A 144,179-nucleotide genomic window follows, 5' to 3' on the forward strand; every position below is an offset into this window, starting at 1 on the left:
TCCCCCCAAAATCCGTAAGTACCTCTATTTTAGGGAGTGGAGGAGGTTACCTTCTCTGCTTTGCCCGCAGCTGCACCTCTGGCTGTTGTGGAGCTGGATTGGCGGCGTGTAGCATATCAGGGGGGCACCATCGGCGATCGTTACCTGGCAAGGTCATCATCCGAGAACTCAGATGTCTGAACCTCCATGTCGGATCCTCAATCCTCCATCTCACGCATCTCAGTGTTGGAGCCCCTGGGTGGTGATGTCCCCAGGTCCCCTTGTGCCGGGCCAGCGGGGTGGACGACAGTTTCTTCGTTGGGGCGTTTCATGATGCTGAGCCCCTGCTCCGGAGATCATCTAGGTGCTTCTGCACATTCCAGTCTTGTGTCTTTAGCGAGTATGATACCGGTCAAGTCTGTTTCACCACAGTCCCTGGAACCCCCCGGGCATCGTCTACTAAGCTTTGGATGCACACTGCCTCCCCTGGTCAGAAACCTCTGCTCTGCGTCTGTCCGCTTCAGTACTGCCACTGAAGGTCTTGACTCCTTTCTGCTTTCCTGCTAATACTGGGAATGTTAGGCTAAGGTGGGTTCGGATCCTCCGGCCCATCATCAGTTGCACTGGTGCCACTCCGGTCATAGGTGTGGTCCGGTAACTGAACAAAAGGCACACCAGTCTCGTCTCCATGGATCCCATGACCTCTTTCCTCATACCCTTCTTGAAAGTCTGTACTATTCGTTCAGTCAGACCATTTGAGGGATGATGGTATAGGGCCGTCCGGATGTGCTTCACCCCAATTGTCTTTGTGAAGTGTGCAAACTCCTCGCTGGTAAATGTTGTCCATGACTAATACCTCTGGGATGCCATGGGTACTATGAGAGTTGTAACTTCTCAACAGTTAATTTTGAAGTGGTGGACAACATTCGATGGATGTGCAGCTATTTGGAATGGGCGTCCACTATCATCAAGAACATTGAACCTTGAAAAGGTCCGGCAAAACCTGCATGCAAGGGAACCCAAGGCTGGCCCGGTCATTCCCATGAGTGGAGTGGTACGGCTGGTGGGAGCTTCTGATTCTCCTGGTATGTGGTGCATTGCTGGGCCAGTGACTCGATCTCGCCATTCCGGCCTGGCCATCATTCGTAGCTCCTGGCTAACATTTTTGACGAGTCATCTTTGACATGCCCGGGTGCCCATTGTGTAGATCGTGGGGTACGGACTGTCTACCCTGGCTTGGGATCACAACATGAGCTCCCCACAGGATACCGTCCTTCACATTGAGCTCTTGTTGCTTGGTCTGAAAAGCCCACCGCTCCTTAGGCAGATTCTCTTGTTGGCCCCCGTGTAAGACAACATGGTGTAACTTTGCCTACACTGGGTCTTTCTGTGTCCAATTGCGTATTTGTGTGGTGATGACCGGAAAGATATCCATAAAATGTAAGATTGGTATGACCTAGCCAGTGGAGACGGGGCATGTCGGTTACAGGAGCTGGCTCAAACATGTACACATACGCTGCTAACAATAGGGTCATCGTTATATCCTGGCAGATGCTATTGTCGGAATCGCCTTGTCCTTTAAAGAACCCGAGTAATGGCTTGTGGCCAGTTATGATGGCAAACCGATGCCCATACACATACTGGTGAAATTTCTTCACCACAAAGATGATGGCCAGGCCTTCTTTCTCAATCCGGGTATAGTTGTGCTTCATAGCGCCAAAGTCCGCGATGCAAAGGCTATCAGTCTTTCTTGTCAATCGTCCATGCGGTAGAATAACACTGCCCCGATTCCGTATGGAGAGGCATCGCAAGTGACCAAAAGGGGCTTTGAGGGATCGTAATGGGTTAACAACCCTGATGACGAAAACCGTTTCTTCACGCTGGTGAAGGCTTCTTCATGCAGCGCTCTCCACGTCCATTCTTGATGTTTCTTCAGAAGCACATGCTGTGGTGCGAGGACGGTCACCAGGTGTCGGATAAATTTCCCATGAAACTTCATGTCTCCTAAGAAGGTCAGTGTCTTATCTAAGGCACTCCATGGTATTTTGGAGTTGGGTGGTGCTTTAACATGTAGCCATTAATTTGGATGTTAAGCTCTTTATTGGCTTGTGCATAAGCTGGATACTGTTTTTACAGGGCTTGGCTTGAGTTGTTATAGTTTGCTGTATTGTTCAAGTTTTAACAAGTCCTCCTTTAGGGTTTGGTCCAAGGTGTTGAAGTCGGGGGCTTCAGTTGTGAGGCACAGCATATATAAATTTCTGGGAGGTAGTGTTTGGAAGATAATTTGTGGACAAGTTGAACAGGGTTGGAGCCAATACTAAGACTTGGCAAGTCTTTTCTGTATACTTTTTGCCTGCCATTGATTGTTCAAATGTGTTCTGATGCTTTTAGTTGCCCGGGGAGGACTCGCGTGACAGTTTCAGAAGGAGGCCAGTGTGCTGAAGGAGGCCAGTGTGCCAAATGGTGTCTTAGGTAGCTGTTGGATCAAGGAACACAAAACCTGTCTTCAAGTTTTTCTGAAAGCCATTTTCACTGTAGGCGATAAGGACTAGTATGTGTTCCCCTGTGCTGCTGACCTTGTGGAAACCAGCTTGGTTGAGCTAAAGTCTTCTTCCACAATTGGTGATATGCGCTGAAGGATGAGATGTTCAAGGATTTTATCTGGGACTGACAGGAGAGATTGGAAACCAGCTAGTTGCAAGTATGGGGTCTTTCCTGGGTTTTGCTATGGCAATGATTTTGCTGTTGGCCACTTCTTTGGAAAGGTGTTGAAATTTATGACAATCATGTAATCTGATCAGCCAAGCTTGGGGCACCAGGTATTTCATGAATTCTGGCACGATATTGTCACATCCTGCTGTCATGCCACACTTCAAACCTTGTAGGACCTTTGTTAATTCTGCACCCTCAAAGGGGACGGGTCTGTTGTCTTCTCTGTGTTGCTGATCATGTTGTCTTGGCTCACCCTGAATGTTTCTTTTGGTCTTCTTGATAAGTGGTGCCTCAGCTATGGAAAGCAGGTGGCGGGAAACATAGTTGGGAGTAACTGGGGGACGGTTTTCAATGGGTAGTTTTGGGCTACTCCAAGGTAACATATTGGGCTCCAAACTATGCCAAATGGTGTTGTAGGCAGCTGTGAGGTCAAGGAACACAACAGCTGTCTTCAAGTTTTTCTGAAAGTCGTTTAACTCTGCTACGGTTTCCTCCCGCTTCCTGGGCAGCTTTGAGGGACTCGATCAGGTGATCTCCTATCACTGGGTCTCCTGATGCTTTATATGCCTTTCGGAGGGCAGCATTCCCTTTTTCCAAGCATGAGGGACGCATGGTAGCACAGTGCGTAGCACAGTTACATCACACCTCCAGGGTTGCAGGTTCGATTCCCGGCTTGGGTCACTGTCTGTGGCCCAATTTAGGACTGTGATTAAATACTCTTTTAATCAAAGTTTGCACTTACTCCCCTTGTCTGCGTGGGTTTCCTCCGGGTGCTCCGGTTTCCTCCCACAGTCTGAAGATGTGCAGGTTAGGTGGATTGGCTACGCTAAATTGCCCTTAGTATCCTTAAAAAAAAGTTAGGCGGGGTTACTGGGCTACGTGGATAGGGTGCAGGTGTGGATTTAGGTAGGGTGCTCTTTCCAAGGGCAGGTGCAGACTTGATGGGCCAAATGGCCTCCTTCTGCACTGTAAATTCTATGATTCTATGATGGGGTATAGTGGGTTGTTAGTCTCAAGGAATTGCTGTGCAAGCTGCTTTGTAAATGGCACCACAGAAACAGTTGTACGCTTCATCAACAATGATGTTTCATTGTGGGATTGTTGAGACGCTGCGTTCCAAAGTTTCACTGTATCTTGTCCAGTTGGCTTTCCGAAAGTTCCGTTGCATCTTCTTCGAGCTGTTAACTACTGGAACACGCAAGCGTATGTGAATGAGTAGAGGGTGGTGTCATCGAAGACCGGGCTCTAATGAACACTGACGTGAACACTGATCCATTGCTAAAGATGGTAGATGAGATGCCCATTAAACACACTAGTTTGTTTTGGATGCTATTGAGCTACTTCAGTATTGTTGGTGTTACACCCATCCAGGTAAGTGAAGAGTATTTAATCACAGTCCTAAATTGGGCCTTGTAGATGGTGGACAGGTTTGGGGGCGGGGGGGGGGGGGGGGGGGGGGGGGGGGGGGCTGGTTACAGGACGTGAGTTACCTGCCATAGAATTCCCAGCCTATGAGTTGCTCTTGGAGCCATTGTATTTATACGGCTAGTCCAGGTCAGTTTCTATTTTATGGTGAATACGCCCCAAATCAGTTTCTAATTTATGGTCACTGCACACCCCAATGGTTTAAAGTGCAGATTCACCAACGCTAATGCCATTGAATCTTAAATGGTTAGATTCTCTCTTGTTGGGACCTGGTGATTACCTGATACATGTATGGAGGGAATGTTAATTGCCATTTATCAGTCCAAGTCTGAATATTGTCCAGGCCTGTTTCAGTATCTGAGGGCCAGTATCTGTGAATGCAACTGAACATTGTGAAATCATCAGCGAACATCTCCACTTCTGATGCTGTGCTGGAGGGGAGGTTATTGATGAAGTATCTAAACAGCCTTAAGCACAATCCTTGATACGAAGCCAACTCTGCAAGAGTTCCTGAGACATTTGGTCACCAAAAACCACAACCATCTTGTTTTGTGCTAGGTGTGACACCACCCAGTGGTGAGTCTTCCCTGTTTCCTTTAAAAAAAAATTTGGAGTACCCAATTAATTTTTCCAATTAAGGGGCAATTTAGCATGGCCAATCCACCTACCCGGCACATCTTTGGATAGTGGGGGCGAAACCCACGCAAACACGGGGGAAATGTGCAAACTCCACACGGACAGTGAGCCAGAGCCGGGATCGAACCTGGCACCTCGGCGCCATGAGGCAGCTGTGCTAACCACTGCGCCACCGTGCTGCCCCCCTGATTCCTATTATTAAGCGAGGGAGATATTAGGAAATTGGATCCTGAAATGAGACCCTAATGTAGCAGGGAATTTAGGGGTTAAACTGATGGAGAGAAGACCCTGCTAGTACAGAGTCCGAAGTATGCATCCACACTTGGCCGAGTAATATTGTCCCAATCAGACTTAAACTCGTTAGTGGGAATACACAAGATGCCCCAGATTCATTGTTCTTCGGGACACCCGTCTGACCAGCTAGTAGCCATTACTGTCTGATGGTCTCTTTGTGCATCAATGGGAGGTTTGCTGCACATCGATAGCACGACTCTGTTCTTTTGTATTAACGCAAATGGGGAATCAAACAGCCAAGATAACGCCGATGGGCTCAAGCCTGCAAATCCCAGGAGAGAACATTTGTTTGAGGGGCTGGGCAGAGAGAGAGAGAGAGAGAGACAGACAGCGAGAGAAAAGAAAGAATGCTGATCTGGACAGTTACAGAGCAGAAGGCGTTGGAAATTGACTAAGAGAGGTCATGAAAATTGCTACCGAGGCAGGCTTTGGAAAAGGATTCTGAATTAGTGTCCCCAACAGAAGAAAAATTGCTTCATAAATGCAAGTATAGCCTGTATCTGCGTATGTAAGTGCTATGAGAGCCATGAGGGGCTGGTTTAGCTCACTGGGCTAAATCACTGGCTTTTAAAGCAGACCAAGCTGTTGCTCGTTCTGGTGAGTGTGCTTAACACTCAATTGGCTCTGTTTTATTCCTTAGCTCTAGAGTCGCCAGGTATTCTTATGATACCGCCACGAGGTTCAAGTTCAAGTTCAGATCAATGACTCAATACACCAGTTCAATCAAACACATTTATTATTTACACAGTAAATCGATACTCATGCGACTAATACTAGCGGACTAAACTATTCCTACCACTATAAGCCAATACTTATCTTCGATAAGGGAACCCACTAGATCAGGCAACAATGGCCTCTTGTTCTTTCCTGAGACTGCAGACTTCCCAGTTGGTATGGACTAAGGGGTCAGGAGTGTCTATTCTCGTAGCGAGCGTTGGTTGGACACTTACTTGTCGGTGTAGCTGTTGGCCAGGCCTCTCCTTCTCACGGTTAGGTTCTTAGAGAGCTGCTGCAAAGGTGTTCTGCTGGGAGGGCCGGCTAAGAGAGCGAACTAAACTTGGGACCTGACTTTTATAGGTCCCAGGGGCTTCGCGCCCTTTTGGGCGGACCCCGATCCTACTGTCAATCGATTACGGGCAGCACGGTAGCATGGTGGTTAGCATAAATGCTTCACAGCTCCAGGGTCCCAGGTTCGATTCCCGGCTGGGTCGCTGTCTGTGCGGAGTCTGCACGTCCTCCCCGTGTGTGCGTGGGTTTCCTCCGGGTGCTCCGGTTTCCTCCCACAGTTCAAAGATGTGCGGGTTAGGTGTATTGGCCATGCTAAATTGCCCGTAGTGTCCTAAAAAGTAAGGTTAAGGGGGGGTTGTTGGGTTACGGGTATAGGGTGGATACGTGGGTTTGAGTAGGGTGATCATGGCTCGGCACAACATCGAGGGCCGAAGGGCCTGTTCTGTGCTGTACTGTTCTATGTTCTATGATTGGGTCTCATACCAATCGATTGGTACGAATCCCCCAATACTGAGGCTGTCCCTCGATCGCGGGGCGGTTCTTCCTAACTGGTTTGTTTCCTTTTGTTTCAGACCCCGTTGGCGCTGGGAAGTCTGACCTGCCATAGAATGTCCCGATTGTAATCGTTGTATCCATTGTTCCCGGGGATCGCTTCATTAATATGCAAACTGCTGGTTTCGGTGCTGTCTGCTTTCTTTGCAGCCAGAATACACATGAACTTCTGCAAACTGCTTGTCTTTCTTAAAGTGTCCAATTTTCCCTGCGGGCTTTGTAAATCGCTATTTTGGGTCGGGAAGTGGCCAACTTCGGTGGCTACAAAGCAAGCCAGCAGTACGGTTCGATTCCCATACAAGCCTCCCTGGACAGGCACCGGAATGTGGCGACTAGGGGCTTTTCACAGTAACTTCATTGAAGCCTACTCGTGACAATAAGCGATTTTCATTTCATTTCATTCATGTTTTGTTACACTATTTAGTGTTTTCAGGTTAAGAAACTACATGTAATCTGTTAGTGTTAGCATTGAAGATTAAAAGTCGACTTCCGGTGGCGGCAATGCGGAGCTAAGCTGTACATTCGGCAGCTCCCGCTGAAAACGGACTATGGGGCTCTTTTCAGGGCCCCCAACGGAACTTTATCGGCAAATCCCGACATGGGAAGAGGACAGGGGTCGACCCCTACGGTCCTATGGTCCGGACCAGGAGTGGGGTAAGGAGAAAAACGGAGAAAGCACTCCTGGAAAAGCGGGGGAAGGAAGACAAAATGGCGGCCAGCGGAGATCCGGAGGACTGGAGGCAGTGGGCTCAGGAGCAGCAGGCGACACTGCTGCGCTGCTTCCAGGAACTTAAGGTGGAGCTGCTGGAGTCGTTGAAGGTAACCACCAGGGAGCTGATGGAGACCCAGACAGCCCAGGGGGCTGCGATCTGGGAGCTGCAGAAGCAGGCTTCCGAAAGGGAGGATGAGGCCGTGGCCGTCGCGGGGAAGGTGGAGATGCACGAGGCGCTCCATAAAAGATGGCAGGAGCGGTTCGAGGAGCTGGACAACCGGCCGAGGAGGAAGAATTTGCGGATCCTGGACCCCACGGGGGGGCTGGAGGGGTCGGACCTGGCGGCCTATGTGATTGTTATGATAAACTAGCTGATGGGGGCTGGGTCCTTCCAGGGGCCCCTGGAGTTAGAGGGGGCCCACAGAATTCTGGCTGGGAGGCCCAAGACGAACGAGCCGCCGCGGGCGGTGTTGGTGCGGTTTCATCGGTTCTGTGGACCGTGAATGTGTGCTCTGGTGGGCCAAGAAGGAGCGGAGCAGCAAGTGGGAGAACACAGAGGTGCGGATCTTCCAGGACTGGAGTGCGGAGGTGGCGAGGCGGAGGGCCGGGTTTAACCGGACAAAGGCGGTGCTCCACAGACGGAGTGTCAAGTTTGGAATGTTGCAGCCGGCGCGTCTGTGGGTCACCTATAAGGATCGGCACCATTATTTTCAGTCCCCGGAGGAGGTGTGGGCCTTTGTGCAGGCCGAGAAATTGGACTCAAACTGAGGGTCTAAGATGGGGGATGCTGTATAATACTGTACTTTTGTATTTGCTTGGTTTATTGTAAGATGTGGGTTGGCCGTAGGGTGGGTGGGGTGATGGCGATATGTCTTTTCTGTATGGGTTTTTCTGTAGGGGTCAGGCGGACGGGTTCGGGCAGGGGGGTAAACGGGGAGTTCGGGGAGCTGGTGGGGGGGGACTGACAATGGGAGTTGCCCTAGAGGAGGCGGGGTCGGGCAGGGCGAAAGCGTGGGCTTTTTGTTCGGGTTTCCCACGCTGGGAGATGGTGGGGGCGGAGTCGGGGCTGAGAAGCGCGGGTCGTTGCTGGCTATTTTCTTTTCCCGCGCAAGAGCGGGGTGGGGGAGGAGTCGGAGGTAGGGCGGGAGTCGCTGGGGTCAGCAGAAGTTAGCTGACTGACGGGAGTGCAATGGAGGGAGGGGCGCGGCTAGGAGGGGTCCTAGCCTTGGGGGGGGGGGGGGGGGGTACCGGGTTGCTGCTGAAACGGTCAGGAAGGAGCTGGAGGATGTAGGGGGTGCTGGAGGGGGGGAGTTGCCGCCGTGGGGAACTGGCTGAGCGGGGGGCGCTGGCCGGTGGTGGGCAAGGGATGGGTTATGGCTAATCGGCAGGGAAGGGGGGCAGGGAGCCCTCTGATCCGGCTGATAACCTGGAATGTGAGGGGGCTGAATGGGCCGGTCAAACGGGCCCAGGTGTTTGCGCACCTGAAGGCAGATGTGGCCATGCTCCAGGAGACACACCTGAGAGTGGTGGACCAGGTTCGGCTGAGGAAGGGATGGGTGGGCCAAGTATTTCACTCAGGGCTGGATGAGAAGAGTAGGGGGGTGGCAATCTTGGTGGGGAAGAAGGTGTCGTTTGAGGCGTTAAATGTGGTGGCTGACAGTGGCGGGAGATATGTGATGGTGAGTGGCAAGCTGCAGGGGGAGCGGGTGGTATTGGTGAATGTTTACATTGGTGAATGTTGGGACGATGCGGGGTTTATGCGGCGTATGTTGGGCCGCATTCCGGACCTGGAGGTGGGGGACCTGATCATGGGGGGAGACTTCAACACGGTGCTGGATCCCCCATTGGATCGATCCAAGTCCCGGATGGGTAGGAGGCCGGCGGCGGCTAAGGTGTTGAGGGGATTTATGGACCAGATTGGGGGGGGGGTGGATCCCTGGAGGTTTGCGAGGCCAAGGGCCAGGGAGTACTCGTTTTTCTCCCATGTACATAAGGCCTATTCGAGGATTGATTTCTTTGTCCTGAGCAGGGGGCTGGTTCCGAGGGTGGAGGATGTGGAATACTCCGCCATTGCCTCAGGCTGGGGGAAGGGAGGGACCAACGTCCGCTCTGGCGCTTGGAGGTGGGGCTGCTGGCAGACGAGGAGGTGGCCGAGAGGGTTCGGGGGTGTATCGAGAGGTACCTCGAGGCCAACGACAACGGGGAGGTCCGCGTGGGGACGGTCTGGGAGGCATTGAAGGCGGTGACTAGAGGGGAATTGATCTCCATCCGAACCCATAGGGAGAGGGGGAGCAGAGGGAGAGGGAGAGACTGATATGGGAGATGGTGAGGGTGGATAGGAGATATGCGTAGGCTCCAGAGGAGGGAATGCTGGGGGAGAGGCGTAGTCTTCAGGCCAGGTTCGACCTATTGACTACCAGAAAGGCGGAGGCTCAGTGGAGGAAAGCACAGGGGGCGGTGTATGAATATGGGGAAAAGGCAAGCAGGATGCTGGCACACCAGCTCCGAAAGCGGGACGCGGCCAGGGAGATTATGGGAGTGACGGATAAAGCTGGGAAGGGGGTGCGGAGGGGGGGTAGATGTTAATGGGGTCTTCAGGGACTTCTATGGGGAACTGTACCGGTCGGAACCCCCGGTGGAGGGGGGTGGAATGGGGCGCTTCTTGGACAAGCTGCGATTCCCGAGGGTGGAGGAGGAGCAGGTGCAAGGACTGGGGGCGCCGATCGAGCTTGAGGAGGTGGTTAAAGGGATAGGGAGCATGCAGTCGGGGAAGGCGCCGGGGCCGGATAGGTTTCCGGCGGAATTTTATAAAAGGTATGAGGACCTGTTGGGCCCCCTGTTGGTCCGGACCTTTAACGAGGCAAGGGAGTTGGGGGGGGGGGGCTTTGCCCCCAACTATGTCACGGGCGCTGATTTCCTTGATCCTGAAGCGGGACAAGGACCCTCTGCAGTGCGGGTCATATAGGCCGATTTCGCTGCTAAATGCTGACGCTAAGCTGCTGGCAAAGATCCTAGCCACAAGAATGGAGGAGTGCGTGCCCGGGGTCATTCACTAGGACCAGACGGGGTTTGTGAAGGGAAGGCAGTTGAATACGAACGTGCGAAAGCTCCTTAACGTCATTATGATGCCAGCAGTGGAAGGGGAGGCGGAGATAGTGGTGGCATTAGATGCGGAGAAGGCCTTCGATAGGGTTGAGTGGGAGTATCTGTGGGAGGTGTTGGAGAGGTTTGGGTTTGGGGAGGGGTTTATCCGTTGCGTGAGGCTGCTCTACGAGGCCCCGACGGCGAGTGTAGCCACAAATAGGAGGAGGTCGGAGTACTTTCGGCTGTACCAGGGGACGAGACATGGGTGCCTCCTGTCCCCCTTGCTCTTCGCGTTGGCGATTGAGCCCCTGGCCATGGCGTTGAGGGAGTCAGGGAACTGGAGGGGCCTGGTGTGGGGTGGGGAGGAGCATCGAGTGTCGCTTTATGCGGACGACCTGTTGCTGTATGTGGCGGACACGGTGGGGGAGGATGCCAGAGGTGATGAGGATTCTTAGTGAATTCGGGGTTTCTCTGGGTATAAGTTGAACCTGGGCAAGAGTGAGTTGTTTGTGGTGCATCCGGGGGATCAGGAGGAGGGGATTGGTAAGCTCCCACTGAAGCAGGCAGGGAAGAGCTTCAGGTACCTAGGTGTCCATGTGGCTGGGAGTTGGGGGGCCCTGCACAAGCTCAACCTCACAAGGTTGGTGGTGCAGATGGAGGAGGAGTTTAAGAGGTGGGATATGTTACTGCTGTCACTGGTGGGAAGGCCTTTTTTACGAGGGTCAACAGGAGTATCACGGGATTTGTGTGGGTATCACGGGATTCTCCGAGGGTGAGAAGAGTGGTCCTGGAACGGGGCAGGGATTGGGGGGGGGGGGGGGGGGGCTGGCGTTGCCCAACCTCTGTGGGCACTATTGGGCTGCCAACGCAGCGATGGTGCGTAAGTGGGTAATGGACGAGGAAGGGGCAGCATGGAAGAGGATGGAGGTGGCGTCATGTGTGGGCACGAGCCTGGAGGCGCTGGTAACGGCGCCGTTGCCGCTCCCTCCAACGAGGCATACCACGAGCCCGGTGGTGGCGGCTACCCTCAAAATTTGGGGGCAATGGAGACGGCATAGGGGAGAAGTGGGGGCCTCAATGGAGGCCCCGTTATGGGGGAACCATCGGTTTGTCCCAGGGAGCATTGATGGCGGATATCTGGGCTGGCATAGGGTAGAGATTGGGAGGTTGAGGGACCGGTTTGTGGAGGGGAGGTTCGCGAGCTTGGGGGAGTTAGAGGGGAAGTTTGGGCTCCCCGTAGGGAACATGTTTAGGTACATGCAGGTCAGGGCGTTTGCCAGGCGGCAGGTTAAGGGGTTCCCCTTGCTGCCCCCACGTTGGGTGCGGGACAGGGTGCTCTCGGGGGTGTGGGTTGGAGGAAGGAGGATTTCGGACATATACCGGGTGATGCAGGAGGTAGATGAGGCCTCGGTGGAGGAACTGAAGGGTAAATGGGAAGAGGAGCTGGGTGAGGAGATTGAGGAGGGGATGTGGGCGGATGCCCTAGGGAGGGTGAATTCCTCCTCTTCCTGTGCGAGGCTTAGCCTCATACAGTTCAAGGTGCTGCATAGGGCCCACATGACTGGGACGAGGATGAGTAGGTATTTCGGGGGCGAAGACAGGTGTGCTAGGTGCTCGGGGGGGTCCAGCGAACCATGCCCATATGTTTTGGGCGTGCCCAGCGCTGGGGGAGTTTTGGAAGGGGGTAGCAAGGACGGTGTCGAGGGTGGTGGGATCCAGGGTCAAGCCAGGCTGGGGACTCGCACTTTTTGGGGTGGCAGTGGAGCCGGGAGTGCAGGAGGCGAGAGGCCGGTGTTCTGGCCTTTGCGTCCCTAGTAGCCCGCAGAGGATCTTGCTCCAGTGGAAGGATGCGAGGCCCCCCAAGCGTGGAGGCCTGGATCAATGATATGGCGGGGTTCATCAAATTGGGGAAGGTGAAATTTTCCCTGAGGGGATCAGTACAAGGGTTCTGTAAGCGGTGGCAGCCTTTCCTGGACTTCCTGGTGGAACGGTAGGGAAATAGGCTGGCAGCAGTGGCAACCCGGGGGGGGGTTTGGTTCGGTGTGAGGGAGAACTGTGTACATGGGTTTGGGGGATGTGGCGGGTGTTATTTCTTTCCCTTTTGTTGTTTGGGTATTCTTTTGTTTTTTCTTTTGTTTGTAGTTGCGTTTGAAGATGTGTGGGTGGTGTTGTTGGGTTGTTACCGCAGTTGTTTTGTTAATATAGTTGTGATTTTTATATTTTGTAAAAATTTCAATAAAATTATTTTAAAAAAAAGATTAAAAGTCTAAATATTGTTTTCTTTTCTATTGTTTTAATAAAGTTTGTTTATAAAATAACCAAGCCCCATTTCCTATATAATCACTTCTGGAACATATCAATCTTTCTTTAAAAAGTTATGGTCCAGTTTCTTAATCACTAAGAACTGAACAGGTGTCCGTAACACTATCGATTTTGCTAGAGCTCCTTCACATCACACTTGGACAAATGCTATGCAGACCTCCCCTTTGGAATGCAGCACTTTTGTCCATGTTTTGATTAGGGCTGTACTGCACTTGGGAGCGGAGTGGTCCTGGCAGAATAAAAATTGAACATTCATGTACAGGTTATTAGTAAGTGCCACTTGACAGTACTGTTGATGACACCTTCCATCACTTTGCTATTTTGGTGGCAGATTGATGGACCAATTGGCTAGATTGGCTGCTGCATTTTGTGAATGCGCCATACATGTGCAATGTTTCACCTCGTCAGGTAGATGCCAGCATTGCAGATGTACTGAAATATTTGGGGTTGCAATTTGGTTAGTTTTGGAGCACAAGTCTTCATTACCATAGCTGGGATGTTGATCAGGTTCATTTTTGTTTGGTTTCTAGCATGCTTGGCTGTTTCTTTATATCATGTGGAGTGAATGGAATTGGCTGAAGAATGGCACCTGTGCTGACGTGTACCTTAGCAGGGGCCAAGATGTTTCATCCACTTGGGCCTTCCGGCTGAAGATTTCTCAAAGCTCTTAGAACATGCAGTGCAGAAGGAGGCCATTCAACCCATCGAGTCTGCACCGACCCACTTAAGCCCTCACTTCCACCCTATCCCCGTAACGCAACAACCCCTCCTAATCTTTTTTGGTCACAAAGGGCAATTTAGCATGGCCAATCCACCTCTACGTCTTTGGACTGTGGGAGGAAACTGGAGCACCCAGAGGAAACCTAGGCACACACGGGGAGAACGTGCAAAGTCCGCACAGTGACCCAGCAGGGAATCGAACCTGGAACCCTGGCGCTGTGAAGCCACAGTGCTATCCACTTGTGCTACCGTGCTACCCTATCTTCAGCCTTATCTTTTTCACTGATGTGCTGGGCAACAGCATCATTGAGAATGGGGTTGTCTGTGGACTGTTCTCCTCCCATGAATTGCTTAAATGCACACACCATTGAATGAAAATGAAAAGTCTTGATATGGTAGGACTGCAGAGCTTTAATGTAATCCATTGGAATATAGGACCTAGGAGCAGGAGTAAGCCATTAAGCCACTGAGAGATGCATCTGCAACAGTTAGACTGGTGAGGGCAATAGGCTTTTCCTTTGTATTGGTTCTCTCACTACTTCTATCGGTAAAGGTAAAGTCGCCATAGTCCCGGATGACCATAGTCTGCTTTCTCCTTTGAGAGGGATAGCTGACTGGTAGTGGTTTAACCGGAGGATCACCACACTTCAGGCGAGGGACAAAGTTGAGATGACAGGCCTTCATGAATAACCTCTATTGACCCCGACTGGCAGATATATCCTTCAGAACTTGGGCAGCTTAGTCAGTAGTGGTAATGCCAAACCACTTTTCAAGATGAGCACTGAAGTCCCTACCATGAAAACATGCTTGATATGCTCAGTACTTCTTCCAAGTGGTGTTCAAAATGAAGGAGTATCGATTCATCAGCTGAGTGAGGGAGATAGGTGGTAATCAGCAGGAATTTCCTTGGGAATATTTGATTTGAGGCCATGAGTCCTCATAAGGCCCAGTGTCGATGTTGAGGGCAGGCTCCCTCCCAACTATAATACCTGCACTGTTACGTCTGGTGGAGCAGTACAGAACCTGGGCTGGTGATGGAGAAGTCTAGGTTATTAACTAAAAAGTATGATTTTGAGAGTATGACTAGGTCAGGCTGTTGCTAGATTAGTCTGCAGGACATCTCTCCACTTTTGACACTAGCCTTCAAATGTTAAGCTGGTTTTACCTTTGCTGTATTCAACTTTTTTTGTCGGGCTCTGATAGACCTGAAGAACTTGGTGGGCCATTTTAGAGGGCAGTTAAGGGTCAATCATATTGCTGTAGGTTTGGTGTCATATACAAACTGTGTGAAGACAGCAGATTTCCTTCCCTGAAGGACTTTAGTGAGCCAAATGGGGTTTTACAACACACCATTACCGAACTAGCTTTTTATTAAAAACGTATTTTTCTATTGACTTGACCAACATAACCCCCAAAATCTTTCAACAGCATCAACCACACATTTTGAAACTAAATCATTATTTATCAAGATGTAAATGCACTCAATATAATTCAACACATTTATTACCACGCAAAATAGGCTCAGTTTAGTTGAATGAAAGCTGCAAACACATTGCAGTAACAACATACTTTCTTGACGTCATGGTAGTACTGTACTGTCACATGTTTATCAATAGGTATCCTATGATAAGCAGAGCATTGCGCATGCCTCTCAATTACAAAGCAAATTTAGATTATGAATTGGCCACACTATGTGAACTTTGATCTTTCACATTTATTTTCCCAACCTCTGCCTGCAGCTCGTCAATGAATTAGTGATTCGATCTTTCCTGATGTGATTAATATGATTATAAACTTTATAGTTATGTTAATTATTGCAGCAACACTTATTTTTAATTACACTTATTCCTTTGCGTTCCTACTATTGTAATTCTTCTTTTGGATTCGCATTTATGGTCCAAGCTACCTTGATATAATAACAGAGGGCAATATCCTAATGTTAATAAATTGCTGTTATTTGTAAATTTCTATAGCAATTGGGTCAGTGGTGCCTTTTGCTTTTAGGTTCAAAACAAGTAATGCGAGTAATCGCTGGACAGAAGTGAAGTATTGTAGATTTTAAAAACCTTTGGACAGGGACAAATCGTACATGAATTGCTAAATTTAGCTGACACTAGTTCTAGCAAGTAACAATATCAGTTTCATTGTTCTAGTAAAGACACCAGTACTCTGAAGATACTGGATACTTAGAACATTTAGTGCTGAAGTATTTTCATGCCATGCATTTGTGTTACTTTTTATTTTAACCTGTTTTATCTTAACATTTTTACTAAGTTACACTCCAAGTCATCTTTAACTATTGTGAGTAGTTTAACGCAAATCATATATTTTATTTCTTGAAAAAGCAAAAATATTATTTTTTTTTACTGAAGATTGTGTTGCAACCTGCTTTGTGATATTGATGAACAGGTTTTACATTTTACAAACTAGGAAGCATCATTAAAAATTCTCATATTGTTATAGATTATCTGAGGAACTACTGTGCCAATAACAAATTATACATTTTTGAATACTTTCCAAGTATTTTTTTATCTTAATCAAGTTGCAGTCTTAAGATCAAATAATTTTTCTTTTATATTAAATGCTTTAGATAAAATTTAAGTCTTCCATTTTAAGTTGTTAATTCGTTGGCTGGTATAAGTACAGGAGTTTACAATGCAAGTTTGAGGTATATATTATAGAAACATGCAACGTTCTTTGTGGAGCTGTATCTACATGCTGCTCTTAATTCCATTTTCATCTACTTGTATATGATAGTACGGTTTCCTCCAGTTTGAATTGTTACTTGTTTTCCCTGAAATAGGACAGAGATACACATTAATACCATACACTGTGTCAAAGTTATGCATTCAAAAAAATCACAAGGCAATAATAACCTATTTCCCACTTCTTGCATATCTTTTTATTAAAACTAAAAAATATATACAAGGCCGAACGATACAAACACTAATTGTGTTGGAGAAACATGGTACCCTCCCCTCAGTACCAATGTACGGGGAGAGGGGATAGGATAATCTGATTATTAAAACAGTTCACAACACATATCTACAAAAAACAAATGTCACAAGCACTAAACTTTGCGCTGGAGAGAGGGGGGAAAGGAGGGTGGTGGAGAAGGAGGGAGTCGGGGTGTTGGTGGAGGGGGGGGGGGGCAATAGGGCACTGCCTGAACTATCTACGGAGGCAGAAAATTAAAAGAACCTTCAATTATGATGTGCCAGATTCTGGGAGTCCCCCAGAGGGGGTGAGGGGCGTCAGGCACGAATGAGCCCTGCACCCTACTACAGAGAGCCTCATGTGCACCCTGCGCTCCCGACACTGGGCAACTGACAGCCTTTGGACAGTCGCCCTCTGGGCCCGAATCCTCCACTACACGGAGTGCGGCGGTCGACACGGGCCCACCAACCAACCCAGGGCCTGCCTTGATCTCGCCACTGGGATCATCGACAGGCGGGATCTCCTCAGGCTCCTCCCGGGGTCCCGGGCTAGTGGGAGGTGGTGGCGCAGATGCTTGCTCTGCCCCGCCACTTGCATCTTAAGCCTTTTCTGAACCAAAATAATGAGCTGTTAATTAATGAATCTCAGCTCTAAACTAGCCATTAACTGCTGAATGACAGCAGCCCAAGATGGCCAATTGGTTTTCCCTTGTTGTATGGTTAGCTTCACTTTCATCAAACCTCTGTTCTGATGAAGAGTCAGTGACCTGAAACATTAACTGGATTTCTCTCGACAGATGCTGCTTAACCCGTTGAGATTTCCATATTTTTGTTCAGTGCTCAGTGAAATGGCCAAGCTCAGTGAAATCTCTGGTGGCAAATATTTTTCAGCTATTCTCCAGAGTATGCCAGACTGGCGATTTACTAGGTGAAATTGCCTTCCAGCCCTCTCCTGACGATTAACAAGATCTTCAAAAGGAGCTTATTTGGAGGCAAGGGGGTTTTCCCGTTCTCCCCCGCCATATTCTGTAACAAATTGGATCTTGTGACGCCCTCCGGGAATGCAATTTTCAATGCATGTTTTGCCTCTCTTGCAATTGAAAATTCAGCCCAAGTTCGGTTTCACTCTTAGTTATTCAATCTTAGCCAAAGCATTAGCAGCAGTGGCTTATTTTCTTGCCCCTTAGTTTTCTTAGCTCCATCTTTCCTCCTCAACATGCTGCCCCTCGGCAACATCAGCTACAAACGCAAGATCAGCTTTCACATGTACACCTAGAAACTCTGAATCTTTGCTGCTCCCCCCCCCCCCCACCCCCCCCCCCCCCCCACCCCAAACCCCATTCCCTTCTTAAACCCTCTGGGTGGGATTTACTGGCTGTTCACTCTGTCGCCTCCCCCACTGAAAAACACATGGAGTGATCAGTAAATCCCACCCTCTGCCTCACCATCTCCTCCATTTAATCATACTCTTTGAACAAGCATTTGCAAATCTCTCTTAAATGTACTTCATTGCTCGGTTTGCATTCCTGTCCCAGCATAACACCTCGATGGCGCTAATCAGATGTTGTTGAAGTTACAGTCACAACACCGTAACCAAAGACATAACATGGCAAAACCATTATTTTACAGTCTGAAGGAGGATGATAGTTTAGAAGGTGGAAACAGATTTGCTTTTTTAAAATGTTAGTGCTTTGAACCTAAATTATGTTTTTGAAAAACAAGCTTGAAACATTTCTCAGTTACCAGCATGAGACAGAGTGAGACTTAATTAACATTTTATTGTCTTTACTTAACTTCTAATTTCAGTGCAATTATTAAACAATTTGAGGCATCGCAGGGTTTCTCTCACCTGTCAAGTGCAACATCCTCTATCAAGTAGGGATTCCCCAGCACTACCCATGTCCAAGACAACTGCATGTTCAGAAAGTGCCACCAAATGCAAAATGTCACACACCATTCCTTGGAACACCACAAGCAGCTAGTGTCACTGAGGTGCATTCACAAGGATGAGAACTATGTGGATAGCACATTTCAGGTGATGGTCACCCTGCAGTTTAAGAGGAGGGCTGGCTGGCCGCCAGAAAAACAAGGCAGGGAGTGCAGCAGTCCCCCGAGGACATCCCACTTTCTAACAGGTGGGCAGGTTCTCTGGAGACAGTGAGAATCATAACTAGAGAATCACAGAATCCCTACAGTGCAGAAGGAGGCCATTCAGCCCATTGAGTCTGCACTGATACTCTGAAAGAGCACCCTAACCTCAGCCCACTCCCCGCAGCATCCCTGTAACCTCATCTAACCTACTTTTAACACGGTCAATTTTAACATGGCCAATCCACCTAACTGCACATTTTTGGACTGTGGGAGGTAACCAGAGCACCCAGCGCAAAATCTACACAGTCACCAAAGGAATTGAACCCGGGTACCTCGCGCTGTGAGGCAGCAGTGCTAACCACTGTGCCAACCTGAGCACCATGGGCACAAGAAGGGAGGCGAAAAGACAGGAAAGCAATAGTGGAAGAGTATTCCAGAGTTAGGGGAACCCACAGGGTGGTCACAGATGTGATTCCAGGACGACCTGTTGCCTCCTGGTGCAAGGGTCAGATAAACAACACTGAGCAGTTACAGAGCACTCTGGAGGGTCAAGGTACACAGCAAAAGGTCATGGTCCACGTTGGAACCAATAATATAGGTAGAAAAAAGGACAATGTCCTGCGGGCTGGGCAGGAAATTAGGTCTGAGACTAGTGAGCCGGACCGCAAAAGTAGTAATCTCCTGATTATATCCAAATCGCGTCTTAGCGAATATAGAAATATAAGAGTACACCAGATGAACGTGCGGCTGGAGTGATAGTGCAGGAGGGAGAGCTTTAGATCTTTCAGCATTGGGACCGGTTCTGGGGAAGGTGGGGTTTATACAAGCCAGACAGTCTACATCTGAACAGCCACACTACAAGAGGTGCAAAATAGACCCCGAAACAGTGACAGGGAGATGGAAGAGCAGATTTCTAAGTGCAAAAACAATGGGGCAGTGATAGTTGGGGACTTCAACTACCTTAATATCAATTGGGATATGAACAGTGTGAAGGGCACAGAAGATCCAAAATTCTTGAACTACATTCAGGAGAACGTTTTTATCCAGCATGCAACGAGTGCTATGAGAGGAAGGGCAATTCTAGATCATGGGCACGATTCTCAGGCCTTGTTAAGCTCTCGCCCGAGCGAAACAAGGCCGATGAATAGCGGGAGAGGCGGAAAACGAGAACCGTGCCGGGTGACAAACCATTTGTGATGCAACTGGCCTGCTCCCGTACACGAGATAGGGATCCTGCCATACCACTTATGCCCTACTCCCATACAATTAACAGGAGCCACCCCACATCCAACGACTTCCTGTCATTCACTGGCCTCCCCAAAAGGCGCTGATAGTATTCCTTTTGAAAAATATGAACCTGGCAGAAGGGCTGCCTGCAGGGAGCCAAGGAGGTGAGTAGCCATCTTTGCTCACAGGTTGTGAGCCTGGGACACTAGGAATGCTGCCCCTGCGCTCTTGTCTTGTAAAAGTTATATCTTACTAACTTCATTTTTTCAGGAAGTAACAAGGAGAATTGATGAGGGTAGTGCAGTGGATGTGGTCTCATGGATTCTTTAAGGCATTTGACAAGGTCACATGGTCTCACATGGCAGCCTAGACAGAAAAGTAAAAGCACACGGGACACAGGGGAATGCGGTGAGTTGGATCCAAAATTGTTTCAGTGACAGGAAACAAAGGGGGTAATGATCGATGGATGCTTTTGTTCCACAGGGCTCAATATTCAGTCCCTTGCTGTTTGTGGCATATCTTATTGATTTGGACTTAAATGTCAGATACATGATTGAGAAATTTGCAGATGATATAAAACCTGGCCGGATAGTTGATTATGAAGACAATACTGTAGACTCCAGAACTATGTCAATGCTTTGGTTGAACGTGCGGAGAGGTGGCAAATGGAACGGAGAAGTGTGATGTGATGCATTTTGGGAGGGCAAACAAAGCAAGGGAATACTCAATAAATGGGAAGATATTGAGAGGAATTGAAGAAGTGAGACACCTTGGAGTGCACTTTTGTCCACAGGTCTCTGATGGTAGCAGCACATAAAAAAGGCTTATGGAATGCTTTCCTTCGTTGGACTAGGTATAGAATACAAAAACAGGGATGTCATTCTGCAACTGTTTAAAATGCTGGTCAGGCCACAGCTGGAGTTGTATGTACAGTTGTAGTCACTACATTACAGAAAGGACTTAAGTGCTCAGGAGAGAGTGCAGGAGATTTACAAGCTTGAAAGTTGTCAGAGCTTGAAAATTGCAACTGAAACAAAAGACTGGGGTTGTTTTCCTTACGACAGAGGATGCGGAGGGGTGACTTGATTGAGGTTTTCAAGATTATCAGGGGGATTCAATTGGGTAGACAGCAAAGACTCATTTCTCCTAGCGCGAGGTCGATTACCAGCCAGCAAGGGAATATTAGAAAAAGCTTTCTGGCCCAGAGGATGTTAGGTGTCTGAAATTCGTTGCCCAGATTGGTGGTTGAGGCGCCATAACTTGCAAGACTACGAGCCAGGTGCTGGAAGGTGGTATTAGAATGGGGAGTTGGGTTTTTTTCAGCTGCCGCAAACACGATGCCCTGAATGGCCTCTTTCTGCACTGTAACCTCTCTATGGTTCTATAACAGGAAGTGTTTGACAAGTAAATATTGAAATGCAATACAACTTTTTTTATACCTTATATCCTGGTTCTGGGTTAAATGCATGTTCTACATCAGACAAGACAGAAGTTGCTAACCCTTTGATGAGATTTGTTGTTTGTTGACTAACCATTGATCTTGGATTACCATAGATTATATGATTTCCTCTTGCAGCATTGCCAGGCTGAATCAGAACCATCGGTGCTGAAGGATGTTGCTGGTTTACAACATAGGTAGATCCAAGTTGCTGCTGGTTCACAACATAGGTTGTTGCATGATTTTGTGGGTTGACAACACAAATTGAACTGGGATGCTGCTGGTAGACAATCGAAGGCAAAGTTTGCAGAGCTGCAACACCAGTGCTCTGAGGCACATAAATCACTGGTGACTTCTGGTAGCCAGGATATTGTGGAGGAGCATATGACACTTGTGGTGCTGCTGGGTACGCTGGATATGGTGAATATGGCATAGCTGCTGGGTAGTTGTTTTGATATCCAGTAGAAGCATGTTTCTCAGCTCTCGGGTATACAGAGGGGTAAGGGGGGGAAGCCTACAAAATTAAATCACAGAACAATCTTCATCAATAGGAAATGATATGCTTTATCATATTAAATTAATTTTGTATTTTCCATGCATGAAAATAACTTCATTACCTAAACAATGTGAATGGTGCAGCAAGATTAACTAAAATACTCAAATGATGTTGAACAGAGCTAAAGGAACCAAATGCAGAAGCAGAGCCAAAAAAATCTAATATTGTCACCAAACGCAAATGTCACCAAGTTAAGTTTTCACGATGACCTGGTGTTGCAAAAGATTACTATTTTGCACTGGAAATCATAGATTTACATTTACACTTTGGCTGATATTCGCATCATGTTGACTGGAGACAAAGCATCATCAGCATGCAAATAATGCTAGCACGGGCCAGATCCGGTCCTTGCAAAGCCCTAAATTCTTGGGCAAAGTAAAGGGTGTCATCAATGCAACTAGGTCATACATGTGTATTCCATCACAGCATCTAACACCTGGTGACTGATGTAACGGTATTACAACTGGAATCAGATGTAACGGTATTACAATTGAATAAAGGTAAGTACAAAGACATGAGGGAGGAGCTGGCCAGAGTTGACTGGAACGAGAGCCTAGCAGGGAAGACAGTGGAACAACAATGGCAGGAATTTTTGGGGGTTATTCGGGAGGCACAACAGAAATTCATCCCAAGAAGGAGGAAACATGCTAAGGGGAGGACAAGGCATCCATGGCTGATGAGGGAAGTTAAGGACAGCATAAAAACAAAAGAAAAAGCCATACAAGGTAGCGAGGATTAGTGGGAAGCCACAGGATTGTGAAGAGTTTAAAAGCGAGCAGAGGACAACTAACAAAGCACTAAGGGGGGGAGGGGAGGGAGAAGATGAATTGAGTGTAACCTAGCTAGGAGTCTTTTTAATATACAATAGACGAGAGAGGGAAGAATAGACATTGGACACTGGAAAATGAGGCTGAAGATGTAGTAATAGGAAAGAAAGAAATGGCAGAGGAACTTAATAGTTACTTTGCATCCGTCTTCACGATGCAAGACATCAGTGGGATAGCAGAACTTCAGGAGAATCAGGGGCGAGTGGCCATCACTAAAGAGAAGGTTCTGGGGAAACTGAAAGGTCTGAAGGTGGATAAATAATCTGGACTAGATGGACTACACCCCAGGTTTCTAAAGGAGATATTGGAGGAGATGGTGAAGGCATTGGTGATGATCTTTCAGGAATCACTGGAGGCAGGGAGGCCCCCCCAACCTGTTAAATAAATTAAGAGTCTATGGTGTTAAGGGTAAGATACTGGCATGGATAAAGGATTGGTTGACTGGCAGAATGCGGAGAGTGGGGATAAAGGGATCTTTTTCAGGATGGCAGCTGGTGTCTAGTGGTGTGCCTCAGGCGTCAATGTTGGGACCACAACTTTTCACAGTATACATTAACGATCTGGAAGAAGGAACTGAAGGCACTGTTGCTAAATTTTCAGATGATACAATGACAGAATAATAATAATCACTTCTTGTCACGAGTAGGCTTCAATGAAGTTACTGTGAAACATCCCTAGTCGCCACATTCCTGCGCCTGTTCGGGCAGACCAGTAGGGGAATTGAATGCGCACTGCTGCCTTGTTCTGCATTACAGGCCAGCTGTTTAGCCCACTGTGCTAAACCAGCCCCGAACATGCAGAGAGACAGGTAGTATTGAGGAAGGAGGGGGGCTGCAGAAGTACTTTGACAGGCTAGGAGAGGGGGCCAAGAAATGGCAGATGGAATGCAATGTGGAAAAGTGTGAGGTTATGAACTGTTAAGGTTAACTCGCAGCATCAGTAGGCAGTTAGGAAGGCAAGTGCAGCATTAGCATTCATGCTGAGCGGGCTAGAGTACAACAGCTGAGATGCACTTCCGTGGCTTTACAAGGCTCTGGTCATACCCCATTTGGAGTGTTGCGAGTAGTTTTGGGCCCCGTATCTAAGGAAGGACGTGTCGGCGGTTGAGGACTCTGGTCTGTACTCGTTGGGAGTTTAGAAGGATGAGGGGGACCTTCAGTGAAAATTACAGGATACTAAGAGGCTTAGATAGAGTGGATGTGGAGAAGATATTTCCGCTAATAGGAAAAACTAGAACCCGAGAGCACAACGTCAGACTAATGGGACGATCCTTTAAAACAGAGATGAGGAAGAATTTCTTCAGCCAGAGGTAGTAAATCTGAGGAACTCTGTCGCAGAAGGCTATGGAGGCCAAATCGCTGAGTGTCTTTAAGACTGAGATAGATAGGTTCTTGATTAAGAAGGAGGTCAGGGGTTATGGGGAGAAGGCACAAGAATGGGGATGAAAAATATCAGCCATGATTGAATGGCGAAACAGATTTGATGGGTCCAATGGCCTAATTCTGCCAGGTGGTGAGAAGTTTCAACTGCAACAGATAAGCTGCTGATTGTCTTGGAAGAACCAGGCTAGGGCTTTTGGAAACAGTGAGAACTTTTAACCTGCCCATTTTGGACTGAGCCCAGTTCCACTCCTGCCTCGCAGCAGGCCTGTCTCCAAGCTACTTTGAATCTTGTGGGAGTCCAAGCCCTGTCTTGCTGCCAGACTTGAGATGGAGGTGGGATCACAAAAGCAGGATTAGTCTCATCTCCTGCCTCCAACATTCAAATCCAGCCCAAGGTGATAGAAGGTAAACCTTTGTAGCTGCGGCTGACTTAGATCATTCTTATTGGTTATCATCAGAAATAATGTGCAATCTGTGACGACACGGTGGTGCAATGGTAGCAACGCCGAGAACCTGGGTTCGATCCCGACCCTGGGTCACTGTCCGTATGGAATTTGCACATTCTCCCAGTGTCTGTACCCAAAGATGTGCAGGGTTCGGTGGATTGGCCATATCTTTTTATTAAAACAGTAAAAAATATATACAAGGCTAAACGGTACAAACACTAATTGTGTTGGAGAAACAGGGTACCCTCCCCTCAGTACCAATGTATGGGGGGGGGGATACTCTATTAAAGCAGTTCACAACACATTTCTACAAAAAACAAAAATGAAATGAAATGAAAATCGCTTATTATCACGAGTAGGCTTCAATGAAGTTACTGTGAAAAGCCCCTAGTCGCCACATTCCGGCGCCTATCCGGGGAGGCTGGTAGGGGAAGGCGCCGGAATGTGGCGGCTAGGGGCTTTTCACTCTGTACTCTGTACCAACAAAAGGGAAAGGAAGGGGGTGGTGGGGAGAGAGGGGTAAGGAAGGTGGTGGGGAGGGAGGAAGTCGGGGTGTTGGTGGAGGAGGGGGGCCCAATTGGACACTGCCTGAACTATCTACGGAGGCAGAAAAACAAAAGAACCTTCAATTAAGATGTGGCAGATTCCGGGAGTCCCCAAGAGGGGATGAGGGGCGACACAGAGTCAGGCACAAGTGAGCCCTGCAGTCCACTGCAGAGAGACTCATGTGCACCCTGCGCTCCCGACACTGGATGGCTGACAGCCTTCCGACAGTTGCCCTTCTAGCCCGAATCCTCCACCGCTCTAGTGCGGCGGGCGACACGGCCCCACCTACCAACCTAGGGCCTGCTTTGATCCCGCCACCGGGATCATCGAAAGACGGGATCCAGCTCCTCCCGGTGCCCCGGGCCTGTGGGAGGCGGTGGTGCAGATGCCTACTCCACCCCTGCCACCTGGCCACCGGAAGGCCCCGAAAATAACTCTAGAAACTGGTCCGGGAGGTGGCAGAGGTGCCTGAAGACAGCAGTTGGGACAGAGGTCTTCCAAACTATAACCCACTAAGAACCTAAGAAGCAGGGGGTTATCGTTGACCCCCTCCCCTGAGAAATTGAAAAAGTCCGGGATGCCCAAATTGTCCCCTTAATTGGGAAAAAAAGAATTGGGCACTTTAAATTGAAAAAGAAAATCCGCAATCTAAATTCCTTCGTGCCCCAAACTGGGTAGAAATCCAGAGCTACGTGAAAAGGGCCCAAGGGCAGAATATAATCAGGCAAATTACATCGAGAATTAATTAATTTTCATCATGCCAAGGCCCAGAGGCACATTGCCTGGCAGGAGGAATCGATGGGGACGGGAAACGTGGTCAAGTCTGTAATGGCCTATAGCTGCTTCTTCCAAATCCACAAAATACAAAAAAGTTCAAAGTTCTTTTGCTTCTTTTTGAGTGGCATCCAGTAGTATTTATGGATGACAAGTTACGCTACCAAAGACCCGGAAATGCCTGATGGAAATTCTGCATCAAAAAAACAATTCATCAATTTGGATCCAAAATAGTAAAATGGTTAACAAGGAAAGATCTGGCCTATTTATCAGTGATCTGTGTTGATACGCGAGTCTCTACTTCGCTAAATTAGGTATCAGTCCTGATTGCGAATGGCTGCAGTTATGTTAAACCTAGCTACCTCTTTACTCTACATGCGTAACTAGGTTTAGAAGGATGTCTGGGGCAAGTCGGAAATCTCATTCCACTGTCTTCATATGACTCTCCCTCCCTTAAAAAACAAATCTAGGGAATCCAGTGGCGGTCATGGAGTGAGTGGTCACACATTTGGTGGCTCCCGTTCAAGGTCCTTCCCCACCCGAATGGCATTGTACGAAAGTGAAAATTGCTGGAAAATCTCAGCAGGTTTGGCAGCATCTGTAGGGAGACAAAAGAGCTAACGTTTTGAGTCCAATGACTCTTTGTCAAAGCTAACAGAAAGTGGGAAATATTTATACTGTGGAGTAAGAATGAAAGATGAGTCATAGCCACAGAAACCGAGGGAAACGGGATGTTAATAGCCACAGAAACCAAGGGAAAAAGAGTGCTAATGGCAGTCCCCAGAGAGAACAAAAGGCGTGAAAGGCCAAAAGCAGAGATACTAACATCAGAGGGTAAACTGTGACAGATGTAGATGTGGGGGGAGGGGAAGGGGGAAGTAAAGGGGCGAAAGGGTAAGGAAAGGTGGATAAGATGGGGGGGGCTAAATATATATTAAGAAAGACAAGAAATAAATGGTAAAAAGACAGTTAAAAAGAAATGGTATGAAAACAAATGGGTTGAGGTGGGGTAGAGCTAATCATCTGAAGTTGTTGAATTCGATGTCGAGACTGGAAGGCTGTAGCGTGCCTAATCGGAAGATGAGATGTTGTTCCTCCAGTTTACATTGCGCTTTACTGGAACATTGTGCTACCGTGGGCAGCATGGTAGCACACGTGGATAGGTGGCTTCACAGTACCAGGGTCCCAGGTTTGATTCCCCGCTGGGTCACTGTCTGTGCAGAGTCTGCACGGTTTCCCACTGTCTGCGTGGGATTCGTCCGGGTGCTCTGGTTTCCTCCCATAGTCCAAAGATGTGCAGGTTAGGTGGATTGGCCATTATAAATTGCCCTTAGTGACCAAAAAGGTCAGGAGGGGTTATTGGGTTACAGGGATAGGGTGGAAGTGAGGGCTTAAGTGGGTCGGTGCAGACTCGATGGGCCGAATGGCCTCCTTCTGCACTGTATGTTCTATTGCAGCAGGCCAAGGACAGACATGTGGGCATGGGAGCAGGGTCTTTTGTTAAAATGGCAAACAACGGGAAGGTCAGGGTCCTGAATGCGCACAGACCTAAAGTGCTCAGCAAAGCTATCACCCAGTCTGCGTTTGGTCTCTCCGATATAGAGGAGACCACATTGGGAGCAGCATCGTGGGATGAGGCAGGGGTGCCCGGTCTCCCTGTTGCTTTTCATCTTGGCAACAGAGCCTTTGGCAATGGTGCTTAGGGGGTTGAGGGATTGGAAAGGGATTGTGCGGGGAGGGGGGCATCGAGCATAGGGTCTCGCTATACATGGATGATTTGTTGTTATATATCTCGGACCCAGTGGGCAGCATTGGAAGGATTAAGGAGATTTTGGGGGAACTTGGTCGTTTTTTGGGGTATACATTGAACATGGGGGAGAGCAAGTTTCTCCCAATCAATGCCAGACGGCAAGAGAGGAGATTAGGCGAGTTGCTGTTCAGGTTGGTGGGGGCGAGCTTTTGGTATTTAGGAATCCAGGTGCATGGAGCTGGGCCCAGCTACACAGATTGAACTTGGCACAATTGGTGGAGGGAATGACGGTGGATGTTAAGAGGTGGGATGTGTTGCCGCTATCGCTGGCTGGGAGGGTACAGACAGTGAAAATGATGATGCTGCCCAGGTTCTTGTTCGTGTTCCACAGCCTCCCTATCTTTGTCCCACAGCCTCCCTATCTTTGTCCCCAAGTCCTTTTTTTAAGAAAGGTTTATGGGATAATTTTGGGGTTTGTGTGGAAGGGAAACACCCCGCATGTGAGGTGGGTTTCTTGGAGCAAGGGGCTAGGGAGATGGGCTGGCGTTGCCAAATTTGATAAATTATTATTGGCCGGCGAATATTGCAATGTGAAGAAATGGGCTGTGGAGGAGAGGTCGGTCTGGCGGGTGGGTGGAGGTGGCATCATGTATGGGAACATGGTTTGAGGGCTCTGTTATTGGCACTACTTCAGTTCTCGTCAGCCAGGTACTCCGTGAGCCCAGTGATGGTGTCGGCGTTAAGGGTATGGAGTCAGTGCAGGCAACATTTTGGGCATGTCGTTGTGGACACTAATAGGCGACAACCATAGCGGGGTTGGATGTGAGGTTTCAGGATCGTGGCAGGTCGGGATAGAGTATTTTAGACGTTTGTTTATAGGGGGCAAATTCACGGGGCTGGAGGAATTGTTCGAGTTGCCCAAAGGGAATGGCTCCAGCTACCCGTAGGCGAGGGATTTTGTGAGGAGAGAGGTGCCGTCTTTCCCAGGGCTGCCGCCTCCGGTATTGCAAGATAAGCTTCTGTCGGAGGAAGAAATGGGGGAGGTTGTTGGATATATACACAAAGAATTGATGGAGAGGTGGGTGCTCCGGTGGAGGAGATCAAGCGTAAGTGGAGGAGGTGGGAGAGGAGGTACGGGCGGCCAGGATGTGGGCGAAGGCCTTGCGGAGGGTGAACGTGTCCTTGTCATGTGCGAGGTTAAGCCTTATCCAGTTTAAAGTGCTTAGGGTTCACATGACGGTGGCAAGGATGAGCAGGGGTGGAAGACAGATGTGGGAGGTGTGCAGGGGAGGGGGGGGCACAAATCACATCCACATGTTCAGGGCGTGTCCAAGACGAAGGGGGTTCTGGGATATTATGCTAGCGGTTCTGGGTGCGGGGTTGGTGCAGAGTTTGGAGGTGGCGGTATTTGGTGTGCCAGAAGACCCCGGAGTCTGGTGTTGGGTGGGGGGTGGGGTAACATGGGATGTTGGTATCAGGGGAGGTGGGGGATCTGTGGTTGTTTGTCTAGGTTGATGTGTTGTTCTGATATTGAGCGGCATGCTCCCCTACCCGGCATGACGGAGGGTCCCGGAGTAGGGGAGTGGCGCCAACCACTCAGGGGTTGCGCCTCCCCAAAGGTGGGGAATTCTCCCCACCTTTGGGGCCCAGCCCCGCGCCGGAGCGGTTGCCACCAGAAGACCGGCGCAAAAAACCGGCGCCCCCGGCAGCGGGGCTGGCCGAAAGGCTTTCGCCGGTCCGCGCATGCGCCGGCAGTGACGTCAGCGGCAGCTGGCCGCTGACGTCACTGTCGGCGCATGCGCAATGTGGGGTTCTCTTCCGCCTCCACCATGGCGGAGGCCGCGGAAGAAAATAGAGCAGCCAGGGCACTGGCCCGGACTCTGAGGGGGGGCCCCGATTGCGGGCCAGGCCGCCGTGGGGGCACCCCCCGGGGTTCGATCGCCCCCCCCGCAACCCCGGGGACCTGCTCGCGCCGCTGAGCCCGCCGTTCCAGAGGTGGTTTAAACCTCGGCGGCGGGAGAGGCCTCCCAGCGGCGGGACTTCGGCCCATCCGGACCGGAGAATTGCTGCAGGGGCCTCTCCGATCAGAGTGGCGAGATTCCTGCCCCTGCCCGGGTGGCGGGGAACCTCTGCCACGGCGGGGGAGGGATTTTAGGCTGGGGGTCGGAGAATTTCGGCCATTGTGTGTATATGTAAAAAGCCTTGAATAAGAATATTTTTTTTAAAAATTCTAGATTCTCACATACATGGAAGACAGAGAATACAAAGAATTCACCGCCAATTATGCATTTTAAATATTTGGTGGAAATGAGTGGGAAACCCTGAGAGGGCTGCTTCCAAAGTTAATTTACAGTATTAGGTTGTGAAAGCATACATCTTTGTTTTCATGGAATTAAACATTTAATATATTTTGGTTGCTATCTAGCATTGGCTTGGCAATGAAATGTTCAGGAGTCAGGATACCAATGGTTTTGCAAGAGCCCACGAACTAGTTTTCCTTTCTGTCTTCTTTACTGTATTACAATACAATTGAAACAGTGGAAATAGATGTTTGATGCAGTACCGCAGAGTATGTTGGTGGGTTCAAATCATATGGGGGTGGCTGAGGAGCACTTCTGTTAAGTCCAGCTGCACTTCCAACACCTGACAAGATAAATTAGGAACATGAAGCTAAATATTAATGCACAACATTCCATCAAAAAATACACACTCTATTGCTTCTAACAATATAGGTTGTGTAGGACCGAACATTAAAAAAACAGAGCGGACGTGGTTTCAGAGTTGAATTAGTGGAATTTTAGGCCACGTTTGCCTTGTCAGAAGTTAATGATTGACCTCCCTTGGCATTGCACATAGATGTGATCAAGTTCAGTAAGGGCAGTGAGGTGGAACATAATGGGCGGGATTCTCTGTCCTGAGCATCCATTTTCTAGTGTAGCATGCCCCGCCGGCAGCGAGATCCTCCGACCCGGCAGCTGGCCAATGGGGTATCCCATTGTGCACACCCCTATACTGTTGAGAAATCCGCGGGTGTGAGTGCACTGCCGGCGAAATGGAGGATCCTGCCGACGGAGGATCCAGCCCCATGTGTTGCATCCTGGTATAGAAATTATGTCTTCCAAGTAGTCAGTTGAACTTGACTATTGCTTCATCGTGTTCCAGACAAATATGCAGAAAAGATCATTCTTCAAAATGAAATGAAAATCGCTTATTGTTACAAGTAGGCTTCAATGAAGTTACTGTGAAAAGCCCCTAGTCGCCACATTCCGGCGCCTGTTCAGGCAGGGTGGTATGGGAATTGAACCGTGCTGCTGGCCTGCTTTAAAAGCCAGCGATTTAGCCCAGTGTGCTAAACCAGCCCCTGTATGATACAGTGGGTAATGTCTGACAGGAGGTACACAATATTCAATTTTGCTCATGCTTTTTAATTGCAACTGATAGGAACATCTGTTGTGATTACATTAGCCTTAGAAGCCTTCTAACTCAATTTTGTACTGTATTATAATCTTGTGCATTTCAAATGTAAACAATTTAAACATTTTGTGCTTCGTTAATGCCAGAAAGGAGCACCCCCAAATCAAACATTGCATGGTTAACTGCAGATTAATGCTCTTCAGTAACAAGCAATCCATCCTTTACCAACATAATTTGTTATACTTCCTGTACCAGGGCATCCTATACCATCAGAGTGAGATTCCTAATTCAATGCCAATCAATAGTAATGGGTGGAATTTTAAAAATGAAATAAACAATAATCTTTATTGTCACAAGTAGGCTTACATTAGTACGGCAATGAAGCTACTGTGAAAGGCCCCTAGTCGCCACATTCTGGCGCCTGTTCGGGAACCCAGATAGAAAATTCAGAATGTCCAAATTACCTAACAGCTCGTCTTTAGGGACTGTGGGAGGAAACCAGAGCACCCGGAGGAAACCCACACAGAAAGGGGGAGAACGTGCAGGCTCCACACAGACAGTGACCCAAGTCGGGAACCAAACCTGGGACCCTGGAGCTGTGAAGCAACTGTGCTAACCACTGTGCTATTGTTCTGCCCGACAAGACCTTCCAACCTATTGTGCTTAGAGTTTGAAGTTTAAATAAAGTTGCAGGTGAGGGTGATGGTTGTCCTTAGGTGAACGCTTTACTCGAGTGCAACAAGATCATAGATAATTGAGTTAATGGAAAGCCACATGGGGAGCCCTCTCTTTTAAAAAAATAAATTTTAGAGTACCCAATTCATTTTTTCCAATTAAGGGGCAATTTAGCGTGGCCAATTCACCTAGCCTGTACATCTTTTGGGTTCTGGGGGCGGGACCCACACATGTTAAGTAATGGGTTAAGAGACATTTCAATTAGTTGTCTCATTTATGTTACGTATCCAATAATTGACACTGATTATGTAAAGGGTTTCAGATGGCCTGTGTCAGGTGATGTGAAGATAGAGTTTTGTGCAGAGTCTGTTAAAGTAAATTAAAGGTATTTGTGAAAAGGAGCAGAACCTTTGACTCTTTATACAACAGCAGCTAAACGTCTAGCAAATGGTAGCAGAGGATGGTTGCTGTGCAAATGTGGTGTTGAAAGATACAACTTTTCCAGACCAAACCAAGGAGTGAGAAGCAAAAAAAAGATATATGGCTGAACCTAGGATAAAGATGTCCAGATATGACTACCCCCCCCCCCCCCCCCACCCTTATTTTCTGAAAGGGGATTGTACGATCAATGGAGAAGTGCAGTAGTTATGTGGACTACGGCCACGGGAAAGAGAAAACAAGGTATGGCATTGGCTCTTTCTCTACCCTATGACAGTAAAATCCTGAGCAAAGCGTTTTCTGAGTTGTAATTGGAAGAGTTAGACTCAGAAGAAGGTCTGCAGACTCTTTACGTTATAGGGATAAGATTTATAAAAAGGATGACTTGTTAAGTGCGTGTGAAGCATGGTCGGATTTTGATAGGTTCTGGAAAATAGAGGATTTTCCTATTGAAGACTACATAATGGAATTTGGCAGACTATATAAAAGGCTGCAGAAACACAACCTGGAATTTCCACAGACTGTGTTGGCCTTGAAATTACTTAACTGTGCTAGAGTGAGCAACATGGCTCCTGGTTTTGACAGGAGTTCAGTTTGCGGATAAGGATACCTTATTCGATCAAGAGCTTTAAAAAAGTTTCTGTGGAAACATTCGGTTCCGATGGCTCTGATGACCCAAATAGGTCAGCCTGCAATAAAGCAGAATATAGAAGATACACTACTAACAGGATGGCGAAATCGTACGGCTACAAACAGGTTCCAAGACTATAGAAGAAGATCGGGACCTAGAAATTATGAAGACAGAAACCCAGTTAGAACCTACAATAGGAAGATGAACCCTAGAAATGCACAGGGCATGATAAATCGATGTTTTCAATGTGACTCTCAATACCACTATGCTTTCAACTGTCCAACACGTTATAATAGTGTTTTAACGACACATGACATGGAAGAGTCAGAAGAGGAAAAAGACAGTGACCAGAAAGAAGACATTGTCCTATTAGCAAGCAGTTTTACGCTGGTAGTGAGGGTGTTGGTTGCAGAATTCTTCAACTGTGCTGTATTGGACAGTGGCTGCACATCTACTGTGTGTGGAATTGACTGGTTAAAATGTTATCTGGACTCCTTGAATGCTGAAAATTGTAGCAAGGTTAAGGAATTTGAAAGTTCCACAAGTTTCAGGTTTGGGGATGATAATACTCTGAAGTCGCTGAAAAGAGTGGTGATCCCTTGCAATATTGCCAGAGTGAATCATTTCATTAGCATGGATGTTATATCAAGTGAGATACCTTTGCTTCTGAGCAGACCGTCAATGAAGAAAGCACACATGAAACTGGATATGGAACAGGATAAGGCAACAGTTTTTGGAAAGACGGTGGACTTACAATTTACACAGTCCGGACAATTTACACAGTCCGGACACTATTGTATTCCATTACTGACAAATAATATTTCAAGTACAGTTGTTAAGAACGTGTTAATGGCAGTTGAAAATGGGACTTTAGCTGATAAAAAGCTTGTTGTATTAAAACTGCACAGGCAATTTGCACATCCGTCTCCTCGGAGGCTGAAAAATTTATTAAGGGATGAAGACTATACTAAACTAATAGAACAAGTTAGTAATCGCTGTGAAGTTTGTAGGAAGTACAGAAGGACACCAGCATAACCGATAGTAACCCTACCTTGGCCAGGGATTTTAACGACATTGTGGCCATGGACCTTAAGATCAGGGATAAAGCCAATAATATATTTATTTTGCATTCTGTAGATTTAGCAACCAGATTTAGTCAATCAACGATTGGACAAAGTAAAGAAAAGAGAGTAATTCTGTATCAAATCGTGGAAAAATGGATAGGGACAGGAATGGGCCCACCGGCAAAATTCTTTACGGACAATGGGGGAGAATTTGCTAATGATGAGTTTAGGGATATGTGTGAAAACGTGAATATCACAGTTATGAATATTGCTGTGGAAAGCCCATTTAGTAATGGTGTCTGTAAAAGAAACCATGCTGTAATCGATGACATGCTCTGGAAACTTTTGGCAGATAGACCGAATTGCAAGCCAAATTCAGCTTTAGCATGGGAGGTACATGGAAAGAATTTATTGCAGATGGTTGGGGGCTATAGTCCCTATCAATTAAGTGTTTGGTAGAAATCCTAAAATTCCGTTCATTTTGGATGACCAGTCTCCAGCTTAGGAAGGGACTACAATTAGCTCTGCCTTTGCTGAGCATTTAAATGCCTTACATAGCAGTAGAAAAGGTTTTCTGGAAGCAGAAGTCTCTGAAAGAATTCGCAGAGCTTTAAGGCATAATGTACATCTATCAAATACCGTTTTTCAGCAAGAAGACATAGTATACTATAAGAAAGACAATTTTAATGAATGGAAATGCCCAGGGAAGATCATAGGCACAGTTGACAAACAATTATTTTGCAACATGGCAATCAAACTGTCATGAAGGATAATGGGTACAGACTACAAATGTTCAAATTTAGACAGAGCAGTCAGACATGACGAGGAACCAGGGTCATCTGGTACGCACCAGATCTCGTCTGGTTAACTGATATAGACAGGGTTTCTGTAGAGGAACACAACACTTCTTTTTTTTAAATTTAGAGTACCCAATTTATTTTTTTCCAATTGAGGGGCAATTTAGCGTGGACAATCCACCTAGCTTGCACATTTTTGGGTTGTGGGGGCGAAACCCACGCAAACACGGGGAGAATGTGAAAACTCCACACAGTGAGCCAGAGCCGGGATCGAACCTGGGACCTCAGCGCCATGAGGCCGCAGTGCTAACCCACTGCGCCACCGTGCTGCCCTGAACACAACACTTCTGATGAATTAGAACAGGCCATATTTCCGAAAGGACAACAGCCAAAAGTTGGTACAAAAGTGACATACTTGCCTGAAGAGTCTAGTCAATGGAAGGATGCAACTGTTATTAGTAGAGCAGGGAAGGCCACTGGAAAGTATAAACATTGGTTGAATGTACAGCATTCAGGGGAAGGAGTCAAGACAATGGATTGGGAACACGAAGTTCAAAAATGGAGGGCACAGAAACGCAGTGCCAGTTCAGATAGTATATCGGATAGAGAACAGGTCCGCAGGAAAAGGTCGAGAACTATTGAAAGGACATCCCACAGCAGAGGGGAAAGATCAAGCAGTAGCAGTACAGAACAAGATGCCAGGTGGGAGAAGGGACGTAGTTTATCAAGATCTCGGAACATGAGTAAGACTACAAATACTAATAGGAGTAGAAGCCCACATGCACGTGAGATTTTGGTGGCTTCCAATAAATTAGATGAAAAAGTTATCAAAGATGCCAAACAGCAAGAACTGCATAGTTGGAGTGAACTTGGGGTATACACGGAAGTACCCGATAGGGGACAAAGAGCTCCATCCCACAGATGGATTTACATGGAAAAGGTTGTTCCAGATGGAATTTATAAGGCAAAGGCCAGGCTTGTGGCAAGGGGATTTGAAGAAAACTTAGAAGATCAGGATTTAAGGGCAGGTTCACCGACGGAAGGAAAGGTTATTTTAAAGATCTTCTTGGCTCTATTAGCCACAAAGGCATGGGAATGCAAATCTATAGATATAAAACGTGCCTTTTTGCAGGGGCATCAGCTCCAGAGAGACATTCTTCATCCGTCCTCCTAAAGAGGCAGTTAACACCGAAGGGGTACTCTGAAAGTTGAACAAATGTGTATATGGATTAAATGATGCATCTAGAGTCTGGTATTTTTCGGTAAGGTCAGTTTTGTTAAAATTAGGTTGTTGCCAGTTGAAAGCAGATCCGGCAATGTTTTACTGGCACTATAAAGGAAATCTTTCTGGCATCTTGATGATGCATGTCGATGATTTTCTGTTGGGTGGGACTTGTGATTTCGAAGCTATTGTAATCTCTGTTTTGAGGAAAGAATTTGGGGCTGGAAGTCAGACTTCCGGTGCATTTAAATATATTGGACTGGAAATCGGACAGACTAAGTTAGGGGCAACTTTACATCAGTAATCTTATTTTAAAAGCATCAGCCCAATAGCAAATAGTTGTGGTCGGTTTTCACAAAAAGACGCAATGGTTTCAAAGATGGAAAAAGAGCAACTGCAAAGTTTAATTGGGCAACTGAATTGGTTAGGTAGACAGACTAGACCAGACGTGAGGTTTGATGTCTTAGAGTGGAGTACAAAAATGAATGATTCCAAAGTGGAAGACATAATAAAAGCAAATAAACTAAAAATGCAGGTGTGTGTTTTGAGGTTCCCGGTTTTAGGTGACCGTAGGCCCTTGAAACTCATAGTTTATAGTGATGCGTCCTATGCAAATTTGTGTGATGGGGTTTCAAGCGCAGGAGGTTTTATAATTTTCCTTTTGGGGAACAATGGTAAATGTTGCCCTCTTGTGTGGGAAACAAAGAAAATAAGGAGAGTGGTCAAAAGCACTTTGGCTGCTGAGACGTTCAGCCTTGTAGAGGCAGTGGATATGGCCGCTTATAGATCTCAGACAGTGACAGAAATTTTGGGATTAGCGGATTTGGGTAATATACCTATTGAATGTCATTGACAATAAATCCCTGTGGGGAAATGTGCACTCTACAAAAAGTGTCAATGAGGAAAGGTTAAGGATAGACATCGCAAGTTTGAAGCAGATGTTGGACAGAGGGGAAAAAGCAAAAATTAAATGGGTCGACAGTAGCTATCAATTGTCAAATGTTTTACTAAAAGAGGGCTAGTTCACAGAATCGTTTGGATATTGTTAATGAAGGGCGTCTGTTTCTGTGACTGTTTTTTTTCTTCCAAAATGAAAAAAAAAGAAGGGGGGAAATTGTGTGTGTGTATCTTTGAGATTCTTGTAATTTTGTTTTCACCAAAGGAAGGGGAGACTGTTAAGTAATGGGTTAAGAGACATTCCAATTAGTTGTCTCATTCATGTTAAGTATTCAATAATTTACACTGATGTGTAAAGGGCCTTCAGATGACCTTTGTGGCATGTGATGTGATGATAGAGTTTTGTGCAGAGTCTGTTAAAGTAAAATAAAGGTGTTTGTGAAAAGGAGCAGAACTTTTGATTCTTTATACAACAGCAGCTAAAAGTCTAACAACGCAAACATGGGAAGAATGTGCAAACTCCACACGGACAGTGACCCAGAGCCGGGATCGAACCTGGGACCTCAACGCAGTGAGGCAGCAGGGCCAATCCACTGCGCCACTGTGCTGCCCTGGGGACCCCTCTCTAAACAACAAAGCATTTGCTCCATTAAACTGGGATTTTTCTTACTGTTCTTAAATCCCCGCTAATCCGGTCAATACCAGAACATGGAAAGAGATTAAAACTGATCTAGAAAAAGGTTTAGAACTTGTGGGAAAAAGATTAGGGCTGAAGTGTCGTCATATCTGACTTACAAACCTTTATTCCGTTCACTCTCCATAAATGCTGCCAGACCTGATTAACACTTCTGTATTTATTTAAGTTCTGGGCTGCTCCTGTCCTGAATCAAATAGCTTTCAGGGTTCAGAAATCATCCTGGTCCAAAATGGAGTCTGTGTGGCAAGGAGAATCCTAGAATTAGATCAACTTACTGAACTTGGAGAAAAGAAAACTAAGAAACAACCCATAGTGTGCTGCAAATGCAAGGAAATCTGCTCAATAAATTAAGTTTGGTACTCTCTGCATAAGTGTAACCAGATCTCTCACCGTTTATTGTGGTAATATGCCTATAAGCAACATCATAGATGGAGGTTGTATGACTTCCAACCAGCAGGTGGCGATGCAGACACCCCATGCTGCCTCAAGACTGTGGTCATGTACCAGGGACTCCCATATAAAGGGAGACACATTCAGCCATCACCAGAAGGTTGTAGGAGATGGTAGTAAGACATGCAGGTGAACAGTCGTGCTCAGTGTAGTTCCAGAGGAGTACAAAGATAACGTGTCTGTAACAGATTGCTATCTTCCCAGGCGTGATTCAATAAAGATCCTGGTTTGGACAAGTCAAGGTGTTTGGTGGATTCCTTTGCAAGGTATAGAAGACCAAACCAACATGGTGCCATGAGTGCTGAAGATTTAAAAATGATGGCAGTCACTAGGCATTCGGCTGACAGGTTGATCTGGTGAATTGCAACCCGAGGAGACTTAACATAGTAGAAGGATGGAGTTCGAGTTGTACGGTATAAGGGACCCCGCCACCTCCGGTTCACGGGTAACGTTCAAAAAAATTGGTGTTTCTTTAAACAGCAATTCCGATTCTATCTTTTAGCCCTAGGTCTGTAGGCACAGCCTAAAGACAGGTTTCCTGCATTGCTGGTAGCGGCGGTAGGTCCTCGGGCATTAGAACTATATAATACCGTTGCCTGCTTTGCCAAAAAGCAGAACAAAAGCTGTGATGCAGCATTAAGATACTTCGAATGGTATTGTTCTAAGAAAGATGGCAAAGCATGTGAACGTAATATAGTTAGTACGTGTACCCAGAAAGAACGCCTTCAATCAGACCGTCACATTGAAATGTGTCTTGCGAACAAGGTGCCTGCACAACAAAACAGTGCAGTTCACTCACTTAATTTTGCCACCAACTCAGAGGAAGATGCCAGCGCCATTAGTGCTGTGACACACGTCATTAAGAAATGTGGTCTCAGTGTGGGCAACCATCTTGAGCGCACAGACACGAGACAGCAAACAAAAGTGGTCTCGATGCGGGTGGTCATTTTGGGCGACAAACCCCTTCTGCCATCTTGTGCCTCAAGTGTGGCACTCGTGATGGTCCACGGAAATGTCCGGACTTTAAAAGAGTTTTTTTCAGGTGTGGCCGTGTTGGTCATTTGGTGAAACAGTGCTCTGTGCGTTCTTAAGTGTCCCACAGTAGATCACTCGACCAGTCGCGGTTGATAAATGCGGTTAATAAGATGACCCTTGATGGCTTGTTCTTCGTGGATTCAATATCAGCCACAGACACGGTGAGTCCGACACTGGGCAAGACGGACATTTTGGTGACCGACTGCAATGACAGTCATAGCCCTGCTGATACCATCAAAACAGGTGGACCATTCAAGTACGGTTAAATGAGACGATGGTGAAGTACAAACTTGACACAGGAGTGAAGGAAAAACTCCTTAGCTTGAGTGATCCACATGGTTTGCGGGTGATGCCGACTGTTGTAACCCGGATGCTACTTGATTAAAGTGGAAATGAGTTTGAGACAATGGGGGAATGAGTCCTAGAAGCGTAGGTGCACAATAAAAGACATATTGTGCCATTCTCCATTGTAAACACAAATCCTGAGTCCATCCTAGGAGCAGAAGCATGTGAATCCCTGAATTTAGTTGAGTGACTATGCATCCCAGAAGATGGCTGGCCAGCTGAATGCTACAGATCCTCACAAGATATTAGAGTGTGCACGTTTTCTGAGGATTCAGCGGAAATTCAGGGGGAAGACGATAAATCAGACGAGGAGATGGAACAGCCAGCGAGCATTCCGTAATTCTGCTTAACAGTTTTCAAGAAAGTGTATGAGCTCAGTGGCATGATGTGGGAGCATGACGAGCCCGTATTAAAGCATCTGCAAGATGTGAATGTTCAATGGACGAAATATTGGAAGCCATGGAGCTTCACTCTGAAGTTCGAGCGCAATGAATATTTCACAAATAAGGTGATCACGAAAGGGTATCAGTTGGATTTGCAGCCGCTCTCATCATCCTTTAATGAACCACAAATCATAGCATGCACAGGCTGCAAAATTGACTGGAAGGAGGGCAAAAATGCAACAACGAGAACAATCAAAACCAAACTGATCACAAAGGTCAAAGCACTCGCAGAACACTTATGAAGACTATGCCAAATGAATCGTTCTTTAATTTTTTCAGTCCTCCCAAAGTTCCACAGCGTAGAATGTTAAACCAAAGTTCGGCAGCCAAACTCAAGGCGGACTTTGAACTCGGCAGCCTACTGCGTGAACACACAATTCCGTATGAAATGTTATATTTTACAGGAGAGATCATTGGATCAGAGAAGACTTATCAGAAGATTCCACGAATCGCTTGAGCAGGTTAACAAATATAAAACAAATAACAATGATGAGTGGGAATAATAGGAGAAAATGCCACATTGCAGATATCACACTGAGCGATAAATTTAAAATCATTGAGAATATGTACGTTTCTCACCTGAAGCTGATAAACAACCATTAAACTCAACCACCTGAAGCTCTATTTAAAGTTAGACAGAATTTAAAGAAATAACCATGGCAATTAAATATGCAGTGCCTTACACACCTGACCTTATGGCACAGCACATCATGTGACTTACCAGTAGGTGTATACTCAGTGTCTTATTCATGTGCATACTTTGCTGGTGGATTCAAAGTAAAACACCAGGAAACGTACAAATCAAAGGTAAGGAGGAAGTTGAAATTCCACAGGGGTTTTCCATGGGTCCACTGCAAATTTGGCTGAAGAGCTGTAGCAACTCTGCATTAACTGTGTAAATACGGTGGGGGGTTGCTGCTGTAGGTACAACATTTCTAGTTTGGTGGGGAGGGTGAAAGCTGATCTGGCAAGGTGGGATGGTCTCCCTCTGTCACTGGCGGGTAAGGTACAAGCGGTTAAAATGAACGAGTTGCCGCGATTTTTGTTTATATTCCAATGCTTCTCGATTTTCCTGCCAAAGGAATTGTTTGGAGAGATTGAGGGATGATTACCGCGTTCATATGGGAGGGAAGGTGGCCAGAATTAGAAAGGTGCTGCTACAGAGAGGAAGGCAGGCAGGGGGTTTGGGTGTTCCGAACCTGATGTATTATTACTGGGCGGCGAATGTGGAGAAGGTGTGGAGCTGGGTCAGAGGGGTTGACTCCCAGTGGGTCAGAATGGAAGAGAGTTTGTGTAGGGGGTCGGGATTGAAGGCGCAAGCACCAGCACCAGTCCCGACCGCCCTGGGGAGATACTCAGGGAGTCTGGTAGTAATAGTTTTGTTGAGAATTTGGAGGCCGTTTCGCCAGCACTTGGGGTTGGGGGCAGGGTCAAGGGAAATGGGGGAAACCATAGATTTGAGCCATGGAAGTGGGATGGCAATTTTCAGAGATGGGAGGCAAGAGGAATTAAGATACTAAAAGATTTGTTTCTTGGGGGACGGTTTGCAGGATTGAAGGAGTTGGGAGGGAAGTATGGGCTGGGGCAGTGGGAAATATTTAAGATACATGCAGGTTCGAGATTTTGCCAGAAAGGAGATACAGAGCTTCCCGGTAGAGCCGGTGTCCACATTGCTGGAGGAGGTACTGACGACAGGGGGACTGGAGAAGGGGGCTATTTTGGAAGGGGAGAAGGCACCACTGGATGGGAAGAAGGCAAAGTGGGAAGAAGAGTTGAGAGAGGGTATGGAGAAAACCATGTCCATATGTTTTGGCCCTGTCCAAACCTGGAGGATTACCTGAAGGAGGTTTTTAGGGTAATCTTTAAAGTGGTGCACCCAGGTCCTCAGGAGGCCTTATTCGGGGTGTCGGACCAGCCGGGGTTGGAAACGGGTGCAGAGGCAAATGTTGTAGCCTTCATCTCTTTGATCGCCCAAAGGCAGATCCTGTTGGGATGGAGATCAACCTCAATCCTGTGCCCTGGCATGGTGGGGGGACCTGCTTGAATTCTTGACTCTTGAGAAGGTCAAATTTGAATTGAGGGGAAGGATGGAGGGGTTCTACAATCCATGGGCATTATTCATTATGCACTTTTGAGAATTGGATAACATCGTACATTAGGGGGGAGGGTTGGAGAGTTGGGGGGGGGGAGGGGGACTGTATGTGTTAATGGTGACTATGGGAGATTCCTGATTCCTTTTTGTTATTTGTTTATGTTAACATGTGGGCTAATGTTAGGGGGTTTGGCAGGAGGATGGGATTGTTGTTACTGATATGGGGATTGACATTGCATTCAAAACTGATTATTGTTTATTGTTGGTGGGTGCAAATTTAGGAGAAAATGTGAAAAAGGAGAATAAAAATGATGTAAATGATGTCAAAGTAGTTTTCCCCCTGCCCCCCAGGATTTCTTCTACTTTTCCATGTAAGTTACTGTAAACGGGTGGGAGAAACCATACAGAAATCCATCCCTTATGAAAAAGACCAACCATGACTAGCCACCAGGAAAAGGCAGATGTCACAGTATAAAGAGAATTGAATCTCAAAAGTATTTTGTGATAAAACATCATCCTTTCTCCCCCCTCCCCCCCCCCCCCCTCACATTTCTACCTCATTCCTACTCCACCCCTAGATTAGAGCTCCAAATTGTGACCTTGAAAATTGGTTGAGCTTCTCGTCAGTAATATCTGACAAGTGCCAGGGGAACTCTGCCCACTGTTTGCTGAAAATCTATCCCAAACTCCGTCATCACCTCTTATAACGTATCCGAGCCATAGCACTTATCCAACTTTACCACTGGTTGACACGAAGCATAAACACAGAGCCCTCTGGATGCAAAAGTAAATGCTGACTGCTTTCCTGCAATTGAAGATTCTTGTTGATCAAACACTAACTGCAGCCAAATCAATAATAGATTCGCAAATATCTTAGTTATAGCTATCAATAAAGCCAAGTGGGAGGAGTTTAAACTAATTTGGTAGGAGGAGGAGACACAGATTGTTAGCAGAAAAAGGGACACAGAAAAGCAACCAAGTCAGAGGGAATACAGCGGTAGTAAGTGTCAAGGGAGTAAGACAAGGCTGGATGGCGTCTACTTTAATGCCAGGATTATGAAAGGTAAAACGGATGAGTTAAGGGCGAGGATGGGCACATGCAATTGTGATATGGTAGCCATCTCAGAGATGTGGTTGAGGGAGTTGGCAACTCAACATCCCCGGATATAGAATCTTAAGGCGAGTCAGAGGCGGGAGTAAAAGAGTAAGAGGAATTGCATTATTAGTTAAGGAGTCAGTTACTGCAGCAAGGAGAAATGATGGACGGAATTCGATGGAAACATTTCTAAGTTAATTTGTGGCGGGTGTTTCAGCCGTTGGCTCTATCCAATGACACTTAGTCATTTTTTTGGGTCTGTGGAGTTTTTCACTGGTTGAGACCACACTTAGAATTTTTTTCAGCACCGGGGAGCTGAACTCAGAGATTGGGTTGCCACTTTGAAAGGGTGACCTAATCTCCAAGTGACTTGTGGGTCACTCCCCACCCATGGGAAATGTCACCCCCGCACTGCTAGCTGTTTATTATAGACCCCCAGATAGTCAACGGGTAATTGAGGAGCAAATATGTGCGCAATTCGCAGAGGTCTGTAAAAATAATAGGGTAATTATATGAGGTGATTTCAACTTTCTCAACATTAATAGTCACCATGTTAAGAGCTTAGATGGTGTGGAGTTCTTAAAATGTATACAGGAGAACTTTTTAGCTCACTATGTCGAGGGTCCAATAAGGGACGGTGCAGTGCTGGACCTAATTCTGGGGAATAAAGCTGAACAGTTGGTTAATGAGTTGGTGGGGAGCATTTTGGTGATAGCAACCACAACATGGTACAATTTAAGTTTGTTATGGACAAAGAAATAGACAAGTTGCAAAAAAAGATTTTGGATTGGGGGTAGAGTGGATTTTACTAAAATAAGGCAGGATCTGGTCAAGGTGGACTGGAAAGTGTTACTTGTGGGAAAATCTGCAGTGGGAAAATCTGCAGAAGAGCAGTGGGTGGGGGCATTCAAAAAAGAAATGTGGAGGATGCAAACCCAACATGTTCCCTCTCGGGTAATAGGAAGGAGCAACAAGCCCAAAGAACCATGGATTCCAGAGATATTGAGGATACAATGAGAGTGAGAAGGAAAAGAGAGGCTTTTAGCAAGTACAAGAGAAGTAAATCAACGGAGGCATTAGTGGAGTATAGAAAGTGCAGGGTGGAGCTGAAGAAAGCAATTCGGAGAGCAAAGAGGGTATATGAGAAAGCTCTGGCTGGTAAAAGTGGGAAGAGGATAACCAAGGGAAAAGTAGGGCCTATTAGGGACCATGGGGAAAATCTGTGAGTGGAGCCAGAGGACATTGGTAGGGTCTTGAACAAATACTTCACATCTGTCTTCACCCAGGAAAATGAGGAGGTGGACATAGAACTCAGGGAGGGGGACTGTGAGGTTCTTGAGCAAATTGTCTCAGGGAATGACAAGGTATTGGGGGTGTTAGACGACTTAAAAGTGGACAAATCTCCAGGTCCGGATAAATTGCGTTCCAGGATGTTGTGGGAAGCGAGGGAGGAGATTACAGGAGTTCTGACCCAAATTTTTAATTCCTCCTAGCCAAGGGGGTGGTGCCAGAGGACTGGAGAACAGCTAATGTGGTTCCACTATTTAAGAAAGGTTGTAGAGATAAGCCAGGGAACTACAGGTCTCGCGTCAGTGGTAGGAAATGTTCTGGAGAACATTCTGAAGGAAGGGAGCTACTGGAGAAGATTCTGAAGGAGAGAATCTATCTCCACCTGGAGAGGTAAGGGTTGAATAGGAATAGTCAGCCTGGCTTTGTCAGAGGGAGCTTATGCCTAACAAATTTGATTGTATTTGTTTGAGAACGTGACCAAGTGTGTAGTTGAGGTTGCTGCAGTTGATGTAGTTTACATGGATTTCAGCAAAGCCTTTGGCAAGGTCCCACATAGGAGACTTCTGAAGAAGGCAAATGCACATAGGATACAGGGTACCTTGATAAAGGTGAATTCAAAATTGGCTGAGCTGTAGGAGTTAGAGGGTGATGACAGAGTTATTTTAGTGGCTGGAAGCCAGTATCTCATGGCATACCATAGCGATTTGTGCTGGGTCCCCTATTGGATTGGATTGGATTGGATTTGTTTATTGTCATGGGAACCGAGGTACAGTGAAAAGTATTTTTCTGTGAGCAGCTCAACAGATCATTAAGTATATGAAAAGGGAAACACGGTGGCACAGTGGTTAGCATTGCTGCCTACGGCGCTGAGGACCCGGGTTCAAATCCCGGCCCTGGGTCACTGTCTGTATGGAGTTTGCACATTCTCCCCGTGTCTGTGTGGGTTTCACTCCCACAACCCAAAGATGCGCAGGGTAGGTAGATTGGCCACTCTAAATTGCTCCTTAATTGGAAAAAATAATTGGGAACTCTAAATTTATTTTTAATAAGTATATGAACAAAAAAGGAAATAAAAGAAAATACATAATAGGGCATCACAAAGTACACAATGTAACTACATAAGCACCTGCATCGGATGAAGCATACAGGGGTGTAGTGTTAATGAGGTCAGTCCGTAAGAGGGTATGTTGTTTGTCATTTATATAAAGACATATTAAATAGGGGGTAGGATCAGTAAGTTTGTGGATGATACAAAGATCAGCCAGGTGGTTAACAATGAGGTTGAGTGCCTTGGGTTAAAAGGACGATATAAAATGGGATGGTCATATAAAATTTTAAAATTAAATTTAGAGTACCCAATTCTTTTTTTAAAATTTAAGTGGCAATTTAGTGTGGCCAATCATCCTACCCTGCATACCTTTTTGGGTTGTGGGAGGCGAGACCCATGCAGACACAGGGAGAATGTGCAAACTGCACACGGACAGTGACCCGGGGCCGGGATCGAACCCAGGTCCTCGACGCCATGAGGCAGCAGTGGGTGGGATGTTGAAATGGGCAGAAAAGAAACAGATGAAATTTAACCATAAAAAGTGTGGTTGATACAAGGAAGGAGTAATTTTGACAAGGAAGTATGGCCGGAAGTTCTGAGGAACAAAGGGACCTTGGGAGTGTTTGTCCATATATCTCTGAAGGCAGAAGGGCAGGTTAATAGGGTGGAGAAAAATGCATATGGGATACTTGCTTTTATCAATCGAGACATAGATTACAAAAGCAGGGAGCTCACGTTGCAGTTGTATAGAACTTTGGTGAGGCCAAAGCTGGAGAACTGTGTGCAATTCTGGTCGCCACATTATAAAAAGGATGTGATTGCACTGGAGGGGTTGCAGAGGAGATCCACCGCCTGGGATGGAACATTTAAGTTATGAAACAAGATTAGATAGGCCTGGGTTGTTTTCAATGCAGCAGAGAAGATTGAGGAGGGACCTGATCAAGGTGTATAAGATTATGAGGGGCATGGACAGGGTGATAGGGAGCAACTGTTCCTCAGGGAGCAACACTTCCCCTTAGTTGAAGAGTTGGTTACAGGAGGACACAAGTTCAAGGTGAGTGGCAGGAGGTTTAGGGGGGACTTGAGAGAAAGTCTTTTTTACCCAAAGGGTGGTGATGGTCTGGAATGCACTGCTTGGAAGGGCGGTAGTGGCAGGTTGCGTCACATCCTTTAAAAAGGACCTGGCTGAGCATTTGGCACGTCAGAACAGTAAAGGCTGTGGGCCAAGTGCTGGCAAATGGATTAGGTGAGAAAGTCAGGTGTCTTTCATGCATCGATGCACTCAATGGGCCGAATGGCGTCTTCTGCACTGTATTATTCTGTGATTCGCCTCGAGGATGGATTTGATTCTTTGCCCTGCTGCAAAGTGGCTTGAATTCATTTCTGTAATCATGAGTAATCCTTAACTTTAAAGGCCTACTATGTTTACTCACGGAAAGGGCCGCACGGCAGCACAGTGGTTAGCACTGCTGTCTCACGACGCTGAAGATCCGGGTTCGATCCCGGCCCCGGGTCACTGTCCTTGTGGAGTTTGCACATTCTCCCAGTGTTTGCATGAGTCTCACACCCACAACACAAAAGATGTGCAGGGTAGGTGGATTGGACAAGCTACATTGCCCCTTAATTTGAAAAAAAAAATTGGGTACTCTCAATTTATTTTTAAAAATGTTTACTCACAGAAATATGAACTCAGTCCCTTTGAGGTTGTTTTGGAAGTGACATTTCTCTTTATTTTTACATTATGCGGACCATCGGTCTTTGACAATGGCAAGGCTGACATCAAAATTGAATGGGTAATTGCAGTTTCCTAGTGTAGCAGCAACATAGGGAGCAAGTATCTTAAACAAAGCTGGAAACATTTCAAAAAATGCTGACTTGAGCTGTGATGTTTCTAATAGTCATAAGAGGAGGGAAGGCTAGACTCCCTCCCTCCAACATTCTTTGGACAAACATACATAGAAATATAGAAAATAGGACTCGGAGTAGGCCAATCGGACCTTCGAGCCTGCTCCACCATTCAATATCATGGCTGATCATACAAATCAGTAACCTGCTCCCACTTTCACCCCTATATCACAGAATAACTACAGTGCAGAAGGAGGCCATTCGGCCCATTGAGTCTGCACCAATCCTTTGAAAGAGCACCCTCTCTAGGCCAATGCACTCACCCTATCCCCACAACCCCCACCTAACCTTTTGGACACTAAGGGGCCAATTTAACATTGCCAATCCACCTAACCTGCACATCTTTGGACTGTCGGAGGAAACCGAAGCGGACACGGGAGAATGTACAAACTCCACAGACAGTGACCCAAGACTGGAATTGAATCTGGGTCCCTGGCACTGTGAGGTAGCAGTGCTAACCACCGTGCCACCTTTGGTCCATTTCACCCCTCGAGCTATATCTAATTTTTTATTGAAAACATATAATGTTTTTACCACAACTTATTTCTCTAGTAGAGAATTCCACAGGTTCACCACTCTATGGGTGAAGAAATTTCTGATCATCTCTGTTCTTATGGTTTACCCCATATCCTGAGAATGTGACCCCTTGTTCTGGACTCCCCTGCCATTGGGAACATCCTTCCTCCATCTATCCTGTCTAGTCCTGATGGAACTTTATACATTTCTATAATCTCACCAAGACCCTGTATAACAGCAGCAAGACATCCCAGCTCCTATGCGCGGATCCTCTCACAATGAAGACCATCATACAATTTGCCTCTTTTACCGCCTGCTGCATCTGCATGTTTACTTTCAATGACTGGTGTACAAGGACACCCACGTCTCATTACACATTCCCCTTTCCCAATCTATAGCCATTCAGATAATAATCTGCCTTCCAACCAAAGTCGATAACCATACAATTATCCACATTATACTGCATCTGCCATGCATTTGCCCACTAACTCAGCTTGTCCAAATGACACTGAAGCATCGCTGCATCTGCCTCACAGCTCACATCCGCTCCCTCATAGCTTTGTGTTCTCTGCAAATTTGGAGATATTACACTTAGTTCCCTCATCTAAATCATTAATATACATTATGAATGGATGGAGTTGTAGCACTGATCCCTGAAGTACACCACTAGTCACTGCCTGCCAGTTGGAAAAAGACTTATTTATTCCTATTCTTCGTTTCCTGTCTGCAAGCCAGTGATCCTACCCTACACTACCCTAATTTCATGCACTTTAATTTTGCATGCTAATCTCTTACGTAGGACTGGTCAAAAGCCTTCTGAAAGTCCAAATAAACCACTTTCACTTGCCGCACCTCATCAATTCTACTAGTTACACCCTAGAAGAATTCCCGTAAATTTATCAAACATGGGGCGGTATTCTCCCCTACCCAGTGGGGCGGGGGGTCCCGGCATAGCGGAGTGGCGCCAACCACTCCGGCGTCGGGTCTCCCCAAATGTGCGGAATTCTCCGCACCTTTCGGGGCTAGGCCCGCGCCGGGGTAGCTCCCGCTCCGCCAACTGGCGCCAACGGCCTTTGGCACCACGCCGACTGGCGTCGGGGCTGGCCAAAAGGCCCTCGCCGGTCGGCATGGGTCCGCACATGCGCCGGAGCGGCTGCTGATGTCACCACTGGCGCATGCGCGGTGGAGGGGGTCTCTTCCGCCTCCGCCATGGTGGAGGCCGTGGCGGCGGCGGAAGAAAAAGAGTGCCCCCACGGCACAGGCCCGCCTGCCGATCGGTGGGCCCCGATCGCGGGCCAGGCCACCGTGGGGGCACCCCCCGGGATCCGATCGCCCCGTGCCCCCCCCAGGACCCCGGGGCCTGCTCACGCCGCCTGCTTCCGCCGGCACCAGAGGTGGTTTAAACCACGTTGGCGGGAGAGGCCTGACAGCGGCGGGACTTCGGTCCATCGCGGGCCGGAGAATCGCCGCGGAGGGTCGGAGTATTCTGCCCACGATTTCCCTTTTGTAAATCCATGCTGATGCTGACCAATCCTGCCACTGATTTCCAAGTGCTCTGCTATCAAATCTTTTACAAAGGACGTCAGAATTTTCCCCGCTACCAAGATCAGGATGACTGGTCTATAATTCTTTGTTTTCTCTCTACCTCCCTTTTTAAATAATGGGGTTACATTAGAAAAAATGAAAATCGCTTATTGTCACGAGTAGGCTTCAATGAAGTTACTGTGAAAAGCCCCTAGTCGCCACATTCCGGCGCCTGTCCGGTGAGGCTGGTACGGGAAGCTACCCTCCAATCTGTAGGAACTGTTCCAAGAATCTTGGAAGATGACGATCAATGCATCCACTATTTATGGCCACTTCCTGAAGTACTTTGGGATGTAGATTATCAGGCCGCTGAGATTTATTGGCCTTCAATCCCAATCAATTTCCCCAACACCATTTCTCTACTAATACTGGTTTCAGTTCCTCCCTCTCACTAAACCAGATATCCAACATTTCTGATACTTTATTTACATCCTCCTTTGATAAGACCACAATATGTATTGAGCTGGTCAGCCATTTCTTTGTTCCCCATTATAAATTCCCCTGTTTCTGACTTTTAAGGGACCTACAGTTGTCTTCACCAATCCTTTCTCTTCATATACCTATAGAAGCTTTTAAAGTCAATTTTTATGGTCCCCACAAGCGTACTCTCAAACTCTATTTTCCCCTTCTTAATCAATTCCTTTGTCCTTTGCTGAATTCTAAATTGTTCCCAATCCTAAATTGTTCCCAATATTCCAATGACTAGATCTGCTGTTTTTTCTGGTCAATTTGTATGCCTCTTCCTTAGATCTAATACTATCTCTAATTTCCCGACTGCCTCTCCACTGGCGCGGTTTTCAATCGCCCGACTGTCTCTCTACTGGCGTGGTTTTCAATCGCCCGACTGCCCCTCCACTGGCATGGTTTTCAATCTCCCGACTGCCTCTCCACGGTTTTCAATATTCCGTCTATCTCTCCACTGGCACAGTTTTCAATCTCCCGACTGCCTCTCTACTGGCGCGGTTTTCAATCTCCCGACTGCCCCTCCACTGGCATGGTTTTCAATCTCCCGACTGCCTCTCCACGGTTTTCAATATTCCGTCTATCTCTCCACTGGCACAGTTTTCAATCTCCCGACTGCCTCTCTACTGGCGCGGCTTTCAATCTCCCGACTGCCTCTCCACTGGTGCTGTTTTACAGACACCACTATCCCATGCATATTAATTGACCTCCAGCTACTTTAGCACAGTATTGTCCTGGATTTGCAGACCCAGATCACAGAAAGCCACAATAGTACCTTGTAGACTTTTTGTACTGGTATGGCGATACAAGTTAAACATTCAGCACAGACAAAATGTACATTCTATCACAGCACAGAGTAACTAAATAAATGAAATCCTCGAATGTTTGGTATTTTTTACTTATATAGTGCCTTTCACAATATCAGAATGCCCCAATTCATTTATAGCCAAAAAGCATTTAAATGTAGTCATTTTTGTATTGGAGGGAAACATGGCAGCCAATTTAAACATGCCACGTTCCCACAAACGGCAATGAGATAATGACTAGATCTGTTTTTCTTGAGTGAAGTCTGCTGAGATAAAATTGCCTGGGACACTGGGAGATCTTCAAATACTGCCACGGGATCTTTAAATTCCAACAAAGATAGATTAATATGTCATCCTAGTTGTAAGTTAACATATTTGAGTTGCATGCAATCAGATAAAACAGGTCACATGACAGATATGAAAGGTTATTCTGATGGCAATTGCAGCTTGCTATGTAATGCTGACATCCATATGAATCATTAAATAGCTTGAAGCACAATATTGCTGTTGCAGTAAGAATATGTACCACTGAATGGCATTCAAACGTAGGGCTGGAACTTATGATTCTCCAAGCAGCTCTTCTTAGTTGTACCCCAAGGGAAGATGTTGCAGAAAGTTAGACAAATCTTCACAGGTAAAATTCAAGGGAAGTCATGTGGGCTGTTCTGCCAAACCACTCTGGGAAATCAGCCGCACATATATCACTACCGGGTAATTTAGAGATCAAGTACAGCTTTAAAGTTTATAATAAACCCAATAGGGCGGTCTGGTTCAGGCTTGTATGAGAATCAGATAAAACAGACAGAAACATAGAAAGTAGGAGTAGGGATAGGCCATTTGGCCCTTCTAACCTGTTCCAACATTCATTATGATCATGTCTGATCATCCAACTCAATAGTCTGCCCCCCCCCCCCCCAATAATCTTTGATCTCTTTCGCCCCTAGAGTTATAACTAACTCCTTCTTGAAAACATACAATGTTTTGGCCTCAACTACTTTCTGTGGTAGAGAATTTCACAGGCTTATCACCCTCTGGGTGAAGAACCTTCTCCTCATCTCAGTCCTAAATGGTCTACCACGTATCCTCAGACTGTGGCCCTTGATTCGGGATTCCCTCACCATTGGGAACATACTTCCTGCATCTACCCTGTCTCATCCTGTTAGAATTTAATACGTTTCTATGAGATCCCCCTCATTCTTCTGAACCCCAGCGAATACAATCCTAACCAACTCAATCTCTTCTTGTATGTCAGGTCCGCCATCCCTGGAATCAGTCTGGTAAACCTTCGCTGCACTCCCTCTATAGTAAGAACATCAATTCTCGGATAAGGAGATGAAAACTGCATACAGTATTCCAGGTCTTACCAAGGCCCTGTGTAATTGCAGCAAGACATCCCTGCAAATGTAATTGAATCTTCTTGCTATGAAGGCGAACTTACCATTTACCTTCTTTGCTGCTTGCTGCACGTGCATGCTTACCTTCAGCAATTGGTGTACAAGGACACCCAGGTCTTGCTGCACATTCCCCTCTTTTAATTTATATCCATTCAGATAATAATCTGAATAATACCAAAGTGGATAACCTCATATTCATCCACATTATACTGCATCTGCCATGCATTTGCCCACTCACTCATTCAGATTGCCCAAATCACACTGAAGCATCTCTGCATCCTCCTCACAGCTCATCTGGGCTGGTTTAGCTCACCAGGCTAAATCGCTGGCTTTTAAAGCAGACCAAGCAGGCCAGCAGCACGGTTCGATTCCCGTACCAGCCTCCCCGGACAGGCGCCGGAATGTGGCGACTAGGGGCTTTTCACAGTAACTTCATTGAAGCCTACTCGTGACAATAAGCGATTTTCATTTTTTTTCATCCTTCCACCCAGTTTTGTGACATCTGCAAATCTGGAGATATTATATTTGGTTCCAGTGGTGTTCTTTGTTTTGCGTATTTAGGATGGTTGACGTAGTGTTCCACAAAGACCACATTATAGCTTTTACTTAAACAAAGCTAGGATTTTATTTACACTACTAAACTGTGTTTCAACACTTAGACCATTTACAATGCAGAATTGATCAATAACATCTAACTCATCTACTGCCAGTCTCAGTATTGGTATAAAGTATAATCTAACCTTTCACATAACTGCTCTTATGACCTTCACTAGCTGTCTCCTGCATACACTCCTCCCTTAAGGTATAGCATCACTGCTTTATATAGTAGTATCTGCAGCTTCCTCTATTGGCTACTCATGGTATTACATTGTAATGCTGATAGTTATGATAATACCATAGTTCCCTCATCTAAATCAATTTGTAAAGTTTTACCAAGTAAAGTATTTGTTTATTCCCCCTCCAGACTAGGATGCAGAAACTGCTTCAGATCCAAGCTAATTTAAAATGACTAGCGCTTTCGCAGGCTGGGGAATCTTTCAGATAGACTCATTTCCTGGAACAGGTTGAACCACAATCTGTTTTGTATCAGTCACTGTTGCTCAAGTTCAGCAGATGCTCCAACTATTGCAACACAACCTTTGTGATTTTATTCAGTTTTTAAATTCTTAAAATTTAGCTGAACATATGCAACATTTATTGATTGTACCACTGCATTCCAGGCACTTGAAAGCAAATTAATTTGATTTGGGCAACGTCATTTTTAATACTGTGAATTGCAAATGTATGGGTGAACTTACACTAGAGTTTTTCCCTCAGCTGAAATGATCATTTTCTTTTTTTTTTATATAAACATATTTTATTCCAAACACAAAAAAAAATTTCACAACCATCCAGAAAACACAGCCAAAGTACAAACTGTTTGTCATTTTTAAACCTAACTTGATCCTCCCCCAAAAACACAAAAATCCCCCCTTCCACCCCCACACTCCCCCATGTCCTTGCTTGTCTCCCCCTCCCCCCACTCACCAGCAACAAACAAATCTTTGAACACATATGAACAGCCTCCAATTCATGTGAAATCTCCTCTGACCCACTAAGAGCAAGAGCAACCAATGGCAGGAATTCCGCCATATCCGCCAGACATGCCGCCGTCTTATGTGGCAACGCCAACCTCCACCCAAGCAGAATTTGCCACAGAGAGGTGAAAGCCACAACATCAGCCCCCTCCCATCCAGCAACTCCGATATCCTAAATATCGCCACTAATGAGCACGGTATAACCCCCACGATCTCTGAAAGTGTCTCAAAAGATCGATATCCAAAATTCTACTAGTTTCGGGTTGGCCCAAAATATATATTCTTGATTCGCCAGCCCACTTAGGAAACCTCTTGCACCTATTTCCCACCTCAGCGAAGAATCTATTCACCCGAGCTCATGTCATATGAGCCCTGTGGACCGCCTTAAACTATCAGGCTCATCCTGGCACAGGCGGAAGTCGAATTCACCTGATACAATATTTCACTCCAGGCCACTCCTCCCAGTTCCACTCCCAGCTCCTCCTCCCACTTCTACCTTATTTCTTCTAATGACGCTTTCTCCATTTCTAGTAACCACCCTTGAATATTTGCAATTCCCCCCCCCCCCCCCTCATCATATGATAACAACCTATCTAGTAAGGCATGCCTCAGCAGAGGAGGAAACGAAGAGAGCTCTTTTCACATAAATTCATGCTACTGCATGTACCGGAATTCATTTCCCCTCAGGAGTTGGTATAGCCACCAAAACTCCAACCCCCTTGAACCTCCCTTCCACGAACAAATCCCTAATATGCTCAACTCCCTCCTACACCAACTCATATGAGAAATTATCATTTTCTGATCGTAATGTATATTTTAGTTTTGTCACTGCTTCATTCAAACATGTTTGAGGTGCAGGGAAAAAAACAGGCACTGCTGGTTGCTGCAAGCCAGATGCACTCTTTAAAAGGAAAGGAAAAATACCAAAATGACTGCTATTTTATTGCTCTACACCAGTTGTTTAACATTAATGTAGAACGACCACAAGTCATAATCAATTGCTACATACATGGATGTCCAGTGTAGTGTAAAGTTGGGTACCAGGCCAGGGAACAGCATTTTTTATCATTTACATATCACAGAACCACCATAATGGAAGTGGCGTTTTGAGACAGGCCTGTTCTCTTGTTGCCAGGTCTGTTGATTTATAGTGCAGGGCACACTGAACAATAATGGATCGCAGCGCTTGCTTCAAAGCTGAAAATGTGACTTTAAACCAAATGCAACTTTAAACCAAGCACAACTTTTTTTCAAATAATATTTTATTAAGGTATTTGAAATTTATTTATCACAGTAACATAAACACTGACATCAACATGGTAAAATAAACATTTCCCCCTCCAGCCCAATCTTCACACACATCAACCATACAACAACAATCCGCTCTTTCCCCCCTTTGGAATACTGCATCTGCTGACATTTTAATTTTCCCCAAGAAAGTTGACGAACGGCTGCCACCTCTGGGAGAATCCTAACATTGACATTAAGGCAAACTTTATTTTCTAGAAACTGAGAAACCCAGCCATGTCACTAACCCAGGTCTCTACACCCGGGAGGCTTTGAGTCCCTCCACATTAACAAGATCCGTCTCCAGGCTACCAGAGAGGCAAAGGCCAAGACGTCGGCCTCTTTCAAATGCACAACTTTTTAATATAAACAGTATTAGTTGAGGGATAAATGTTGGACAGGGCACTACAGAAAACTTATGTCTCATCCGTAAGACAGCATCTGCAATAATACAGCACTCCCTCAGTATTACTCTGTAAGTGCACCCTATGTCTGTGACCAGAAGTCTATGAACAAGACTATTAAGTCACCTACGAATATTGGAACCAGATGCTGAAATTGAAACCTACATTAGAATAAAATACTGACATCTCTGTCCAATTTCCCCTTGTTCATGTGCTCTGCAATTTCAGACCTGATGCTCATGGTACATCATGATCAACATGCTCAGGGTGCACAAAACCATTCAAATAAGCTAATCCTGTATTATATCTCTTAATAAATTCCATCCTGTAAAGACATATTTATTGTCTGAAGAATGTCAATACTGTTGCTGTAGGCAGTAATTGTGCCAAATTATTGACTTTTCTGTCCAGTCCTCACTGCACAAACACCCGGGTTCTGCCTGTTAACACCGAAAGCAGAAGTTTGATTATCTGTAGAGCGGTTTGTGCCCAACTGTTGCGAATCAGGGCAGGGGATTCATTTTGCATATGGAAGACTTTCAGGCACAATGCTGACAATTTTCATGTGGTACCTGGTCAATGTTGCAATTTAAGGGCCTGAACCACTTTTAGTACCGATTTAGTACCGGGGAGGGCAGGGGGAAAAGAGGGGTGAAGTAAAACAGATTCTGACAACCTAAGGCTCTTGTCTACATTTTTACCTCTTGGGGGCCATGTTGACCAAATCTGGATGTTGACAGCCCTCCAGTCAATTTTTAACCTGAGTGCCAACCTTGTTTTTGCACCTCCCTCAAGAGTTGCACATCAAACACTGAAGAAACGGGCTGCCCTTCAGGTGGATTGGAGTATTTATGTTCTGGAAAATTCACATGTTTACATGTAAAATAGTGTGATTTAATATGTTTTCAGGTGATCATGGACTCAAATCTTATGTCCACTATCAATCAATGGGGGGGGGGAGGGGGGGGGGGGGGGGGGGGGGGGCTGCTGCTTATCTTAGTTGGCTAAATGCCAAAGTGAGGTTTAGAAGAACACCAACTGCGGAGATTAAATTCTTATTCCAACTGAGGTAGACATGGGACCTGCTCACCCTGTGCCAGAGAGTGGAAGGCAATGGCAAACCACCACTGACAAAACTGTCAAGAGAAACCGCTCAGGGGACAGCACAGTGGCAAGCACTGCTGCCTCACGGTGCTGAGGACCTGGGTTCGAATCCTGACTCCGGGTGACTGTCCGTGTGGAGTTTGCACATTCTCCCAGTGTCTGCGTGGGTTTCACCCCCACAACCCAAAGATGCGCAGGGTAGGTAGATTGGACACTCTAAATTGCCCGTTAATTGGAAAAAAATAATTGGGTACTCTAAATTTATAAAAAAAAGAGAAACAGCTCAGGATGAAATACCAGCAGACAATGAGCCAGGGAGCTGCTTTCATCGAATGAATTATTTAACTATAATATCATTACAAACTGCTAAAATACATAAGCAATCAGAAATTGTTTCACACTGCAGCGCCATTTAGTGATTTTTTCATGTAAAATCAAGAGGAATATGAACAGGATTAATTTTTCATTATAATCTTTCACCTTTCACTGAACAATTCAACAGCCACAAATCATGTTTTTCTGCCAATGGGTTCCTCAGTTAATTTCAGTAAATTGGTGCAGGGTAACAAACAACATTTATGAATTAATTAAACCTAGTTCACAAAAGAAAATAACATCATTTTTATAAATTAAAAAATGTTTGCAGCTGGAGAGTATTAACATTTTGTTTTGAAAATATTTTTATTAGGCTAACATTTTATACAAAATATACAAGTAATCAAACCACAAACTATAACAAACAAAAAGTAAAACCTCCCCAGTCATAACCCCACATTCCCAATAGAATTCCCCCTCCCTAATAACAGCGACCAGATCCTTGAAATGCAATATAAATGGACGCCTTCTGTCATACGTCCATCAACTGCTCCTCTCATCATGAACATAGCCATCTCGAGATGTGAAAGCTCCATCAAGTCACCCAGCCGTGCTGTGGCACTGGACGGTGCTGCTGGTCTCCAGGTCAGCAGGATCTATTGCCGAGCCAGCAATGAGGCAAAAGGCAAAGCACCACCAAACCCTGTCCTCAGTTCCGGCTGGTCTGACACCCCAAATATTGCCACTAACAGACAGGGTTCCAAATCCACATTTAAAATTGCAGATATAGTGTTTAAAAAAAGGCCTCACAAAACCCACCAACTTTGGGCAGGACCAGAACATATGCATATGTTTCGCAGCCCCCCCTTGAACACCACTCACACCTATCCTCAACCCCTTCAAAAAAACAACTCATTCTAGACTTGATAAGACGTGCTCAGAACACTACCTTGAGCTGAATCATACTTAATGGAGGATGATATAGCATTCACCCTACGGAGAGATTCACTCCACACCTCCATCTCCAAAATGGGACCCAGCTCCTCCTCCCACCTAACCTTCACCTCCTCCACCGATACCTGCCCTTCCCCCATGATCTGTCAGTATATCCTGGACATCCATGGTAGCACAGTGGTTAGCACTATTGCTTCACAGCTCCAGGGTCCCAGGTTCAATTCCCAGCTTGGGTCACTATCTGTGCGGAGTCTGCACGTTCTCCCCGTGTCTGCGTGGGTTTCCTTCAGGTGCTCCGGTTTTTTTCCACAGTCCAAAGATGTGCAGGTTAGATGGATTGGCCATGCTAAATTGCCCTTAGGTGACCAAAAGGTGGGGTGGGATTATTGGGTAAGGGGAATAGGGTGGAGGCGTGGGCTTGGATAGGGTGCCCTTTCCAAGGGCCGCTGCAGACTCGATGGGCCGAATATCCTCCTTCTACGCTGTAAATCCTATGATTCTATGCTGCCCTCCTCTGACCTCGCTCAAGAAATAATTAACTCCAGCAAAGTGGATGGCTGTGCCACCGAGAATATCAGCAAAAGCTCGCTGGACCCAATCACGCACCTGAACAGATCCATCCCACAAGGCCTACCTTCCCCCTTAGCACCTCCCAGTCTACAAACTGATCCTCCAAAAATAAGTCCTTTACCCGCTCCTGCCCCTTACCTTTCCATTCCCCAATCGTGGTATCAATTTTCCCGGCTGAAACAAATGGTTACCAAGGGGACCACCTTGACATCCCCCCCCCCCCCCCCCCCCCCCCCCCGGCACACATAGCTTGAAATGCTGGCAAAGCTGCCGCCATATCTTTAGCATAGAGATGACCACTAGGTTCAATGACCAAAGAAAAGTAAAGCACAGTAACAGGCCCTTCGGCCCTCAAAGCCTGGGACATGATGCCCGAACTAGGAAAAAAACCTGCTGGCAGATGAAAGCCACACTTTCCTTACTCTTACCCTGCTACTGAAGTTCCCATTTCTATTACTTTCAGGAACAACAAAAAAAATTGCACTTCGCCAATGAATATAGAAACTTTCAGACCACGTTGTGTGTCTCTTCCTTTCTTGTACTGTCTTCCAATTGTATACTTTTCCTCTTACTCTGCAGTTGTTACTTTCCTACATTTTGCATTTTTCTGTTCCTGTGTTTCTCACTTGACACTTGCTCTGTTTTGCTATATTTGTTGCTATTACCTCAGGGATCTCTCCCAGTTGTATTATTTCCCTCCAACTGCTGTTGCTTTATCTAGTGATCCTTCCAAAATGGTTGACAAGGTCACACATGGGGTAAATTTTCTAAGTCAAAGCAATTTGTGAGGAAAGCTTGGAGTCTTAGACCATAAGCTTAATAAATTAAAATAAAGAACATTGGTTCAATCAGGAAGACATCTGGGTCTGAGTGTTCAGGCACACTTGCTCAAGTGAGCCCAAATTATGTTGCGGCTTAGCACGAGTAAGAAAATAAATTAAAGCTTCAGAAGAATTAGGAATCATCATAAGTATTTTGTTTTTTTGGTTAACCCAGATGAAATTTCATTTGGCTCAATTTTGTCACAGTCTGCAGGCTGGATACTTCCGCCCCACCCAACACAAGGTTGCCATGGGCAAGATGTGGACAATGGAAATGTCCATTGACCTCGGGGGGGGGGGGATTCACGGTCGGCAGGTGGGCACGGTTGGAGAATTTTTAGCTCACCAGGCTAAATCGCTGGCTTTTAAAGCAGGCCAGCAGCACGGTTCGATTCCCGTACCAGCCTCCCCGGACAGGTGCCGGAATGTGGCGACTAGGGGCTTTTCACAGTAACTTCATTGAAGCCTACTCGTGACAATAAGTGATTTTCATTTCATTCATTCATAAATGCTTGTAGAGGCTGAACATTTGAACATCTGAAGTGGGTGCGAAGTGACATTCAGGCCAAACAAGGCAAACCCACCAAATGATGATGGAACCTTGCCAATGTTAATGTGACAAAGTGGTTATATATTTTAAGTACAGTTTGGAAGTGTATTTCAGTTATTTTATAATAATCTTTATTAGTGTCACAAGTAGGCTTGTGACAAGCACTCCAATGAAGTTACTGTGAAAATCCCTTAGTCACTACACTCCGGTGCCTGTTCGGGTATACCGAGGGAGAGTTCAGAATGTTCAATTCACGTTTCACAGGCACATCTTTTCGGGATTTGTGGAAGGAGACAAGAGCAGCCGGAGGAAACGCATGCAGACATGGGGAGAACGTGCAGACTCTGCACAGACAGTGACCCAAGCCGGAATTGAACCCGGGTCCCTGCCGTCGTGAAGCAACAGTGCTAACCAGTGCTAACATGCCACCCTACTCTTGCACGATATATATTTTTGTTAAATTAAGTTATGTGCAGGAATCCAAATGCCCCAAATCATCACCACCCATCGTCCAGGAGGCTGTAACTTATTATGGCAACCCTACTGTGCCTCAATCATCTTCTTCTAGAATCCACATTTCCACTGGGGTTCACTAGAGCAGATTTACAATCCCTTTTCATTTTCCCCAGTTGGTCATTTTCTCATTGCGGAAATCGGGGGGGGGGGGGGGGGGGGGGGGGGGGGGGGGGTGGTAAGGGGCAATTTAGCGTGGCCAATCCACCTACCCTGCACATCTTTGGGTTGTGGGGCGAAACTCACGCAAACACGGGGAGAATGTGCAAACTCCACACGGACAGTGACCCAGAGCCAGGATCGAACAGGGGCCTCGGCGCCGTGAGACGGCAGTGCTACCACTGCGCCACCGTGCTGCTCTCTGCGGTGAAGTACTTGAATAGTTACTTATTTTACATATTTTCGTTAGAGTCGCATATGGATCTTTTGGCAGCGCCAGGGCGGGAGACACCAGCCAGCACTCCAATGTGAAGAGGCTCTCTGATAAAGACAAACCTTTCTCTGTGTATGTTGGACTCTTGGAGTTGCGTCGCTTCCATGCGCTTTAATCAATCGGTTTAATCATTTGGGACACTTGCCTTTATCAATCGAGACATCGACTACAAAAGCAGGGAGGTCATGTTGGAGTTGTTAGAACTATGGTGAGGCCACAGCTGGAGTACTGTGCGCAATTCTTGTTGCCACATTATAGGAAGGATGTGATTGCACTGGAGGGGGTGCAGAGGAGATTCACCAGGATGGTGCCTGGGATGAACATTTAAGTTATGAAGAGAGGTTGGATAGGCTTGGGTTATTTTCGCTGGAGCAGAAAAGATTGAGGGGCGACCTGATTGAGGTGTACAAGATTATGAGGGGGCATGGACAGAATGGATAGAGAGCAGCTGTTCCCCTTACTTGAAGGGTCAGTTGGGCAGGGACAAAGTTCAAGGTGAGGGGCAGGAGGGGTGGGGGGGTGTGAGGAAAAAGCTCTTTACCCAGAGGGTGGTGACCGTTTGGATTGCATTGCCTGGGAGGGTGGTAGAGGCGGGTTGCCTCACATTCTTTAAAATGTACCTGGATGAGCACTTGACACATCATAACATTCAAGGCTTTGGGCCAAGTGCTGTCAAATTTATTAGGTAGGCAGGTCAACTATTTTTCATGTGTTGGTGCAGACTCAATGGGCCGATGGGCCTCCTCGGCACTGTATTTTCTGTAATTCTGTGAAGTTTAGGGAGAATCTGGGTTATTCTGTTGCTTTTATTCGCTGTACCTGCCAGTCAGTCCCGCAGGGTGTCGGAGGCTGGGGTCCCAGGCCAGGCGGCTGTTTTCCTGCCCTCCGCCACCCTTCAATTTGTGCAGCTACACTAATGAAGAGAACCTGCAAAGGGTGGTGGCAGGAAGGTACGTAAAGGTAACATTATCCCTCAAGAGCCTCTTGTACGAGCGGCTACAAACTGACAAATCAACACAGACATTGAAGTATTGCACTCACTGAAACATTTCCGCAACGATGTGGAGATGCCGGTGTTGGACTGGGGTGAGCACAGTAAGAAGTGTGACAACACCAGGTTAAAGTCTAACAGGTTAAAGTCCAACAGGAACCTGAGGAAGGAGCAGTGCTCCAAAAGCTGGTGTTTGAAACAAACCTGTTGGACTTTAACCTGGTGTTGTGAGACTTCTTACTGATTTCCACAACCAGTCATGGCACATCGGTTGAAAACCACTGCTCTAATAAGACCATAACCATAACCATAGTAAATATAAGTAAATGTCACATTTTTTGAGCAACCGATTCAGCTGAGAAAAAAAATTGGTGTGCTGTGGAATTGTTTGTCTCGTTGAAGTGTTATTGAAAAGGTTTGAACCACTGATCTACAATATCGACAACATCATATTTATCTAGTGTTTTTCATACAATAAAACGTCCCAAGGCACTTCACAGGAGAACATTGAACACCAAAGGAGATATGCGGGCAGATGAACAGAAACTTGTGAAAGAGGTGAGCTTCAAGGATGTCTTGAAGGAGGAATGAGAGGTGGCGAGACAGGCAGAATTCTATCAAGACCATGGGACCCTTGGCAACAGGATGCAAACGTCACCATTGGTGGAGCTACTAAGATTGAGGCCGGAACTTAAGATTTACAGATAACTGTTGAGTCCTGCGGAAATGATGTGGAGATACACCCCAGTCCTGCGGAAGTGAGAGCGGGGAGAGGCCATAGAGGAATTTGAAAATAAGGATGCGAGTTTTAAAATGGAGGCGTTGTTTACCTGAGAGCCAGTGGAGGTGACTCTGAGACAGGGTGTGAGTGGGCGAGAGAGATTTGGCCAGTTGGAGCACCGACAGCAGAGAGATTTGGAAAATCCCGAGTTTGGTAATTAAAGTTGGAGCGTCGCAGAAACAGTAAACTCTAACTATTAAAGCGTCCAGATTTTCTGAACGACTCAAGCTCATAACGAAACTATCCCTTAAAACACCGAGGGGCAACAATGAGTTTTCATAACTCCCAGGCCACTTTCCACCACAGCAAATTTAAGAAGCATTTCATACCATCGACTGCGGCTGAAGAAAGTTCAAATCTATTTTGTTCGAAAACAAATTAATTATTCACAGGAAATGGTTGCACAAAGGCTTCCACACTGACTCCCCATACCTGCAGTTCTCCCAAATTCTGCCATTGCTGGTGAGTGGGACGCAAGTTTCAGCCAAACTGGACCAAGTAGCTCACCGTGGACTGGTTTCCGATTTACAATGATGCCAAAAGGAGGAAACGATACGTCGTCATGTAAAAGTGGGAGGGATAGAGGATCAAAACATACACATCTCTGAAGCACCCAATTAAAAACCACTCCTGCACGAGTTGTGTTGAAATATTATTATAAACTTAAGAGAGATAGCACTTCACACTGCTACCCACAAAGGTTGCGAAATGTCTTATTTCCATTGACAGTGTTCCAGTTGGAGGTCGCAGGTTATTCTTTGGGTTGCGCCCCCCCCAAAAAAAACAAAAAATGCGCCCGCGTGTCGGGGCTGAAAACAAGCCGATTTCCGAAACAGGCCAAGTTTGTGATAAATAAATGTGTCAAGAACGGCTCCCTGCTGTAAATCTTAGACCAGCACCCGTTTCCCTGTGTTAACCAGCTGTGTGCAGTCCTCAGTATGGTAGGAGGTTGAGATCCTCCCAGCGTTACCTCCCCCTATGAATGTGCAGGTCAGAGAGTTCATGGAGAGGAATTGTCCCCCAGCAGCCTGAGTTTCAGCAATTAAACCTCCCTGCACTTATACAAATATTTTAGTTTATTGACAGTATCAAAATACAAAAGACAATACAATGAGGACACCAATCTCTTGGCACCCAGAACAACCCCCTCCCCCCAACCTACATTAGTGTAAACACTCCCGCATGTCTACAACATGGCTGGGTACCAAACATGGTGCTTGCATAGATCTGCCACTGGCGGTCAATATTATCACCTTTTATAATAATAATAATCTTCATAATAATCTTTATTGTCACAAGTAGGCTTACATTAACACTGCAACGAAGTTACTGTGCAAGTCCCCTAGTCGGCACATTCCGGCGCCTGCTCGGGTACATGGAGGGAGAATTCCGAATGTCCAATTCACCGAACAAGCATGTTTTTCCGGACTTGTGGGAGGAAACCGGAGCACCTGGAGGAAACCCACGTAGACACGGGGAGAACATGCAGAATCCGTACAGACAGTTACTCAAGCCGAGAATCGAACCTGGGACCCTGGGGCTGTGAAGCAACAGTGCTAACCACTGCTACCGTGCTGCCCATTGGAATTATTTTCACCGCTGGTTCCTTCCAGACTGTTACAGGAAACGTAACACATTCCTAGAGTTGTCTGTTCCTGCATCTGCTGGATCTTTCATGCTCTGCTTCACATGTGGGGCTCCAAAACACCTCTGCCATATCTGCCATATCATACGCCTCTGCCATATCTGCTCCCTAGCAATATGAAGGGGGTGATTGATTTAACGTAACCAGGTGGACCACTCCCCACGAGCACCATCTGTAAAACTCAGGAACTTTTCTTTTTGAGGAGAACAATTCCAGTCCATCAGTGTCGAGCTGTGACCAGCAACACTGGATCCTGTGTCAATTTGTCTTTCTCTTGCAGGAGCTCAGACTGTCGAATTTTCCTGCTGGAAACATGCACGCGTCCTGGTCCCTCCATGTCCTGGCTCAGTTTCGGATGGGAAAAGGCTCAAGTGTCTAAATTCACACTGAACGGTAAAGCAAAACAGATAACAGCAAATTATTACTTATTTTAAGCTGAGGGTGGAGTGTACAACCAGCTGTCATTTTTCTCTGGGGTGGTTAAAACCACTGAAATGTCAATATTTAAGAGGAGGAAGCCGGTTCGAAACTGGCAACTTCTGCATTTTACATGAATGTGTTGGGCTGCTTGCACAAAACCCTCTCAGGAGAAGCAGTTTGCCGGTTAATATACGCTAATCTCTCAATTGGAACAACATTTAGACTCCCTTTTAAATTTAACACCACATCCACAGGGTTCCTGTCCTTCCTAAGACTTGGCAGTGAAATGGTGAGGGCACAGCAGTAGTTGAGGAGACTGAATATAACCATGGTAATGATGCTGCAGGATATATTCAGCACTCATGGTTGTGAGTCTCTAGAACTCTCTTCCTCAAAAGGCAGTGAAAGCAGAAACTTTAAATATCTTAAAGGCATGGCTAGACAACTTCTGGATCAACAAGGGTGAAAGTATATCTGGAGTAGGCAAGAATGTGGGGCCGAAGTTACAATCAGATCAGCTATGATCTTATTGAATGGCAGAGCAGGCCTGAGTGGCCTTTTCCTGCTCCTAGTACGTATGGATCTGTTTTCATCTGTATTATTAGCTAACTTTCTCTCATACTCTGCTTTCTGCCTCTTTAATATCTTTTTAGTAATTCTTTGCTGGTTCTTAAAATGTGTCCAATACTCTGATCTACTAATCTTTGCAAATTTGTACAGTGTTTCTTTCAATTTAATACTATCATGGTCTTCCTTATTTAGTCACAGGTGTTGCATCTTTCTCAAGGAGCTTTTCTTTCTCATTGGGATAAATCTTTGCTGGGAGTTATTAAATATTTCCTTAAAGGTTTGCCACTGCAACTCTACTGTGCTATCTTTTAATCTAATTTCCCAGTTCACCGTAGCCAACTCTCATAGGTACCTTTTATTTAGGTTTAAAACACCAGTCATTGATACATAGCTCTCAATTTCTTTGTTTTAAATATTTTCATTAAGAATAGCTCTCCATTGGACTTCCGGTGGTGGCGATGCCCGAGTGAGCCGCACATTCGGCGGGCTCTCACTCCGGCGGGGCTTTGGAGCTGATTCCCCGCGATAGCGGGACCTCGGACCTGAAGGAAGGCGGCAGCGAAAGTGCTGAGGAGTGGGCTGCGGCACATGGAACAGCGGGAGTCCAGGAGGCAGAAGAAAAAAGAGAAAAAGGGAAAGAGGCAAGGACCTGAAGAAACTTACCTGGTACCTAAGATGGCGGACACACGGACCCTGGACTCAGCAATCCAGCAGGCGCTGGATAACATGCTCCAGGTAATGAAGTCCAGTTTTGAAGCGCTGAAGCGGGACAGCTTGGACCCAATCCAGAAAGCGGTGGATCAGCTGAACCAGAGGCTGGATGCGCAAGATGTTAAAGTTAAGGAGCTGGGAGAGGCGGTGGAGGAGCAGGCGGATGCGCAGACGGTTGCGGCGCTAGAAGTTGACGGGCTGAAGGAGCGACAGAAAAGACTGCTGGACAGAGTGGAGGAGCTGGAGAATAGAGCCCGCAGGAACAACCTGAGGATGGTCGGCCTCCCGGAGGGGGCTGAGGGAGCTGATGCCGCAGCGTTTGTAGCAGACCTATTGATGCAGCTGACGGGGGCCGAAGCCTTTCCGCGACCGCCGGAGCTGGAGGGGGCATACAGAGTGCAGGCGAGGCAGGGGCGGCCGGGCAGACCCCCCCCCGCCCGATGGTGATTAGGTTCCACAGGTTCGTGGACAAGGAGCGGGTGCTGCGGTGGGCAAAGAGCGCCAGGAGCAGCACGTGGAACAACAGTGTTCTCCGCATTTATCAGGACCTAAGCCAGAGGTGGCTCGGCGGCGAGCAGCCTTTAAGAATGTCAAGGAGGTGCTGTTCAAGAAGCACGTGAAGTTTGGTCTGCTGTTCCCGGCTCGCCTATGGGTCACGCACCAGGGTCAACACCATTACTTCTCCGAGCCTGAAGAAGCGATGGATTTTGCGAGGGATCAGGGGCTGGTCCCGAAAAGAGGCCCCACGGACGTGAATTAGGGCCCGAGGACTGCCGTGGGAAGGTACGCCGAATGGGCCTGGACAGCTTTTCAACGGTTTGCTGGGTCAAAGGTGCCAAGCGGAACATTTGGGACTCTTTCCTTTGTTCATGGACATTAGTTTGGGGTTTTTTTGTCTCTTATGTTTTTGTTTTTTCCTCTTTTTTTCTGTTTTTTCATTTTTGGGCGGATTTGTACTTTTTGTGCAGCTCGCGGAGGACACTGGAGCCGGCACGGTAAAGAAGGGGGGCCGGTCAGCAAGGGGGGGCCAAGGACGTGGGTTGGGGTTTTTTTTTTTGTTTTTGGTTTTGTTGTTTTTTTTGTTTTGTTGATGTCTATGCCTTCCTGTGCCAGTGAGTTTGCTCCAGTGGGTTGGAGAGGGGGATGGGGCACCGGGGAGTGGGGAGGAGGACGGGGAAACAATGGGAATGAGACAGGAAGGCGCCGGAGTGTTGAGTCACCGGGCTAGCAGATTGGCTAGTCAAGGGAGTCAGGTGGGGGGGGAGATCACAGCCAGTGGATGGCAGGGATGGGGGTATCGGGGGATGTGGTTAGGGGGGGGGGTTGTTCTGCTGACGGGGGAGGGACTTGAAATAGGCACTGGAAAGGAGGTCGAGGGTGGAGAGCCAACGGGCGGGCCAGGAATGGCGCGACGCACGGGCCGGGGGCCGGCCCGAGAAAGGCTATGGCTGACCGGCGGGGTGGGTTGTGCCCCCCCGACCAGGCTGATCACCTGGAACGTCAGGGAACTGAATGGGCCGGTGAAGAGGGCGCGGGTGTTCGCGCACTTGCGGGCTCTGAGGGCGGATGTAATTATGTTGCAGGAGACACATCTGAAAGTGTCTGACCAGACCAGGCTAAGGAAGGCTGGATTAGCCAGGTCTTCCACTCGGACTTGGACTCGAAGTCCAGGGGGGGTGGCAATCATGATCAACAAGCGGGTGCAATTTGAGGCGGAGGGCATAGCCGCAGACAGGGGGGGGCAGATACCTGATGGTACGGGGCAGACTGGAGGGGAGAAGAGTGGTGCTGGTGAATATATATGCCCCGAACTGGGATGACGTGGACTTCATTAAGAGAGTGCTGGGGAAGATCCCGGACCTGCACTCTCGCAGGCTAACAATGGGGGGGACTTTAACATGGTCCTTGACCCGACTTTGGATCGGTCGTGTCCCAGAACGGGTAGACTCCCAGCAAAGGCAAGGGAGCTGAAAGGGTTTATGGAGCAAATGGGGGCAGTGGACCCCTGGAGAGCTAGACAGCCGACAGAAAGGGGCTACTCGTTTTACTCGCACGTCCATAAAGTATATTCTAGGATAGATTTCTTTGTACTAAGCAGGGATTGTATAGGGGAGGTAAAGAACACGGAATATTCGGCAATTACTATCTCAGACCATGCCCCGCACTGGGTAGACCTGCAGATCGGGGGGGCAAGCTACCAACGCCCGCAATGGAGGCTAGACATGGGACTGCTGTCGGAAGAGGGGATCTGTGAGAGGCTTCGGAGGTGTATGCAAAATTACTTGCAGGTGAATGACACGGGGGAGGTCTCAGCGGCGACCCTGTGGGAGGCGCTAAAGGCAGTAGTGCGGGGGGAGCTGATTTCAATTGGGGCCCACAGAGACAGGGCAGAGATGGATAGATTGGTCAGGGAAATGGGTCGGATAGATGAGGAGCATGCGGAGTCCCCGGGGGAGGTTTTACTCAGGGAGAGGCAGAGACTACAGGCGGAACTGGGGGCACTATCCACAAGTAGGGCCGTGGAACAGCTTAGGAAGGCGAGGGGAGTGGTGTACGAGCATGGGGAAAAGGCTAGCAGACTGTTAGCGCAGCAACTCAGGAGGAGGGAGGCGGCCAGGGAAATAGGTAGAGTGAGGGATGGGGAGGGGAGCAAAGTGGAGGACCCGGCAGGATTGAATAAGATATTCCGGGACTTCTATCGCAAGCTGTATACTTCGGAGCCGCCGGAAGAACCGGAGGAGATGAAAAGGTTTCTGGACGGGTTAACATTCCCAACAGTAGGTGGGGGGCGTGTGGATGAGCTGGGGGCCCCGATTAGAGTGGAGGAGGTATTGGGGGGCCTAAAGGCCATGCAGTCGGGGAAAGCCCCGGGGCCGGATGGATACCCAGTAGAGTTCTATAGGAAGTTTTCTGAGCTGGTGGGCCCGGTCTTGGCGAGGATTTTCAATGAGGCAAGGGACAGAGGGACCCTGCCGCCGACAATGTCACAAGCCACTATATCACTGATATTGAAGCGGGGTAAAGACCCGGAGGCGTGCGGGTCCTACAGGCCAATCTCCCTGATTAATGTTGATGCCAAGCTCCTGGCAAAGGTACTGGCGGTTAGGATGGAGGACTGCGTACCAGAGGTGATTGGGGAGGACCAAACTGGGTTCGTGAAAGGTAGGCAGCTGGCGGCCAACCTGAGAAGATTACTTAATGGGATAATGATGCCCCCGGTGGGCAGGGAGGTGGAGGTAGTGGTGGCGATGGACGCCGAGAAGGCCTTTGACCGGGTGGAGTGGGACTATCTATGGGAGGTGCTCGGACGGTTTGGGTTCGGGGAAGGACTGGTGGATTGGACCAAATTATTATATCAGGCCCCCGAGGGCCAGCGTCAGGACTAACAGAGAAGTGTCGGAGTACTTTAGGCTGTACCGAGGGACCAGACAGGGCTGCCCACTCTCCCCGCTGCTGTTTGCGCTGGCCATAGAGCCGCTGAGAGATGGAAGGGGATGGTGAGGGGCGGGGTAGAACATAGGGTCTCTCTTTACGCAGACGACCTGCTCCTGTACGTGTCGGACCCAGTGGCCGGGATGGGAAGTATACTGGGAATGTTGAGGAAGTTCGGTCAGTTTTCAGGATACAAATTAAATACAGCCAAGAGTGAAATGTTTGTGGTACAGGCAAGGGGCCAGGAGAACAGATTGAGAGGGCTACCGTTTTGGCTGGTTGAGGAAAATTTCCGGTATTTGGGAATCCAGGTGGCACGAGACTGGGGCAGGCTGCACAAGTTAAATTTGGCCAGGGTGGGGGAGCAAATGAAGGGAGAGTTTCGGAGATGGGATGCACTCCCGCTGTCGCTGGCAGGGAGGGTGCAGACTGTAAAGATGACAATCCTCCCTAGATTTCTGTTTGTTTTTCAGTGTCTCCCGATCTCTGTCCCACAGTCCTTCTTCAAAAGAGTTAACAGGATGATCATGAGCTTTGTCTGGGCGGGAAAATCCCCGCGGGTGAAGAAGGCGATGCTGGAGAGGAACCGCAGCGAGGGAGGGCTGGCTTTGCCGAGTCTGATTAATTATTACTGGGCGGCCAACATCGCTATGATAAGGAAGTGGATGGTGGGTACGAGGTTTATCTGGGAGCGGGTGGAGGCGGCTTCGTGCAGGGGCTCCAGCTTGGCAGCCCTGGTCACGGCTCCTCTACCGCTGCCGCCGGCCAAGTACTCCACCAGCCCAGTAATGGTGGCGACCCTGCGGATATGGGGCCAGTGGAGGAGGCATGTAAGGGAGACGGGAGCGTCGGTTTGGGCTCCAATCTGCGACAACCATCGGTTTGCCCCTGGGAGTACGGATGGGGGGTTTCGAGTATGGCGGTGGGCGGGGGTGGGAAGGGTGGGCGATATGTTCCTGGAAGGGAGCTTTGCGAGTTTGAGGGGCTTGGAGGAGAAATTTGGGCTGGTAAGGGGAAATGATTTTAGGTACCTACAGTTGCGGGACTTTGTTCGTAGACAGGTCCCATCTTTCCCACGACTCCCGCCAATGGGGATCCAAGACAGAATAGTCTCTAGAGGGGAAGAAGGGGCGGGTAGAGTCTCTGGTATTTATAAGGTGCTCATGAGGGAGGAAGGGTCCCAGACGGAGGAACTGAAACTTAAATGGGAGGAGGAGCTAGGCGGGGAAATGGAGGACGGGCTGTGGGCAGAGGCCCTGAGTAGGGTAAATTCGACCGCGACATGTGCCAGGCTCGGGCTGATTCAATTTAAGGTCGTTCACCGGGCCCACATGACGGTGGCTCGGATGAGCAAATTCTTTGGGATAGAGGACAAATGCGCTAGGTGCGCGGGAGGACCAGCGAACCACGTTCACATGTTTTGGGCATGCCCTAAGCTTAGGGGGTACTGGGAGGGATTTGCGGGCGTCATGTCCCGGGTGCTAAAAACAAGGGTGGCGATGGGTCCAGGGGTGGCAATTTTTGGGGTTTCGGAAGACCCGGGAGTCCAGGAGGAGAAAGAGGCCGATGTTTTGGCCTTTGCTTCCCTGATAGCCCAGCGACGAATACTATTGGCGTGGAGGGACTCAAAGCCCCCGAAGACTGAGTTGTGGCTTGCGGACATGTCGAGTTTCCTGGGTATGGAAAACATTAAGTTCACCTTGAGGGGATCTGTACAGGGGTTCGCCCGGAGGTGGCAACCATTTATTGACTTATTTGCGGGAGAGTGAGCGTCAGCAGGGGGTGGGGGGTGGGGGGGGGGTAGAGTAGAGTAGAGTAGGAGGGATAAAATGGCGGGTCTGTAACTGTTTACAAAGCCAAAAACTACCTCAATAAAATTGTTTATTTAAAAAAAAAGAATAGCTCTCCATTTCAGACTGAACTTGAAATCCTGTCACGTAATGAATGCTGTCACCTAGCGACTCCTTTACCATGAGGTTATTGATTAATCCTGACTCATTGCATGTTACCAGGTTTAGGACAGCCTGTTCCCTGGTTGGCTCTAGAGTATACTGCTGCAAGAAATTGCCCCAAAATACACAATGCACTCATTTTCCAGGCTACCTTTGCCAAACTGATTTTCCCAAGGGGAAGCTTTTCATTATGAAACTCGGCATCAGCTGACAATGCAGCTGGTGTGGACTGGCTATAAAAGGCCTCCTGAGCAAACGTGTGTTGTTGACTTAATCTTGAAGGTAGGATTTAGTTAAAAGAAGTGTTAATAGATTGAGTTTTCGTGACATACAAGTTATAAGTAGGAAACCACCACAGGATGGTGCTTGTAGTGATCTCTGTATGTGCATGTACATAAGGGGTTAATGTGTAATCAGTAGAATCAGATGATCACTAGAGGGCAGTACCAACAGGGGTATAAAAGCAACCTCATTCAGCTCCTCTCTCTTTTGGGTGTGCTGTGATGAGAGCAGGAGTATAGATTAACTCAGAGTGTTAGTGTAGTTAAACATAGTTACTGTATTTAGTTCTTGTTAACCTTTTTTTTAGAAAATATTTTATTGAAGCATTTGTACTTTTCACAGTTTAGCAAATTTAACAAATTAACATTCTTAAGAACCTAGCGGCCCGATGCATGCAACCACATCACAATAACATACCCAACTACCCTCCCGCTCTAGCTCCTAACTACCCTGTAGTTTCCCTGTCCTTATTTTACACTGCCGTGCCTCCCATTTTCTCCCCCACTTTTCCCCTCCCCCCTTTCTGCTGACGTTCAGTTTTCCGTAAAGAAGTCGATGAATGGCTGCCACCTCTGAGCAAACCCTGAGTTGAACTTCTCAAGGCGAACTTAATCTTTTCCAGCCTGAGAAACCCTGCCATGTCACTAACCCACACTGCTGACTTTGGAGGCATCGAGTCCCTCCATCCCAGCAAAATCTGTCTCCAGAGCACCAGGGAGGAGAAGGACAGAACATCGGCTCCCTCGACGGTGGGCCCCCGGATTCTCCAATACCCCAAATATTACCATTTCTGGACTCGGAGCCACCCTCCCTTCCAGGACCTCTGACATGACGTCTGCAAATCCCTGCCAGAGTCCCCTCAACTTCGGACACGCCCAAAACATATGTACATGATTCGCCGGGCTTCCCCCGCAGCGTCCGTACCTGTCCTCCACTTCCTCGAAAAACCTACTCATCCGGGCTACCGTCATGTGGGCCCTATGAACCACCTTGAACTGGATCAGGTTAAGCCTGGAACACGATGAGGATAAATTGACTCTCTTCAAGGCCTTTTCCAGATACTCTCCCTCCCACTTCCTCTTCACCTACCCGACTGGGACCCCTTCCCACTCCATCAATTCCTTGTATATCTCCGAGGCCCTCCCCTCCCTAACACTCATTTTTGATATTACCTTATCCTGTAGACTCCTCAGGGGGAGACGAGGAAAGCTTGGAACCTGCCTCTGGACAAAGTCCCGTACCTGTAGGTACCAAAACCGGTTCCTACCCAGCAACTCAAACTCCTCCTCTAATGCCTCCAGGCTCAGAAAGCCCTCCTCAATGAAGAGATCCCCAAATCTCTCAATCCCTGCCCGCTGCCGCCTCCTAAAGCCCCCGTCCCGTCCCCAGAACAAACCGGTGATTATCACAGATCGGTGACCACACTGATGCCCCCTCCAATCTAATGTGCTGCCTCCATTGTCTCCACACCCTCAGGCCTGCCACTACCACTGGGCTTGTGGAGTACCGAGCCTGCGAGAACGGCAGAGGCGCCGTTAGCAAAGCCTCCAAACTCGTACCCTTACACGATGCCGCCTCTACTCGCTCCCACACCGACCGCTCCTCCACGACCCACTTCCTACCCATTGATATGTTGGCCGCCCAGTAATAGTTCATAAAATTCGGAAAGGCTAAGGCTTCCCGTGAGCCGGTTCCAAAAGTACCTTCTTCACTCTCGCGGTCTTACCAACCCACACAAAACCCGAGATCGCCGTGTTCATCTTCCAGAAAAAAGCCTTGGGGATAAAAATTGGAAGACATTGGAAAACAGGGAGGAATGGCATCTTACAGTCTGCACCCTCCCCGCCAATGACAGCGGGAGCATGTCCCACCTGTGGAAGTCTTTTTTCATATGCTTGACCGCCCTGCCCAGATTGAACTTACAGAGCTAACCACAGTCCCTAGCCACCTGAATCCCCAGGTACTTAAAACTCCTCAGGTACCCACCATAGATTATCATAGAATCATAGAATTTACAGTGCAGAAGGAGGCCACCCGGCCCATCGAGTCCGCATCGGCTCTTGGAAAGAGCACTCTACCCAAGGTCAACACCTCCACCCTATCCCCATAACCCAGTAACCCCACCCAACACTAAGGGCAATTTTGGACACTAAGGGCAATTTATCACGGTAATCCACCTAACCTGCACATCTTTGGACTGTGGGAGGAAACCGGAGCACCCGGAGGAAACCCACGCACACACGGGGAGGATGTGCAGACTCCGCACAGACAGTGACCCAAGCCGGAATCGAACCTGGGACCCTGGAGCTGTGAAGCAATTGTGTTATCCACAACACTACCGTGCTGCCCACTTTGAATGGTAACTCCCTCAGTCTCCTCTCCTGCCCCCGTGACTGGATCACGACACCTTGCTCTTACTCATATTTAACTTGTAGCCTGAAAACCGACCAAATTCTTCCAGTATCTCCATAATTTCAGCCATCCCCCCCAGGGGGTCTGTTATGTACAGGAGCAAATCATCTGCGTAGAGAGAGACCCTATGTTCCAACCCCCCTCTCACTATCCCCTGCCAAACATTTGATGACCTCAGGACCATTGCCAAGGGCTCTATGGCCAGGGCAAACAGCAGTGGGGAGAGCGGACACCCTGTCTTGTCCCCTACACAAACTAAAGTATTCTGACTGGACCCGGTTGGTCCTTACATTCGCCACCGGTGCTTGGTATAGCAACTGGACCCAGTCCACAAATCCCTGTCCGAACCCAAACCTTCCCAAGATATACCACAAGTACTTCCACTACAAGTCAAAGGCCTTTTCTGCATCCATGGCTACTACAACCTCAATCTTGCGCCCCTCCGCTGGCATCATTATCACATTGAGGAGCCATCTATTGTTGGACGTCAAGTGTCATCCCTTCACAAATCCCGTCTGGTCCTCCCCTATTACTTCCGGGACACAGTCCTCTATACGTGTGGCCAGGATCTTTGCCAGCAATTTCGCATCTACATTCGGAAGAGAGATTGGCCTTTACGATCCACAGCTCTCTGGATCCTTATCCCGCTTCAAAATAAGGGAAATCGATGCCTGCGATAAGTGGCGGGAACACTTCCAGCTCCTTGAACTCATTAAAGGTCTTAACAAAGAGTGGCCCCAGTAACCCAGAAAACGTTTCGCAAAACTCCACCGGGCATCCGTCAGGTCCCGGAGCCTTACCCGACTTCATCACCGCCAGTCCATCTATCACCTCCCCAAGCCCGATTGGGCCTCCCAAGCCTCCCACCAACTTCTCGTCTACCCTCAGGAACTCCAGCCCCCCCCCCCCCCCCCCCCCCCCCCCCGAAAGAATCACTTCCTCATTCCCTCCTTCCCGGCCGGGGGTTCCGATTTATAAAGCCAGCTATAAAAGTCCCGAAACACATCATTCACCCCCTCCGGGTCCACAACCACCTTCCCCCTTGTATCCTTTACTTTCCCAATTTCTCTCACCGCTTCCTGTTTCCTCAGCTGATGCGCCAACATCCTGCTGGCTTTTCAACCATGAAAACACCTGCCTGACCCATCCCTTCCTCAATCTAACCTGGTCTCCCAGCTTTAGGTATGTCTCCTGCAGCACTGCTATGTCTGCCTTCAGTTGTCTCAAGTGTGCAGACACACGGGCTCTTTTGACCGGCCCATTCAGTCCACGAACGTTCCACGTGACCAACCTGGTCGGGAGGCACCCTACCCCCTCCCCTGTCAATTAGCCATAGCCTCTCCTAGGCCAGTCCTTGGCCCATGCCCCGCACCTCACCTGGCCCACCCTCTGGCAGCTACGGTCATCATCTCTTCTCCTCCACCACCCTAAAAGTTCCCTCCCCTTCAGCAGTCTACCCCCCCACCCGAACCCCCCTCCCCAAACCCTGCGCCTCTGCCATTGCCGCACTCGAAATCCGATCCTCACTCACCACCAACTTCTGATTCCTCCTTTTCTGATTTTTCCTGGGGCACAGCTCCGTAAACTAGGGGTCCCCTCGTTCTGTTCCTGCTTCTACATCTTTACTTCACAAAATTCCTTCAACAATCCTGCTTAAAAGCCACAAAAAGACCACCATGAGCGGGAGCTGCCAAATGTGCTACCTTTCACTCCATGGCCACCACCGGAAGTTGATCATGTTCACCTTATTACTAGTATTAATATTAAAGTAAAGAACTCACTAAATTATTGTTTTAGTTACTTAATAAATCTTTTGTTACAACTGGATGACTTCAAGATTTTCATCAAGATTCAGAAAACCTCATCAACAACTGCATTGAGTAACATATTATATTCAGTAGTATAACATAACACTCCAAGAAGTGTAATAGAACAGTGCTGACTTAATCTCTGCATCTCCATTCACTATCGGGAACCAGAAACGTTGTCACTTAATTAAGTAACCTTGCCACCCCACCTCATTACAAAACCCCCATTAAAATGCTTGGTAAATTAATTGCCTTAATAATCTTCTCACTGCTTCAAGCATGCTGCCTGTCCTGTTATGCTCTTGGCGTAGCATAAGCTTCTTCCTTGATGTTCACTCTGACAAAGGAAGTTTCAGACGTGGAGATAACTTCAACACATTTATTAAACTATTTACAATTCTCCTACTCAGATTCGGCACTATTGTTAATCCTTCTATAGCTACTCAGACTGACGAACCAGTCTGCTACAATCCAAGTGGTGGGTGTGATGTTGAATCAACCCTGTGTCTGTACTCACTGAGCGCCTCCACTGGAAAGAGGAAGATCATGTGTGCTGTGTCCTTTATATATGGGTGGTGTAATGCCCCCCCCTGTGGTAGTGTCACCTCTGTGTGTATCGTGAATGCTCATTGGTCGTGTCCTATCTTACTGATCTATTGGTTGAGTGTCTGTGTGTCATGTCTCTGGTGCTCCCTCTCGTGTCTAGCTAGTCTACGTGCATTTACATGAACCCCTTGTGTATCTACAGTGATGCATATCACCACACTGCCCTCCCACCATGATGACCACCCCTTGGAAAATCTGGTTTTCAAGTGAAGAGGGCGGACTTCCATTGCGATGTTGTCCGTCGCGATATTCTCCCACCCCTGCCTCTGGGCCTGTCCTCAAATGGTCCTGAAAATTCTGGTTTAGGATTAGGCTCTGTTTCAGTCAGCACAGTCACAGTGCTAAATGCTCTCCATCTGTGTTGCAAATCTTTGTGGTCGTAGGATTCAAATATGTGACCAAATATCATAGTCACCCTTAAGGTCAGGGAATGAACAAGAACGTTTGTGAAATGTTGCCTTCTGGTTTATCAGCCTTAGCAGTAGAACAATGGTTGCCTGAATTCAGTGCTACTAAATGTATAACTTTGAAGTTTGGCAGTATAAGTTGTCATATGGCAGGGAACCCAACTAGCCATGAGACTATCATTGAAAATACAAACCGAAAAAGAGAAAAATCTAGGCAAAGGATTAAATAGAACTCTAATGAAGGGCCTTGAAGAAAAATTGCCCATTTTTAATGTCTTGCTCATGGGTTCTTAACAGAACAAATCAATGCACATAAATCATGCCTCAACCAATTGTCAGTATACCGATGGATCTGCATCACGGCTTGGATATGTGAAACAAAATTAGATTTGCAACAGAAGCAAGATTGAAAATTAAAAAGTCAAAATTGTTTGATACAAAAGAAAAAACATCAGCCGAAAATGCCACAAATAAAATATTTGTTTCTAGGTTAAAAACTATATTTACATGAAGAAAACCTGATGTTATTGCCATGGATTATATTACATTGGCTATTTATCAAAGAATAAAAATAAAATCATAATTATGGGAGTAATTGTTCTAGTAGTGCACACACAAAAGTACAGAATCACAGAATTGGCACAGAAGGAGGCCATTCGATGCATTGTGCCTGCAACAGTTCTCCAAATGAACAAGTCACCAAGTTCCATTCTCCTGCCTTCTCCCCTTAACCCTGCACATTCTTCCTTTTCAGATTAGGTGATCACTGATGATGAATAGCCAAAGCAGGGTGGCACCAGGTCAAGGTGTTAGACTTTGTGAATTACTTCATAGAATCAAGGAAGCATGCATCTGGGAAGACCCTGAATGACAATGACATAAACCATGTCCTAAGTGATTGCAAAAATCGTGGGCTATGTGCCAGGCTCAAGCTGCTGTCATGGAAGGGCAAGTTAAGTAATTACTTACCAGTCAGATGGTCAGCAAAGGAGATTTCTGAATATGGCACACAGCCAAGCAGCGAAAAAGGTATAAAGTAAGAATCATAGAATCTACACAATGCAGAAGGAGGCCTTTCGGCCCATCGAGTCTGCACCAGCCCTTACAAGGATTTGGAAGACACTAACCCCACCATCATCAAGAAGAAGATAATAAAGAAGATAGACTTCATCAAGAGACGGATGCCACAGTTAACTAACGATCGAGGACCAGTTTTCCACAGTGAATACGACTACTTACCACTGCCTTTGCTAAATATCATGATTTGTACTTATTGTGATAAACTTAATAAATTCTGTAAAGCTTGTGAAAACACTTTTGCGCTTAGTGTGGTCTCGAACTAGTCTGAACTGATAGTCCCTCTCAGACCAACTCTCCCAACTTAGTCTATGATTATAATTGGCCCAAGTCTTATAATTAAATTAAAATCCAGGCCTTACATGGGAGGAAGACAAAGCTCAGGAGAGGATGGTTTAGGAGGTCAGAGGATATAGGAGGTAGATCATAGGCTGTTTCCACAATGACAATTTATATCAATCCACAACATAATTATGTCAACCAACAGGAACGGTCATTACTCCGTGATGTGAGACCAGAAAGTTATACATATGAATGCACACTTCCCAGATAGCACACAAAATAGTTTAATTTTTATGACTATTATGAGTGTCTCAATGACACCTCTATTCATCAACATAGACCGTAGAACACAGTAGCAAGAACTGGGGGCTCAGAATAACTATTGTTTTTGTGATCAAATCCATTGGAGATGGAGTAGATGCATATCAGGTGCTTTTGCCCATGGCTGAAGAGACTGATCTATGAGAGGCAGGTTTTCCACCAGTGCTGCATACAAAGTGGTCATCAGATGTTATTGTTGGTTGTTGTTTTTGATGTTGGCGCTTGTTACCAAGTCACTGATCATTATGGTATGCATACTGGCCCACAGGCGATGTCACCATTTTACTCTGTTGTAAGCTAGTGCCTGCCAGGTGCAAGAATCGATGTTTCGGGCCTTTATGTTGTGCTTTCAAGCTTCCTTGAAGCAAAGCTTCATGCAGCCTGCTGAGCTCCATCTACCTCACCATATAGAAAACCCTTAGGTGTGTGACTGTCTTCAATCTTACAAATGTGTCCAAACCAACAACGCTGCCTCTGTTTTATAAGTGCCAACATTCTTGGTAGCTTTGCCTTTGAGAGGACAGACACAGTTGTGATTTTGTTTTTCATGAGATGCCAAGAAGCCAAACATATTGAAGATGGAAGTTGTTGAGTTTTTTTTCTTGATAACTGTAAGTCATCCATGTTTCACAGCCTTTTACCAAAGCACTGAAATCACAGGCCTTATAAACCAATTTCTTCGTCCCAAGAGTCAGCTTGATGTTATTCTTCATACATTTCATGAATTGGCCAAAGGTGGTAGTTGTTTGTCCTTTACATGAATTGAGATCTGCATCAAGAGACAAATTGTCTGCCATTGGGATTCCAAAGTAGTACAATGTGCTAAATGCTTGCAGCAGTGTTATTTCGTATAATCAAGGGAGGAGATGTGACACCTTGTTCCATAACAACACTTTTCTTGATGCTTATAGTCAGGGAAAATTAGTTAGAGGGGTCAGAGAGACAATCAATGAGTCTTCATAGCTGAGTTACCATGTGAGCTGTTAGGAACAATGAATAACTTTAAGTTTAAGTTTAATTTTTATTTCATAATTGGATTTTAAGAAAGGTGAAATCTGGTTTTAGCTTCATTTAGAAGTTTTTGTGATCTGGCTGTCAGGAAGTCTGGGGCCTTGTTTTTATGCATGCCGTTTTTAATTAAGTTTTACAAGTGAAGAGATGGGTTACCAAGGATTAGTAGTAAAGTAAATTAAAGATTAGTGAAGTTAAAAAAAAACTCAGTAGAAGAAAAATGCGCTGTTGCCTAGCGACAGGAGTCCAGATACACGAAGAGAGTCGGAGAACCACTCCTTGCTGAGACACAGTTTTCTGTGGCACATGGTGTCCATCATTGAATGGCCAACAACACCTGTACATCTTGGGCCGTCACTGGTCTACCCTTCTGGGTCCCTCCTCAGCCTGATTAGGAGCCGGTCTTCAGGGTGTGCTGCAGCCCCCAGAGCATGGGGTGCCACCTCCAGCCTGTGTTGTCTCTGCTGCCTTCTATGGCATATGCCTGCCTCGGCTGCCTCCACAGTATTAGCTCCAGCAAACATGGTTCTATCTGGAAGGAATTGGAGAAGGAGAAGAACCAACAATCAGATAGGACTTCCATCCCAGGACCCTCAAATCCACCACGCTTCCCCCACATTTCCTGTCTCACTGTCCCACAGAGTGCCATCCAGTGAACTAGTTGTGCTGCCAAACCTTGCTCTGCACACTCACCCCTGGCTACATCAGGAGACCGCAGACTCTAGACCTCTGCTGGGAACATTAGGGAGACTGTGCTCAGTTGTCCTCTGCTCATTCACACACTTATGTTTTGGCTGCGAAATTATCTACAGTGAAGCTCTTTAATGTTGGATAGTGGCAGCTGCCTCTATGTTGTTGAAACTCCTAGAGTCCAGGCACACTGTTCAGGCATTAAAGGTTGCTGGACATGCAATGCACAAATCATCATCTGATGCAGTCAAGGGGGCACTTGAGAGTTGAGGAATGTAAATTGCTCTCACAACCATCAAAGCTAATTCTCTTTGAAATAGCCTTCAGATGTGAAGCTAGAGGCTTCTTATAGTCAAAGGGAGTGAAATTGAATTTCAGGATAGAAGCTGCAAGAGGAGTCTGTCCTGGAAAAGTTTGGTAGGACAGACAGGCTGCAGCTCTGTTTTCCCCAGCTGATTTTATTTGAGCCCTGGGGCGAAATTCTCCGACCCCTCGCAGGGTCGGAGAATCGTCTGGGGCCGGCGTAAATCCCGCCCCCGCCGTGGCCGGAATTCTCGGCCACCCGGGTATTGGCGGGGGCGGGAATTGCGCTGCGCCGATCGGCAGGCCCCCCGCGGCGGTTCTCCGGCCCGCAATGGGCCCGAAGTCCCACCGCTGAGAGGCCAATCCCGCCGCCGTGGTTTCAACCACCTCTGGTGGCGGCGGGATTGGCGTCGTGAGCGGGCCCCCGGGGTCCTGCGGGGTGCGCGGGGCGATCGGACCCCGGGGGTTCCCCCACGGTGGCCAGGCCCGCGATTGGGGCCTACCGTCCGGCGGGCGGGCCAGTGCTGTGTGGGCACTCTTTTTCTTACGCCGCCGCCACGGCCTCCACCATGGCGGAGGCGGAAGAGAACCCCCCCTACCGTGCATGCGCCGGTGGTGACGTCAGCGGCCGCTGACGCACCGGCGCATGTGCAAACCGGCGAAGGCTTTTCGGCCAGCCCCGCGCCGGGCGGCAGGCATCCAAGGCCATTGGCGCCGGTTTTGGCGCCAGTCGGGGTGGCGCCAACCATTCCGGCGGGGCCTAGCCCCCAAAGGTGCGGAGAATTCCGCACCTTTGGGGAGGCCCGACGCCGGAGTGGTTGATGCCACTCTGCTACGCCGGGACCCCCCGCACAGCCGGGTAGGGGAGAATCCCGGCCCTGATCTTTCATCTCACCCTGAATCGAGGTTGCAGTTTAAATGTAAAGACCACCTTGCCAATCGACCACGCGCCAATCATAAAGGCAGTTGGGCAATGTAAAATCCCGTTCAACTGCTGTATAATTAATTTAAATTGGTTTCTTGGTTGTCAGCAGGCATGCTTCTGACTTGCGCGCTCTATCCAACTGAAATATCGAGCAAGGGCATAATGACGTCAAGATACATGTCCAATATCATCTTGTGCAATTTTATTCACTTTTGGGTAGATGCATGCCTAAACTTTATATGTAAAATTCTGGCCACAGTGACTTAGTGACAAACTCTCCACAACGTGTGAGGCACAGGAAGCCTTTCTTTTTGGCATCCACCAAATTGAAGCTGGAGTTTCAAATGGTAGTTTGTGGATAGCGTAAAGATAGGTAAACCTGTAAGAATAGCCAACATTCTTCAATGACCAAGGTATGACAACAGTGAAATTAAGATGAGTCTCCAGGCATAGACAGGCACAGAATGATATACTAACAACAGTTAGATGTAGGATGATGTAGGAGTGAATACTAACTCATAGACTGGTGCCAGGGTGTCTAGAACCAGGAGAGGAGTGTAAAAGAAGATTAGGACTCACTGTAATAAACATCTAAGAGAGAAAAACGAAACTATCAAATGTGGAAGTTGCTCCATGGGTAGAAAATATCTACAAAGCAACATATATAACACTTTTAACAGAATAAAACTGTCCAAAATGTGTCACAGCAGATTTATGAGGCAAAATTTGACATCGAGCCGCATATTAATTTGGTCAAAGAGATAGGTTTTAAGGAGTATGTTAATGGATGAAGGGTTCAGAAAGGCAACAGGTCCACCAGCAAATAAACAGCTCCACTGAAAACCCACAGAAACACGGGGAGAATGGACAGCAGGGTAGCATGGTGGTTAGCATAAATGCTTCACAGCTCCAGGGTCCCAGGTTCGATTCCCGGCTGGGTCACTGTCTGTGTGGAGTCTGCACGTCCTCCCCCTGTGTGCGTGGGTTTCCTCCGGGTGCTCCGGTTTCCTCCCACAGTCCAAAGATGTGCGGGTTAGGTGGATTGGCCATGCTAAATTGCCCGTAGTGTCCTAATAAAAAAGTAAGGTTAAGGGTGGGGGGGGGGGGGGGGGGGGGTTGTTGGGTTACAGGTATAGGGTGGATACGTGGGTTTGAGTAGGGTGATCATAGCTCGGCACAACATTGAGGGCCGAAGGGCCTGTTCTGTGCTGTACTGTTCTATGTCCTAATGTGCAAACTCCACACGGACAGTGACCCAGTGCCAAGATCAAAACTGGGACCTCGGTGCCGTGAGGCAGCAGGGCTAACCCACTGCGCCACCATGCTGCCCTGCTGCTGAGCATCATGGGAAAAGCTTGTGGTATCGATTTAGTATGTCATCTGCCTTGAAAGCTGGTGTGCTTGCTTGTTCTGGAGCAGATGTGAGTTTGTGCGATTCATTGTCATCCCATGGCATGTTTGTAGTCTTGTCATTGTTTTGCAGTGTGCTGTGGCATCCTTCATGTGCACAGTTGTACCATTTTGTACAAGTCGTTGTTTCATTGCTGTTGTTTCTGTCGTTCCTGTCTTTGTTGCCGTTCTTGTCGCTATCTTTTTTATGCTTCTTGTTGGTTTTGTTGTTCTTCTTGTAGTTTTTGTCGTTGTGCTTGTAGTTTTTGTTGGTGCTGTTGATCTTGTTTCTGCAGTGCTTCTTGTGATTTTTGTTGTTCTTATCGCGCTTCATGTTGCTTTTGTTCTTGCTGTTGTTGTTCTCGTTTCTGCTGTGCTTCTTGTGGCTTTTGTTTTTCTTGTTATGCTCAATGAGTGTCCCCTGTGGATAATTTGAGTCATTGTCACAGTTATTGGTGCGAGTGTCCTTTGTGGAATCTGTTACATTGAACGTTTCGTCTCGAGAATGGTGAGAATGACCTGATGGTACATCGATGCTGGTGACATCAGTCATTTGTGGTGGATTTGATTTGTCATCTTTGCTTTCTTGGTGCTCCTCTTCTGGAGTCAAATTCTTCACGATTTCATTTGACGCGGTCTCTCTGGACTCTTGGTGCTCCTCTTCTGGAGTCAAAATCTTCATGATTTCAATTGATGTGGTCTCTCTGGACTCTTGGTGCTCCTCTTCTGGAGTCAAGATCTTCATGGTTTCTGTTGATGTGGTTTCACTGGACTCTTGGTGCTCCTCTTCTGGAGTCAAAATCTGGATGGTTTCTATTGGCGTGGTCTCTCTGGACTCTTGGGTGGCCCTACTCGGTGCTTCTGTACAGACGAGCTGAGAACTGTCAGTCTCGCTGTGATCCTGTACCTCCTGTATGTCGAGTGTGATCACCTTGTCACTGTTTTCGCATGCAGTGGGTAGATGTACATTGTCTTCTTCTTGATCATGTGAGCTTGGTAGACTTTCATAGTCTGCTTGTGGTTGCTCAGATACGGCGGGTTGACCTTCATGGTCTTGTTCATGCATGGTGTTTGCCAGGGAGTGTTTGCTTGCTTCCCTTTTGGAGTCTTTCATCACTCTCACTGTGGAGCCTTTCATCGCTCTCTCTGTGGAGTCTTTCTGTGCTCTCTGTGTGGCATCGTCTTCGTCTTGGGTATTGCTGTCATCCAATGTATCAACGATCTGCCATGGCACCATGGTGTTTGATTCATCTACCACGAGTAGATTCGTGTTGAGCTTTGCGACCGTGTCGCTGATGCTGTGATCAGCATATCCGAATAACTCAGCCATGTCTGAGTAGTATTCTTCGAAAACCAAATCATCTTTTTTTGCTTTGGATTTGGTATCGTTGTCTTCATCATTTTTTTCATATCCGAATAACTCAGCCATGTCTGAGTAGTATTGTTCGAAAAACAAATCATCTTTTTTTGTTTCGGATTTATTTTTGTTCTCTTCACTTTGGGTGGCGCAGACTGCTTTTTCCAGGATGTTGTGAGAGTTATTTTCAACTGCTGGTTTAAGTTCAGGCGTTTTTCTGTGTTCTGAGGCAAGAAAATTTGGTTTTACAGCTTTAAGTATCTTGTTTTCAATTTTCGGGCATTTCCCTTTTAAGTAGGCGTGGTGCGGATGCTCAGACATCTTGACGCTCGTGACGTCATGCATAGGAATCAATTGCGCATGCGCAAATCGGCCTTCCTTTACTGTGCGGTTTTGTGTCCACTGCGCATGCGCGGCTTGCGCATGCGCATAACAATCCGCGACCAAAATGTTTTGAGACTGCGCATGTGCGACTTGCGCATGCGCATAACGATCAGCAACACAAACTTTTTTAAACTGCGCATGCACGACTTCTGTTTCCTGTGCATGCGCAGAAGCAGATTTTAGTTCTTTGTCTCCCAGAGACTGTAAAATGTGCTCCGACGCCATTTTATCGCGGATTTCAGCGTTTTTTCTTTCTGAAAGTTGTAAGTTACCTTTTCCTTTCGATCTGGACTGGATTTCAGCATTTTGGCTGTGTGAAAAATTCAAGTTATTTCTTCTTTTTGATCTGTATTTTTCACTCGCGATTTCTTGACTGAACCTTTTCTGTTTTGATAGTGATTGTTTGAGTTTTGCATCACTCAGTCTCTGTGCAGTTTGGCCTCTGAGCACACCGTGCTGTTCAAATTCCATATAATACTCTTCAAATTTTTTTAGTATTATTTGTAAGTTGTTGCTGTCTTCAGCGTTTGAGTATTTAAATCCATTATATACTTTCCTAGCTTCATGTCCTGCGATGAGCAGTGCTATTTTAATTTCGTCTCAGGCTGCTGCTAAATCATTAGCTATGATATAAAAATCGAACATTTGTTTAAATATTTTCCAGACATTTCTTACATTGCCGGTCTAGTCCAGCTGAGGTGTGCGTCCAACCCACATCCTCGAATAAGCAATGTCTTCCCAAGTCAAATGTCCAGTAGGAGTTTTTCTTGCCATTTTGGTCTTTCTGTGTCTGCAGCTGAGTTGTCTTGTAGTAAGCGTCTGAAGCTACTCCTGGTACCATGTGTTGTTCTTCATGTCTTAATAAAGCTCGTAGTCTCAAAGGTGGAGAAGATGCTTTATTGTGAATTCGTTCTGTCTTCAGAGCTTAACGTACGGCTACCTCAAATGCTGCCTGCCTGTGTCTGTGTCCTGCTACCAGTTCTGCCTTCCGTGAAGTGTGTCCTCACTTCCTGTCCCTGTGTATTTATAGCTCTCCCGTGCTCCCTCTAGTGCTTGCTCAGTTGTATTGCATCTACTCAGATCTACAATCACCACAACACGAACAAAGGGGCCATTATATATTGCCTTCATTGATTTCACCAAGGCATTTGACCAAGCGAGCAGAGGAAGTCTATTTAAGCTGCTGAAGAAAATTGGCTGCCCACTAAGCTGCTGAATGTGATCTCCTCTTTCCATGACAGTATGATGGGTAATGTGAAATATGATGGTTAGCTATGACTGGGTAACATTCCTTTGAGATTCACAGTGGGGCCAAACAGGTTTGTGTTCTGGCTCTGACACTGTTTGGAATTTGCTTCACTTTTTACAGCTTTCAGGTCATCCAGAGGTTGCATACTTACATAGTAGAACTGACGGAAAGCTGTTTAGCCTTGCTAGCCTGAGATCCAAGGCAATGGTGCGTCAAGCCCTCAACAGAGAGTTGCTCTATGCCAACAATGCCACGCACTGGCATTCCATACTGAGGAATGCCTTCAGCAGAAAATTGACAGGTTCTTTCATGCCTGTAAAGCAGGTGGTTGACCATCAGCATCAGGAAGACAAATGTCACGGTCCAGGATGTTGCCCTACTGCCATCAATCAGCATTGACAATGTGACATGGGAGGTTGTTAATAGCTTCACATATCTAGGTTCCACAGTCACCAGCAATCTGTCACTTGATGCTGAAATCAACACACATATTGCAAAAGTTGTTACTGTTAGTTTCGAAGTTTCGGTATTCTGATGTTTGGTGGAGAAGTTTCCCTGTTTCTGTTTCAGCTATGATCTTTGCTGACTTGGCTCACTTCAACAATCAGCGAGACAAACGGCTGGATTTTTGCTTCTGTATTACACTGTCCTGACACTCCTGTACAGCATCATACACATGCAAGCATCTTTCAGCTGGCTTTTTTCCCAGTCTTTGCAGATTTCTGGAAAGCGGAATCTTCGAATCCGTCTGGACATTTCTTGATGAGTAGATACTCATCTCCTATTATGTTCCATGTCTCCACCAGAGACGGCAATTAGTTTCTGGATGCTTCAGAAGGTTAGCACAGTTGTTCACAGCGCCAGAGACCTGGGTTTTTTTCCCCAGGCTTGGGGCACTGTTTGTGCGGAGTCTGCATGTTCTCCCCTTGTGTGCGTGGGTTTCCTCCAGGTGCTCTGGGTCCTCCCACAAGTCCCAAAAGACGTGCTTGTTAGGTGAATTGGACATTCTGAATTCTCCCTCTTGTGTACCCGAACAGGCGTCAGAGTGTGGCGACTAGGGGATTTTCACAGTAACCTCATTGCAGTGTCAATGTAAGCCTACTTGTGACACTGGAAACAGGGTGGGACTTCATTGTCTCTGAGAGTATCACCCACCGACAATTCAGTCAGTGACTGACTTTACATAGTAAGAAGTCTTACAACACCAGGTTAAAGTCCAACAGGTTTGTTTCAAACACGAGCTTTCGGAGCACGGCTCCTTCTTCAGGTGAATGGAAAGGCTTGTTCCAGAAATGCTTGAGTCCGCATTCATGCGTGCAGAACTTAGCTATAAGTTTTTGCTCAGCAATTTTGCGTTGTCGCAACCGGGATCTGGGATTCATGTCGCATTACATTCGGCCCCCACCAACAAGCCTGGACTTGCAGAGGGCTACCGACTGAACTGGCTTGGGACAATTCACACCTCTTTAACCTGGAGTTACCTCTCTCTCTGCATCTTTGATGATTTGATTGCCTGCAGGTGCTCGCATTCCGGGGCATCTCTGACTGTGTCTATATAAACATTTCTGGAACAAGCCTTTCCATTCACCTGAAGAAGGAGCCGTGCTCCGAAAGCTCGTGTTTGAAACAAACCTGTTGGACTTTAACCTGGTGTTGTAAGACTTCTTACTGTGCTCACCCCAGTCCAACGCCGGCATCTCCACATCATGACTTTACATAATTAGCCAGCTTTGGCTTGTATGTCCATTTTAAAAAACTCACAGGTCTTATTTAAAGTTCAATATTTCCAGATGTAATTTGGTGTTTTTCCTATATTATTTTGACAAGCGAATAAGAACTGTCAGATAGACAGATAGATGCATCATGCAACCTAATGGCCTTCATAGACCTGTGTGAATTAGCTCAACATGGTGATCTGAAAATGAGGCCCTCAAAAGTAAGATTCCATATGATGTCTCAAGACTTAAACCAAGAGGACAAATTAGTTTGACAGATCAATCCAATGACAAGAAGGATGATCTTGAGTTCCAGATCATAGATGGGACACAATGGCCACTCATCTAAGCTGGACAAAGTCTAAAGCTTGGGCTGAAAGTCCTGAATGTGCCAGCAGAGAAAGGGAAACAAAAGACCCAGAGAGAGACTTTGGGCAGGATTCTTCGATTGCCGACGGCGAAATCTCATTCGGCGATCGGCTGAAGAATCCTTTTTTACTCCGAAATCAGGTGCTGTGCCGTTTTTCGGGTGCTCTACCCCTCAGGATATCACCTGAGGCACCCCCCGATGCTGCGCCCCCGATGGGCTGACTTCCCAACGGCATCGGTCGCGTGTCCTCTCAACTTTTATGAACCTGGCTGGGTGGCTGCCGACTGTGTCCAGCGGCGCAACAGTCGGGGGGGGGGGGGGGGGGGGGGGGGGAACTGTTCCGCTGGCGGGGGGGGGGGGGGGGGGGGGGCTTCGTCCGGGGCTGGGGGGACTGATGGAGGGGTGGTCCGGTGGTAGCGAGGAGGGTTACAGGGTGCAGTATTTGGCAGGGTGCAGTATTTGGCAGGGTGCAGTATTTGGCAGGCCAAGTCCGCACATGGCTGACGCCATGTTGCACGGTGTAGCTGCTGCAGGCCGCCACCGTGCGCGTGCACGGCCACGGACCTGGCCGTATCGGCAGATGAAGCCGGGGGCTTTACATGGGGCATCAGTGCGGGGGCAACGGGACTTGTTTGGTCATAAGACCAAATTCATCCTCCGGACATAGCTGCAGAATCGAAGGATCCAGCCCAATACTCAAGTAAACTTCAAGATGGTTGCTGACCACATCAGTGCAATGAAATGTACGAGCCAAAGATAAATGTAGCCGTTCTACAGGAAAGTAGACCTGTCCAGAGACTAATGTCATGCCGCACACAAATTACTCCAGTAGCAATCCGGGGCTTCTGTCTGGTTAAACTCACCGTACAAGGCGTTGAATTCAACCGTTTCCGCCTGTACATTCTCCCCAACCTCTGTGCGACACTTTTACTGGGCCTGGATTTCCAATGTAACCTCCAGAGCCTCACCCTCAATGTCGGCGGACCCCTACCTCCCCTCACCGTTTGTGGCCTCACAACCCTCAAGGTTGATCCTCCCTCCCTCTTTGCCAATCTGACTGCAGATTGCAAGCCCATCGCCACTAGGAGCAGACGGTACAGCACCCAGGACAAGACCTTCATGAGGTCAGAGATCCAGCGGCTGCTTCGGGAGGGTATTATCGAGGCCAGCAACAGCCCCTGGAGAGCCCAAGTGGTGGTGGTTAAAACTGGGGAGAAACACAGAATGGTTGTGGACTACAGTCAGACCATCAATCGGTACACGCAGCTCGACGCGTACCCCCTCCCTCGCATATCTGATATGGTCAATCAGATTGCACAGTACCGAGTCTTCTCTACAATTGACCTGAAATCCGCCTACCACCAGCTCCCCATCCGTAAATCAGACCGTCCCTACACTGCCTTCGAGGCGGACGGTCGACTGTATCAATTTCTTAGGGTTCCCTTCGGCGTCACTAACGGGGTCTCGGTATTTCAGAAAGAAATGGACCGAATGGTTGACCGGTACGGACTGCAGGCCACGTTTCCGTACTTAAGACAATGTCACCATCTGCGGCCGCGACCAGCAGGACCATGACGCCAACCTTGCTAAATTTCTCCACACCGCATCTCTCCTCAACCTCACTTATAACAAGGAGAAGTGCGTGTTCATCAGACCGCTTAGCCATCCTCGGCTACGTAGTCCAAAACGGACTACTGGGGCCCGATCCCGACTGCATGCGCCCCCTCATGGAGCTCCCCCTCCCCCCACTGCCCCAAGGCTCTCAAACGATGCCTGGGGTTCTTTTCTTACTACGCCCAGTGGGTCCCACAATACGCGGACAAGGCCCGCCCACTGATCCAGTCCACACAATTTCCCCTCACGGCCAAGGCACAACAGGCCTTTGCTCGTATTCGCTCAGACATAGCCAAGGCCGGGATGCACGCAGTAGACGAGACACTGCCCTTCCAAGTAGAGAGCGACGCTTCAGATGTCGCCCTTGCCGCCACTCTAAACCAGGCAGGCAGATCCGTGGCATTCTTTTCCCGCACCCTCCATGCCTCCGAAATCCGACACTCCTCTGTTGAAAAGGAGGCCCAGGCTATCGTTGAAGCGGTGCGGCACTGGAGGCATTATCTGGCCGGCAGGATATTCACTCTCCTCACTGACCAACGGTCGGTAGCCTTCATGTTTAACAACACGCAGCGGGGTAAGATCAAAAACGACAAAATCTTGCGGTGGGGAATCAAGCTCTCCACCTATAATTACGAGATCTTGTATCGCCCCGGCAAGCTCAACGAACCCCTAGACGCCCTCTCCCGAGGTACATGTGCCAGCGCACAAGTGAACCAGCTCCATGCCTTGCACGAGAGCCTTTGCCATCCGGGGGTCACTTGCTTGTACCATCTGGTCAAAGCCCGTAATCTGCCCTACTCCATCGAGAAAATACGGACAGTCACCAGAGACTGCCAGGTCTGTGCGGAGTGCAAGCCGCACTTCTACCGGCCAGACCGCATGTGCCTGGTGAAAGCATCCCGCCCCTTTGAACGCCTCAAAGGGCCCCTCCCCTCCACTGACCGCAACACTTAAATCCTTAGTGTGGTCAATGAATTCTCTAGGTTCCCCTTCGCCATCCCATGCCCGGATATGATGTCTGCCACCATCATCAAGGCCCTTGATTCCATATTCGCTCTGTTCGGTTTCCACAGTGACAGGGGACCCTCATTCATGAGCGATTAGCTGCGTCAGTTCCTGCTCAGCAGGGGTATCGCCTCCAGCAGGACGACCAGCTACAACCCCCGGGGAAACGGGCAGGTAGAGAGGGAGAACGGGACGGTATGGAGGGCCGTCCAGCTGGCCCTACGGTCCAGGAACCTCCCAGCCGCTCACTGGCAGCAGGTCCTCCTTGACGTGCTCCATTCCATTCGGTCACTGTTGTGCACCGCAACTAACAACACACCCCATGAACCTGTTTTTGCCTTCCCTAGGAAGTTTACATCCGGGGTGTCCCTCCCGACTTGGCTCGCTGCTCCAGGGCCAGTACTTCTTCGTAGGCATGTCCGGCACCACAAGGCAGACCCTCTGGTGGACAAGGTACGCCTGCTCCACGCGAACTCCCAGTATGCCTACGTGGAGTTCCCCGACGGCCGCCAGGATACGGTCTCGCTCAGGGACCTGGCTCCCTCGGGTACCGATCCCATGCCCACTCTCCTCCCTACCCACGCGCCACCCTCCTTTTCCCCGGCGCCTCCAAATTCAACCCCACCAGGTCCATCCCTCGTTCCCCTGCCCACACTAGAGGACATGGAAAATTTCGGCTCATTCCCGGAGTCATCCCGCCACCGGCCAGCACCAACACCGCCAGCACCTACGCCGTCATCGCTGACACCGCCTGTGCAGACGTCGCCACCACTGCTGCGTCGGTCGCAACGGAACGTCCGACCGCCGGTCCGACTCAAGCTGTGACAGGCACAGGGTTGCCCGATGGACTCTTGGTTCCTTTTCCCCCCCTGTGTAAATAGATCACGTTTATGTATTATAGTTTCACGTCACCCCTGCCGGACTCATTTTTTACAGGGGATGAATGTGGTGATCTCTACCACTGTATATATATATATGTGTGCTTGCATTAGGGAATGTATGACAGTACCTGTATTACAGGTTTTCCGGTAAGCCCCTGCCAGCTAGCTCCGCCCACAGGGAGCAGTATAAATATTCATAAGTTTCCCTGAGATGCCATTCTACAGCTGCAGACGAAGGAATAGCATCTCACTGTAATAAAGCCTCTCTTGTACCGTATCGAGTCTTTTGTGTGCAATTGTTAGCGCCACATAGGGCCCAGCGTTGGATCCAGGATGAAGCTATTGGTGGTATTGCTTAGTTTTCTTTCAACAAATCCAGCAATGGCTTGTGGTCTGTAATTATAGTGAATTTCCATCCGTATAAGTACTGGTGAAATGTCTTCACCATGGAGATCACAGCCAGCCTTGCCGATTTGGGCATACTTTTATTCTGCTGCTGCCAGCGCCCTGGAAGCAAACGCTGTAGGTTGTTCCTGTCCCTCTGTGTGCCAAAACTGCACCAATGCCATTTGGAGACACATCGCACGTGAGCAACAACTCTTTCCTGGGGTCGTAGTGTGGCAAAACGTTCTTTGAGGAAAGCTGGTCTTTTATCTTCTTCAAAGCCCTGTCTTAGCGGGCGGTCCACTCCCAGGCCTGCCCCTTTTTTAATAATTGGTGAAGGGGGTCCAAGATGGAAGCTCTGTTCTGTATGAACTTTCCATAATATGTCACCAGTCCTAAAAAAGACCTTAACACCTGGATTGTGGTGGGGGCAGGGGCATCTTTAATTGCCCTCAACCGATCCTCCAAAGGGTGTAGCCCTGATATGTCAACCTTGTACCCCAGATAGGTTACTTGAGGTGCTAGAAAAACACATTTCTCCACTTTTAGGTGCACGCCTGCTGCTGAAATGCTAAGGACTTCATCCAGGTTTTGCAGGTGTTCTGCCTTTGTTTTTCCTGTAATGAGGACGTTGTGCAGGTAAATGGCGACTTGTGGTAGCCCACGCAATATATTCTCCATTGTCCTCTGGAATATCGCACAAGCTGACGATACCCCCGAAGGGTAATCTTGTGTACTGAAAAAGGCCTTTCAAGGTGTTTATTGTTGAGAATTTTTGGGACTTTTCATCCAGCTTCAGCTGTAGATATGCGTGGATCATATCCAGCTTTGAAAATAGGAGTCCCCCAGCCAGCTTTGCATACAAATCCTCAATCCAGGGAATTGGGTATTCGTCCAGTTGTGAGTAGCGATTAATCGTTTGTTTTAAATCTCCACAAAGACGGACCCAGCCGCCCGGCTTAACGATAGGCACCAACGGTGCCACTCATTCTGCAAACTGGACCAGTTTTATTATTCCCTCATGTTGCAATCGTTTTATTTCCATATTGACTTTCTGCCTTAATGCGAAGGGTACTGGTCGGGCCTTGTAGAATTTTGGGACTGCCTCTGGATCCACATGCAACGTCGCCTTTGCTCCCTTTATTTTTCAGAGCCCTTCTTGGAAAACCTCTGGGTATTTGCACAGGAGTTCGCACAGGCGGCCATTTTCCAGCTGAAAAATGTTTACCCAATCCAGCTGGATCTCTTTTAGCCAGTTTCATCCCAATAAGCTTGACCCCACACCTTTCACTACCATTAAAGGCAGCCTAATCAGTTGCTCTCCGTTAGCCACAGTTACATGCATTGTGCCTAACACTATCAGTGGTGTCCCAGTTTTGCTAAGGTTCTGGTTAGGAATAAGGGGCGGAATTCTCACCCCCCACGCCTGGTGGGAAAATCGGCGGGGCGCCGAGCTAGTCCCACCACGCTGCCCCGGCACACTCACGCGATTCTCCCACCCCCCCAAACCAGCGCGGCGAGATTCACGGCTGGCCGCTGGGAGAATCGCTGCTCGCCGTTTGTAACGGGCGAGCGCCGATTCTCCGGCCCGGGTGGGCCGAGCGACCTGCCCAACACGACACGTTCCCGCCGGCGCCGTCCACACCTGGTCGGTGCCAGCGGGAACAGCGCGGCAATGCTGGGGGGGGGGGGGGCCTGTGAGAGGGAGAGAGGGGGGTTCTTGCACCGGGGTGGGGGGGCCTCAGAAGGTGTCTGGCCCACGATCGGTGCCCACCGATCGGCGGACCGGCGTCTCTGAAGGAGGACCTCCTTTCCTCCGCCGCCCCGCAAGATCCATCCGACATCTTCTTGCGGGGCGGCCGTGGGGAGGATGGCAACCGCGCATGTGCGGGTGACGTCATTTATGCTGCTCCGGCCACGTAATTTACGCGGCGCCGCTTTTACGTGGCGCCAAGGCCCAGCGTGCGTAAATGACACGGCGCCGCTCCTAGCCCCCCGGGGGTGGGAGAATAGGGGGCTGGAAGCGGCCTCCGATGCTGGAGTGAAATACTCCGGTTTTCACTCCGACGTCGGGACTTAGTCTCCCGATGGGAGAATTGGAGTCCAGTGCGAATTTTATTGAATTCTGTTTTCTCTATCACCGATATGGCTGCTCCAGTGTCGACATCCATCAGTGTGGGACATCCATTCAACCTTATGGATAATTTAATGGGTTTTGATTTCACCATCGTTACACCATTTAGTTGTTCCTCGTCGGAGGTAGGAGGGGCTTCTAGGGTATGCAGTCTCCTGCACCCCTGCCGACTTGCCCGTCTCCAAGATGATGGTTTTGGGCTTCTATTTCTCCTTTCTGGCTCCGATCTCTGGCAACAACTAGAATATTTTGCCGGTTGAAAGGCTGCAGGGGCTACCGTCTGTCTGGACCTAATTTTCCTTGCTTAGGAGGGCTTCTGCAAGTGGGCCTGCTTAACTTAGTATCCGAGTCGTTCCTGAGCGTGGCTATGCAGTTGCCTATTCCCCAGCGGTAACCCCTTAACTCAGTTTCACTGGTATGGGCGTCTACCTCCATCGGAGTACCCTGTAACTCATGCGCTCCGCTTGCCGCTTTTTCTAAGGACAAAGCCAGCTGCAATGCTTGTTTGCAATCCAGCTCAGCCTCTGCTAACAGACGTTTCTGTATTGCGAAATTATTTATTTCACATACCAACCTATCTCGGAGCATCTCATTTAGCGTCAGGCCAAATTCCCAAGCCTCTTCTAATCGCCTTAATCTTCTTCAAATAAAGTTTGTAACTGACTCCCCAGTGTCTCGGAATGCTGAGTGAAACCAGTACCTTCGCAGGATCAGAGGTGTCTTAGGGTCATAGTACTGTTTTACTAAGCCTGTCAATTCCTAGTAAGTTTTCGTGTCTGGTGCCTCTGGATAAGTGATACTGTGCATAATGGCAAAGGCTGCTGGCCCACACACAGTCAGCAGAATGACCCATTGCTTTTCATCCAGAATTATATTGTTTGCTGTAAAGAAGTACTTAATCCGCTCTGCATATTAGGCTCAGTCTTCCACTGCAGGGTCAAAAGAGTCCAACTTTCCGAATAAAGGCATTTTGCCTGTCAGTGGCTTACCCTCAATATGCAGCAGCTGCTGACGAGCAGGTTTCTTTGGGTTGTTCTGTTTTCCTCATCGCCACTGTAATAAGTCCACAGAGGCAGAAGTCCCATCACCAGAATTCCTTTTAGTTACAAACCCATCAGCTGAACAACCTTGACCATTCAAACTGCTGTCTACACCGGGAGTGCAGAGAATCCGACACTCCCTGTTATATACACAGAAAGGGGTTTCCTGATTGGGCCACTAATCAGGGAATTCGTATTCTAATTGGCCAATCTCAAAGGCCTGGTCTAAGTCATTACATTAACATTATTACTAACCTTTCTCTTTTATATTTTCTTGCAGGTTCGAAATTCCTCCAAGGCCCGTGGAGACCTTTTGACCCGACCCGACCTGACCTGGAAGTGGATGAGGCCCAAACTGGAAGTGAGGCCCCGACCTCGATTTGGACCCAACCCGGACCTCCGAGCGCCCAACCCGGCCGAAGAACCGATGCCAGACCCCGGACTGCCTGGCCCAGGCGCCGGAGCTCCCGACCCTACCCCCGACCACGAGACTCGACCCGGATAGGCCTGCCCAGTGACCTGACCTATCTGGAGATGAAGGAAAGAAAAATCCATGTGGAGGACCGACCGGGCCTACTCCAAGACCCGAACCCATGAGTGCCCAAGGAAGGAACAGAACAGTGAACCCAGCCCAACCTGCCTCAGGAAGCCCCTGCCTGCGACCCAGGACCCCGAAATGGCAGAGACCCCGTGCGAGGACGGAATGTACGCAAGGCATTCCCGTGCTCGCAGAACGCCGGGACCCGACCGGTTCGCAAACATGCCCCCCCACAAACCTCACGACATCACCCAGCACCCGGAACCCTGCCAGACACGACCCCGGAAATGTAACCAGCGCCCTGGTCCCCGCCAGTGCCCAGCCCCTGCCAGACGCAACCACCTACCTTCCACAAGGGCTGACCTCTCCCATCATATCCCGGGACCATCCAGCCACAGCTGCCAACTGAGGAAGCGTGGGAAACACGGAGGTCTGCAGGTGAGACTGAAGCAACGTGGTTTCAAGACTCCTCTGCCCAGCATACTCCTGGCAAATGTACAAGCGATCGAAAACAAGCTGGATGAACGTAAGCCAGGCTTACCTCTCAGAGGGAAGTAAGAGACGGCTGTGTGCTCTGTTTCACAGAGACATGGCTCACTGGACTGTGCCATACAACCTGAAGGCTTCTCAATTCATCAGGTGGACTGCACCGCGTCATCAGGCAAAGCGAAGGGTTTGCCTCCTCAACAACTCCACCTGGTGCTTGGATGTGGCAACCATGGCGACTTACTGCTCCCCAGACCTGGAATATCTGGACGTGAAGTGACGCCCATACTATCTTCCACATGAGTTCACTTCAGCCATTATCACAGAGGTCTACATCCCACCCCAGGCAGAAGTGAGGAAGGCGCTGGACGAACTGTACACAGTTAGAAACAACTATGAAACAGAACACCCGGAGGCTTTGTTCATCGTGGCCGGGAACTTCAACAAGGCCAACCTCAAGAGTGTACCGCCAAAATTCCACCAGCACATCTCCTGTCCCACCAAGGTCAACAACACTCTTGACCACTGCTACTCAAAAATCAAGGGCGCCGACCGTTCCATCCCCTGACCGCAGTTTGGAAAATCAGACCATAAGACGGTGCTCCTTCTCCAGGCATACAAGCAGAAACTCAAGCGGGAGAATCCAGCTAAGAAGGTCGTGCAGTGCTGGTCCGAGGAAACAGAAGAGCTCCTACGTGACTGCTTAGAGACAGTGGACTGGTCCATATTTAAGAACTCAGCGACCTACTGAAATGAGTATGCCGCCACCGTCACAGACTTCATCAGTGATGCTCGATCAATGACTCCAGAAGCGAGATTGGATGACAATTGAAGGCTTTATTGGACTAGATGTTTCCTCCAGCAGTGCAGGTACAGAATGCAGCTGCGAGGGAGACACAGGCTCTTATACTCCGCCTTACTGGGTGGGAACCAGCAGGCAGGCTTCACCAATGATATTGCTGTCTCAGGTGCCTCCCTCACCAATGGTCTTACAGCATCGACCTGGGCACCGTAATACCCCTAATACCACAATCAGCAAATGTGTGGATGACTGTGTGCCAAAGAAAGCAGTACGTATGTTCTCAACCAGAAACCATGGCTCAATCGCGAGATTGACTCCCTACTAAAGGACAGGTCTGAGGCGTTCAAGTCAGACAACCCTGACCTTGTAGCCACTTGGGTTGGCCACTTCCCGATTCCAAAATGGAGATCCGCTAAGAATGTAGGGAGAAATGGCCAAGCGCAGGGAAACAAGCAGGTGCAAAGTTTCCTGTATATTAGGACTTGCAGAACCCAGACGGAACCGAAACCAAAAACCATCTGCATAGTAATCAGCGATCACCGGGAACAATTGGATACATTAAAGTAATCGAGACCAAACCAGATTCCTCGGTGCCAGCGGGAGCCAAGACAAAGGAAGACCAACAGAACTTAGGAACCACCCAGCGATCAGGGAACAGCTCCAGTATTGGAGAAATCGATCCAAGTGATCAGAACTTAGTCCAATCAAATGGAACCAGGTACGGGGTCCGCCAAAAGGGCGTGAAGCCCCTGGGGACTATAAAATAGAGTCCCCAAGTTCAATTCGTCCTTCTTGGCAGGGTCTCTCAGCAGCTCGAAACAACCCCTGACCGTGACCTGCCTAGCAGCTGCACCAACCAAGTAAGTGTCCAGTCAACACACGCTATGAGATAGGCGCTCCTAACCATTAGTCCATGCCAGCTGGAAGCCTGCAGACTCCGAATTGAATGAAAGGCCATTTGTTCCCCTGACCTGGTGGGCCAGTTTCCAAAGCAAAGTATTGGCCTTTTCGTGTTAGAGATAGTCTAGTGAGTAGTATTTTATGCATGAGTAGCGATTGACTGTGTATATAATAAATGTGTTTTGATTTCAACCTTACTAACTGGTGTATTGTGTTATTGATCAGCACTTGAACTTGAACCTCGTGGTGGTATCATAAAGATACCTGGCGACTCTAGAGCAAGGTGATTAAACAGAGCAAATTAAGTAAAAGCACAACGAGCAACACCTACACAAGAAATCCAGGTACCGCCTCCGCAAAGGCATCCGAGATGCGAAGAGAGAATATCAGACCAAGTTAGAGTAACAGACTAGCGTTAGACTCTTGGCGATTGTGGCAAGGCCTAAAGAACATAATGGACTACAAAGTGAAGCCGAGCAGTATCTCCCGCAGCAGTGCACACCTCCCTGATGAACTAAATGCATTCTATGCTTGACTCGAGTAGGAAACCAACGATCCGCTGTCAAGTGCCTCAGCAGCCCATAACACATCCATACCCACCATCACAGCTTCCGAAGTCAGATCGGCCTTCCTGAAAGTGAACCCTCGGAAGGCGATGGGTCCGGACGGGATCCCTGGTCATGCACTGAGACTGCGCGGACCAGCTGGCAGAGGTATTCACAGACATCTTTAGCCTGTCCCTACTCCACTCCAAGGTCCCCAGCTGCTTCAAGAAGACCACCATCATACTGATGCCAAAGAAGAACGAGGCAACGTGCCTCAATGACTCCCGTCCGGTAGCCCTGACTTCAGTCGTAATGAAGTGCTTCGAGAGGTTGGTCATGAAGCGCATCATCTCCATACTCCCAAAACGCCTCGATCCACTGCAATTTACATACCGCCGCAACCGGTCCACAGCAGACACCATCTCCCTGGCCCAACACTCATCCCTAGAGCATTTTGACAACAAGGACTCCTACATCAGACTCCTATTTATTGACTACAGCTCCGCCTTCAACACCATAATCCCAGCCAAGGTCATATCAAAGCTCCAAAACCTAGGACTTGGCTCCTCACTCTGCAACAGGATCCTTGACTTTCTGACCCACAGACACAATCAGCAAGAATACACAACAACACCTCCTCCACAATAGTCCTCAATACCAGGGCCCCACAAGGCTGCGTACTCAGCCCCCTACTGTACTCCCTGTACACACACAACAAAATTTGGTTCCAACTCCATCTACAAGTTTGCTGATGATACGACCATAGTGGGCCGGATCTCAAATAACGACGAGTCAGAATACAGGAGGGAGATAGAGAACCTGGTGGAGTGGTGCAGCGACAACAATCTATCCCTCAATGCAGCAAAGCACCTGTCAGCATCAACGGGGCCAAGGTGGAGATGGTTAGCAGCTTCAAATTCCTAGGGGTACACATCTCCAAAAATCTGTCCTGGTCCACCCACGTCGATGCTACCGCCAAGAAAGCACAACAGCGCCTATACTTCCTCAGGAAACGAAGGAAATTTGGCATGTCCACATTAACCAACTTTTACATATGAGGTATAGAAAACATCCTATCTGGCTGCATCACAGCCTGGTATGGCAACTGCTCGGTCCAAGACCGCATTAAACTTCAGAGAGTCGTGAATACGGCCCAGTCCATCACACAAACCTGCCTTCCATCCATTGACTCCATCTACACCTCCCGTTGCCTGGGGAAAGCGGGCAGCATAATCAAAGACCCCTCCCACCCAGCTTATTTACTCTTCCAACTTCTTCCATCGGGCAGGAGATACAAAAGTCTGAGAATACGCACGAACAGACTCAAAAACAGCGTCTGCCTCGTCTAAACGATCTTCTTATGGACAGACCTCATTAACACTACACCCCTGTATGCTTCACCCGATGCCGGTGTTTATGTAGTTACATTGTATACCTTGTGTTGCCCAATTATGCATTTTCTTTTATTTTCTTTTCTTTTCATGTACTTAATGATCTGTTGAGCTGCTCGCAGAAAAATACTTTTCACTGTACCTGGGTATAGGTGACAATAAATAAAATCCATAATCCACTCCAATCGCAGACCGCTGAACACTTCCCGACCTGCACTTCACTTCATGGGAACGCAAGCGGACATTGTGCCGACCATTGAACAGTTTAACCACGGAGCCGCAGGTCACATCCTGCTGATTGGTGGCAGGGGACGGGCCAGGCAGCATGCTGACGGTGAGCACAAAAGTGGATCTCCAAGCAGGGGCCACCACCGGTAGCATCGCGTGCTCACCTGGTTGCCTGCAGCCCCTGTCCCCTCCCCCCGCCCAGAGACCTGCATACAGCCCAGCCTCCCGCCACCCTGCCCCTTCAACGCCGCAGCCAAACGGGGACTGCAGGAAGCGGCATTCTTAAAAGCCGGTTGTGACCTTTGGACACTTCTTCCTAGGATTGGGAATGCCGCGGCTAATCGCTTTGTGACCCTCTCGACACCCGCCCACAACCCACCTGTGGGTTGCGACCTTGAGTTTGACAAATCTTGAATTAGATCACACCTGGAATACTGGGAACTGTTTGGTCCCCTTATCGAAGGAAATATATACTGGCATTGGAGGAAGTCTAGAGAAGGTTCAATAGGTTGATCTTGGGTATGGAGGGATTTTTTTAATGAAGTTGAGTAGATTGGGCCTGTACTCATTGGAGTTTAGAAAAATGAGAACGACCTTATTGAGACATATGGGATTGTTGGGGTGCTTGACAGAATAAATGCTGAGAGGGTGTTTCCTCTTTTGGGAGAGTCTAGGACCAGAAGACATAATCAAAGTGTAAGGGGCCATCCATTTAAGATGGGCAGCAAGGTAGCACAGTGGTTAGCACAATTGCTTCACAGCTCCAGGGTCCCAGGTTCGATTCCCGGCTGGGTCACTGTCTGTGTGGAGTCTGCACGCTCTCACCGTGTCTGCATGGGTTTCCTCCAGGTGCTCCGGTTTCCTCCCATAGTCCAAAGACGTGCAGGTTAGGTCAATTGGCCCTGCTAAATTGCCCATAGTGTCCAAAAAGGATAGGTGGGGTTACGGGGATACGGTGGAGGTGTACAGATTGGGTGGAAGTGTGGGCATAGGTAGGGTGCTCTTTCTAAGGGCCGGTGCAGACTCAATGGGCCAAATGGCCTTCTTCTGTCCTGTAAATTCTATGAAGGCAGAGATGAGGAGGAATTTCTTCTCTCAGAGGGTAGTGAATCTGTTGAATTCTTTGCTGCAGAGAGCTGTATGTTCAAGGCTGAGATAGGCAAATTTTTAATCAGTAAGGGAATCAAGGTTTACGGGGATAAGGCAGGAAAGTGGAGTTGAGGTTGCTATCAGATCAGTCATTATCTCAACGAATGGTAAAGCAGACTTGATGGGCCAAGTGGCCTACATTTGCTCCTTTGTCTTATGGTCTATCCACATTACCACATCACCTCCTCACAACCATACCCATCCTCAACCCCCACACCCCAACCCATTCATTGAGCATCCATTTAGGTGAATTGGCCATGATAAATTGCCCTTGGTGTCCAAAATTGCCCTTAGTGTTGGGTGGGGTTACTGGGTTCTGGGAATAGGGTGGAGGTGTTGACCTGGGTAGGGTGCTCTTTCCAAGAGCAGGTGCAGACTCGATGGGCTGAATGGCCTCCTTCTGCACTGTAAATTCTATGATAATCTATGATTAACCAAGGACAAAGTTCAGCACAACATCGTGGGCCGAAGGACCTGTTCTGTGCTGTATTTTTCTATGTCCTATGTTCTATAAATAGAATTTAAAAACCCAATAATAACATTTGAAAGTATTGTACAAGCTCACTCACCGTTATAAACAAACAAACATTACCTGCAAAGGTACCTAAAATTCTTATCCTCTTCAAAAGCGCATAAATCTGTTGATACAAACAAGTCCTCTGGATTGCTCTGGATGCCCGTGTAAACAAATCCTATAGTTCAGAATCAATTAATGGTTTAGAAGGTCACCAAGCCATCAAACTGGCATCCCCTGAATAAATGCGTAAACAAACTCTGTAGTGCAGAATTAGAATATTTGAAGACACCTAAAAGCTCAGACATCTGTCAAAGCTTTGAACCAGCCAGACAGATAGCTGAGATGTTCTTAATGATTTAGCGAAAGTAATGGGGGGAATGTAAACAATTAGCTCTGGAAATGACACTGAGCTATACTTGCCATGCTTTACAATGCAGAATAATACTTTATCTAGTGCTTTATCTACTCTAATGAATCTTAAGACCTTTCCACTTTTACAATGCTACTCTTTTATTTTTTCCCACAACACATTGTCAGATGTCAGAAGTACCCATCTGGCAACCATATACTTAATGTTCACTTGGCTTTTCTAATCATAGCACTGTCATAACTCACATTAGTAAAATGGATACAACTCAAGCTACAAGATTTCATGATAAACTATGAAAGGGAAACACCATTTGTACTCACCTGTTAAACTTTTCGCCACCTCCTATCCATGTTTCATATGTCCACTCGTCAGGTTTGATTTACGGAGGCTTCCAAGGCTGCTGTTTCACTGAAAAAGGTAAAAGTTCACAAATGCCCACTGGTGCTGGCAACTTCGAAACAGCTTGGGGCTTCCCAACCTGTCCACATTGCTGCATTGGTGAAAATTGCCAGAAATGGAGATGGAAATGGGCCTTCTGGATCGGTTTTCCAGCCAGCAATTTTTTCTCCAGTCTGACCCCAGCCCAAGCTCTTTAGTTGCTTAGAGGCATTGTTGATGTTTAAAAAAAAATAAATTTAGAGTACCCAATTCTTTTTTTCCAATAAGGTGGCAATTTAGCATGGCCAATCCACTTACCCTGTGCATCTTTTGGGGTTTTGGGGGTGGCACCCACGCAGACACAAGGAGAAACTTCACATGGACAGTGACTCAGGGCTGGGATCGAACCCTGATCCTCGATGCCGTGAGGTAGCAGTGCAGCCATTATTGATGTTTATCCAAGGCTATATTTCCTGGTATATATATATTGTTCTTCATTCCAACTACTAAAGCATTTTTACATTACTTTCTAAATGATGAACTCTGGAGCTAAACAGAATTTAGATTTTTTTCTGATCCAACAGCGCCACCAAGTGTTAAGCAAAAACGGAACCATCCCACAAAATCCCAAGACCAGTCCCTCGTATAAACCTGTGTTTTATGACAAGGGGAACTTAGACAAGCCTTCAAACTTAAGCTGTCTATTTACACAAGTTTCATTCCCTCAAATTGGATGGGGAAGAAAAATATTAGTGCAGCCTTGAGTCAAGGTAAAAAGAGGAGCACATGGTGAAATAAAGCCATTATTCCTGACAAGGATCGTACAGAAGCAAATTGCAGCAAAAGTCACTTTGTCACTTCACTCACAAGTGAACTGGAAAAGGTATTGCATTCAACTGAGGGAAACAAAAACAGCCATAAGAATAACCAAGAGACATTTGGAAAATGATATATTGTTTACATTAGTAGTAAAGTCGCCCTAGTCCCAGATGATCATCGGCTACTTTCCCCTTTGAGGGGGAGAGCTGACTGGTGGGTGATTTAATCTGAGGATCACCATATCTCAGGCGTGCGGCAAGGTTAAGCATAACCTCAGCTGGGAATTGAACCCGCGCTACTGGCATCGCTCTACATCACAAATCAGCTGTCCGGTTTACATTATAGTAATGGCAAAAACTCAGATCTTGACGGTTCACCATACTGATTCTTGGGCTGGCAAGGTTGTTGTGTGAGGAGAGATTGGGTCAACTGGGCCTGTAGTCACTGAAATTTAGAAGAACGATAGGCGATCTAATTGAAACCTATAAAATTCTGACAGGGCTGGACAGAGTGGCTGAAGGGATGTCGTTTCCTCTCGCTAGGGAGTCTAGAACAAGGAACCACAGTCTCAGGTTATGGGTAGGCCATATAGGATTGAGATGAGAAGACATTTCTTCACTTGGAAGGGTGTTGATTCTATGGAATTCTCTATGACAGAAGGTTGTGGAGGTCAAGTCACTGAATCTATTTAAGATGGAAATAGGTAGATTTCTAGACTCTAACGGCATCAAGGGGTATGCAAAAGCATGGGGAATGTTGAGTTGGAAGCTCAGCCGTGATTATATTGAATGGCAGGGTAGGCTTTATTTTCTATGTTTCTTTCAAATAAGCCAGAAATGAAGGACATTACATGCCGTACAGGGTGAGTAAAGGATATTGCGGCAGATTCAATCTGACCCAAGTTATGGCAGCAAGGCTAAGTGACTATTGTGCACAAATCTAAGCTCCTGTAGGCAATGCTTATGTTTCAAATTGTGGGGGAAGTGGAGGATGCTTTGTGTTGAATAGCATACAGGGTATATGTACAAAAATAGATAGCAATGTTAATTGAAAAACAAAATACTACAGATGCTGGAAATCTGAAATAAAAACATAAAATGCTGGAGGTATAATTAATGTTTCAATGACCTTTCATCAGAACTGAGAAAGGTCAGAGATGTAATAGGTTTTGAGCAATAGGTGGGTGGGACAAAGACAAAGGAAGATCTGTGCTCGGGACAAAGGGAATGGTTTTGTTGGCGAAGATGAGGAACAAAGGAATAAAAGGTATGTCGAGAGACTCTGTCTGAAATCAAAAGTAAGAGAACATTGAAACTCTCACAGAAAATGAAACACAATGGAGGACAGACTTTATGGTCTAAAACTGTTGAACTCAATGCTGAGTCCAGAAGGCTATAAAGTGCTTAATTGAAAGATAAGGGGCTGGACCCTCCGATTTGCAGACTAAGTGCTGATGCCGGCATGGGAACAGTGGCGTTTTACGCCAGAAGAAAGGTTGCAAAACCCGTACCGAACGTCCGTCTAGTGGGGGGCTAGCAGCCGCGCAGCGTAAAGCCTCGGCTTTACCTGCGGATATGGCGGAGAGTTGCCAGGTCTGTGGCCCGCATGCACATGGTGGCGGCCTGCAGCAGCTGCGGCGTGCAACATGGCACCGGCTGTGCGAGGACCTGGCCTGCCACATACTGTCCCCCACTAAACCCCCCCCCCCTCGTCACCCCCGGACTATCCCCCCACCAGTGCCCCCAGCCCCCACTAAAGCCCCCCCCGCCTGCGGAACGCCCCCCCCCCCCCCCTGACTGTGGCGCCGCTGGATTCAGTCCGCTGTCGCCACACCGGGTTCACGGAAAAAAAAGGGCTAAGTGTTCCATGACTTCGGGAACTTGGCCCATCGGGGGCGGAGCATTGGGGAGGGCCTCAGGTGACGTCCTGAGGTCATCCCGACGGTGTGCGGCATACTCTTTGAGTACGCCTTTTTCGGGGGGCAGGGCATCGCAAAAGCGGTGCCGCCCTTGAGTTCGGAGCAAACGGGGATTCTCCGGCTGATTACCGATCATAATTTCGGCGTCGCCGACTGGAGAATCCTGCCCAATGTTCTGTTCCTCAAGTTTACATTATGCTTCACTGGAACAGTGCAATAGGCTGAGGACAGAAATGTCAGTATGACACCTTGGTGGGGAATTAAGATCAGGGTCATGCATAGGACTGAAAGGGAGTATTCCGCAAAGCGATCACCTAATCTGCGGTTAGTCTCCCCAGCATAGAGGAGATGAAGATAGCTTCTCCAGGCAACATTTTTTTTTCTTTTTTTCTTTTCTTGCCTCATCAGCATTCAATTTTGCCCTGTCAATAAATCTTTCTCATCTTCCACTCTTATCACAGACCTTTCTTTCGTTCTTGTCAAACCCACGCTTCCTCAAAACCTGTTCCATCTCAAACTTTTTACAGTTTTAATGAGAAATTGGGGTGGCACAGTGGTTAGCACTGCTGCATCACAGCACCAGCGATTCGAGTTTGATTCCAACCTCGGGTGACTATCTGTGTGGAGTTTGCACGTTCTCCCCATGTCTGCGTGGGTTTCCTCCGGGTGCTCACACAGAGTCTGTGTGGAGTTTGCACGTTCTCCCCATGTCTGCGTGGGTTTCCTCCGGGTGCTCACACAGAGTCTGTGTGGAGTTTGCACGTTCTCCCCATGTCTGCGTGGGTTTCCTCCGGGTGCTCACACAGAGTCTGTGTGGAGTTTGCACGTTCTCCCCATGTCTGCGTGGGATTCCTCCCATAGAACAATTTAAATTGGGGATGCTCGAGAGGCCAGAATTAGATGAGTGTATATATTTCAGAGGGATAAATTATCAGCCTGCTTATCTAAAATTCAGTCCAAAATGGGCAGAAATTTCATCTAATTAAATTGGGGAGGTGGTAGCTTAGTGGTATTACTGGACTAATAATCCAGAGACACATACTGTTGCAGCACGATAGCACAGTGGTTAGTACAGTTGCTTCACAGCTCCAGGGTCCCAGGTTCGATTCCCAGCTTGGCACCGTCTGTGCGGAGTCTGCACGTTCTCCCTGTGTCTGCGTGGGTTTCCTCCGAGTGCTCTGGTTTCCTCCCACAGTCCAAAGATGTACATGTTAGGTGGTTTGGCCATGTTAAATTGCCCCTCGTGTCCAAAAAGCTTTGGTGGGGTTATAGGGATAGGGTGCTGGCGTGGGCCTAGGCAGGGTGCCTCTTCTTTCAGAGGGTCGGTGCAGACTTGATGGGCTGAATGGCCTCCTTCTGCACTGTAGGGATTCTATGATTCTATCAAAGGCCATTAACCTGAAACATGAACTCTGTTTCTGTCTCCACAGATGCTCCTTGATCTGTAAAGTATTCCCAGCATTTTCCATTTTTATTTTAGAAAGGAATGCTATCATGTATATTGTAGGAAAGCTTAACATCAATAATACCCATCTGGAACTGATTAAAGAGATGGCAAAGATGTTCTGTGAGACCCTTGCCTATATCTTCAAAAGTTCAATAGCGTCAGGTAGGTTGCTCAGAATGGAAACCAACTCATGTACTTCCTAATTTAAAGAGAGGGGGTTGATCTATTGAGAAGGTACGAGAAGGGTTAAGAGATGCCTTTTACAATCACTGAGAAAGTAAGAAGTGTGCAGTCAGTGAGGGGATACTTCAGCCTGAGTGGGACAGAGACTGAGTGAGTATATTTGGCACAAAAATAGAAAATGCTGAACAATATCAGCAGGTCTAACAGCATCTGTGGAGAGAGAAGAGAACTAATGTTTCCAGTCTGGATGAATCTTTGTGCTGGTATTTCCTAGTGTTTAGGTGTGACTGTGAGTCATATTCTTTGTGATTGATTTTGAAGAAGATTGCAATGCCCAAATAAAATAGAGTTACAATAGACAGTGTGGCTGCAATACTCTGGCTGTTGGGATTCTCTGTTCCCGCTGGCAGTGCACTCCTGGGTTTATTCACGGCTAGGGGTGTCGTCAATGGGAAATCCCACTGACAGACGGTGGGAACAGAGAATCCACCGCCAACGAATGGCGCTGCCGAGGAACACATGCCTGGGGGACTGGAGAATCCAGCCCTGTGTGCTTTCTTGTGTTGTCCAAGCTGATTGAGAAGGGTTTTCTCGGTCAACATTGAAAATAAAGCAGATGAACTGAGAGCGCACATGGAAATAAATAAGTACAATTTGATTTCCATTATGGAGACATGGCTGCAGGATGGCATGGATTGGGACTTGAATATTGAAGAATACAAGCTATTTCGGAAGGTCAGGAAGCAAGTAAACGGTGGAGAGGGTGATCTGTTAGTTAATGATAGTATTAGTGCAATAGAGAGGGATGACCTAAGTTTCTGAATCCAGGATGTGGAAACAGTTTGGCTAGAGAAATGGTAAAGGCAAGAAGTCACTCGTGGGAGTCATGTACAGGCCCCTAATAGTAACCACGTGATAGAGTGAAACATCAAGGAAGAAATAATTAGAGCTTGTCAAAATTGCACGACAATTATCGTGGGAGATTTTAATAACACATAGACTGGAAAAGTCAGATGGGTAAATAGAGCCTAGATAAAGAGTTAATAGAATGTTTTCAGGATAGTTTCTTATTCTAACATGTTATGGAGCCAACCAGAGAACAGGCTACACTAGACCTGTAAGAAGTCTTACAACACCAGGTTAAAGTCCATAATGTTTGTTTCAAACACTAGCTTTCAGAGCACTGCTCCTTCCTCAGGTGAAAGCTAGTGTTTGAAACAAACATATATATATAGAACATAGAACAGTACAGCACAGGCCCTTCGGCCCTCGATGTTGTGCCGAGCAATGATCACCCTACTCAAACCCACGTATCCACCCTATACCCGTAACCCAACAACCCCCCCTTAACCTTACTTTTTAGGACACTACGGGCAATTTATCATGGCCAATCCACCTAACCCGCACATCTTTGGACTGTGGGAGGAAACCGGAGCACCCGGAGGAAACCCACGCACACACGGGGAGGACGTGCAGACTCCGCACAGACAGTGACCCAGCCGGGAATCGAACCTGGGACCCTGGAGCTGTGAAGCATTTATGCAAACCACCATGCTACCGTGCTGCCCACAAACATGTTGGGCTTTAACCTGGTGTTGTAAGACTTCTTACTGTGCTCACCCCAGTCCAAAGCCGGCATCGCCACATCATACACTACACCTGGTATTGTGCAATGAGATGGGAGTAATTAATAATCTTATAGTGAAGCTGCCCCTAATATGATTGAACGTTACATTCAGTTTACAGGGAGAGAAATGGATCTGAAACTATGGGTGATATTTTATGTCCCATCCCCAAGACTAAAAATTCCCGTCTGAGGTCAATGGGCCGTTAAATGATCCATCAAATTTTCCGACCCACCCGGGACGATTCCTGCAGGTGGCAGGGCTGGAACATTTACACCTATGTATTCAAACATAAATAAAGGCAATTATGAGGGCATGAAAGCTGACCTGGCTGAGGTGAATTGGTAAATTAGGTTCAGGAATAGGCTATTAGAAATTCAGTGGCAAACATTTAAGGGTGATAAAGTATAGTTTTATTTCTAGTTTATTCATATAGTTGCTAGTTGAATGCCTATAGCTAAAGGAACAAAATACTAAAAGTGTCCTAAATGTGGGAACCCAGTCATTTTCTCATATAATGAATTAACCATTGTATTCAAGTGTATTCAGCACTGAGAACATATTGTTCCCTGTCTAATCAACTATTCAATTCTTAAGGTCTCCACCAACTATTAGACAGCAAAATGTGAGAAAACATATCCAGAACTTTTCGTAAGACTGCGCACGCAGATGCTAAACTAGTTCTGATAGGCACCAATCAATCTTAAGTAATGTCCAATGTTTGTTTCACAAATCATCCTCTGAGTAACAGACATTCATTTGAACAAACCAGGAGGTCTCAGCTGAGAATTAGAAGACAATGAAAGTAAATGAGGGGTTAAACCAGAGATAAGGGCCTAGCATGTGGGAGTGAGGAAACCCCAACCAATGAGGAAAAAGCACAGGGCCCTGGAAGCTGGGGCTCAGGCAGAGAGGACCTGGGAGCCAGAGAGTGAAGATTGTTAGTGACTCTTCTCTGCCTGTTGATAATTCATTTTTAATTGGTACCAATAAAAATCTTTATTAGTGTCATAAGTAGGTTTGCATTAACACTGCAATGAATTACTATGAAAATCCCCTAGTCACCACATGCTGGCGCCTGTTCGAGTACACTGAGTGAGAATTCAGAATGTTCAATTCACCTGACAAGCACGTCTTTCGGGACTTGTGGCAGGAAACCAGAGGACCTGAAGGAAACCCACGCAGACACGGGGAGAACGTGATCATTCCTCATAGAGGATGAGAACCTTGCACAGACAGTGACCCAAGCAGGAATCGAACCTGGGTTCCTGGCGCTGTGAAACAACAGTGCTAAACACCACGCTACCATGTCACAGTCACTGGGGGATGTGCCCCAGACGCAAGTGGACCTTGCCGAGGTACTGCGGAGCATATCCCAGTCTCATGTGGACAATGCTGAGGCACTCCAGAGCATGTCCCATCCGCTGAGGAATGTATTGCAGATGCAGAAGGACAATGGTGAGGCACTCCAGAGCATGGTTCAGTCACAGAGAAGCATCGCTCGAGGTGTTAATATCATAGTGCAGACAATACGAAGCTGCCAGGGCTCGCAGAGCCAGATGATTCATGGACGTCTGGAGCTCCCTCCAACTGCCCCTCTGTCCCAAGGTGACCCCCAGGGCCCTATGGGAGGTGGGGATGCCTCAAGGCCCACCTGGAGCCTTCCAAGCGGTCTCCACCTCCCCTGAGTCCCTCCCTCTTGGCAATGGCACATCATAAGGTCAGCAGGTGGAACAGGGTGGCACAGCAAGGCATGTATCACCGACCAGTCGGCCAGGACCCTCTGACCCCAGGCCCTCCAGAGGATGCACGCTACGGACATCAACGGCCACAGGGCTTGGAAAGCAGCAGGTTGCCTCCACCTCTCATGGGCATTCTGGGGATACACCTTGACCTAATGGCAGAGCACGGAGAGCTGAGAAGATAGAGGATCACTGGGGGGGGGGTTGTGGGGAATGGCAATGGCACCATCGGTAGCGAGGGACAGTTAGGATTTCGATTGTACACCATTAAGACATGTAACACCTGAGACATATGGAGCCTCTGTCATGTTCTTCTTCACTCCGGGTTGGCCTGTACACCCCGTCCTCTGCTCTCCCCCGATCCCAGCCCCCTGGGCACAGTGGTTCTAGATCTGAGGACCTCCTGGTGCATACTACATGGAGGTTATAGTGTGAGTGTGCTACAAGCAGAAAGACAGGAGTCAAACTATGGCATAGATTGAGGAACACCGAGCTTCACAGTGCTGACACATGTCCGTCACCCTGGAGTGATGTTACATAGACCCTGGGAGAGTGGAACAGGGAGACTGCGGAGGTGGTGTGTGATTGGGGGGAGGGGGTTGGGGGATGACTGGGTGGGGGGGGGGGGGATGAGGGGGATGGTGGGAAGGGGAGAGGGGGTGAGATGACAGACGGGCCCTCGTCCTTTGTGAGGTGGGTGTGGATGAGGGTTCCCCTGGCCCTCCGGGCATGCCAGACCCTCACTGCCGCAGCATGTCCTCTAACCATCACCTGCTCCATTGGTCCTCCCTGCGCTCGTCCTCCAGCCCCTCCTGGTCTGGCCCCTCTTCATTCTCCTCCTCCTCCAGCATGTCGCCCCGCTGCTGCCAGGTTGTGGAGGACACAGCAGACCATCACAAAGCGGGCGACCCTCTGGGGGTTGCACTGGAGTGCACCACCCGAGCGGTCGAGGCATCGGAATTGCATTTTGAGCAGCCCAATCCACCGCTAAATGAAAGCGCGGATGGACACATGGGCTTAGTTCTATCAGGTCTCTGCATCGGTCACCGGCCTCTGTACTGGTGTCATTAGCTAGGACTTCAGCAGGACCTCTTTATCGCCCAAGAGCCAACGAATCATCCTGGGGTGCTCCTCAGAGATATCAGGGATCTCCAGGATTTAGCTATCATGCCCACCCCATGGGGAAGTGTGCACACACATGCATGGTCCAGAGGTGGTGGTCGCACATAAGTTGGATGTTTGCGGCGTGGAACTCCTTCCTGTTGATGAAGGGCACTCCTGAACTGCCTGGTGTGCACAAGGTGACATGTATGCCATCTATTACCCCCTGGATTTGGGGCATCCTGGTGAGGGGAGAGAGTCCTACTGCTCGGGCATCTCATTGGGCTTGGGTCAGGTCAAAGTTTATGTTGTCAACTGCCCGTCAAACAGTGCATCTGTGCCTTCACGGATGTACTTGCTGGACTGTAGGTTGGGAAATGCCACAAAAGTCCCTGCTCAAGCCCTGGAATTAACTCAAAGTGTAGAGGTTCAGGGCTGTAGTGACCATCAGGAGTGGGTAGTCTCTTCCTCCACAAGGTGCCAGGTCCAAAAGGACATAACACAGGTGTTGCACCGTCCCCTTGTTGAGGCAGAGCCCACTGCAGCACATGCTGTCTGACATCTCCTCAAATAACCAATGACTCCTGTACACCTTGAGCTATCGCTGGCCTCCCCCTCTGCGTCCCTCCTCGGCCTGATGGGTGGTTGGGTCCTGCGGCTGCCCCTCGAGCCTGTATCGACACTGCTGCCGCTGTCTTCTCTGGCAGTTGTCTGCCTTGAATGCCACCAGCACTGCAAGGGTATCTGCTGCGGGCTCCACAATATCACCCATAATGTGATATCTGTGAGAAATTGGAGAGGGTGAGAGACTGACAATCAGTTATGGCTTCCACCTGGGACCCGAGTCCTCCAAGCCTCTCCCAGCCTTATGTTCCCGTGTTCTCGCAGGGTGCCATCCAACGAGCCAGTTGTCCTGCGGGACCTGTCCGGCCACAGGAGGGGCCCCTGGGTACCAGACCCCAGTCAGGAACGTAACTTGGACTTGGTTCAGGTTCCCTCCCCAATCCACTCTGGTCACAGGGATATCCCCAGTGCTAAGGCCCAGCACTAAGGTATTTGATTGTTGGCTGCTGCCTCTGTGGTGTTGATGCCTCCAGTGTTCAGGCAAAGTGTCCAGGCCTCACAGTTTGATTGGGATGCTAGGCAATAACACTTGCCTGCGACATGGCATGCCTACCCATGGGAATCCATTTGAGAGCTGTGAAGTGCTTGTGTCACTAACATTGCCAATTTCCTATTAGCCATAACCTCCAGCTGTGCAGGCAGAGGTTGCTCTCTGTCAGCAGGAGTTGAAGTGACCTTCACCATATTACCACGGACAGGGCTCTGTCCTGGGGGTGTTCGGTGGAACAGCAGCTGAAGTTTCCCCTTATGGGTATACATAAAAACTGGGTGGCCAGTTGGACTCACAGATGCTGAGCCCCTCATCCCCCAGTCCACTAGCAACCTCTCACTGATGTTGCCGTGACTGGGTCCATCTCCCCTGGGGGCTCCACCACCCCTCCTCAGAGCGCTAGGGCAGCAGCTCCAGTTTCCCTGGGCTGCACGCCTAATTTCGAAGATGGCTACTCGGCACTTCCAAGCCCCTCAGCAGCCATTGTGCCAGCTTCACATTTTTAAATAGGTGTGCTAAAAGGGTACCCCTACACGGCTCGCTGGGAAGCCAGTTAGATCACGGGGGGCTGTTAGATAGGGGGTCCATCCCGTTAACAAATTTGAGATTGGCCTCAATTGGTGTTAATTGGAACCTCACCATGTCTAGGTGGGATTTGGCACTTGCCCATTGGAGCGGCCCGGTTAGATCGGAAACCAATCGGCACCCGCGTAGATCCCAATTTTGGCCTCTCCTGCAATCGACCGGCTTGCACGGATCCGTGCCAGGTGCGACGCTGCTGTTAGATCGTGCCCATTTAACTGTTGCCTCTATCCATAGCTGCTGCCAGACATAAGTATTTTTAGTACTTTCTGTTTTTATTTCATATCTCCAGCATCCACAGTATTTTGTTTCTATTTCAGTGAAGATATGCTGTAATGCCTCTTGAAGTAAATGCTGCCTACGTGCCTTTTGTTACATTATGTGCTGTTTGTTCTTCTCGAGTGGCATAAAGGACAAATGCAAATTGGTTATGAAAGACCTTGGGCAGGATTCTCCGCAGCCCCGCGGCCGAAATTGCGTTTGGCGCGGGGTTGGAGAATCGATGTTCACGTGGGAATTGTGCTCGGCGCCACTCCCGCGATTCTCCAGAGAACTGCTCGCTCGCAGAATAAGTGGCACGGCTGGGGGTGATTGTCAGAGGCTCCCCCTCGCGATTCTACAGGCAAAACTGGCCGCGTTCCCGACGGCGTGGTTCTAACCACGTCTGTCCTGTCGGGAACCTCGGGTGGCGACTGCGGACTCAATCTGCGGCCACCCTGGTGGGGGGCGGGTGGATCAAGTACCGGGGGGGGGGAGCCTAATGGGCAGCAATCGGGCATGAATATGTAGCGGCGCGGGGCCGATCGTTGGGACCTTGTTTCCTCGTCCAGGTCCGACGGCTGAGTCCGCCATCGCGTTCGCGTGGCCGCTTGAGGCCACCGCCATGCGCATGCGGGGATTCAGAACCGGAGGTGCAAGGGCCCGTATCCACAGCTGAAGCTGTGAGAAGCACTCTAGGGCCTTGCCAGCCCCCTGCAGGTCGGTGAATAGCTAATATTTTTAAGGTATCTCCAGAGTAAAACTCCAGCGTTTTTACACTGGCGTAGGGAGATAGCCCCATTTCTGAAGAATCCAGCTCCTGATCAATGGACACCACATGGTCTTACACTAGGGTCACCTGGCACACTGTTGGCCTACCCTACCTGTAATCATTCACATCTGGATTTTGTGCATGATGGATTCTGATGGAATCCGAAGCATGCCCACCAGATCTTCCATTTTCTCACATGGCAGAGAGGTAGGAAAAAGTTAACCAAAAATTGGAGAGTAGGTTCCTAAGACAGTAAAAGTCTGCAGCCTCAGGGATAATTACTCAATGAATAGACTTACGATCAGGACGGCACGAGGACAAGATCAGGAGTGGCACGGTGTTTAACACTGTTGCCTCACAGCACCAGAGACCGGAGTTCAATACCGACCTTGGGTGAGTGTGTGGAGATTACACGTTTCCCCCATGCCTGTGTGGGTTTCCTCCATGTGCTCCGGATTCCTCCCAGTCCAAAAATGTGCAGATTAGGTGGATTGGTCATGCTAAATTGCCCTTATGTGGGGTACAGGGATAGTGAGGGGAATTGGGCCTAGGTAGGGTGCTCTTTTTTTATTATAAATGTTTTTATTGGGTTTTTGAACAATGTATAATTACCGTTATGTAGACAGAATAAGAAACATATATCTATATATATATATACATATTTAGAAGAGAAGGGCACACCCCAACATAGAATACAATAAAATATGAAATAGACTAACTGGTGGGATACTGTGCACCAGCTCGACAGCGGCAGCTCTGTGCATCTGGCAGAATAATCACCATGTAAGTACACAACTGTTTGCAGGGGGGGGGGGGGGGGGGGGGGGGGGAGAAGGGAGGGCAGGGGTGGCGGGGACTGGGGGGAAATATACATTTGGGTGCCGGGGAGATAACCACAGTGTACGACACCTGGCCGGGTCGCGTGCCGCCGTCGCCCGCCTCTCCCGGACGATTCTCGCCGCCGTCCCCCGCTGCTCCTCCCGTCCTCCATCCCCAACCTCCTCATTCCCCGCTCCTGGAGATGTCATGCACATTTTGGCACCCCGTGCCTTCCTTCCGGCTCCAGTTTCCCTGCCCCATCCCGCTGGTTCTCCTCTCCTGACCCCCCTCCCTCCACGGTTCGCATCTCCCTCCTCAGGTTCAGCTGTCTCCCCCCCTCTGTGGTTCGCCTCTTTCTTCAGGTTTACCCCCCCCTCCCCCCCCAGTCCCTCCCCCCTTTCATGCCTTGGCTACCCTCCCCTGATTCTTGACTAAGTTCCCCTGATTCTTGGCTATCTGACTATTCTTCCTCTTGTTCGTTGGCCACAAACAGCTCCCGGAACAGTCGCGTGAATGGCTCCCATGTTCTGTGGAAGCCGACGTCCGACCCTCGGATGGAGAATTTTATTTTCTCCATTTGGAGAGATTCAGAGAGGTCGGACAGCCAGTCTGCAGCTCTGGGTGGTGCTGCTGACCACCAGCCAAACAGGATTCTACGGTGGGCGATCAGGGAGGCAAAGGCAAGGGCTTCCGCCCTCCTCCCCAGGAATAGATCTGGCTGGTCCGAGACCCCGAAGACCGCCACTTTCGGGCATGGCTCCACCCTCACGCCCATCACTTTGGACGTTACCTCGAAGAAGGCTGTCCAGTACTCCACCAGTCTGGGGCAAGACCAGAACATGTGGGCGTGGTTGGCCGGGCCTACTTGGCACCGTTCACATCTATCCCCCACCTCCGGGAAGAACCTACTCATACGGGTTCTTGTTAGGTGGGCTCCATGTACAACTTTTAGCTGCATCAGGCTGAGCCTTGCGCACGTGGAGTTGACCCTATGCAGTGCTTCGCTCCAGAGTCCCCATCCTATCTCAATCCCCAGGTCCTCCTCCCAGTCGGTCGTACATGTCACTACAGTTCCCTTTATCTAGGATACTTGCGTCCAGTAGGTCTTCCAGTAGTATGTCGTGGCGGTTGTGGGTACGTCCTTGTCTCCTTTCGTAAGAAGTTTTTGAGCTGCAGATACCGTAGCTCGTTCCCCCGGCTAGCCGAAATTTCTGTGTCAGTTCGTCCAGTGTTGCGATCCTGCCGTCCGTGTACAGGTCCCTGTCAGTGTCCCTCCATCCGGCCTCCACCTTTTGAAGGTGGCGTCAGTCAGTGCTGGTGTGAATCTATGGTTGTTGCAGATGGGAGCTTTGTCAGACATTTTGGTCAGGCCAAATTGCTGCCGCAGTTGGTTCCAGGATTGGAGGGTGGCTATCACCACTGGGCTGCTGGAGTGTTTTTTGGGTGGGGATGGGAGTGCTGCCGTGGCGAGGGCTCGGAGGGAGGTCCCCACGCAGGAGGCCTCCTCCGCGCGCACCCACTCGGCCTCTGGCTCCTGTATCCATCCCCTTACTCGCTCGGTTGTTGCCGCCCAGTGGTAGAATTGTAGGTTTGGGTGGGCTAGCCCCCCCCTGGATTTTGTAGGACCTTCTTTGGGATCCTCACATTTTTACCCCCCCCCCCATACGAACACCATGATTAGTTTGTCCAGCGCTTTGAAAAAGGCCTTGGGGATGTAGATTGGGATGGATCTAAACAGGAAGAGGAATCTGGGCAGTACGTTCATTTTGATCGTCTGGACTCTCCCCGTGAGGGAGAGTGGGAGTGTGTGGTAGGATGCTCTTTTAAAGGGTTGGCGTTGCCTTGATTAGCTGAATGGCATCCTTTTGCTCTGCACAGATTCGATGACTTGCAAAATGATTCAGGTAGTGGTTTAAGGTCACTGCACAGCACAGCATGTCCCATCAGGTCTCTAGTTGTGTCAGGAAGGATCCTCAGTCTATGTCAGAATTAATGTCACATTACCTTGCTATCCAGACCAATATCTCATCAACAATCAGCATCATCAAAAAAAAACACACATGTACAGCAAGGCTCTTTTAATGTTGTATTCCCCCTCTCAATTTTAACCAAACTACAGTACATACTTAAAATAAGGCATGACACAATTTGTAAATTCCAAAATTTATAAACTATCCTAAATTCCTGAACAGAAAACACCATATGTAAGAGTGTTTTTATTAAATTAGAATACAATGGATCACACCCCATCAGTCCAAAGGCAAATACAGGTACTTCTGAGCTTTTACAATGTAAATATCCTGGACTCCCTAAGCATGCAAACGGAAACCCTGCTCTACCTCATGGACTAGTTTGTAGCAGTGACTGTTTCCTTGTCAATGAAGCAATTCCATAATAGCAGAAACAATGTTTACTTGCACCACACAAAGTTTTACCATAAAAGGCTAGAAATGGACAAGATAATGAACATTTATAAAATATAAGAATAAAAAATATATACAGTGATAAAAGGTCAAGAACAGAATTCATTGAGCAATACAAATGAAAGATTAAAATTATTTGCTGTGTACATTTCAGTATTTTTCCAGTTACTCAGGGCACCGTGGGTGAAGACAGAACTCTGGTAGTTCCCATCATGCACTCTGGTCATACATATTTTCCTTCACACATACACTCAAGAATGTAGGTCTAAACGCACATCTCTGTGACCATTTATTCATATCTTGCCAGTCAAATAGCTCTAGAGAATAAACTTTTTTTTAAGAAACAAACCAGAAATTGAAAAAAGAAATATGCAACCAGCTTAAATGGTAATAAAAAACAGGTTTTTAACCACAGCATGCCAAATCATTCTTTGCACAAACTCTGGCAATGAAGATTTATCTGTTTTCATTGTAAAATACAGTAACTTCGTAAGCGTCTTCAGCAACAAAAACATATAATCTATACTTGTGTGACCTACATAAAACATATTTACACTGGGTATTTGGCATATGTGTAATCATCTAGACTATCAGCATTTTGTTCTGAACTGTGAATACATTCCAATTAGTATTCACATACTTGGGAAATTTATTTTCAAAACTGGTGCTAATCCATAGTATCATATATTTAGGTTTCTTTTGAATCTTATTCTCTTTTTCTTTTTGTGTGAGTGTTTTCCATTTTGGTTCATTTGTGCTGATCTTTCCTGAATCACCAAAATAACATCAGTGGAAAACCTTCCCGCAATCATCTTAGATGAACCATTCCTTTTTACTCTCATCAATGGTTTCTGTGAAGTTGGGATCATTGTTCATTATAGCTGCATCGGCATTCTCGGCAGACTCGGCCCCCTTGGCCTCATTGGTGTGGTAGGTTCCTTTGTGGCGGAACATGTAGCGGATCAAGAAGACTAACGTGCAAAGGATGGTGAAGATTACCACAGCAATAACACCTAACAGAAAGAAAAAGATATATAGTTAAGAGCGTAAACAGTGGAAGATTAGTCCAATGGAAATGTACTCTTTCCTGAAGACACGGACTCCATCAACAAGTTGCCCACTGGTCGTCTTCCATGCTCTTCTCCAAGAGGACATTAATTGTGTGCGACCCTAGGTGGCAAATGGCATCAGGTTATTTATTGGGTCATTATTAAGTGAGGAGTTTGTTTTAAAATCAATGTTGTCCAATATGTTAGTCACTAGCCACACATGGCAACTGGAGATCCAGATGTAGCTAAATGCAATTTTGATTAAATAAAAAAAGTGATCTTAATATTCAATGCACAGCATATGCACACTCACTTTAACCTATGTGTGCCTTTATGGTAAAATGCTAAGACTTAAGGCAGAATGTGTGGCTTTTATTCATCGTTAAGTGTAGTTTATTTTTTTGATTACTGCTCATCTTCTAAAATGGTGTGCAACATGGGAAAACACAGGGTTGGATTCTCCATTATTGGGACTATGTCCCCATCCGGCGTCAGAGCGGTGGAATTTTGCGCCAGAAAAACTGCCGTGGACTTCTGGTTGCGGTGATGCGGAGTTAAGCTGCACGTTCGGCAGCTCCCGCTATTAAAGGACTTTCGGGCCTGTTTTAGGGCCCCAAACGGCGCTGTTCCGACGATTCCCGGTGGGGGAAGGTGTTTGGAGGAACATTCCCCGAAATTTATGGTGCGTATCCGGAGTGGGGCAAAGGAAAAGGCTGCAGCAGCTCCCCAGAAAAAGCGGGGGAAGGAGGACAAAATGGCGGCCGGCAGAGCACCCGAGGACTGGTGGAAGTGGGCGCAGGAGCAGCAAGGTGCTCTTCTGCGCTGTTTTGCGGAGCTGAAGGCTGAGTTGCTGGACTCCCTGAATGCGACTACCAACAAGCTGCTTGAGACCCAGACAGCCCAGGGGGTGGCCATTCAGGAGTTGCAGCGGCAGGTCGCTGAGCGGGAGGAGGAGGCCGTGGTCCTCGTGGGGAAAGTGGAGTTGCACGAGGCACTTCACAAAAAGTGGCAAGACCGCTTGGAGGAGCTGGACTTTGGCACGAGGCGAAAGAATTTGAGGATCCTGGGCCTGGCGGAGGGGCTGGAGGGGTCGGATCTTCCGTCCTATGTGGCCACGATGCTGAACTCGTTGATGGGAGCGGGGTCCTTCCATTTGCCCCTGGAGCTTGAGGGAGCCCACAGAGTGCTGGCCAGGAGGCCCAAGACGAATGAACCCCGCGGGCGGTGCTGGTGCGGTTCCATCGACTCAGCGACCGGGAGTGTGTGCTGCGCTGGGCCAAGAAAGAGAGGAGCAGCAAGAGGGAGAATTCGGTGCGAATCTACCAGGACTGGAGTGCGGAGGTGGCTAAGCGGCGGGCCGGGCTTAACCGGACGAAGGCGGTGCTGCATGCCAAGCAGGTCAAATTTGGAATGCTGCAGCCTGCGCGTCTGTGGGTGACATATAAGGACCGGCACCACTACTTCGAGTCCCCGGAGGAGGCGTGAGCCTTTGAACAGATGGAGAAGCTGGACTCGAACTAGGGTCTGGGGGCTGCGGGGCCCGGTGTACTACGGTCGTTGCTGTTTTTGCTGTTGCTGTTTTTGTAATTTTGACATGTGTTTTCTATGCTGGTTTTTGCTCTGTTTCCGGAAGGGTCTGTTGGGTATGGGTTTGTGTTATGTGGGTAATGTTGGGGGTTTGTTTTTTTTCCTCTTCTGTGCGGGGCTGGGGGATGGGGTGGAGCTGGAATTTGGGGAGCTGTGTCAGAAGGGTGGGGTGGGGCAGTGTGAAAGCGCGGGCTTTCCTCTGGTTTCCCGCGCTGCGGGGCGGGGGGGGGGGGGGGGGGGGGGGGGGTGGAGCTGGCGGTGGGGGTGTGGCCTCTACTGGTTTTTTCCCGCACTGAAGCGGTGCCAAGGAGGTGTGGCAGGAGGGGGGGATGACCCCATGTCGGGAGGGGCGGGTATTGGCGGGAGTTGCCGGGTCAGCAGAAGTCAGCTGACTCATGGAAGTACCATGGAGGGGCGTCGCGGCTAGGAGGGGTCCTAGCCTTGGAGGGGGGGGGGGGGGAGATACCGGGTTGCTGCTGGAAGGGCCAGGAGAGAGCTGGTGTGGGCCTGGGGGGGTAGAGGGGAAGCGGTATTGTCATGGGGAACGGGTCGGGCGGGGTGTGCTGGCCTGGAGCGAGCAGTCGATGAGCTATGGCTAGTCGGTGGGGGAGGGGGACGGGGTGCCCTCTGATCCGGCTGATCACCTGGAACGTGAGGGGGCTGAATGGGCCGGTTAAGCGGGCTCGGGTATTTTCTCATTTAAAGGGGCTGAAGGCGGACGTGGCTATGCTCCAGGAGGCCCACTTGAAGGTGGCGGACCAGGTTCGTCTGAGGAAGGGGTGGGTGGGGCAGGTTTTCCACTCAGGATTAGATACGAAGAACCGGGGGGGGGTGGCGATCCTGGTGGGGAAGAGGGTGGCGTTCGAGGCGTCTGAGATGGTGGTGGACAAGGAGGGCAGATTTATTATGGTGAAGGGTAGGCTGCAGGGAGAGAAGGTGGTGCTGGTAAATGTGTATGCCCCGAATTGGGATGATGCTGGCTTTATGAGGCGCATGTTGGGCCGCATTCCGGACCTGGAGGCAGGGGGCCTGATCATGGGGGGAGACTTTAACACGGTGCTAGATCCCCCACTGGACCGGTCCAGTTCAAGGACGGGTAGGAGGCTGGCGGCGGCCAAGGTGCTGAGGGGGTTTATGGACCAGATGGGAGGGGTGGATCCCTGGAGGTTTGGAAGGCCGAGGGCGCGGGAGTATTCCTTTTTCTCCCATGTGCATAGGGTTTACTCCTGAATAGATTTTTTCGTCCTGAGCAGGGGATTGATCCTGAAGGTGCAGGATGCCGAGTATTCGGCCATAGCAATTTCAGACCATGCTCCGCACTGGGTCGATCTGGAGATGGGGGAGGCGCGGGACCAGCGCCCGCTGTGGCGCCTGGATGTGGGGATGCTGGCTGATGAGGAGGTGTGTAGGAGGGTCCGGGGAAGTATTGAGGGGTATCTTGAGACCAACGACACGGGGGAGGTCCGGGTGAGGATGGTCTGGGAGGCTCTGAAAGCAGTGATCCGGGGGGAGCTGATTTCAATCCGGGCCCATAGGGAAAGGAGGGAGAGGGAGAGACTGGTGGGGGAGCTCCTGGACGTGGATAGGAGGTACGCGGAGGCCCCGGAGGAGGGGTTGCTGGGGGAACGGCGTAGTTTGCAGGCCAAGTTCGACTTGTTGACCACCAGAAAGGCGGAGACACAGTGGAGGAGGGCGCAAGGCGTGGTGTATGAGTATGGGGAGAAGGCGAGCAGAATGTTGGCGCATCAGCTCCGCAGGCGAGATGCGGCTAGGGAAATTGGTGGAGTGACGGATAAGGGTGGGAATGTGGTGCAGAAGGGGGCAGAGGTGAACGGGGTCTTCAGGGACTTTTACGAGGAACTGTACCGGTCGGAGCCACCGGTGGGCGGGATGGAGAGCTTCATGAACAGGCGACGATGTCACGGGCGCTGATCTCTCTGATCCTGAAGCAGGATAAGGACCCCTTGGAGTGTGGATCATACAGGCCAATCTCGCTCCTCAATGTGGATGCTAAGTTGCTGGCGAAGATCCTGGCCACCAGGATAGAGGACTGTGTGCCAGGGGTGATACACGAGGATCAGACAGGATTTGTCAAGGGAAGACAGCTTAACACGAATGTGTGGAGATTGTTAAATGTTATTATGATGCCGGCGGTGGAGGGGGAGGCGGAGATAGTGGTGGCGCTGGATGCAGAGAAGGCGTTTGATAGAGTTGAGTGGGGGTACCTGTGGGAGGTGCTGGAGCGTTTCGGATTCTGGGAGGGGTTCATCAAATGGGTGAGGTTGCTCTACGAGGCCCCGATGGCGGGTGTAGTTACCAGTGGAAGGAGATCAGAGTACTTCAGGCTCTACCGTGGGACCAGGCAGGGGTGCCCCCTTTCCCCCTTGCTTTTTGCACTGGCGATAGAACCTCTGGCTTTGGCGCTGAGGGAGTCGGGGAGGTGGAGGGGTCTGGTGCGGGGTGGGGAGGAACATAGGGTATCGCTGTATGCGGACGACCTGCTGTTGTATGTGGCGGACCCAGAGGGGGGAATGCCGGGGGTGATGGAGCTGTTGGCTGAGTTTGGGAGCTTCTCGGGCTATAAGTTGAATCTGGGCAAGAGCAAGGTATTTGTAGTGCACCCGGGTGATCAGGAGCAGGGAATTGGAAGGCTCCCGTTTAAGAGGGCAGTGAAGAGTTTCAGATACCTGGGGGTGCAGGTGGCCAGGAGTTGGGGGACTCTCCATAAGCTTAATTTTACCAGGCTTGTGGAGCAGATGGAGAAGGAATTCAAAAGGTGGGACATGGTGCCACTATCGCTGGCGGGTAGAGTGCAGTCCGTCAAAATGACGGTTCTCCTGAGGTTCTTGTTCCCTTTTCAGTGTTTGCCCATCTTTATCCCTAGGGCCTTTTTTAGGAGGGTGACTAGCAGCACCATGAGCTTTGTTTGGGCGCATGGGACCCCGAGGGTGAAGAGGGTCTTCTTGGAGCGGGGTAGAGATGGTGGGGGGCTGGCGTTACCCAATCTCTCGGGGTATTATTGGGCGGCCAATGTGTCGATGGTGCGCAAGTGGGTGATGGAGGGGGAGGGGGCAGCATGGAAACGGTTGGAGATGGCGTCCTGTGGAGGCACAAGCCTGGGGGCCCTGGTAACGGCGCCGTGGCCGCTCCCTCCTACGAGGTATACCACGAGTCCGGTGGTGGCGGCTACCCTCAAGATCTGGGGGCAGTGGAGGCGACATAGGGGGGAAGTGGGGGGCTCGATGGAGGTTCCGTTAAGGGGGAACCATCGGTTCGTCCCGGGGAACATTGATGGGGGGTTCCAGGGTTGGCACAGAGCGGGCATCAGACAGCTGATGGACCTGTTCATTGATGGGAGGTTTGCGAGCCTGGGGGAGTTGGAGGAGAAATTTGGGCTCCCCTCGGGGAACATGTTCAGGTATCTGCAGGTAAAGACGTTTGCTAGGCGGCAGGTGGAGGGATTCCCTTTGCTTCCCGCGAGGGGGGTGAGTGACAGGGTGCTTTCGGGGGTCTGGGTCGGGGACGGGAAAATATCTGATATCTACAAAGTAATGCAGGAGGTGGAGGAGGCGTCAGTAGAGGAGCTAAAGGCTAAGTGGGAGGGGGAACAGATCGAGGATGGGACATGGGCTGATGCCCTGGAGAGGGTTAACTCTTCCTCCTCATGTGCGCGGCTTAGCCTCATCCAATTCAAGGTGCTGCACCGGGCCCACATGTCCGGGTCTAGGATGAGTAGGTTCTTTGGGGGCGAAGACAGGTGTGTCAGGTGTTCGGGGAGTCCAGCGAACCGTGCCCATATGTTCTGGGCATGCCCGGCACTGGAGGAGTTCTGGAAGGGGGTGGCGAGATAGGTATCGAGGGTGGTAGGATCCAGGGTCAAGCCAGGTTGGGGATTCACGATTTTTGGGGTTGCGGTGGAGCCGGGAGTGCAGGAGGCGAAAGAGGCCGGTGTCCTGGCCTTTGCGTCCCTAGTAGCCCGGTGGAGGATCTTGCTACAGTGGAAGGATGCGAGACCCCCAAGTGTGGAGACCTGGATCAATGATATGGCGGGTTTTATTAAGCTGGAGAAGGTCAAATTTGTCCTGAGAGGATCGGTACAAGGGTTCTTTAGGCGGTGGCAACATTTCCTCGACTTTCTGGCTCAGCGATAGGGTACTGGGTCAGCAGCAGCAGTAACCCGGGGGGGAGGGAAATGGGGGGGGGGGGGGGGGGGGGGGCGTTGACTATGTTTGTTTATTTAATTTAAATTTATTTTTAAGTTCTCTTGTTGTTTACTGGGTTTGGGGTGGGGGGTGGGTGGGGGGGGGGGGGGGTGTGGTACATGCGTTGATACGGTCTTGGGGGTGTTACAGATACTATGGTGTTTTATTGTTGCTTTTCATTGGTTGTGGTTATATTTTCTGTAAAAAATTTCAATAAAAATTATTTTAAAAAAAAGGAAAACCGGTGTGAAAGGACCACTAATTTAAGCCCTGCAGGGGGCCAGCAGGGACCCTGCATAGATCTCGCAGCTTTTGCTGCAGATAAGGGCCCTCGAACATCCGGTCGGAGGCCGTGTACGCCGGTGGCTCTATGGTGGAATCGGACCGCGGAGCTGGACCCAAAAAATAAACCCCCCACCCGATTGGCCGCGCGCCCGACCCTCAATGCCCGCACAAACATTTCCCGGCCGCATCGAAGATCCCCCTGGCCTCCGATCGGCCCGCCCCCGACAGGGAGGCCGCGGACTGAGTCCACAGCCGCCCCGCAAGTATACCGACCGGCTGGGCAACATTAGTTCTAGCCGTCGCGACTCTGGCCAGTTGGGGGTGAAGAATGGCGGAGCAGGCCTCTGGCAATATCTCAGGTAGGTCCTAGGCTGCACGGCGTACTCCCCGAGTATGCCGCTTTTTGGGGTACGCACAATCGGGGAATCGGCACCGTCCCGATTCATTGCGGGAAAATGGATTCTCCGCCACCACGCCGGCTGCGATTATGCCGTCAGGGTGCGGAGAATCCAGCCCACAGAATTTCAACGTGGCACATTGAATGGAGAGAGAGCAAGCAGATGCTGCCTCATGATTAGCTCAACCAATCAGAATTAATTGCTCCAGGTGGGCAAAACTGCAAGAGCACCAAAAGGGTATGTCATAGTGAAGTGGCATTCCCATTCTGGGTGGAGAGCAGAGGGTGCTTCATACCAGTCAACATTCTCAGCAGTAACTCCGATAAAATCAAAGTACCACTTACAGCAGCTGGTCAAAAACCCAGAAGCTGCACTAAGATTTTCTGTGCTTGGTACATTCATTTAAAAAAATTTAATTTAGAACACCCAATTATTTTTTTCCAATTAAGGGACAATTTAGCATGGCCAATCCACCTACCCTGCACATCTTTGGCTTGTGGGGGTGAAATCAATATAGACACGGGGAGAATGTGTAAACTCCACATGGACAGTGATCTGGGGCCGGGATCGAACCTGGGTCCTTGGCTCTGTGAGGCAGCAGTGCTAACCACTGCACCACCATGCCACCCCCAGGTTTGGTACATTCATGACAGAATTGCAAACTTTGGTGAAAGAGTAAATTTTCAGAGATTCGCACTGAATGATGGCGGATGCCTGTTAAGTAAATATACACATAAAGCACATTTTAAAAATCAGCTCAATAGTTATTTATGACCTGCTATTTTACTTCTTGTAAGTTATCAGGGAGATGTCATTAAATACACTAATTCTTCTTCAGTGAAATCCATTTATTTTTAGAAAAAGTACTTTATGAATTCATTGGTTGAATAAAAATGTGTTTACCACACAAAGAAAATAATACTTTGCACATGCTGTCACAGCTTGACAATAAAACATATTTGCATGCTAATAACCAGCACAACTCTGTGTCAAGATACAGATGCAGATTCGCAATCCTCCTTTTGGCTGATTATCAATCTCAGCCAGACCATCAAATGTTTCCCTAAAGGAAGGAAAAACAAATGAGTGGTTCTGCTGCTGCTCTCAGTTAATTCTTCACAGCTGCAGAGCTGTGGATGGAAGTTGCTTGGGTGCTCTGATCGTGCAGAGTGCACTGAAAAAAGGACAAACTATTTTTGTACTTGAAACGGATACTTATCAAAAGAACTTGCTTTTGCACCTTTTTTTCCCTTGAAGTAAACAATTTTTCTCGTCAGCAGAAAATTGAACCTCTGAAGATAGTGCCATATTGCACTCTGTTTCAGCCAGGTGGTGGTGCTCTTTCAATGCTGAAATAACTGGCAGGACAATATGCATCGCAGCTTGCAACAATTGTGTTTTGCTGGTGCAGCGATACCAGGTTCTGTTTCACTGATCACTGAAGCGAAGCAATAATTTAATTTTACTTTCCAATTCAAATTTCAATAAAGGAAGTTGTTCTAAATCTTTATTAATAAACGAATAAATATTTTAACAATAAAATGGTAGGCTTAATGTGGCAACAGTCACGTAGTTTACAGGCACATTAGATGTGCAATAACTTCACAATAGAAATATTTATACGGTTACAGAGTAGCGTTCTGTGTTGTAATCTTTTAAAGGCTTTACTTTTGTCCTTTAAGTGTCCTGATCTGTGATTGTTATTTGTTGACATGTTACATGAAGAGCATGTCAACAAATATATAGCAACTGAGGCATTGTGGGAAATAGTCAATCCGTTTGAGTTAGTTTCATTTGGAGTACATATTAACACAGTGTGCTTGATTTACAAGATATTTCGGATTTCTATCCAGTTCGAAACTTATTGCAAATGATTTATTAGCCCATACTTTTACACTCCAATATACCCCATAAATAAGTGCATTGGAGGTACAGCCCTCAAAGCAAACTGCTAAGTTATTAGGCACATTCTACAAGGCATCTACAGAACTTTAGAAGTTGATTAAAATAAGAGGGCAAGGGATTTGTTCAGTAATAATAAAATGTTTTATTAGTGTCACAAGTAGTCTTACATCTTTAAGACAGATAGATAGCTTCTTGATTAATAAGGGGATGAGTGAGGGGTTATGGGGAGAAGGCAGGAGAATAGAGATGAGAAAATATCAGCCATGATTAAATGGCGGAGCAGACTCGATGGGCCAAGTGGCCTAATTCTGTTCCTACGTCTTATGGTCTAATGGTCTTATTAACACTGCAATGAAGTTACTGGAAAATCCCCGAGTCGCCACACTCCGGTCGGTGCCTGTTCGGGCACACTGAGGGAGAATTCAGAATGTCCAATTCACCTAAAAAGCACGTCTTTTGGGACTTGTGGGAGGAAACCGGAGCACCCGGAGGAAACCGGAGCAGACACAGAGAGAATGTGCAGATTCCGCAGACAGTGATCAAAGCTGGGAATCAAACCTGGGTCCCTGGTGCCAATGCTCACGGGACCTCACAGAATAAACAAACACAAACAACAGACAATCATGTGAGTAATCAAGTGAAAATAATAGCCAGATCTTCCGATCCCAATAGTGGTGCATGCTGAAACATTCACAGCTATCGAAGGCTGTAACGGAGTTTGAAGTTACAGGTTGCTGGCTTACACTAGAACCCTGTACTTCTGGTTCGCCAGAAATGGCTCTGGGTGAGCCTTTACTGATGATCTCATTGGGATATATCATGGCATAACTTGTGCTGCTTTGCTGTGACTTAACTACTACTTTGCATTATTTATTAGGTCTGCTCCAAACAGACTGCTCTGAGCAGCCTTTTAAATCAGGAAGAGTGTCTTTACACACTTGTTAACTTCTGTGATGCTAAACCTCTGACCCACAACCTAGATTCACGCCCCTAAGGACTCCAGGAGCCAGAAAAACATGGCCCACTTGGCTGTGTCTCAATCAGTCAGCCGCTATCACTGTCTCTCTCAACTCCTCCACTGCCTCAGATCTTCTTGTTCTGTTGGTGCATCCATCCTCACTTCAGTTTCACACAGGCTCTGAGTCGAGAGTTGCAGACTTTCACGGCTGCTTAGCTCTGGCCATGGATAGAATTCTAGCAGATGTTTCATCATCTGGGATTCCTCTCCACAGTCATATTTGACATAATTAATTTGGTTGTATCCCTACGTTCCATAAGCCCCATGTAGTGAGCGACACCAATCCTTATGCAATTGGGACACAGCTGAGTAGACCTCGTTTTCCTGTCTCCTGGTGAGATGGGTTCCTCTAGGATCCGGACAGTATATTAGAAGCTGACTCTTTGTTGCTAGATTTTCTGGAAGAGGATGAGGAGGGTAACTGGACTGCTTTGTCTGTTCTACTCTTTTTTAAAATAAATTTAGATTACCCAATTATTTTTTCCAATTAAGGGGCAATTTAGCGTGGCCAATACACCTACTCTGCACATTTTTGGGTTGTGGGGGCGAAACCCACGCATACACGGGGAGAATGTGCAAACTCCACACGGACAGTGACCCAGAGCCGGGATCGAACCTGGGACCTCAGCGCCGTGAGGCGGTTGTGCTAACCACTAGGCCACCGTGCTGCCCGTCTGTTCTACTCTTGATGTAACTTGTCTCCTTATGGCAGGTGCAGCAATACCATCAACCAGGTACAGATCATTTACTTTAGTGGGTTTCAGCCAGGGGCATGATTCAACTTCTTGGCATGGAGAGAGCCTTCCCAGACTGGGCCGGCACATTCAGCTGCTGAATGGTATAGGTTGAGAGCAGTTGTTGGTAATGTTCTTGGGTCGGTTCCCCATTTGCGGTTGGCCAGCTTTCCTAAGATCTTATTTCGGCTGCAACAAAGCGCTGGCTCTGTTGTCAGACTTCTCGTCACCGGTTTTAGATGAACAAAACTTTCCTCCAACTAAACGTAACACAAGGTCTAAGCACATGGAATGTACAAAATTCCAGCAGTGATCTTTTATTTTATTGGTATCAAACTGATAAATGCATTTGTGAAAAACCTTATCTTAAAGAAATAATTTTTTTTACAATGTACGACTGTGGCCTGAGGTTCCCATCTATCACCCTCTTCCACTCGAAATTTTCCCATCTCTGCTCCTGGTTCAGCTCATATGTTGCTGAATGTCTCATCTGTGCCGTTGTTTTTTAAAATAAAAAAACATTTAAAGTATCCAATTCTTTTCCTAATTTAAGGGCAATTTTAGCATGGCCAATCCACCTACCCCACACATCTTTGGGTTGTGGGGGTGAGAGCCACGCAGACATGGGAGAATGTGCAAACTCCACACGGACAGTGATCCAGGGCCAGGATCGAACCCGGGTCCTTGGTGTCGTGAGGCAGCAGTGTCAACCACTGCACCACCATTTTTAAAATTTGTTTTTAATTTTTGCAGTACCCATTATATTTTGCCAATTAAGGAGGAATTTAGCATGGCCAATGTACCTACTCCCACACATCTTTGGTTTGTGGGGGTAAGACCTGCGCAGACATGGGGCAAATGAGCAAACTCCACATAGACAGCGACCCGGGCTGGGTTCGCACCTGGGACCTCGGCACCGTGAGGCAGCAGTGCTAACCACTGTGCTCTCATCCGTGCCTTTGTAACCTCTGAACTCAACTATTCCAATATACTAAGAAAAAAAAAATTACTGCTAATGTGGAAGCTCTGAAATAAAGAGAGAAAATGCTGGAAAACTCAGCAGGTCTGAATGCATCTGTAGAGAGAGAAACAGAGTGAATTATTTCAATCCAATATGATACTTCTCCGGAATGAATGAGGGGTGGAAATTTTGAAAAATTGAATTTACAGGATGTGGGCATTGCTGGCTCGGCCAGCATTTATTGCCCATCCCAATTGTTCTTTAGAAGGTGGTGAGATGCCATCTTGTACTGCTGCAGTTTATGTGGCATAGGTACACCCACAGTGCTCTTAGGGAGGGACTTCGAGGATTTTGACTGAGTGACAGTGAAGGAACGGAAATATATTTCCAAGTCAGGGTGGTGAGAGGCTTGAAGGGAAACTTCCAGGTAATGGTGTTCCCATGTATCTGCTGCCGTTGTCTTTCAAGATGGTATCTGTTGTGGGTTTGGAAGGTGCTGCCTAAGGTGCACTAATGAGGTTCTGCAGTGCACCCTGTAGATGGTACCCACTGCTGCAACTGTTCGTTGGTGGTGGAAGGCGTGAATGTTCATGGAAGGGGTGCCAAATAGGATGAGTTTAATGCAGTTGAAAAGGGGAGAGGGTCAGAGTAGCAAAAGGTGTGAGTGATAGGTTTAAGGGTGGGGGGATTAAATTACAAGATGTCATAGAACAGAAGGCAAAAGAAGTGGTAATGGTTATAGTAAAGGAGCAAAGCATTGATCCAGAATAGGTGTTAATTATTGGAATAAAGTCAGTGCTGTTTGGAAGTGAAACAGGAGAACAAGATATAGACTGACACTAGGGAAATTGTATACAAACTGTTGGTCTGAAGTTGATGAACTCAATGTTGAGTCCAGAAGGTTGTAGAGTGTCTAACTTGAAAATGAGCTGCTGTTCCTCAAGCTTGCATTGGGTTACACTGGGACAACACAGCAGGTCAAGGAAAAATGTCAATGTAACAGAATGGTGGTGATTTAAAATGGCAAGCTATGGAAGGTCAGGGTCATGCTTGCAGACTGAATGGAGATGTTCTGCAAAGCAGTCACCCAATCTGCGTTTGGTTTTCCTAATGTACAGGAGACAGTATTGTGAGCAGCAAATACAGTATACTAAATTGAAAGAAGTACAAGTTGTTTCACCTGGAAGTAGTTTGGGGCCTTGGAAAGTGAGGAGGCAAAGGGGCAGGTGTTACAGCTTCTGTGATTTCATGGGAAGGGGTTGAGGTGTTGGGGTGACAGAGGATATCACAGAAGGAATGGTCTGTTTGAAATTCTGATAAGCGACAGGCATAGGCTCTGGGCACTTGTCTGGGCCCTAGTTATGCCTGTCTTTTTGGGGGGTTTGTGTAGCATCTCGTGTTCCAATTCTACTCATATCACCTCCAAGTACATTGATGACTGTATTGGTGCTGGAGAGCAGGACAAATTAATCCATTTTGCTTCCAATTTCTACCCTTTTCTCACCTCCACTTGGTCCACCTCTGACAATTCCGTTCTTTTCCTTGGCTTCTCTAAATCCATTTTTGGGAATAGTTTATTTATTTATATTCAGTACAAGTTCACTGACTCACAGCTTTCCTGACTACACCTTCTCATGTTTTGCTTCCTGTAAATATTCCATTCTCCCAGCTCCCCCGTCACTGTTGTATCTATTCTGATGATGCTAAGTTCCACAACAGCGTTTCCAACATGTCTTCCTTTCCCCTCAACTGAGGATTCCCACCCCCCACCCCAACACATTGTACAGGGCCCTCAACTGTGTCCAACCCATTTTCTGAATTTTGCCATTACCCCTTTCCCTCCCTCCCAGAACAATAATACAGTTCCCCTGGTCGTGACGTTTCAATCCTCCAGCCATTGTATTCAAAAGATTATCCTCCACCATTTCTGCCAACTACAACACAATGTTACCACTAGACCAACCTACCATCTCTTCCCCTCTCAGCATTCCGAAGGGACCATTCCCTCTGTGACACCTTTGCCCACTCCTCTTTCACCCCTACCCCCCATTCATCATACTCTTTCCATGGCACCTTCCTGTAACACATGCTCCTTTATCTCCTCCCTCTTCACTGTCTGAGGTCCCAACACGCTTTCCAGTAGTGAAGCAACAAATTACTTGTACTTTTTTCAATTTAGTACATTGTACTCGTTGCTCACAATACTGTCCCCATGACATTGGGAGCCCAAATGCAAACTGGATGACAGCTTTATAGGATACCACCATTCAGTCCACAAGCATGACCGTCACCTCTCATCTCACTTCATCACCTTGCTCGCATGCTGCCATTTCTGTCCCCATTCCCGCTGAAAGGTTCCAGAGAAGCCTAAAGCAAACTTGAGGAGCAGCACTTTCTATCTTCCGATGAGGTGCTCTAAAGCCTCCTGGACTCAACAGCCTTCAGGTATTCAACAACTGCCGACCAGGAATTCTGACCTCTATTTTTAACTTTTTCCCCTATCGGAGTGATCTGCCTAGACCGTATGCAGAACAATAGTATTCACTCAACCTCGGTACATGCGACAATAAATAAATCTAAATCAATTGCCAGTCTGTATCTTGATCTCATGTTTATTCTGCTATTAACATTGACTCTGGACTAATACATGGTTCGTTCACTACTACCATTACCACTCTGTCTTTTGCTCTATGACATCTTTGTCATTTAATCCACCCCCCCTCCCCACACCTTCTAACCTATTCCTGATTTTCCATTCCCTTCCTGCCTTTTCAACAGCATAAAACCCATCACATTTCTATCTCTCATCAGTTCTTAAGAAGAATCATACTGGACTGAAATGTTGGCTTTATTTCGCCTTACTCAGTTGCTGTTGGACCCGCTGAGTTTTCCCAGTACGTTCTGTTTTTATTCCAAGCTCTCTTAGCCGTCTGCCACCTTGCATCCATTGTAGACTTGAGCTCATCCAAAACTCTGCTGCAGGTATCCTAAGTGCCGTTCATCCATCATTCTTTGCTGATGTAAACTGGCTCCCATTGTGACAATCTCATTTTTAAGGGTTCTGGTTCTGCTAGAGCTGCTATAAATAATAATCTTTATTGTCACAAGTAGGCTTACACACTGCAATGAAGTTACTGTGAAAAGCCCCCAGTCGCCACATTCTGGCACCTGCTCGGGTACACAGAGGGAGAATTCAGAATGTCCAAATTGCTTAATTTTTATGCTTTTTTAATGCTCCGGAGCACCCAGAGGAAATCCACATAGGCACGGGGAGAACGTGCAGACTCCACACAGAAAGTGACCCAAACTGGGATTCAAACCTGGGAGCTTGGTGTTGTGAAGCCATAGAGCTAACCACTATGCTACTGTGCTGCCCATGTTATTTTGAGTATGAAAAGTCTCACATTAAACTGAACTTTATAATTCAATTTTAAAACCATTTCAATGAGTTCACAATATCTGATAAATAATTATCAAGTGGTAAGGGAGGTCCTTTCTTCTTTTCCAATTGAATGTAGGTGTACCAATTATTGCACATTGCTCATCTCGATGAAATTGAGAACAACATTTGGATCCAAGTAAAGTGAACCCTCAGATGACCATGAATGACCCAGCTTCTTCTTAGCAACTGTTATCTACCACAAAATTCTTGTGCATGTTACTCAATCTAACGCTTGGGGGGAAGCCCCTAATTCCAGCAATTTGTTTCATGCTTAGCGATTTTCTAAGTTCATACTCTGACACTTACCACCAATGATTGCCGAGTTTCGATTCACTCCATCTGTAATGGTGCTCTCCTCATTGTATGGAAACTCTGCACTGGCTGAAAACGAAAAGAAACTCAATGTCAGAAACCTAAGATCTATTAAATTGGACTTCTGTAAAGAAAACGTGAGGAAGAATTAATAGGAAATGGTTCAACTTTCTGGAGTTGAAGAGCTTCTGTCGGAATCTTCCGAATTTTAGAAACAAAAAGTTATTTAAACCGCAGCCACTGGCAGCATCTTTTTCCCCCAGACCATTCTGTCACAATGTAGTTTATTTTAATTAATTCATCTCAGTGCCAGTTATCACAGAATTGATACCGGCAGGAAGAGTCCATTTGGCCCATCATGTGTGCACCAGCTCTCCAAATGAGCATCATGGCATAGTGCCATTCCCCTGCCTTTTCTCTGTACCCCTGCACATAATGCCCTCTTCAATGCGTCGATTGAACCAGCCTTCACCACAATTCCAGGCAGTGCATTCCAGACCCAAACGATTTGTTGTGTGAAAAATGTTTTCTCACATCTACATAAAGAAACTAACAAGATGGTATTGGTGCCAAGCAATATTTTTAGCATTTGGTTCTGACTGTGAGCAAATTCTTCCTGGAGTGCTCAGCGTTTCTGTAGGCACCATCAAAAACCTCGAGTTCCTAAATACAACATACACCCTTTAACATTATAAACATATTTTAACACTTTTCTTTTAAAGCATGCTATATGTTGAACAGCATTGGATATCATCTCTGACTCAAAGTTTTGTTGGTTCAAGACTTTGCTCAACTTTTTAAAAATTGTTCGTTGGAAGTGAGCGTTGCTGGCCAGGCAAATTGTCCAATCCTAATTGCCCTCAGGAAGGTGGTGCCGAGTTGCCTTCTTGAGCTGATGCTGAGATGTGTTGTAAGAACACCCACATTGCTATTGGGAAGGGAGTTCCAGGATACTGACTTTGCATTAGTGAAGGAACAGTGATATATTCCAGTCAGGGTGGTGTGTAACCTGAAGAAGAACTTGCAGGTAACAGTGCCCCATGCATCTGCTGCCCTTATTCTTCCAGGTGGTAGAGGTTACAGATTTGGAAGACGCTGTTGAAATAGATCCCTGGGAAGTTGCTGCAGTGCATCTTGTAGATGGCATGCATTGTTGCCACTGTGAGTCGGTGGTGGAGGAAGTGAAAGTTGTGGATGGGCTGCTTTAGAACATAGAACAGTACAGCACAGAACAGGCCCTTCGGCCCTCAATGTTGTGCCGAGCCATGATCACCCTACTCAAACCCACGTATCCACCCTATACCCGTAACCCAACAACCCCCCCCTTAACCTTACTTTTATTAGGACACTACGGGCAATTTAGCATGGCCAATCCACCTAACCTGCACATCTTTGGACTGTGGGAGGAAACCGGAGCACCCGGAGGAAACCCACGCAAACAGGGGGAGGACGTGCAGACTCCACACAGACAGTGACCCAGCCGGGAATCGAACCTGGGACCCTGGAGCTGTGAAGCATTTATGCTAACCACCATGCTACCCTGCTGCCCCTTTGTCTTGGATGGTGTTGAGCTCGAGTGCTGTTGAAGCTGCACTCATCCTGGAAAGTGGTGGGTATTCCATCACACTCCTGGCTTGTACCTTGGAAATAGTGGACAGACTTTGGGGAGTCTGGAGGTGAGTACATTCCACAGAATTCCCTGCCTCTGACCTAGGCAGTTTTCCACATCACCGGATAGATGCCAGTGTTTTAGCTGTACTGGAACAGCTTAGCCAGAGGTGCAGCTATGTATGGAGCACAAGTCTACAGTATATTGCCGGAATGTTGTCAGGTACCATGACCTTTGCAGTATCCAGTGTCTTTAGCCGTTTCTTTGTATCCCACAGAGTGAATTGAATTGGCTGAAGACTGCCATCTGTGATGCTGGGTACCTTGAGAGGAGGCTGAGATGGATCTTCCAGCTGGCACTTTTGGCAGAAGATGGTTTCAAATGTGAAAGCAGCACTGTGTGGTGGTCACTCCTCCCAATACTGTTATGGACAGATGTATTTCCAATTGGTAGATTGGTGAAGACGAGGTCAAGTAGCTTTTTCTTTCTTGTTCATTTCTTCACCACATGCCACAGACCCAGTCAAGCAGCTACGTCCTTTAGGGCTTGGCCAGCTTGGTCGGTAGTGGTGCTGAGCCACAATTAATGGATTTTTGGGGGGCTAATAATCTAGGCTGACTCTTTAGTTCACTCTTTCCATGCAATGCCTGAAAAAGACTACACACGCTGGTTAAAGTAATGCAATTGTGATATACTGATATATAACATCAAGGAAAGGAAATAGGACAAATTCCTTTGTTTTTTCCATGATTTCCACAGTTCATCCATCATAGTTATAGTGTAAAGAGCAGGATTTCAATAATACATCCGCATTCTTAACTTGTGTTGAAGTAGTGTCTTGTGTTGACTGGCTGAAGCATGTTTACTTAAGAAATCAACACTTTTTCAAAGTATAGTTTCCTGATTTCATAAGTTCATAAGATAGAAGAGCAGAATTAGGTCTATTGACTAATCGAGTCTGCTCCACCATTAAATCATGGCTGATATGTTCCTCATCTGTTACTTACAATGCTAAGACCAAAAGCTGAATTGCAAAATCAGCCAGAGCATCTCCTCCCTATAGCACATGAACTGGGAGCAGGGGTAGGCTATTTAAGCTTCCCGAGCCTAAACACCTTCAATGTGATCATGGCTGATCCCATCATGGCCTCAACTCCATTGTCCTGTCCGTTCTCCATAACCCTTCAACCCAATTAAAAATCTGTCTAACTCCTCCTTAAATTTGCTCACTGTCCCTGCATCCACCGTACTCTGGGACAGCAAATTTCACAGATTTGCAACCCTTTGGGAGAAGTAGTTTCTCCTCAAATCTGCTTTAAATTTGCTACCTCACATATTAAGATTATGATCTCTTGTTTTAGTGCCACACAAGAGGAAGCATCTGCTCCACGTCTACTTTATCCTTACCATTTAGCATCTTGCATACCTCAATTTAATCTCCCCTCATTCTTCTAAACTTCCTTGGAGAATAAGGCCTAAACTGTTCAATCTCTCCTCATATAACCAACCCCGTATCTCTGGAATCAATCCAGTGAACTTCCTCTGAATTGTCTCCAAAGCCACTACATCTTTCCTCAAATAAATTGATTTGAAGTCAATCTTTTAATCTTTTCCACACTGAGAACAAATGAAGTAAGTCAAAGAAAATTATTCCAAGATGAGAAGCCTTACATACTCTCAAACATATCACTGAGCCAAAGATTTGGTAAAACAGCGTTGCCAGACAATGGTACAGTGCCATCTGGAACAACACAGCTTAGGCATGGTAACATATTTTCCCTGATGAATAAAGATAATACTGTCGGCACACACTAAGGAGTTTGATGGCACAATGGGATAGTATACTATCTTTGCAACTTTGGGAACTCGATTCATTGCCATCTTAGATTGATACAATGAGAGGCTTTATGTGCAGAAATAGTGCAAAATCAAATTAGATGGCGATCTGTAGATAGTTGGCTCTACAGGAAAACAAGAGGGTGACCAATTTTTGTGTGTATTTCAGTCAGCATCAGCTCAATAGGGTGGGCGGCCGCCTCTTCTGACATTCACATTGGGATGCACTGAGGAGGAAATAAAACTTTACACTGGGCTGGTTTAGCACACTGGGCTAAATAGCTGGCTTTAAAAGCAGACCAAGGCAGGCCAGCAGCACGGTTCAATTCCCGTACCAGCCTCCCCGAACAGGCGTCGGAATGTGGTGACTAGGGGCTTTTACAGTAACTTCATTGAAGCCTACTTCTGGCAGCACGGAAGCATAGTGGTTAGCACAATTGCTTCACAGCTCCAGGGTCCCAGGTTTGATCCCCGGCTTGGGTCACTGTCTGTGCGGAGTCTGCACGTTCTCCCTGTGTGTGCGTGGGTTTCCTCCGGGTGCTCCGGTTTCCTCCCACAGTCCAAAGATGTGCAGGTTAGGTGGACTGGCCATGCTAAATTGCCCTTAGTATCCAAAATTGCCCTTAGTGTTGGGTGGGGTTACAGGGTTATGGGGATAGGGTGGAGGTGTGGGCTTGAGTAGGATGCTTTTTCTAAGAGCTGGTGCAGACTCGATGGGCCGAATGGCCTCGTTCTGCACTGCAAATTCTATGAATTAACTTGTAGCCATGTGATACTTGACCTGGTGTGGACACTCTTGATGTGTTTAAATGGAAAACATTTTCCCCAAATGGATAAGACTGTGATAATCATAGTGACATGAAATGTTTTGAATAATTCAATCATCAAGTCAAGCAGATACGGCAGACAACGTACACAATTTATTTGCTTTTGTGTTTGGCAGGGATACAGATCAGGTGAACATGACACGACAAGATGAAATTAAAAATTATATCACCACATTTAAAATTAGGAGAGAAATATTAAATAAACTAATCAAACTTGGAAGAAAAAGCCCCTGCCTGGTTTGGAAGAATAGTGTCCATACATTTTAAAAGAATCAAGAGAGGAAACATTAGAGACATTACCACACATAGCTAATAATAAAAAAAGGTGTAATTCCAGAAGAACTGGCAATATATAGAACATAGAACAGTACAGCACAGAACAGGCCCTTCTGCCCTCAATGTTGTGCCGAGCCATGATCACCCTACTCAAACCCACGTATCCACCCTATACCCAACAACTCCCCCCCTTAACCTTACTATAGGACACTACGGGCAATTTAGCATGGCCAATCCACCTAACCCGCACATCTTTGGACTGTGGGAGGAAACCGGAGCACCCGGAGGAAACCCACGCACACAGGGGGAGAACGTGCAGACTCCACACAGTGACCCAGCCGGGAATCGAACCTGGGACCCATTATAGTGTTATCTCTAACATTATACTGTTGCGGCTTCATCACATGCAACCTCATCTAGAAGGGCAATAGAACATGCTCAGAGAACAGTCGGCTTAATATTAGTGGGAAGAAAAACGTAGAATTCCAACTAAAGGAAAAAATAGAAAAACCATCTCGGCCGGGATTTTGCGCTCACGTTCACTGCAGACCATTGACGTAATGAAGTTTCATTTAAATGCATTAATATATAATTATAGAGTGCCCCCACTGTATTGTACTCCCCGCACCCCCCCCCCCCCCCCCCCCCCCCCCCCCCCGCGTGGCGTCACATCACATCAGTGAAGTTTACAACAGACCTGGTGCAATGTGAACAGGGCAAAGAAACCACGCTGGGAACATTCAGGTATGTACAACCCCAGGGCAGAGAGGGACGTGGCACTGGGAAGGGGATGGGGCGGACTGGGGTGCTCCCGGGGGTTACCTGTGCCCAAGGAAGGTGGTTTCCCAGTGTACACGGCAAGGTGGGGAGGGGGATTCACTTTTTAATGGGTGTATCTCTGTGATCCTGATATGTTGCTGGATTTTTTCAGGCCAGCATGATGGTGTTGGACACACCTCCAGGATTTTTTCATGCAATAAGAAGTCTTACACAAGGTTTTTCCTTCAAAGTGCTGGACAATAGGGCGAAAATGCTCGTTTTGCAGCAGGTGAGCAGTTCATCACTTTTCTTACCTGAGCCAGCACTGAGAAGAAAAAAAAAGGAAAATTCCACCCATAGAAACCAAAACTGTGATAATGAATAACCAATATGGATTTCAAAAGAGCAGGTTTTGCTTGACCAACCTAATATAATTTGAAGAGATAACAGTAAACATAGGTAATGCATCTAAATTTACAAAAGGCCTTTGATATGAAATAGACAAATGAGTAAGGTATATGCGGAGTCAGGAAACAAGTCGCAGAATGGACTGCTGGCTGGCTGTGAGACAGAAAGCAGAGAGAAAGGGTAAAATGTTGTTATTCAGAATGGCAGAAGGTGGGAAGTGGGGTCTCATAAGGATCATTACGGAGACCACTATTGTTCGTAATTTATAGTTATGGGTTGGACCTTGGAATCAAAAGAACAATTTCTAAATTTGCAATAACACCAAGCTTTTTGCTTGGGGTGATGGCATTGTGGGGATGTTGAAAAGTCAATACTGTCAACAATTGTAACAAATTACAATGAGGAAATAAACTTGCAGAATCAGCAAAAAAGTGGCAAATAAATTGCAAACCAACCAAGTGTGAAGTATTATACATGGTAAGAAAAATAAGGTGATCAGATATTATTTCGAAATGAGAATCTAGTGGGGTAAAGAAACACAAATACAAAAATCACTGAAAGATGCAGTCTGATAAGGCCATAAAAAAGCGATTGGGTTTATTTCAAGAGGATTACAATGAAGAAGTAAAATTATGCTGAAGTTACATGGAACCTTGCTTCAACCACACTTGGGAGTACTGTGTACAGTTCTGGTTGCCATCTTATGAAAGGATATAGAGGCACTGAAGCGGGTGCAATGATTATTTACAAGAAAGAATCCAGAAATGTGAGGTTATACCAATTAGAAAATTATGAACAGGTTTCGTCTCTTCTGAAAAGACTGAGGTTATACCTAATGGAGAGCTTTTAAATACTGAAATGATTAGAGATAGAATGTTTCCATTTGTGGGAAAGAGCATAAGTAGAGGCTGTAATGATATCATGGTTGTGTTGTAATTCACCGATTGATCACTCAGAATTTCACTGGTATATAAGTGGATGTTAGTCAGGTGATCCCTGAGACTGGCTGGAGGAAGCTGGAAAGAGGTTGCTTGTGCTTGGTCTTACTGTTATTCATCTGTTGTTTTGTATATAGTTTACCCACAGTTAATGTTAAGGAATCGTTTATAGCTTTAGCTACAAGTGTTTTTGTAATATAAATCAGGCCATCTGACAAGAACATTACACAGGCTATCAATATAAGATAGAAACCTAGAAGGCGGCACAGTGGCATAGTGGTTAGCACTGCTGCCTCAGTGCCAGGGACCCGGATTCGATTCCGACCTTGGGTAACTGTGTGGAGTTTGTGTATTCTCCCCATGTCTGCACGAGTTTCCTCAGGGTGGTCCGGTTTCCTCCCACAGTCCAAAGATGTGCAGGTTAGGTGGATTGGCCATGCAAAATTGCCCCTTAGGGTGGAGTTGCAGGAATAGGGTGGAGGATTGGGCCCAGGCAGGTAGTCTTTCAAAAGGGTCAGTGCAGACTTGATAGGCCAAATGGCCTCCTTTCAGAGTGTGTCCAGCAACAAGGGCCTTCTAATGCTTGGAAAAACGGAACACTCTTGAATTTCGCATGATCTACTCAGATCTCCATGAAAATTGTATTTGATGTACTATTATTGGCATAGAACTCTGACTTGCATACTTAGACAGCCTACTGTTTTTGGAAGGAGCACTGGATGTACACAGACAGGAGGGAAAATGGCTGTCCAACTCATCACCAGAGTTTATTCTTTATCATGCTAGAAAGAGACAATTGGCAGCTAGGAACCTGAGTGGACCACTCAGCCCATTGAATCTGTTCTGCCATTCAAACTATTCTATAGGAACAAGAGTAGGCCATTCAGCCTGTTGAGCCTGCTCCGCCATTTAATATGATCATGGTTGGTTGGACACTTCATTGTCTTTTACATCCACAATCCCCATAACCCTTTATTTTATTGTTAATCAGAAATCCATTAATCTCTTTTTTAAACATGCACAATGACTGAGCTTCCATAGCCTTCTGGGTAGAGAATTCCAAAGATTCACAGCCCTCTATGTAAACAAATTCTCCCCACCTCTGTTCGTAAGTGGCAACCCCTTATTTTGAAATTGTGGCCCCTTCGTTCTAGACTCCCCAACCATTGGAAACATCTACCCTGCCTATTTCCTGAAATATTTTGCAGGTTGCAATGAGATCGCCTCTCATTCTTCGAAACGCCAGAGAATACAGGCCCAGTTTGCCCAATCTCTCATCATAAGACAGTCCTGCCATCCTCGGAACAAATCTGGTGAACTTTCACTGCACCCCCTCCATGACAATAATATCCTTTCTGTGGACCAAAACTGCACAGTACTCCAGGTACGGTCTAACCACGATCCAATACAATTTACGCAAGACCTTACTACTTCTGTACTCAAATCCTGATAAAGGCTAACATTCTATTAGTCTACCTAATAGCTTGTTGCATGTGACTGCTAGCCTTCAGTGACTTACGGACAATGACACCCAGGTCTTTTGTACATCTACGCTTTCTAATTTCTTACCATTTAAGGAAATACTCCGTATATCTGCTCCTTCTACCAAAATGGATTACCTCACATATTTCCACATTATATTCCATCTGGCATGTACTTACCCGCTCACTAAGGATGTGATCTAATGAAAAAGAGACAGCGTCTGTTCAGGGCCGGATTAGAGGGATTGTTCTCTAACAGCACTCAGTTTTCTTTTCGGGCCTCAGTGGACAATGCCCTGCCGAGGCCGCACTAAGGAGCTCTGTTCACCAGTGCAGGAAGTGATTGGTGGGGCCCCCATCTCTTCTACCCCCCCCCCCCCATTGCAATGCCCAACCCCCACCCCAATTCACCTATTGGGAGGGTCCTCGAAGCCCATATGGGCAGGGCACACCTGGACCCGAGCCCCAGCGCGGGCAAAATGTCACACGGGCATCCTGGCAGTGACACCTGGGTGGCATACTGCTAGGATGCCAGACTAGCGCTGCTAGGGTGCCAGACTAGCACTGCTAGGGTGCCCAGGTGGCATCAGCAGTGCCAGGGTACCACTCTACCCTGAGGCTGACCATCTGGGGGCTTCCAATTCGCCTGGGAGACCCCCCCACCAAGTGCCGTTCTGCCTGGTCCCCGTTTGTGAGGACCAGTGCTTAAACGGCATTCAGCTGGGATCTCCTCCGCGAGGCCAGTAGATCCTGGGGGCCGGTTAGATCTGGCGTTGGCAGAGTTAAGTTAACTTCCAAGATCCAGATTGTGATGTCTCGCAGATCTCGCTTGATCTCACGAGGCATCCGGGCAGCATTGTGGTGCAGTGGTTAGCACTGCTGCCTCACGGCGCTGAGGACCCAAGTTAGATCCCGGGTCACTGTCAGTGTGGATTTTGGACATTCTCCCAGTGTCTGTGTGGGTGTCACCCTCACAATCCAAAGGTGTGCTGAGTAGGTAGATTGGCCACGCCAAATTTCTCCTTAATGAAAAAAAAAGTTCTCATGAGGCATAATGATTGTCGAGAAACCCGGAAGAGGCCTCTCGCGGGATCTACCGGCTGCGCTCCGTCCCGATTCCGGTAAATTGCACCCTAAGTCTGTCTAAATCCTCCTGTAGTCTAAATATTCCTGACAACACTCATTTCCACATAGCTTTGTATCATTTGCAAACTTAGAAATATTACATTTGGTCCCCATATCCAAATCACCGATATATATTGTGAACTGCTGGGGCCCCAAGTGCTGATCTTTTCAGTACCCCACAAGCGCAATGCGTGAATGACCCGTTTATTCCCACTCTCTATTTTCTGTGTTACCAATCCTCGATCTATGATAGTATATTGCCTCTTATCCCATGTACTTTTATTTTGCCAATTAACCTCCTATTGTGGACGTTATTAAGTATTCTGAAAGTTCAAATATACTATGTCCATCGACTCTCCTTTATCAATTTTGTTTGTAATATCTTCAAAAAAACTCCAACAAATTTGTCAAACATTTCCTATTCTTAAATCCATGTTGAATATGCCCAATCAGGTCATGACTGTCCGAGTGTCTATTTATCACATCCTTTTTATGTCTCTGGAACTGTTTTCCAAGTCCTCCATTTTGGCTCGCAGACCCTTGTTGGCCTCCATCACCCTCCGCAGCTCCTTACCCATCGAGGTGAGTTGATCACCCTGTTGCGACAATGCATCTTCCACTTCCTTCAGTGTCTTACCCTGCTCCCACACCTCGGCCGATGCCCTTGATATCGTCGCCCTCACCGGGGCATCGCCTTCTCCACCAGCATCTTCAATACCGCCTCCATCTCTTTCCTCATCACCTCCATATGCTTTGGGAACTGTTTTTCAAGTTCCATGACCATCACCTCGGTCATCTTTTCTGCCGTGAAGCAGTGCGGCCTGACCCGGCGACCCAGCCTCCGTCTTCCTTCCAGTTCCTGAGCCGACCCTTCCACTCGACAGCGAACCTTCATTAGCTCCATTCTTCACTTGTGTTTTGGACATCTTCCTTATGCCTTCCTGCACTTATTCAACCAAAAATTGGCCCTGGGACTGGGCATTAAATTCTAAAAAATCAAGCCTCGAGCAGGAGCCCTCCAATGTGCGACCTCCTCCCACATGCCTGCCATATGGCTTCTTGACTACCTTCTCCACCTGCGTTGCCACTTCAGTGACCTATGGACCTATACACCCAGATTCCTCTGCCTGGGGTCTGTCTGTAAAATTATAACAAGACTTGACAGGGCAGCTGCAGGGAGGATGTTCCCGAAGGTGGATGTGTCCAGAAGCAGGGGTCACAGTCTGGGGATACGAGGCAGACCATTTAGGAGAGAGACGAGGGGCGTGTTACTCTGTCCCGCCGCGCCAGATTACTGGTTCAGCATGCCGTCGGGATTCTCCGTTACGCCGGCTGGTCAATGGGGTTTCCCATTGTGAGGCAGCCCCACCCGGCGACCCAGCCCCACGTCTTCGGGAAACCCCCGGACTGCTGGCAAAACGGAGCATCCCGATGGCAGAGAATTCAGCCTGAGAAGTTTCTTCACCATAGAGTGGTGAGCCTGTGGAATTCATTATCACAGGAAGTAGTTGAGGACAAGACATTGTGGGCGGGATTCTCTGTTGCCTGTAGCCGATATCATAATTGGCAATTGGGTGGATAATCCCTTCGGACGCCCAAATCGGGAGCGGCGCTGGTTTGACGCTTCTTTTCGAGTCTCCGTCCCCTTCAAATGGTGTCATCATGTCGTGCGCCATTGAAACGGCGTTGGCGTGTCAATGAAAGGTCCTCCCGCGATTCACTGGCCCCGATGGGCCGAGTTTCCGACCGTGCGGTTGACATGTAGTCTGAGTGGTCAGGAACCTGGCGTGACGACTGCAGACTTTAACCAGCGCCGCCACAGTCGGCCAGGATCCGTGCTGCTTGCCGGGGGGGGGGGGGGGGGGGGGGCTTCCGCGAGGTCTGGGGTGCGGCCAGGGGGTGGCCTGTGGGGTCGCAGTTGGTGGGTCGGGTCTGCGCACGGCCGGTACCATGATGTACGGCACAACCGCTGCAAGTTGTCGCCGTGCGCCACGGACCCGGACATTCTTTGGCCGTTTTTCGCGCAAGAGCCTGGAGTTTCAACTGGCACCACTGCTCGCCCCTCACCGGTCCCGGAATCGGTATGGGTTCAGCGCTGAAAAACGCCTGCAAATTCTCAGTTTCAGCAAGCACTTAGCCTCTGAAATGGAGAATCCAGTATGTTTTCAAGAAGCATTTAAATATTATACTTAGGGTGAAGGGGTCAAAAGATAAGGAGGGAAAGCGGGGTTAGGCTACAGAGTTGGATGATCAGCCATAATAATGAATGGTAGAGCAGACTCGAAGAGTTAAATGGCCTCCTTCTGCTATTTTCTATGTTTCTAACCATATTGAGTCGATGTGAAATGTAGTCTGCATAGTTTTACTTCTTTTTTCAATTGTGAGCTGTAATCCTTGTGGTTATGAGAAGAGAGAACTGTTTGGACGTCTCTTATCTCATTTATAATGAAAGTGAGTGGAGCCACGGCAGGGTGATGGTGGTTGGCTGATCTGGAGTTGCGTGGTTAGGGTTAGTTAAGTCCTCAC

The 144,179-nt window shown here is 47.8% G+C and overlaps 2 protein-coding genes and 1 long non-coding RNA gene across 5 annotated transcripts in view; 1 reads left to right on the forward strand and 2 right to left on the reverse strand.

Moving 5' to 3' along the window:
* Positions 1–14,885: 14,885 nt before the first annotated feature.
* Positions 14,886–62,726, reverse strand: LOC119966307 (extensin-like). Of its 3 annotated transcripts, none has more exons than XM_038797783.1 (4): positions 62,451–62,726; positions 29,981–30,060; positions 21,138–21,650; positions 14,886–16,238 (listed from the first exon to the last, which is right to left on the reverse strand). In XM_038797783.1, exons 1-4 carry the CDS (start codon positions 62,473–62,475, stop codon positions 16,185–16,187), a joined length of 672 nt encoding a protein of 223 aa, XP_038653711.1. In that variant the 5' UTR covers positions 62,476–62,726; the 3' UTR covers positions 14,886–16,184. The 3 variants fall into 3 exon arrangements, with proteins under 3 accessions (XP_038653711.1, XP_038653713.1, XP_038653712.1); XM_038797785.1 differs by having other exon boundaries at positions 21,231–21,650; positions 62,451–62,724; XM_038797784.1 differs by lacking the exon at positions 62,451–62,726 and adding an exon at positions 37,355–37,391.
* Positions 61,899–77,577, forward strand: LOC119966308. Its single transcript, XR_005460725.1, has 3 exons — positions 61,899–62,171; positions 63,944–64,056; positions 77,018–77,577. It is a non-coding gene; the product is annotated as an uncharacterized LOC119966308 (long non-coding RNA).
* Positions 77,578–116,141: 38,564 nt separating this feature from the next.
* cntnap2a (contactin associated protein 2a) overlaps positions 116,142–144,179 on the reverse strand; it is a 2,445,269-nt gene continuing 2,417,231 nt past the window's right edge. Inside the window, exons 23-24 of the mRNA XM_038797786.1 lie at positions 132,389–132,463; positions 116,142–117,514 (exon numbers count right to left, since the gene is read on the reverse strand). Coding sequence (XP_038653714.1) covers positions 117,315–117,514; positions 132,389–132,463 — 275 coding nt within the window. The 3' untranslated portion in view covers positions 116,142–117,314. The remainder of the gene's footprint in view (positions 117,515–132,388; positions 132,464–144,179) is intronic.

The sequence above is a fragment of the Scyliorhinus canicula genome, chromosome 5 (genome assembly GCF_902713615.1).
Source record: "Scyliorhinus canicula chromosome 5, sScyCan1.1, whole genome shotgun sequence".
NCBI classification, from domain to species: Eukaryota; Metazoa; Chordata; class Chondrichthyes; order Carcharhiniformes; family Scyliorhinidae; genus Scyliorhinus; species Scyliorhinus canicula.

Bases quoted from the DNA above. Each gene is read 5' to 3' on its own strand.
- LOC119966307 (XM_038797783.1), bottom strand. From the start codon at position 62,475: ATGGCAGAATTTGGGAGAACTGCAG. The intron at 30,061-62,450 runs GTATGGGGAGTC...TTATCTTGTCAG, and splicing joins AGAATTTGGGAGAACTGCAG to GTGTTGGAAGTGCAGCTGGA. The intron at 21,651-29,980 runs GTACTGCATCAA...TTAATTTTGTAG, and splicing joins ACCCACCAACATACTCTGCG to GCTTCCCCCCCTTACCCCTC.